The 103,845-nt window shown below is 51.1% G+C and overlaps 1 protein-coding gene across 24 annotated transcripts; it reads right to left on the reverse strand.

The window, feature by feature from the left end:
- Nucleotides 1–19,221: 19,221 nt before the first annotated feature.
- Nucleotides 19,222–101,200, reverse strand: ERICH1 (glutamate rich 1). Of its 24 annotated transcripts, XM_063816846.1 has the most exons (11): nucleotides 94,900–95,958; nucleotides 94,284–94,492; nucleotides 94,089–94,167; nucleotides 85,568–85,714; nucleotides 84,390–85,144; nucleotides 64,911–65,045; nucleotides 63,383–63,509; nucleotides 47,354–48,280; nucleotides 43,351–43,569; nucleotides 33,097–33,188; nucleotides 29,235–32,442 (listed from the first exon to the last, which is right to left on the reverse strand). In XM_063816846.1, exons 5-10 carry the CDS (start codon nucleotides 84,624–84,626, stop codon nucleotides 33,112–33,114), a joined length of 1,722 nt encoding a protein of 573 aa, XP_063672916.1. In that variant the 5' UTR covers nucleotides 84,627–85,144; nucleotides 85,568–85,714; nucleotides 94,089–94,167; nucleotides 94,284–94,492; nucleotides 94,900–95,958; the 3' UTR covers nucleotides 29,235–32,442; nucleotides 33,097–33,111. The 24 variants fall into 24 exon arrangements, 12 of the variants coding, with proteins under 12 accessions (XP_016815687.3, XP_063672916.1, XP_024201181.2 ...); XR_008536584.2 differs by lacking the exons at nucleotides 94,089–94,167; nucleotides 94,284–94,492; nucleotides 94,900–95,958 and adding exons at nucleotides 21,968–23,425; nucleotides 101,077–101,176 and having other exon boundaries at nucleotides 31,069–32,442; XR_002937774.3 differs by lacking the exons at nucleotides 94,089–94,167; nucleotides 94,284–94,492; nucleotides 94,900–95,958 and adding an exon at nucleotides 101,077–101,176 and having other exon boundaries at nucleotides 29,235–29,676; nucleotides 31,069–32,442.
- Between the last annotated feature and the right edge of the window lie 2,645 nt (nucleotides 101,201–103,845).

Here is a 103,845-nt window from a genome sequence, read left to right on the forward strand (position 1 = left end):
CCTGAGTCTACTTGGAAATTGTGATGGTTAAGAAAATCCCATTCTCTGACAATTCTACTCAGAGCCAAATATTGAGGACCTGGGCACTCATGGCTTGAAAGGGAGTGACTGGGGGGCTGCTCTAAAGACCCTACTTGTCTCCTGAGCCACGTCCGAGCCTCTGCCGGGTCTGCAGCAGCTGGGGTGGGGTCGTTCTGAGTGGGTTCTTAGGTGAAGAAATGCACATGAACTCAGCTCTGAGACACAAATAACATGGTGCCTAGTGCACCTGCTGCAGGTACAAAGGTGAGCACCAGACAGAGCTCCCCGGGACAAAAACTGAACACAGTTCAGAGACACAGTTCCCTCCGAGAAGTGATGCTCTGCCGGGGAATAATTTTATTATGAATGACCTTGTCAAGGTCCTCCTAAACATGGAACTGTGGCTGACGGCCTGCCCAGAGGGTGGCCTTCCTAGAGGGTGGCCTGCCTAGAGGGTGTTCCAGCTGGTGTCTGTCACTCATCGCGATGCCATCCTCATCCTGAGCCCCTGGACTCCTGTCCTGTCTCTCAGTTGCAGAGTGAAGATTTTGTTTTTTATATTTGGTGACTTACATCACATCATGGAGTTTTTGGTCTCTTAATCTCGGAGGCTGTCCAGGGAGAGGTAAGGAAATGCTGGAGGTTGGAACCTGTTCATTCTTGTCTAGAGTAAGGTACCTTCCGGGGCCAGCTGGGACCCTCTGGAACCCCAACCCCAGCTGTGCCGTGGAGGAGGAAAGCGCAGCTTGGCCTGGTACTCAGCAAGCTCTCGTCATGGTGCCCGACACTCCCTTCTGTCTCCTCGGAGGGCCAGGCTTCCGTGCTCTGGGCTCCAGCAGGACGGGGATGGACGTATCCCTGGACACCTGCATCAGTCAAGGTCATGGATATTGGGAAGACAGACAGCAGCAGACCCAGGTCTGAGCTCACATGTAGCCGCTGATGTGCTGTGTGACCTGTACCATTGGCCCAGGCTCTCTGAGCTTCAGACTTCCCACCTGGAAGTTGGAGATAAGAATACTTACCTTACAGGATTGAAAAGGGGTGTATAACATGCCAGGGGCTGGCAGACGAAGGGCTTGAGTGAATGACAGCTCCTTGTCTCCCATTCCTAGACAGGAAAAGTCTGCACCTCACTGAGAGCCTCGACTTCACATGCCAACTTCAACAAACTCTCACTGCACCTCTCCCAGGGGTCAGGCATTCGTGCTATGTTATATTGTTAACTCCCAGCACAGCCTTCTAAGGTACTACATATGACCGCCTACATTTTCCGCACCAGGCAAGTTTTACAAAGTGTCAATGCCTTCCCAGAGCCACGTGGCCAGGGGGTAAGAAGATGGCTCTCCAGCCGCAGGCCAAGCACCTTGTCCTGTCCATTTCACTGGCCTTCACGGAGGCCCGGGGTGCCTCCCTGCACCACCTGAACCCGACAGCAAGGCCACAGGGCTGTTGCTCACCCCAGGGCTCCTCTTGGCCTCAGAGTTCCATGTTCAGCCGCAGAGGGGTTGCTGGCCCCTGGTCTCTGCCTTTTCCTTGGAGAAGCCTCCATCCAACTGTGTGGTCATAGCAAAGAGCCAGCAAGGGTCTGACAGGCTGGGGAGCCCAGGAACAGGAGGGTGAGGACCAAGCTCTGGGCAGATCCCAGCTGCCTCCCCTAGTCCCCTCGGGAAGGGGAGACCCAGCAGAGAACACAGGGGCCGGGGGGGCCTGGAACATGCTGAGACCACATTGCCGCACACTCCCAGCTCAAGGGGCCGCAGCAGGGGCGCCTTCCTGAGGAGTGAGAAGCCAGCGGCCCCTCCCTTCCATTCTCAACTAAATGGCCCTCTCTCTGTCCCTGCCCGAGACCACAGAGGAAGGAAAGCAGGTGCCATGAGGAAGCAACATGGGGTCTTGAGACTTTCTAGATGGTTCATTATGAGGCTCTGGAAGTGCTGTGTGTGGAAATTACGAAACTACTTGATGTTATCTGCAGGCTAGCCAGGGCCCCAGGCAGGCAGAGCAGGGTGGAACCCTGGCCAGGACCCCTGTGTCAGCTCAGAGCTGGCTGTGGGTGGACCTGCATCCCAACTGTCTGCTGTGGAAATACTACTTTACTGGGAGTTTCTCTTGAAGTTTGGTCATAACTTTTGGCCTCTTGAGAGTGACGATCTCATAAACAGGACCGCTGTGATGGAGAGCAGGGCCTCCTCCCCAGTCCCCAGGCAGCTGGCGACCCTGGCCAGGCCGATCAGGGTGACCCCAAGGGGCTGGGAGGGGCGTGGGACCCGAGAGGACTCCCTGGTGCCTTCTGGAACTCCTGGGGTGATCAAAGGCTCAGGGCTGCCTTTCTTAACATTCTGAAGTCAGCCTCAGGATGCGGCTGCGCAACACAAAGCAAAGCCAGAGGAGGACGATGAGATGGGAGTAACACCCTGTGGGCCTTCCCCTCATCCCCACCCATACCCTCACGCAGTTCCTGAAGCTGCAGCCCTGGGGTGAAAATCCTTCCTGCTTCCCTTTCAGAAGCTTTCATGAACGTTTCCTCGGCTCCTCCAGTGCTGAGGCAAACAAGCTCCCTCTCCCAGCTCCCCTGCTGTGTGCCCTCCTGCAAGCCCTTCCCCTCACGAACCTCGGGGTCCCAGGACCACCCCAGCTCAAGGTCAACATAAAGACTGAAGGAGATGGGAGGGAGGGCCCGGCACCCACCAAGCTGGCTTGAATCCATCAGCATCCTTTGTTCAGAAGGGCTCTCGGGGCCATGCAAACCCAGAAAGCAGGACTACAGGCCAGGTCAGGACCCAGTCCGAAGGATGGAAATCATTAGGGACAAGCTCCTTTCTGCGAGCCCAGTCACATGACGATCACACATGCCAAACTGAGCACACGTGATCATACGGTCCCACCCAGCACCCCCTTCCTAGCCACACTCAGGGCTTTATAGTGGCAACAAAAATGGCCGACAGGCTACCCCAGGAGGCAGGTGGAACACACAGATGACCAACTACATGAGGTACAGCTGACTCACACCCTCCTGTGACCACCCACACAGACAGAGCTGACTCACACCCTCCCATAAGCACCCACAGAGACAGAGCTGACTCACACCCTCCCGTGACCACCCACACAGACAGAGCTGACTCACACCCTCCCGTGAGCACCCACACAGAGCTGACTCACACCCTCCTGTGAGCACCCACACAGTCAGAGCTGACTCACACCCTCCCGTGACCACCCACACAGAGCTGACTCACACCCTCCTGTGAGCACCCACACAGACAGAGCTGACTCACACCCTCCCGTGACCACCCACACAGACAGAGCTGACTCACACCCTCCTGTGAGCACCCACATAGACAGAGCTGACTCACACCCTCCTGTGAGCACCCACATAGACAGAGCTGACTCACACCCTCCTGTGAGCACCCACATAGACAGAGCTGACTCACACCCTCCTGTGAGCACCCACATAGACAGAGCTGACTCACACCCTCCTGTGAGCACCCACACAGAGCTGACTCACACCCTCCCGTGAGCACCCCACATGGACAGAGCTGACTCACAACCCCCTGTGACCACCCACATAGACAGAGCTGACTCACACCCTCCTGTGAGCACCCACATAGACAGAGCTGACTCACACCCTCCTGTGAGCACCCACACAGAGCTGACTCACACCCTCCCGTGACCACCCACACAGACAGAGCTGACTCACACCCTCCCGTGAGCACCCACAGAGACAGAGCTGACACACACCCTCCCATGAACACCCACACAGACAGAGCTGACTCACCCTCCCGTGAGCACCCCACACAGACAGAGCTGACTCACACCCTCCCGTGACCACCCACACAGACAGAGCTGACTCACACCCTCCTGTGAGCACCCACATGGACAGAGCTGACTCACACCCTCCTGTGAGCACCCACACAGAGAGAGCTGACTCACCCTCCCGTGATCACCCACATAGACAGAGCTGACTCACCCTCCCGTGACCACCCACACAGACAGAGCTGACTCACACCCTCCCTTGACCACCCACATAGACAGGGCTGACTCACACCCTCCTGTGAGCACCCACATGGACAGAGCTGACTCACACCCTCCTGTGAGCACCCACATGGACAGAGCTCACTTACACCCTCCTGTGAGCACCCACACAGACAGAGCTGACTCACACCCTCCCGTGACCACCCACATAGACAGAGCTGACTCACACCCTCCTGTGAGCACCCCACATGGACAGAGCTGACTCACACCCTCCCGTGAGCACCCACACAGACAGAGCTGACTCACACCCTCCTGTGAGCACCCACACAGAGCTGACTCACACCCTCCCGTGAGCACCCACACAGAGCTGACTCACACCCTCCCGTGAGCACCCCACAAGGACAGAGCTGACTCACACCCTCCCGTGAGCACCCCACATGCACAGAGCTGACTCACATCCTCCCGTGAGCACCCCACATGGACAGAGCTGACTCACACCCTCCCGTGACCACACACACAGAGCTGACTCACACCCTCCTGTGAGCACCCCACATAGACAGACCTGACTCACACCCTCCCGTGACCACCCCACACAGACAGAGCTGACTCACACCCTCCCGTGAGCACCCCACACGGACAGAGCTGACTCACACCCTCCCGTGACCACCCCACACGGACAGAGCTGACTCACACCCTCCCGTGACCACCCCACACGGACAGAGCTGACTCACACCCTCCCGTGAGCACCCCACACGGACAGAGCTGACTCACACCCTCCCGTGACCACCCCACACGGACAGAGCTGACTCACACCCTCCCGTGACCACCCCACACGGACAGAGCTGACTCACACCCTCCCGTGACCACCCACCCAGACAGAGCTGACTCACACCCTCCTGTGAGCACCCACACAGACAGAGCTGACTCACACCCTCCCATGAGCACCCCACATGGACAGAGTTGACTCACACCCTCCTGTGAGCACCCAGAGACAGAGTTGACGCAAACCCTCCCATGAGCACCCACACAGACAGAGCTTACTCACACCCTCCTGTGAGCACCCACATGAGGCAGAGCTGACTTACACTCTCCTGTGAGCACACAGACAGAGCTGACTCACACCCTCCCATGAGCACCCACCACTCACGTGGACAGAGCTGATTCACACCCTCCCGTGACCACCCACCACCCACATTGACCGAGCTGACTCATACTCTCCCATGAGCAACCACATGGACAGAGCTGACTCACACCCTTCTATGATCACCCACATGAGGCAGAGCTGACTCACACCCTCCTGTGACCACCCACCACTCACATGGACAGAGCTGACTCACACCCTCTTATGACTACCCACATGGACAGAGCTGACTCACACCCTCCTATGAGCAACCACGTGGACAGAGCTGACTCACACCCTCCTGTGACCACCCACCACCCACATTGACCGAGCTGACTCATACTCTCCCATGAGCAACCACGTGGACAGAGCTGACTCACACCCTACTATGAGCAACTACACAGACAGAGCTGACTCACACCCTCCCGTGACCACCCACCACCCACATTGACCAAGCTGACTCATACCCTCCCATGAGCAACCACGTGGACAGAGCTGACTCACACCCTCCCGTGACCACCCACATGGACAGAGCTGACTCACACCCTCCTGTGACCACCCACATGGACAGAGCTGACTCACACCCTCCTATGAGCAACTACACAGACAGAGCTGACTCCCACCCTCCCGTGACCACCCACCACCCACATTGACCGAGCTGACTCATACCCACCCATGAGCAACCACGTGGACAGAGCTGACTCACACCCTCCTATGATCACCCACATGAGGCAGAGGTGACTCACACCCTCCCCCGCTGGACATGGCCTGAAGCCTGGCTCCTGAAGCCTGGCTCTGAGAGGAGAACAGGGGTGCCTGCACCATCCTCTGCTGTGTTTAATGCCTGGGTGCTGCCCATACACTGGTGGTGCCCAGCCCCCGTGCCCCTGCTCCACCTCTGTGAGTGTGAAAGTGTCAGGAGTTGGCTGCTCCAGACCCAGTGAGGTGGTGAAGGTGACTCAGCTGCCAGAGGGAAGACAGGAGGCTACTCAGAGAGAGGTGTGCGGGGCAGGGGGCAGCCTGGTCATGCAGGCGGGTGAGGATGGGGGGATGTGCCCTGGGGTCTGTAACCTGAGCGGGAAGTGGAGGGGCCTTAACAGTTCGATGTCTGCGCCAGGAAGTGGTGACAGATTGGGCGAGAAGTCTCGAGGCCTGGGTGTGTCCTGAGAATTTCAGTCTCTCCTCCCACAACAGACACTGCCAGGGAGTGGGGGCAATGCCGGGAGTTTTTTGTTTGTTTGTTTACATCGTGGTAAAATATACACAACATAAAATTTACCACCAGAGCCCTTTTTCAGTGTGCTGTTCAGCGGCACTGAGCGCTTCACACTTGTGCAGCCGTCCACACCATCGTCTCTGGAACGTTCTCAGCTTCCCGAGAACTGCCATGTTTACAGGCACTGACTAATTTTCTAGGATGACCTCGTGGGGTGATGTGAAGGTTTGCAGGTGCCGTCCCCCCACCCCCGCCCCATGCCTTTGCTCAGTCAATGCTGTACTTGTTTCTAGAGGAAGATTTAAAGCCCATTCTCCGCTCTGGAACGCAAACCCTCCTCTTTTCCCAAAGGTGCTTCCTGTCCTTCCAGGGCTGGGTCAGACATCCTATGCTGCTTAGAACTCCCACAGCTCCACAGCCGGAATAGACTCGAGCTGCGTCTCTGCTTCCCCAGGACACAGGCTCTACTCTCCGACTGGCAGGGCTGCGAGTCCCACGGAAACCTTTGTGCTCAGGAGAGGAAAACTTTGTGGGATAAATGAGTAAGGGAAGCTGTGACTTTTCCTCAGTCTTGAATTTTGATGTTGTAGTGATTTGTCCCGGGGTCTCATTTTTCTATTGTGTGTCGTGTTTATCTTGATAACATCTGCTTTTGAGATAGTTTTTCTCAAAACTATTGTTGATTTCATCCAGTCTTGCTGACAATTTCTAATTAGCAGTAAAAAAAAAATAATAATAATGAATGCCAAGGCTGCAAGGAATGTTTAAAAATGATCTTTTCTTATTTCAGATGAAAAGAAAGTGAAAGATCAAATAGACCAAAGGTTCTTAAAGCCCATGTTTTAAAAAAATGTATGCAGCTCTAAAATTCAATGTTTTTTATTTCTCATCTTTATAAGAACAAATTTATGAACATTGTTTTGGGGACAGTGACTACTAGAATAGAATAACAAAAGGTAAGTATCCAGAATACTTAAGGAATTTACAAAATAATAAGAATAAAGTGAAAAACCCAAAGAAAGGGGCAGACGTTATGAACATAAAATTCACAAACAGGAAGCAGGAGTGGCCACAAGCCACGGACACGCTCAGTCCCACCAGTGCTCAGAGACACACAAACTCAGACAGGTGAAATGGACAAAAATTCAGATCATCAGTGGGTAACATAACGCCCAAGTGGGTGACTTTGCCCTGGGGGACATTTGGCAATGTGTGGAGTCATTTCTGGTTTCATAGCTGGGGGTGTCGTTGTCATCTGTGGGTGGAGACCACGGATGCGGCTCAACACCCCACAGTGCACAGGACGTCCCATGGTGCACAGGATGCCCCACAGCAAAGAGCTGTTTAGCCAAAACCATCAGCAGCGCCAGAGAAAGATGCCGAGACGCAGGGAGGGAGGCAGATCCGCCAGAGCTCTTGGACGTTGCTGGTGGCCTGAGAAACGCACAACCAGTGTGGGGCCCGCGTGGGGCCACCCAGGACAGACGGAAACCAGTGTGGAAACCAGTGTGGAGCCCGCACGGGGCCGCCCAGGACAGACGGAGGCTGTGCACACCCTATGGCCTGGCGACTCTGTTCTGAGGTTCACACCTTAGAAAACCCCTCACATTCAAGCACAAGGAGGCACAGCTAAAAACGTGTATTGCAGCATTGCCATAACAAAAAATGAACACGTCCGTCCGGGGAAATGGATCAGGATGCACTTGTATGATGTAGTATGTGCTGCATTCAGCGAGGTACTCACAACAGCATGGGTAAATCTCAAAAACACAGTGTGGGAAGAAAAGGGCCCCCAAAGTACAGCAATATTTATAGGGAGTTTTAAAGCCCTCAAAACAATATATCTTCCTGGGAGAATCTCAAGGATGTTTCTCAGAGAAACAGAAAAACCCACCCTAAATTCACATGGAATCTGAAGGGTTCCTGATTACCCAAAACAATCCTAAAAAGAACGAAGCTGGAGACTCACATTTCCTGATTCAAAATTTTACTGCCAAGCCACAGGAATGAAAGCATCACGGTCCTGATGTAAAGGTGGTGTATGGACCAAGGGAACAGAGGCGAGGACCCAGAAATAAACCCTCACACTCAAGGTCGAATGGGCTTTGGCACAGGTGCCAGGATGGCAGGACTCCTCAATGGGAAAAGACAGCCGCTTCCACCGATGGTGCTGGGAAACAGGACATCCACACGCAAAGGAATGAAACTGGCCCCTACTTTACAGCTGACAAAAATCAGTGCAAAGTACATCAAAGATCTAAATGTGAGACCTAAACCTCTCATAAGGAAACACAGGGAAAACTGCCACGATGTTGGATTTGGCAGTGACTTCTTGAAGGTGACACCAAAGGCCCAGGCGACAACAGAAAAAGCAGACAGCGGGACGGCGTGGAAACAAAAACATTTCGTCCATCAAATGACATTAAGAGTAAAACGGCAGAGCACACAATGGGGAAAATATTTACAAATCATGCATCTCGTAAGGGGTTAAAAACCAGAATCTATGGAGAACTCCTAAAACTCAAAAAAAAAAAAAAAAAACCCTGATTCAAAAATGGCCAAAGGACTTGAATCAACATTTATCCAAAGAAGACACACAAGTAGCTGATAAATCCATGAAGCGGTGCTCACCTCACCCGTTGGGATGGCTGCTATAGAAACAAAGCACAAAGGCAAGGAGCGAGCGTCGTGGAGCGCTTGGAACCCTCGTGCACTGTTGGCGGGAATGTGAAATGGTGCAGCTACCATGGAAGCTCCTCAAACAAGTAAACATAGAATTGCCACAGGATCCAGCAATTCGTCTCCTGGGCGTACACCCAAAACACTGAACAGGGTCTCGAGGATACGTCTGCACACCCATGCTCATAGCGGCCCCGTCAGGCGGGCACCTTCAATAGCAGGTTTGTTTGTGGCTCACTCCAGCTCTAAGCACAGTGCCATGCATGCAGTAGGTGCCCACTGTGTGCGCAGAAGGACAGCTGGCAGAGCAGCCTGACCAGCCCCGACGATGGGTGGGGGGCTGCCGTGGGCACCCACTCAGCTGGTCCCGGGTGTGAGAGGGGCCGCTGTGATACTGAGTCCCACGCGGGATGACCATGGCGACTGGAAGCCTCTGCACTTCCAAGCCCCGCTGAGCAGCCCAGGTCAAGCATCAGAAAATCAGGGAAAGGTTCTTTTTTGTCTCTTAAGAGTTTTGCAGCTCTATAGCCTCTCTCCTTCCAGGAATCAGGTAACAGGGCAGCGTCCCGCAAGGACCTTGGGAGCTGGGCCTGTGGCTGCCCTCTTGGTGCCTCTGGGGAAAGAAGGAGGGAAAGGGATCATGGTGGCCGTCGGAGTTCCCTCCTGCAGCCTGGCCACCCGTGGCTTCAAACCGCACCTGGGGGTGTCCCAGGCTTTGGACACTCAGGGACGTGGACTCAAGGGGTTGCCGGAGCCACTCAGCTAAAAAAAAAAAGCACCTCACCAGGAGTGGGCGTGGCCGCATCTGCCTCTCCCTGTGACCATTTCATGGTGACCTCTGTTCAGGAAACCCCCCGAGGACAGGCCCCTCAGCCTCAGGAAAGAGCCAGGAAATACACATCCGAGCTTATGAGTTTCCCTTGAGTTGCGTCAGGTCCATAGAGAAAACAGGCGTCTAAGTCTGTGATGGAGCCCCCCACACGGGTTTATCCGGGTGTAACGACGCACGCCAAGCCCGGGCCGTTGGGACCAGCCTGAGCTTCCCTCCAAAGTCCCCGCAGGGCTCATCACCACTAACAATAGTGACAGCAAAGGCTGGCTGTGTGAGGGGCTGTCTAGGGCGTCCACCTGCACCAACGCCCCACCCAGCCCCCACCTGTCCTCCCTGATACATGGGTGGTCTTGGGAGCCCAGATCACAGCCCGCAGGCGGCACAGCTGTGGTCGACCTGGACGTAGTGGCCAGCCGGCCCGGCCCCGACCTGCCAGAGGACCCTGCGGGATGTGTCCAGGGACTCCCAGCAACCCGTCCCTGCACCCTCACGCTCACCTGTCATGACTGGCTTCCCAAACAGGGTCCCTGGAGGCTCTAGCAACGGGGTGTGAGCACACGTGTCACCATCGACTGGGGCCGACGCTCCCCCAGCGTGTGTGTGTGTGTCCGTGAGTCTGTGGTCCACATGCGTGCTGCACCCCACAGTAGGGACGGTTGGCTCACCAAAGTTTGTGTTCAACCAACTCTGGATCCAAAGCGCAGCAGGTCCTTCAAAGGTTCACTCCATTTAACTTGCAAGCGGCTCTTACGCTGCAGGTGCGGTGATTCCTCACCCTGCGAGCCGTTCAACCAGGGCGAGAAGGCTTCCGCCTCGGCAGAAACAGCCCAAAGCTGCACCTTGCCAGGGCCACCTGGTGCAACGAGGCTGTGGGCTCCTTCATGCCATCTCTCAGAGAGGCAAAAGCTGGGATCCTGTTAATAGCATTCTCTGTGGAAAACACTCAGCCTGGGGCTAATGTCTGGTGCGCTCTAAGGTGGCTGAATCCCTGCGCCCCGGCCTTCACTGCCCTGGGCCGAGCTGAATCCCTGCGCCCCAGCCACCTCCATGGCCCTGAGCCGAGCTGGGCGTTCACAGCCTCCCTGAAGCTCAGCTGCGTGGCCACGTGGGGTTGCACGTCAACTGGGAAATAGGTGCAGCCACAACCAGGGAGCCAAGGCCTCGGATGTGTGGAAATCATTGATGGTTTCTGCTAGAGACTGTCCTTCTGGTCACGGGATGCCTTTTCATCGTTCCTCCCTCATAGAAAATACTCTTAGCTGTTCCCAAAGGAGACAGCCCAGAGTGCCTTCCTCTCCCCACTTTAGCTCAGAATCGGGGCATCTGCCTGGGTTCTGCCCCACGTGGGCCCAACAGAGTCTCCTCATGGACAGAGGCCTGTGCACTGAGCACAAGCCCTCCACTTACCCTCAGCCCTGTCCAGCAAACCCTCAGCACTGTCCCACCAAATGCACAACAGCAGACAGGACACCTGCAACAAAAGCGCAGTCCAAATGAAGGGTCGCTGCTGCAGTGGCTGTGCAGCCTCCGACACTGTGACCTCTGGGGAGGAACGGTGCAGACCTGGCCTCGGCAGGCAGCTCCCTGATGAGGCCCCAGACGTGCTCCCCTGAGGGGCCAGGAGGGATGCTCTGGGCTCTGCCCTCCCGTCCAGAATCCTCCATGACTTCCAGGCCACGTGTTGGGAGTCACCTTCTGAGCATTTCCCAGCCTGCACAGCCCACTTTCTGCAGGGTCTGAGGGTTGGTTCAGGACTTCCTTCTCAGCATTTCCCAGCCTGCACAGCCCACTTTCTGCAGGGTCTGAGGGTTGGTTCAGGACTTCCTTCTCAGCATTTCCCAGCCTGCACAGTCCACTTTCTGCAGGGTCTGAGGGTTGGTTCAGGACTTCCTTCTCAGCATTTCCCAGCCTGCACAGTCCACTTTCTGCAGGGTCTGAGGGTTGGTTCAGGACTTTAAGCCAGATTGCAAACGCGCCGAAGGCGTCCAAACCAGCTCACCAAGTCTGTTCCTTGTGCAGTGACCACACCAGGGCTGCTTCCTGTTGCCTGAAGGCTAACGACACGTTTCTGCTTCTCTCTTCTCTCTGCAGCCACTGTGGCTTCTCTGGGCCCATCGGGGCTGTAGTTGTGTCCGCCCTTCTGGAAACAGCCTGGATCTGGCCACACTCATTCTGTGAAACACCCGGTGGGGTTCTGCAAGCAACAGCCTCGTCCCCGGCATCCTGCATTCCTAGCCGCTTCCCAGAGCTGCCACCCTGGGACCTCAGTGGCCTGAGTGGGTAAAAGCCACGGCTGTGCCTGATTCTGCGGCTCCTGGGCTGCGCGTTCCTCTAGCCCCATGTGTCTCCTCTCATGCTGCCCAGCGTTCCATCCTCACCACGTGCTCGGGGTTTTGCTAGGGCAGCTCGCCACTCCTGGGGTGGATTTCTGTGTCCCTGCAGAGCCGGCTCGCCTAGAATCAGAGCCCCACATGCCTGTTGTGGCTGTTTCTCCCGTGGAGTCGTCCAGGGCCCAGCTCCTGCTGTCTGGCTCTGCTATGGCCACTGCAGATGCTGAATTCAAAAGAAGAGGGCAGGGAAGCTGTGTGGGGTGCTCAGCTGTGAGGATGACCTCACAGGGCCACAGAACCTAGTGGGGTAGGGCAACACAGCCCCACCGTGTGCCTGGGAGCAGGAGGAAAGCTGGGGGGCATCTGGCAGTTCCTACCACAGAAGCCACGGCTGCTCAATTGGGGAGTGGAGCAGCCAGGAGTCAAACAGTGCTTGCCTGAGGTCCACACCCCCCTGTAGTCACCAGCCGTGCGAGGGCACAGCAGCCAGGGTCCTGCTCTCAACATGTAGCCTGCTCTGGCCACTGCAGGCAGCCGAACAAAATGCAGGGGCCAGGCTTTCTGCTGAGGACTTTGATTCAACAGATGCACCTTTAACAAGCCACTAAGTTCTGTGGACTGTGCTTTGCGGGGGCAGGATTTGGTGAGGAAGCAAAATAATGACTTTACACAGAAGCCTGTTCTCCAGGAGGTCCTGAGTCATTTACATCGGTGACCTGGGGCAGCAGTCAGGCTGCGGGAGCACAACCCAGGCACAGCACCTGCCGAGGAAGGGCCCAGCGTCCTGTAGAAGCTCCTACCACGTGTGGGGCGCCTGGCCCTTGCCTTGGCGTTTCTTATCTTTTACTTACATCTGTGATTTCAGAGCCTCCCAGTGTCCTAAGACCTTGCTTACAGGGCTTTGGGCTAGTTCCAACATTCCTGGGGCTCGATGGGAAGCTCAGCACCAGACAGCCACGCTGGGGCACGTTCAGACCCTCAGCCAGCACGGGCCATGTTCTTCGGAGAGGAGGCCTGCTTGAGATACAGCTTCCGTTACAGTGCTGTGGGCAGGTGGGCCGGTCGTGCCTGAAAGGAGGGCAGTTGATGAAATGCACCTGGGAAGGTTCGTGGGTTCAAAACTGTCTTGTCAGGAGGGAACTGAGTGTGGGTCAGAACAAGGCCACGGAGGTGGCGTCCACTGAGCTGTGATCGTGTACGAGGGCAGGATCTCGCTTAAATACAGTGAAACTGTCTTGCGATGGAAACTCCCTTTACAAACAGCTCATGATTCTGCTTGTGGATAATTTAAGTTGCTGTTGTGTCTCCTGCCTTATGATAGCTAATTGCAATCACTCCTCCCACAGGAGGTGTGTCTAACCCACCTGAACGTGGTTATCCCTGAAGCCATTCCACCCTTTCGTTGCGTCAGCATTGACCCAGAAGCCTCATTTTGACTCCGGCCTGTCGTCAACGAGAGCAAGGCCACGGCAGTCACCCGCTGCCCTTCTGCGCAATCACTGCTCAGTGGACGCTGCCTCCGTGGCCTTGTTCTGACCCACACTTGGTTCCCTCCTGACAAGACAGTTTTGAACCCATAAACGCCTATCTTTCCAGGTACATTTCACAACTGCCCCCCTACCGGTCACCACCGCCCCACCTGCCCACAACACTGCCACAGAAGCCGTCTCTCAAGCAGGCCTCACTGAAGACCACGGTCCATGCTGCTGAGGTCATGAATGTCCCCAGTGTGGCCACCTGGCACTGGCCTTTCCCCATCTGGGGAAGCTGGAAATGCCCAAAGCCCTGGTCTTGGATTCTGCTTTTTCTACTCAGATAAAGACACTCGGATCTGGGTCTGAAGTGCAGGCTGTGTTCCCACTCATCCCATCGCTGAGGTCCTTGTGACCCCAGGGTCAGCTGTATTCCCACTCATCCCATCGCAGAGCATCTGTGACCCCAGGTCATGCTGCTTATTCTTCCCAGGCTGCATATCAAGGTATACATATCAATGTATACCATCAGGATGAAATATCTTCCTAGAAGAAGTGATACAGAAATAAATGAGGAGACGATTTGAAAAGAACTTTGAACTAAGAATTTTGAGCCTCTGGACTGTCACTCTGGGCAAACCACAAAATATCAAAGAGCCGGTCTGTCATCAGCCACCAATCCAGTTAGCAAACACGACCGAGAACCCTGCATTCAGAAGCAGCTGCCAATCCAGTTAGCAGACAAGACCAAGCACCCTGGATTCAGAGGCAGCCACCAATCCAGTTAGCAGACATGACCAAGCACCATGGATTCAGAGGCAGCCGCCAATCCAGTTAGCACACATGACCGAGCACCCTGGATTCAGAGGCAGCCACGAATCCAGTTAGCAGACACGACCAAGCACCCTGGATTCAGAGGCAGCCGCCAATCCAGTTAGCGCACATGACCGAGCACCCTGGATTCACAGGCAGCCGCCAACCCAGTTAGCAGACACGACCAAGCACCCTGGATTCAGAGGCAGCCACGAATCCAGTTAGCAGACACGACCAAGCACCCTGGATTCAGAGGCAGCCACGAATCCAGTTAGCAGACACGACCAAGCACCCTGGATTCACAGGCAGCCACGAATCCAGTTAGCAGACACGACCAAGCACCCTGGATTCAGAGGCAGCCACGAATCCAGTTAGCAGACACGACCAAGCACCCTGGATTCACAGGCAGCCATGAATCCAGTTAGCACACATGACCGAGCACCCTGGATTTAGAGGCAGCCACCAATCAAGTTAGCAGACACGACCAAGCACCCTGGATTCACAGGCAGCCACCAATCCAGTTAGCACACATGACCGAGCACCCTGGATTCAGAGGCAGCCACCAATCCAGTTAGCAGACATGACCAAGCACCCTGAATTCAGAGGCAGCCGCCAACCCAGTTAGCAGACACGACCAAGCACCCTGGATTCAGAGGCGGCCACCAATCCAGTTAGCAGACACGACCAAGCACCCTGGATTCAGAGGCAGCCACCAATCCAGTTAGCAGACATGACCGAGCACCCTGGATTCAGAGGCAGCCACGAATCCGGTTAGCAGACACAACCAAGCACCCTGGATTCAGAGGCAGCCCGGTTTTTCAGAACCAGCTCTGTTGTTTACTAGCCTCCTGGCCTTAATTAAGTTTCTTATTTCCTGAGCTTGTGTTTCCAGGTAAGATTCTCAAGAGACAAAGAAGAATAATGCTCCCTAAAAGCTGCCGCACACATGCCCTGTGTGTGCCCGTGACGTGTCCCAAGCCCTGATGGGGAGTGGCTCATTTTGTACCACACGGCTGTCATCCCCACTTCACAGAGGAAGAAACTCAGGGGGCTGAAATACTTGCCTGAGACATGGAAGCAGTCAGTGGCAGAACTGGGAGATAACCGAGAAACTGAGTGGACTGCCGCCTAATCAAAGGACCTCTATGGAGAAGGTCCTCATGAAAAGGCAGCAGATGCTCCTTTTTTATAGCAAAAATGTTCATTCTTTCTATTTTGGCTGAACTTTTCACATCCCAATTCCTCTCTGGAGCTGCTGACACACAAGCCCCAGGTGGCAGGGCGAGCTCTCTCCGCCTGCTTGTGTTTTTTTCTTGCTTGTGACCCAGAAAAATTGCCAAAGTCAAGGAACATTCTGTAATGAGATTTTACTATGAAAGAGGAGATTTACTCCCATGAGTCTCAAATGGCACAACTTGTTTGTCAGCTAAGACCGCTGCTTTCCAGTCCTAATTCTGTTCTGGTAGATGTTTTAAGTATTTCATTTTTGTTTTGTTTCTAGTGAGAATGTAATGTGATATGAGGCTAACCTCAAGCTGCAGATGTAGAGAATCACCTGGAATTATCACAGGGTGTTGCCCTGCGAGGATCTGGGCACGCCAGGTGATGAGTGGCACGTGCACGAGAATGTATGGATGGAAAGAGTCCACGTAGGTTATAAGATTCCTGAGTCCATGTCATCGGTGTTGGTTCCTTTGGGATGGACCTGGAATACTTTTCCACGTTGGGTGCAGCTGGGACTGAAGATCTTCCAATTTGATTTTGACAAGAGCCAATAAAAGCTGGAAACACCAGACAATTGAAAATACTAGAAATTCTTAATTTTCTTAAAAATCTCAACTTTGTTTCAATTAAGACTTCAAAACCACTGCTTCCAGAGTCAGTGAGTTTTGAGGGAGATATGGAATGCAACAAAACACTCCAGGATAGTTCAGCTCACTTTTCTGCCTCACGTGGGATTCGCCCTGATGCCTCGCCCGCCCCTATTTATTAGGAGAATACTTGAGTCAGCCCCTCTCAGAGCCACTCCCAGCTTCTCACTTCTGGAGGTGGTTACTTACCCCGGACAGGTGGAGGCAGAGGACTTGGCATTTAATCTATAATTTTACATAGAAATAGAGACACTGGTGGAAAACGATGGGTCATTTGCTGGAGTCTGACCACGAGTTGGTTTTTCAAATTTCCTTAATTCTAGTGGAGGAAAGTGGTACAAATCTGTGTGTAATTGATAATGCCACAGCAAACAATCTTCATACTTTAAAAAGAAATCAGCCATTTAGGAGGCCACTTAGTGGCCAAATATAAGCAGTGTTTACAGGGCCTCATTTTCAAAATTAAAAATTAAAAGAGAAAAAGAAATCCCCAAGTCCCCTTAAGTAGAAATCTTGAGGAAATTTATGCAAAGTTACATTGACAGCTTTAACCCTGGCTGGCTTTAATTAGCTTGGTAAAGGTTAATAGCCTGTATCGTAATGTATTTCCTCAAAGGTGTCTCTCATTCCACATCGAAAGACCTTTTAACACAGATTATTCAAATTATAGCTTAATATTTCTTGATTAATTGTACTGGGAGGAGGTAGTGTGTCTGAGTGTGATCTAACCAGTGGAGAACGCAGCGGCCGTCACGCCTGGGCACGCTGGCAGCGGAGCTCCTCCCGGAGGACCCCTCCCCGCCCCCGCCGATTCCTCTCCTGTCTGCGTTTTCCAGGCTCATCTCAGATGCCGCCTTGTCTATGAAGCTCCCTTTGGTTCCTGCCCAGACCTCATCAGAATCAACGCCCCCGCTCTGTGCTGGCCAAAACCCCACGGTGCCTCTGGCCGTATGCAGTCCTTTCTTCTGACCCCATCTCGTCCTCCAGTCTCCACTGGTCTCAGGTCAGTAGCTTTTTCCAAGGAGGCATCTATTAAATTGTTAAAGAATACATTCGCAGCTGCCACCTGCTCAGAGCAGTGGGAGACCATGTATGAAAATGGCCTGCCAGGCGGCCTGTGCCCTTGCAGGTTCCTGACTCAAGGAGATCTTAGGGAAGGCCCAGAGATGATTTCACTTTGGGTGAGCACATGCAAAAAGGGGCGTGTGCAGATTCTTCACAAGCTCTGCTTGGACACTGGCCCACCATCCCAGCACTTAACGCGACTGGCCCAGGTGGCAGAGGCACTGGTGTCCATCAGGGCCCACAGGTCGGGAATGCACACTGCTAACTGCAATTTGCTTTGCTCTAATTCATTTTAGCAGGGGAACTGCTGCAAAGAACATCCCTAAAAAGAATATCATGGTCTGGACTTTTTTTTTTTTTTTTTTTTTTTTTGAGACAGAGTCTCGCTCTGTCGCCCAGGCTGGAGTGCAGTGGCGCGATCTCGGCTCACTGCAAGCTCCTCCTCCTGGGTTCACGCCATTCTCCCGCCTCAGCCTCCCAAATAGCTGGGACTACAGGCACCAGCCACCACGTCCGGCTAATTTTTTGTATTTTTAGTAGAGACGGGGTTTCACTGTGTTAGCCAGGATGGTCTCAATCTTCTGACCTCGTGATCTGCCCGCCTCGGCCTCCCAAAGTGGAAATTTTTTTTTAAAGTTACAGAAACCACAGTTGAGTATTTCACAGTAATCAACCCACTGGCACGTCTGTTATGAGGTCTTCATCATCCCACAAACGCGTTGTTCCGCCTTGATCTTGTGAGGCGCTGGCCCTCTTCTTGTGGAGTTCTCACCGGCTCAGAGGGTCAGTGTGAGTGAGCCGATGTGTGCCGCACACCCAGGATGTCTACAGGACTGGGGGCTGGAAAATTGAGTGACATCTCTTGCCCTGGCACCTGTGGCAGGCAGTTCTGGGTAACCAACAGGAATACCTCAGGCTGTGGGGCTGGACGGGAGACTGCAGCCTCCTGACTGAGTGTGCAGGTGGGAGACGCCGCCGAGTCACTTGTTGGAACGTGGCCCGAAACAAACTGCGGGTTTTGCTGGGCCCTCCCTGTTGCTACTGGAAGAGTCCTGTCACATGGATAAGCACCCCGCCCCTCACGGCCCCAGGACATCGGGTGCCCTTCAAGGTCCAGGGGAAGGCGCCCTGCCTGGCGCAGCCTGGAGTCTCCCGTCCATAGCTAGGGACTGCTTCACACCTGGTGCCCACATTCTGCCTCTCGTTAAACATTGAATGCGATTCCTGCGAGTTCTCTGGCATGAGACGATGACCTAGTAATGGGGTCGCAGCAGGGACGGGAAGCTGGCCAGGCGCAGGCTGTGCTCGCAGGGACGGGAAGCTGGCCAGGCGCAGGCTGCGGTGTGGCACAGGGGGACCAACCAGAGGGAAAGGCTGAACCCCTGGGTGCCTCAGAGTCTGGCACATTCCAGCCTCTCCATGGCCCGGCTCTCATGGGACGCCCCATCCAGGGGGCATTTTGCAGACTGGGGATAGGACTGTCACGGTGATGGGGGGCACTGATGGTCACCCCCGTGCAGGGCCCTGGGCCGAAGCCCCGCCCCTCCTGCCCCTGCCGGCTGGGCCCTGGCAGCTCCCCCTACCCCCTCACCTTTGAAGAAAACCACATTCCCGCCAAGCCTGCTTTCCTCAAAGGATGGACTTGGTGTCCATGTCTGTGTCTCGGGACTTTGAGCGATGGGACGGCGTCTGGAATGTCACTGAGCCATCCGCGATTTCGGGAGCTTGTGGGATGTGGTGTCAGGCATGGGGCGGCTCCTCAGGGCTTATGGACGGTTGTAGGCGCAACTTCCTTTTGTCTCTCCTTTTTATTGTAGTGAGGAAGCAGGATTCAGATTTGAAAATGATGTTTATAAGTAGATGCTAAACTCAAATGATAAGATGTGTGACCGAAAAAGGAGGCACGGACTCAGCGCCTGGAGAAACACCCGGAATGGTGCTCCCAGCAGGATGCAGCCCCCTGAGCACCAGCACGGTGGGCCTGACGGGGCGGGGGCGGCTCTGCAGGAGCAGGAGTCCTATGGGCCTGACGGGGTGGGGGCGGCTCTCCAGGAGCAGGAGTCCTGTGGGCTTGGTGGGGGCGCACACTGGGCTTTCTCCAGCTGATCTTACATTTTAAGTAGAGACACAAATCGGGGAAGGTGTCTGCTATTTTAAGTCTTGGCCGCATGGGGCCACTGCTACAGGGATCACTGTGTGGCCTCCTGGCCCCGTCCTAAGGCAAGTGCCTGGCCTCCTGGCCCCATCCTAAGGCAAGCGCCTGGCCTCCTGGCCCCATCCTAAGGCAAGCGCCTGGCCTCCTGGCCCCGTCCTAAGGCGAGTGCCTGGCCTCCTGCTCTTCTGGCTTCAGGGCTCCTGCAGAGGGTGGCTCCTTCTTCCTTTCCATATGCTGTGGTCATCGTCTCTTTGTAAGTTCAGTCTCTCACTGGGGCCCACAGCTGGTGGTTTCTTGCTTGTGGCGCTGAAAAATTGTCAAAGTCAAGGAAGATTCTTTAATGAGATTTTACTATGAAAGAGGAGACTTACCCGTGAGAGTCAAATAGCACAACCCATTTGTCAGCTAAGACTGCTGCTTTCCAGGCCTAATTCTGTTCTGGTACATGCTTTAAATATTTCATTTTCATTTTGTTTCTAATGAGAACGTAATGTGATACAAGGCTAACCTCAAGCTACAGACGTAGAGAATCACCTGTAGCAAGTTAACAGGACCCCAGCGCCTTCCAGGAGCTGCGTGAGTGGTGTTCAGGGCGCAGCTGCGTCTCTCCCTCCCTGCCCCAGTGTTGGTCTTAGGAGGAAAACATCCAGCCTGACCCGTTCTATGACAGATGCGTCACCAACCTATCCAAACACTTCTCTCCCTGCAGCAGGTCTTGGGGCTCCTAAGTGGACCTGGGGTGAGTGGGACAAGGTTTACCAGCAACGCCTACATGTGTGTTTTGGGCTCAGCCCTGCACCCACTTCCCAGCAAGCCCAACAGATGCTGAGCACTGTTGGGAGGCTGGGACCCGAACACACTGTCTGTTCTCTCAGAGGCAGGAGCTACGGGGCCCAGGACCAGAAGGAATGAGATCCTTCTCCTCCCACGGGCTGGTCACTGCTGTAATCTCTCCTCTTTGCTTTCTGAAAAATGAAATTTTTATCAAAGGCCTGAGTCAGGGTGAGGGGATTTCAGAGGCAAATTCCACACAGAGCAGTGAACCTGAGTTTCGCTGGCCCCGGTTGAGGGGGAGGTGGGTGCGGCTCTCTGCAGGGAAGACCCCTTTCCCTCGGCTGGCACTGGAGTCCGCGTTGAGCTGTGACCGTAGACGCGCTTTCCTTGCATTGGGACGCACCTGCAAGGAGACCCAGTCCAGTCCCCCCCGGAAACATGAGGCCTGCGCCTGGGCCTTGTGGACTTTGCCCCGCAATGATTTCCTGTCGTTGAAAAAACTTTCAATCTAACTTTCCCCCGAAATGATCCAAGCAGGGTTTATTCTGGTATTTTTAACGTAAAAGATGCTTTGATTATTTAGAAAACACCGCATGCCTGATACTGTGCTTGAAAAGGTAAATCTCTTGAACTTTATGGCAGACTGTCGTGTTTTCCTTACTGTCCACCCCAAACCTCATCTTTCTTCTGAAGGAATTCTACAACAGACCTGCAATCATCCTCCCATTGTTCCCCCAGCCCTGACCCACTTCCAGGGTGTGGCTGACCATGCTGTCAGGAAGGCCTCCGTGGTATCAGGGAGGCGACCGTGGAGGCTTGGGAGTTGGCAGAATTTGTATTTCTGTAATTTTGCTTTGCTGCCCAGGCTGGTCTCAAACTCCTGGAAGCAGTCCCCCCACCTCAGCCTCCCAAAGTGCTGGGATTACAGGCGTGAGCCACGGTGCCTAGCCCAGAAATCTGAATTTCTAGGACTTTCAGCTCCTGGTACCTTTCACCACAGCTCTAGCCCTGCTGTCCACTTCACATCTGGCTCCTTCTGTTCTGAAATGGAACCTGGCGCTAATTGGATGATCAGGCATTTCTGCATGTTGAGTGCCGCGTCTGTACATCCGTGAGATGCACTGAGATGCATGTTTTTGGCACTGGCTGCTCTCGTTTGTCTCCAACACGCAGTTACTCTAGGATGAAATGCAGTGGAGAAACATGGATTGTTTAATTAAAGCAGGAGCTGTTATAATTCTTTCTCTGAAGGTTTGGCATTGGCCTTGCAAGATGGCAGCTATCATCAAAAGTTATCAAAACTCACTTGCTCCTCAGCAGGGTCTTAATGATGTCTCCATGAACTAAATATTATGAGACTCAACCAGAAGACCATGCTTACTCAAACTGGCTTCCCAATGCCACAAACTAGAGTGACTTTGAGAAAAACTGATTAGAGCAGTTCAAAAGCTCTAATTAAAAGGAGAAAAAGGAATATTTTTCCCTGCCTGCAGCAGCCGTATGTATTCAGGGTGATTCTCCATAGATTAAAAAAAAAAGATTCTATCAAGAGTAACAATTTAAGTCCTAGAAAAATCTTTAGCTCTCACAAAGACTAAAATTGGGAAATTTGCCTAAACTGGTCTTTAATCAAATGCAGAACAGAAATCCATTTTGGAAACTGCATTTTATTCCCAAGTAAGAAAACTGGCATCGGGGGGAACTGATGGAAGTTGCTAGGCAGATGAACTATATGCCGACAGCCCCAGCCTGTCCTTGGGTCCCGTGGCCGAGCCCCTTCCGCGAGGCTGGACGCTGATGGAGCCACGCAAGCCGCAGCCCCACTCTGAGGGCCACATCCACTTGGAGGTGCATCAGAGCCCCGGCTTGCCCCAGCTTCCCCTGCACCTGCACTTGCTTGTCATGAAGAAGACGGCAAAGGAGGGCCTGGTGGTGTCTGCTGTGAACAAGAATACAGGCGATAGGTGACCTCTGCAAATTCCCTGCTGGTGCCTCTGGTGAGTGTCCAGTGAACCAGGTGCCCTAGGGGTGCAGAAGTGTGCTGCCCACACCTGGTCTTGCTGGCAAACAGGCTCATCCCAGAAGTCATGTGGCAAAGCAATTCATGCCAGTTAATCTGTGCCGAGGGCCTACCAAGCACTCCACGTTCATACAGGGTCCTCATTTAATCCTTCTCAAAATCCCGTGAGGGTGAGCATCATCCCAGTGTTCAGGTGTGGACGCCAAGGCTGAGCATATTGAGGTAGCCTGTCCACGCAGGTGGCGGGAGTCATGCTCAGGCCCTTGGCGCGCCCTTGGCAGTGGTTACACGCCCTGCTTTCAGAGACACGTGGGGTCATCGTAACAGTTTCTGGATCACAAGGGGGAGGGATCCTACCTCTCAGGAAGTGAATCCTGTCATGCCACTGGTTGTCTCTGAACCACAACTGTTACAATGGTGGCACTGGCGACAAGACGCGTGAACCTTACCAAGTGGATGCCGAGTCTGTGGTCATAATAAAATCCAGAATTAGGCAAAGAGTTTGCCATGGTGCACTGGCATGAGTTTGAATGAATTATACCTTGACACTGGACTTGCCCAAGGGTCAGGAGTTTGAGTGAATTTTACCTTGGCACTGGACCTATACAAGGGTAGACATTTGTATGTAGGATGATTTTAAAAAGGACTTGAAATTTGAAAAGAAATTTAAATTTTAAAAGAACTTGAAATTTGACAAGGAAACAGTGAGTAACACTGGAAAGGCAGAAGATAGTACAGCGGGTCTGCTAGGAGGGGAAAACACAAACAAATGGACCCTTCGTGAATGGGTCACAGGTGACCCGGGAAGCTGTCTGGCAGCCCTGATGGAGTTGAGCCAGCCCACTCTTGGATGAGCCTCAGAAACACTCCCCACAGCCTCCCAAGGTGGCATCCTATGGCTGTTCCCAGGATTTCTCTGTGGTATCAGGGAGTGTCATCATTAGGGGAGCTGTATTTGTGGGCTGATGGGTTCAGGGGAGATGGGGCCCTGCCCACGGGGCCAGCTGGACTCTGAGTCTTGCAGTCTTGATCTACTGCTGCCGGACGGTCTCTCCCCGAGGCTGAAGTTACATGGCTGTGTGCGCCTGCAAGTTAAAACTCACTGCATCAGTTACTGAAAGGAGGAGGGTGGAATGGACATGAGGACAACTCGTTTCTGCCACAGCAATGGAAACGTACAGTGTGGCTGACGCAAACGACAGCACGTCAGACAGCAGCTAGAATCCACAGTGAGGTGCACAGATAGCAAAATGTGTGCGCAGCTTAGAAACAGGCTGCGAAGAGGCGAGAGGAAGCAAAAGGCACGACACTGCTCACCTGAAGGCTGCTGTGGCCTGAATGCGTCCCCTCCCCAGAATGTCAGCCCCTTCACAGTGGGCTTCCCAGCACCCAGAACTATGGGAAATACATTTCTTTTCTTTACGGATGAACCAGTCTCGGGTATCGTGACAGCAGCCCAAGATGGACCCACACAATCATCCTGTGTACTTTAATGGAAACGACCCAAATCCACACATCAGGCCCACGGCAAGGATGCTGACTCCAGGTCACAGTAGGGGAGGTGCTGGGGACCTGTGGGGCTGATGACACAGTCGTGTCCCAAACTGGACACAAATCACACAGCTCCCTGTGGCTGAGGTCACCAGAGGAAAGAAAAAGCAAAAAAAAAAAAAAAAAAAAAAAAGAATGTAGAGCAGATATCTGAACAAAGAGATTTTTAATTCCAAGTATGAAGCCAGGAAGGAGCCCACTGGTTCTCCTCTTCACTCCAGCGTGCACTATGTGTGAACACGGGGCTGTCCTGTGGGCACCGGCCTGGCACCACCACTGCCAAAATGCATCTTAAATGCAGAAGAGCAAATCATGCTTCTGTGTTTTGCATTTTGAAAATATTGGAAAGAAAGCTCCTTTGCAAGTGATTGAAAAAGTTATTTTGTATTTTGATGACTGGGTGAAAACCACATTTCACAGATGAAAATTAAAGAGGAAATTTAACAATTGCATAATGATAGTAGATTCTAATATAAAATACTGGGAATCTAATTTTCTGAAGGCAAAAATAGAGAGCAGTTCTGTCATTTCCCATAAATCTATACACAGGACATTTTCCTGCCTGTAATCTCTTTGCATATTTTTAAGTGGATTAGTTCCAGTGGGTGTGTTCAGGGATATTTGCATACTAGTGCAAATATGTTAAGCTCAGCAGGGTGATTTCCCAAATTCACTCAAATGCTATTATTGATAACAGGATTTTCTGTGCAACTGTGTGCCACTGTGGAAGGGCTGATCTGAGTTACTGCCTGTACAGACACAGACGCACTTTATTACCTGGATGAATTTAGACATGGGGGGCAGGAAACTGTGAGGCCAGGCTTTCCTCCTGTCCACCAGCATCTACCAGCATCCAGGCAGAGCAAGAGATAGCATATCTGTGCCAGTGCAGCTGTCTTTAGAATAAACAAATATTTAGCTAAAATAACACATACCTATTTCTTTGCATTTCACCCTGAAAACAACAAGAATAGAGTTTGCAGAAGGGCTTTTACGCTCACAGTGTGGTTAAACTGGCTTCTCGGCTAAGAGCGGGGCTTGCTTTTATTCTATGCTGTCCTCAAGGTCAAGCACAGAGAATTCCAGGGTGGGCGTATCCTGTGCATTGTGGAAATGCTCAGAGCCCCTGGGCCCCGGGGGGAAGATCCACAGGGGAGAGGTGAGCCCTGCTGTCACCTTTGTTGGATGTCCAGGACCGTACCTCTCTCGGGGGAGGGGGATTGGGGTGGGGCCGCGCCGGCTGCTGTGAGCCCTTCCTGCAGGAAGGTGGGCTCAGATCATGAAGCACTGCCTCCAGGAGGCAGGAGCTGGAAGACGGGGCTCCAAGGCTCTGTGGCCCCTGGCTGAGCAGTGTGACCATGAGCGCAGCCACCATCCAACCACGTGGAGACAGAGCAGCCGCACAGGGCGGACGGCGTATCAGAGCAGGTGAGCTGACAGCTGGGCTCCAGCAAGAGCTTTCCAGGAATCGCTGTCAGGGCTGGGAGAAGCAGTGGCCCCAGGTTGGGAGGAGACGTGACAGGACTGGGCCTGGGGAAGCGTGTGCTGGCGTCAGGGAGAAGACGGCAGCCGCAACATCTGGCACCTGGGGCTGCAGAGCCTGAGCACCCCAGACCGCGCCCGGCAAGGGCGGCCTCCCTGCGCTGACTGACCTGGGCCGGGCGAGGGCGGCCTCCCTGCGCTGAGCGTGACCTGGGCCGGGCGAGGGCGGCCTCCCTGCGCTGAGCGTGACCTGGGCCGGGCGAGGGCGGCCTCCCTGCGCTGAGTGTGACCTGCGTGTCCTGCTCTCGGCTTTCGTGCTGGTTCAGAAGAACAAGGCCGGAAGGTTGCGGTCTCAGTGCTCGCTCCATGCCGGGAGCGCGCAGAGCTGAGGGCGTTTGAGTGCGCAGCACAGCATGGAGCCCGCGTTCCTCTCTGCACTCGAGGAGCTGCTTCCCGTTCCGTGCTGTCGATGAGGACGCCGGCCTCCGCCAGGCCGAGTCAGCACTCTGTCCCCGGGGTCTGACTCCGTGGCCCCTGTCCTCGCTGGGTCTCCCTGTTCCAACTTTAGTGACACAGTCTCAGGAGAGGATGCAGGCAGAACGGGCTTTCCTTTTTCCTGCCCTGGGGGCTGACATCTGCCTCACGGATGCCACCCACTGAAAGGGCAGCCCTTGTCGCCTTAACTCGTTTTTCATCTCAGTTACCGTTCTCGGCAGGGCATTGTCACATCCTAACGTGAGGATGAAATGGACTTGAGCTCCCAGCAGCAGCCGCCCCGGTGGCTGCAGGTACCCCCGAGGCCGGCCCCAGTCACTGAAAGGGAAGCAGCCAGCCTGACCAGGGAGGAATCGGTGTCAATGCGCTCAGATTCCAGAGCCGGCACCGTGCCGTAGGGCAGGAGAGAAGGAGGACATGAGGCGCAGGACGCAAGTTCAGGCCACCCTGACCCTGAAGAGGGTGCAGCCACCCTGCAGCGCACGCTGATAAAAGGGTCTCTTCTGTTGTGGGCTCCGAGGCCTGCAGAGCCCAGACCTGACCTGATAAAGCCAGAGCAAGGGGCTGCAGCCACCGCAGGAGGCTTCAACGATTCACGGTGAAAGGTCCAAGTGAGAGCCCTGGAGTGTGTTATCCCAGGAGAGCTCCTTGAGTGTGACTGAGAAATAGATCTGGGGTCCTGTCACCAAGGCGGTGTAGAAACAGTTTACAAATGACAGCAGATACGAATCACCGAAGCCAGGCAGAACACCCCTCGTTTGTGCACGATAGAGCTCTAGTCTTGCACGGGTTCAATGGTTTAAGGAAGATGCGTTGTTGGGGAGCCACAGTCCCTGGCTTATCACACATCTTGCCATGGCTTGATTCAGGCCAACATTGATACTGCATTTCAGTTAAGTTGAATTAGACACTGCAAGTCAATGTCAGTTGTTTTGGGCTTCAGTTCACATCTGGTTCAGCTCAAGTTGTTAGTCCAGGGTTGGGAAGAGAAGTGGCGCTGGGCTTAGGCGTCCTCATCTCCCGAACCTGCCTGACACTGTGACACTGGGTTGGGTGGGAGTGGGAAAAGAGGGGAAGGGATTCTGAAAATACTAATTCTAATTTTGCAATCTATCTTAACAAATATCATCCCAGGGCTCCTTGGAGAAGCAGCTGATCCCAGCTCCGGGGCACAGAAAGTTTCCGGTAAGCCTGGGGCTTCAGGGCCTTCAGAGCAAGAAAGTGCCCTTGGCAATGGGGCAGGTGGAGAAAATGCAGGAGCCAGCCCGGAGAGGCTCCCACTGGCCAAAGAAGAACCTGGGAGTCCACGAAGTGGGAAGGGGGATTAGGGAGAGAGACGGAGAGCTGGGGGCAGGGGAAACAGGTAAGCCAGAGAGACAGCTGGTGGGCAGGGACAGGAGAGGCAGAGAGCGAGGGAGACGGGCAGGGTGGGGGAGAAGACTGAGGGGAGAGAGAGGCTGAGATGGAGTGGGAGGGGGGAGAAGACTGAGGGGAGAGAGAGGCTGAGATGGAGCGGGAGGGGAGGGCATCTGGTTTCCCTTCGGCGGCCACTCTGACATCATTGTCAACTCTACTCGGAAATCGGTGAGGAAAGGGATTGACTTCAGCAGTTCCCCCTTGCTTAAGAGAAAGTGTGTTTCATTTCCTCTTGATGAGAAAAAAGCCTTTTTCACAGAATGCTTGGTAATAAATGTGGCAGGAATGGTGAAATTAGAAGATCAACTATTTTGCAACCCGAATGAGGGCACTGATTTGGGAAAAGGCTGTTGGCAGTTGCTGAGGCATCCGGGGACCTGGAGGCAGAGCGTTTGCGGGCGCTGGGGCATCTCTGCATAGGTTTACCACCGACGGCTCTGCACTCACCTCTTCAGACAAGCGATTGCCCTGGTGCTCCATGCCACCCCATCGACACCTTCCCTGAACTCACCCTGCACCCACGTGCCCTCTGAATCCGACGCCTGAAGACCTTACTTCCGGTGGCAGGAAATGCAGCCGGCAGGAGGAAGGGTTACGTGATGGAGGGAGAAGCTGTTCTACAAGAGCAAGACTGGGGCCTGGCCCCGTCAGAGTCACCACCTTTAGGGAAGCAGTGGACAGAGATAAATGAGACAACACAGGCTCGCAACCAAATGCAGAGCCTGACCGTTGTTGGCTGCTGGTTGGAAAGATGTGCTGGGGACAGTGGGGAAATCTAGATAGGAACGGAGTGGAGTTGATATCACATAAAGTGACCACGAGCTTGCCTGGGATGGTTCTGGCTCACCCTGCTGTTTCGGCATAATTATTAATCCCACCTCATTCACTTTCCAAAGTGTCCTGTTCTGGTGATAATTCCTATGGTCATTCAAAAGCTGGGGAATTGGTGTAGTTGTCTTAGGCATGAATAATGGTGTTAAGCTTACAGGGTGTCTTCATTCCTAGGAGATGCCTCAGGCTCAGAGAATTTAAGCTACTTGGAGAGACCAGGGGCACACAGCTCATCTGATGTAGAACTGGTTTATAAGAACTGTGGTAAACAAAACAACCCAAAAGTAGGCACGGGACCGGAATGGAAATTCTCCTAAGAAGATAGACAAAGGTCAACACGCACGCGAAAAGACGTCCGGCACCACTAATCAGCAAGGAAATGCAAATCAAAACCACGAGGTGCTGCTTCATAACCATCAGGATGATTATCACATATTTTTACAAACGAGAAATAAGTGCTGGAGAGGATGAGGAGGAATGAGCACACTCATGTGCTGTTGCTGGGAATGAAAAACGGTACAGCCATTGTGGAAGACGGGGTGGAAATTCCTCAGAAAATGAAACCCAGATTTAATTACCGTATGATCCAGCCCTTCCACTTCTGGGCATAAACCCCCAAACTGAAAGCTGGAACTCAACAGGTGCTTGTACACCCATGTTCAGAGTAACATTATTTTAACAGCCAAAAGGTGAAAACAGCACCATGTCCATCTACAGATCAATGGACACAGTGCCATGTGCTAACACGAACTAAATGTGGCCTGAGAAGGATGCCAGGACGTCTATATTTGAGTCCTTGTGGACGAACTATAACCTACCTTAATAGCAGACAGGACTGAAAACCTAATTCAGGAGTCTGCGCCTGTAATAGTGGCCGAGTCTTGAACAATCCCAGCAGCCATACGTCAACCATGCATAGACTGCCGAGTGTTCAAACTGTTCCAATAAGGCAAACGCCAACCTGGAACCAATCCAGCTGTTCTGTACCTCACTGCCGAGTTTTATATATCACTTCCCCTTTTTTTTGTCTATATATTTGTTCTGACCACGAGGCATCCCTGGAGTCTCTCTGAATCTGCTGTGATTCTGGCGCTGCCCGATTCATGAATCATTCATTGCTCAATTAAACTCCTTTAAATTTAATTCAGTTGAAGTGTTTCTTTTAACAAATGGAATATGATTCAGCCTTAAAAAGGAGGGGAATCTGGACACAGGCTATAACACAAGGAACCCTGAGGATGTTATGCTGGGTGAAATGAGCCGGTCACAGAAGGACGAATCCCGCAGGGTGGCACTGAGGAGAGGTCTCCGGGGGGTTGGAGCCACAGAGACAGAAAGTAGGATGGCTGGTGGCTGCCACGTGCGTGCAGGGGAATCTGGACACAGGCTATAACACGAGAAACCCTGAGGATGTTATGCTGGGTGAAATGAGCTGGTCACAGAAGGACAAATCCCGCAGGGTGGCACTGAGCAGAGGTCCCCGGAGAAGTCGGAGCCACAGAGACAGAAAGTAGGATGGCTGGTGGCTGCCAGGTGCAGGGAGGGGTTGCGGAGTTCCTGTCTGATGGGGACAGAGTTTAGGTTTGGGAACTCTACATTTTAAAATGTAAATTTTACAGTATGTGTATCACAATACAAATGTATTTTTTAAAGTATAGTAGACTTTGCCTCAAAAGCCCCAGTTCTTTCAATCTAAATAAGAAAATAATGCAAAATACGCCAAAGGCTTTAAGACCCTGTTCATCCTAAGGCAACGTAACAGTTCACAAATAAAGGAATAGCTAAGTTAATTGAGGCCCGTTAACTTACTAGCATATTGTGCTACCATTAGGATGGATGGCCAGGAAGCTCCTTCAGAAGCTTGGTAAGAGAAAACCTGGAGTGACTGGAGGGGCAGAGCTGGGACGGGGCCTCCTCGAGGGGCTACGGTGCTGGGGAGGGCTGTTTCCTGATCTGGGTGTGGGTTACAGGGGTCTCGCTTGGCATTTTGTGAGAATTCAAGGAGCTGTGACATTATGTTTTATGTACTTTTCTATATGTATGCTATACATCAAAAAACATTGACTACAGTTTTAAATAAATTAAAAAATTATGGATCCATATTGGCAACTATGTAAAGACACACACTGAAGGGAAAGATGGAAAGGAACCTCCCACTGTCTACCAGAGATGGCTTAGGTGACGTCCCCGAGGCCACCACAGTGACATCCCCCCCAGGCTGCCATGGAGATATCCCTACAAGGACTTGGGCTGACATCACAGTGTCCCCGTTGCTGGGAGGGGCAGGCAGTGGTGTCCGTGGTGGCAGTGCAGGTAGATACACCACGGGTTTGCCCCAGGAGAGGACCCCCCGAGTGGCTGCTGTCCCCCCAGCAGGAACCTGAGGCGGGAACACCTGCCAAGCTGGAGACAGCGGGTCACAATGGCTTTGCTTGCGGTGACCAAATCCTCTCAGGCTGGACGCCAGCCCCCTGGGGAGTTGCGCCCTGGTGCTCACTTGGGCACTTTAATTATCTTTAGTAACAAATTCCCTTCAGCCCAGCTCACTACAGAAAGCCGTGGAGAACAACAAAAAGGAAAACCAACCCCGAGTGGTCTCTGCCGAGCCCAGATGCACGACGGGACCTCAGGCCAAGCCCACGCCAAGTCAGCCCCAAGGGACTAGGAAGAGCAGCCACGTTTGATTTTGTTCTTCAGCTTCGCCTTTCTAACAGCAAGGACTTGGCTGTCTCTAGACAGGAGACAGACGCTGTCCAACTTATTCTAAAATTCTCTTTCACTCTTACGCTCAGACGCCCTCATGCCACGGGCAGGTTGTAAGCAAATCCAACACGGCAGATAGTAATTAAGCCTGCAGAGAGGATTTCTGTACGTCAGCACACCCAGGAGCGTATGTAATAGGAGTCTCACTCGTTTTTGTTTGCCCGTCTCTCACATAGACTTACATTCTTACCTACGTGTGCATTTCGTGTTCTGGACGATGGTGCACCAGCACCTGCCCTTGCAGGAGCTCCTCTTTTCTTCTTTGCTGTGGTCAGTTGCTGGGACCCAGGGGCCGAGTGGATCACGCAGCAACCTTCATCACGGGGGATCATTCTGGGGGCATGTGTGGCCTTTTCTCTGGCTTGCTTGCTCCTTATCTGTATTCATTCTGTCCTCTGCATTCCTTCCTTTCTTCCTTCCTTCCTCTGTGCCCCACTTCCATTCCACTCCTCTCTCATGCACAGTCACACATGGTAGACAATGTATTATTTAAATACATTCCTGCAGAATTTCTATTGTTGTATGTGCCTCATTTTTAACTCACGACCACGTTTTTCATGACACATCCTTTCCTGTCTTACTTTTCCCTCCACACACGCAGGTGCAGAGACCGCCCATCCACTATGCTGTTCTCGCAGTTACACCCAATCCCAACAGGTCCCTCCCCCTGCCCAGGTGGACACCAGGGGCTCCCTCTTCAGCCTCCGCAGATGATGCTGCAGGGCTGTCTCTGTGCCTGCAGACTCATGGCCTCAAGACTTCCCCAAATCAGGCTGTAGACCTGCCCACCAGGTCTGAACTGACCGTGACCAAAGCCATTCCCAAGTCTTCTCCGAATGGCCTCGCTGCTGGCACGGTCCTCGAGGGACATGCCCCTCATCCCCACAGCATCTTCTAAACTCCCCCGGTTCCTCCTTTTTCTGTTTTCCCCTACAAGCCTCCCGTCTGGGTGCTCAGTGCCAGCGGCTGGATCCCCCCTGCAAAGCTGCTCCTCCCCTTCGAAATCTGCAAGTCACCTGTGGGGTAAGGTGAGGCTTCGGGACTCTCCCCTTCCCCAAAATATCTGACCAGGTGATTTTAACATCTGGATCGTCCTTGTTGGGTTTGGTTATTATTCCCTTGGGGACGACAAAGCACTTTGCTAACTCTGTCATCTCTATGTTTGTTTGCCCCACTTTTTTGTGAGAAGTAGAGCTTTCTCCTCCTGACCTTCCCCACCTGTGCTCTGGTGCTATGGACCATGCACCATGGATTACACTGCCCTTTGTAATGCGTCATCCTCCATTAACGATCTTGTTCGCACTGAGGCTGAAATCAGCCAGGGCTTGCCCCTGGGACCCTGTCACTCTGACAAGTGTGGAATTTTGGGGCTTACTTGCCTCTGGGAATAAAGGACATCCCCACTCACGCTGTGTCTTTCCTGCTGCAGGTCTGGGAAGAACATTTCTACAAGGGGCCTCAGCTAGTGTTGTGCCAAACAGTGCACAGCAGTGGTTCCCAGACTCCCGGCCTCAGGACTCCCTCACTCTGAAGAGCCCCCGGGGAGACCCCAGCATGCTCCAGCCTAGAAAACAAAGCAGAAACTTAAACATTATGGATTAATTTATTTAAGATAAACAATACACTCCTTATATGTTAACCTAAATAATGCATTTTAGTGAAAAATAATTTTTAAGAGCAAACAATTTTACTATTACTTAGCAAATGTTTAATAGATTGGGAAAGAGGGGAGTATGTTAATAGCTTTCTCAAATAAATATGGATTTTTTTATACAACAGCAAAACTCAACAAACTGTAGTTTCTTAAAGGTTGGTTGCAATGTGGAATATGAAACCGTAACAATAATGGTGATAGATACTGCGAGAGTTGAAGAAGAAAGAAACATGAAAAGCAGCTCAACAATCTAAGACAGGTTTATTTTGGAGAATAAACCTGAGAGGGGCTTCTGCCCGATTTCGGTCAGGAGCCTTTTCTCTTGGAGACTAAGGGTATTTAAGAGTTCTGGGAGGGGGAGCTTATCGCAGGCTAGGAATGTTTCTGTGTGGAGGAGAGTCTTATTGCAGGACTGGAGTGTCTCTGGTCGGAGGGGAGGTTATCTCGGGGTTGGCATGTCTCTGGTCAGAGGTTTCATTTGTGATTTAAGGTCACACTGACATTAGCCATTAGGCTGATGTTTTGGGGCTGGATTTAGGCAGTTTTGAATCAAGTAGAACTCACAGGGGTGATGCTTGTCTAAGATGATGATGCTCCTGCTCCGTCAATCCAGACTGGCGCCATTGTCTCCCTGATGGTAAATCCATTCTGGGTCTCTGTGGGGAAATGCGTCATTGGCCACTGGATTTTGTACAGGGGCTTGATTATGGAGTTCATCTGCGTGGGTTTCAGCTGAACGCCAGGGGCGCCCTTTTCATCAGGAGTGAGGGTGGAGGTTAGAATGATATAAATGTCATGCCACGTTAAATTAAAGGACTGAGTAATGTGCAGGAATTCCTTGCGATAATGAGAGGGATTTTCAGAGGAAGATCCCAGATGCTGTTGGATCTGCGACAAATCAGACGTAGCGAAAGGGCCATGAACATGAGCACTGCCTTCAACCCCAGCCACTCCCAGAAGAGGAAGAATGGCAGAGGTGGTTTAACTGGCTGGCGTTTCCTTTGCCTTTAATGTCCAAATACAAGGCTGGGCCCACCAGCCCCCAAGGGGCATCCAGGAGGGGCCCCACCCGATCCCCACGGACCACGTTTGAGAGAGTGGCTGGCACGGCCCCTTTCTAGAGGCCATTCTTAGCTCCGGCTGCTGCTGCCCTTCTTCGTGCCCAAGTGGCCTCTGGCTGGGCCCCAGTCTTTGGCTTCCAGGGCTTGGGCTGCAGCTGGACTGTGGTTCCTGGACTTCCTCACCCACCCTCACCACAGGAACAGGAGGGCCCAGCCTGGCCCCTTGCTTGCCCCTCCCCTTCTCATTTGCCCCCAGGTGACTGGGGAGAGGGGCTGGTTCCCTGCAGGAAGAAGACTGCCAGCCTGGCCTCCACTGTGCCTCCCGGGAGGTGGGTTACTGTGAGCCCTGTGGGGTGGTCAGGCCAGAGCCCCGGAAGGCGGTGGAGACACAAGGCCCCGAGTCCAGTCCAGTGTAAAGCAGGGGCTTTGACCTCCCTGAACACCTGGCACTGTGGGCCAAACCCCTCTTCCCAAACCCCTCATCCCATCCCCGAGGCACAGTTCTCTCCTGTTCCTCTCCTCAAATTATTCTTCCTGTGTCATGGGCTGAACTATCCGCGGCCCACATCCATGTTGATCCTGGCCTCTGATGTGGCTGCATTTGGAGACAAGGCCTTAGGGAGGTGACCAGGCCTCAATGAGATCATCAGGGTGGTCCTGACCCAATCGGACAAGAGGAGGACAAGACCCTAGAGACGCCCCTGGTGCAAACAAAGGCCACAAGAGGACTCAGGGAGAAGGTGTCGTCCACAGCCTCAGGGCGAGGCCTCGATCGGGGACTCCACCTGCAGGACATGAGGATGCCAGGCTGTGGGCTTTGCTTATCCTGCTATGGGGCCCGAGCTGGCTCCTCCCCAATTCCTCCCTGGCCGTCCTTCCTCTGCCTTTTCTTCACTTGCTCTGCGACCCAGGGGCCCTTACCAGGCTCTGGATTTCAGGAGCTGGGACTCCATCATCTCATCTTGGTAGGGTCCCCACATCTCCAGTGTGCACTGAACATCCTGGGGAGGGGGTGACCATCGAGATCTCTGGGGTGCACTGAGCATCCTGGGGAGGGGGTGACCATCGAGATCTCCGGTGTGCACTGAGCATCCTGGGGAGGGGGTGACCATCGAGATCTCTGGTGTGCACTGAGCATCCTGGGGAGGGGGTGACCATCGAGGCTTCCACTGGCAGGCTGCTCCCTGTCTGTCCATCTCCCTTCCTTTGTGTCGTCATTCAATCCCTTACAAGGATCCTGGCCTCAAGCCCCCCAGGGGAAGGGGGCAGCCCCTCATCAACTCACTGTGCCACATACAGCTGCAGTGGAACAGAGGCCTGTGCTGAGGCAACGAGGTGGGGCTGAGCTCCCGAAGGCAGGGCCTTCCCCGACTCTCCCCCTGGCCCCTGCCCAGTGTCATGGCCTCCCCTCCAGCATGTGCTCATGTTCACACACACCTGGGGCCATCACCTGTGATGAGGCTTGGCAGTTGTTATTGTAATATTTGACTTTTAACAACAGGCAGATTACCTGGGCAGGCCTGATGGAGTCAAATGACATCTTTAAAAAGAGGTTCTCCATACCAGAAGATTCTTCTGCCACCCTGAGGTCGGCTGCCAGGCTGGAGGGGCCACGGGGCTGGGACTTGGTGCCCTGAGGTGTGGCAGCAGCCACAGCATCAGCCAGCAAGGACACGGAGCCTCTGTCCTGCGACCACACGAACAGCATTCTGCTGGCGGCCCGTGAGTCCCCACACAGAGGTCCCAGCCCGGGCTGTACTGAATCCCCACCCAAAGACACTGCGAGGCGGCAAATGGTGTCGTTTCAAGCCACTATGCCTGTGGTCATTTGTTATGCAGAAGAAGAAAATTAATTTTTTTTACAATAAAAATTTTGGAATTCAGTTTCCTCCATCCCTGGCCCCGGCCCAAACTGGGAGGGAGCAAGAGATGAAAGAATGGCTGGGACACAGCCTGCCTGGGCAGCCTCAGGACAGCGCTAAGATCCGCAGCTTTCGAGCTGCTTCTACCTGTGCTCCCTGGCTCGTTGCCGGCCATGAGCTATGGGACTGCTCTCTTGGGTGGTTCTCGGGCAGGCTCCGGGTTCCTGGGATACCTGCTCCTCCACCAGGCACTGTGACCTTGGCTCGCTCTCAGCCTTCAGAATTCACGCAGTGGACCAAAGCCCTAAGTAACCTGGTAGGGAACTCACTGCACCACAGTATCCTGTTGAATAAGTTTTGAGGAATTTCTGACCCCTTCAAAGCTGTACCCAATATTGGTGCGAGATGGGGCAGATGCATGCACATTTCTTATTTTGGAGCGGGTGGAACACATTCCTGCGATTCTCTGAAGAGCCCCGGGATGACAGGACATGTCACCTGGAGAGCGCTTGGTGCAAGAGCTGCACAAAAAAGCAAAGCCCAGAACTGACCCTGTGGGCCCTGGAGTCTCCTGAACCCACCACAGTTCTGCCCTGGAGCCTGGCGGCAGCTGGGCCTGGGAAACAAATTAGAGACCGGCTTGTGCAAGCCCTCTCTTCTCAGGCTCTGCAGACACAGGCGGAGGTCCCAGGGTGCAGGCAGTACTGACAGGCTCAGATATTCTGTGTTTTTTTCCTTCTAGGCACAACTGTCTTAATATTGGCAACCTGACAATTCCTCATGCTCCTGACTGTTTCCTTCTCTGCCTGTCTTAACTGACATGGTTTACAGAAAATAAATTACATGAACTGAATATTTTGCACTATTATAGAAGATAAATTGATCTAATTATTATCTAACTTCAAACACAGTGGAATAAACAGATTATCATATCTATGCTGACATATTAGAGACAAGATTTATTTGCTTTTGTTTTGCAGAAGATGCATTTTCCTTTTTGGAATCAGAATGATACACAAAACGAATTAACCCTGAGCATCCCACCTGCTCGACTGTACCTCTATTCCTCAATATTCTCAGGGTCAGGAAAGTGAACGCAGAAGGTTTCGCCAAGTAAAGCCCCACAGGATCACAGAAGCAAGAAGGGAGTCTACAGGAATTCTGTGGAACCCAGGAAACGGCCACACGTGACCCACCACCCCCCGCAGTGGCAGGGATTCTGTGGAACCTACAGGGATTCTGTGGAACCCAGGAAAAGGCCACACATGACCCACCACCCCTGCAATGGCAGGGATTCTGTGGAACCTACAGGGACCCAGGAAAAGGCCACACATGACCCACCAGCCCTGCAATGACAGGGATTCTGTGGAACCTACAGGGATTCTGTGGAACCCAGGAAATGGCCACATGTGAACCACCATCCCCTGCAAGGGCAGGGATTCTGTGCAACCCAGGAAAAGGCCACACATGACCCACCACCCCTGCAATGGTGCATTCACTTGCAGGGGATGGAGAAGGTGGAGATGGTTCATCATTAAAAGACACAAATGGGACGTTAAGAATAGTAAAATTATGAGTCTGCCAATATTGAATTTATTTTCATATTTGCAAAGCATGTGCTATTAATTAAGAAGCATTTAGGCCAGGTGCGGTGGCTCATACCACTAATCCCAGCACTTTGGAAGGGTGAGACGGGTGGATCACCTGAGGTCGAGAGTTCAAGACCAGCCTGACCAACATGGAGAAACCCTTTCTCTACTAAAAATACAAAATTAGTCATGTGTGGTGGCATATGCCTGTAATCCCAGCTACTTGGGAGGCTGAGGCTGGAGAATCGCTTGAACCTGGGAGGTGGAAGTTGAGGTGAGCTGAGATCACACTATTGCACTCCAGCATGGGCAACAAAAGCGAGACTCCGTCTCAAAAAGAAAATAAAAATAAAAAATAAAAAAAGAAGCATTTAAACGGGAGGTTTGCAGGCTGGTGCCTCTGAGATCCCAGGTTCCACAAGGCCATGGAGGTTCTCGATGGAGGCAGGAGTCCGGCTTGGACACCACTGCAGCACAGGTTGTTACTGTGGGATGAGCGGCTCCTGGCCACTCCCACGCCTCACAATGACTTCGGAGTTAGGGGAAGAGAAGGGAGGGCAGGGGCGGGCAGGGCGCCCTGCAGACAACCACAGCTCCCCTGATGCCAAAAGACGGTGGAGCAGCGGCGCCTGCAGCTCCTGCCTCACGTGTGGCCTCCTGGGAACACCCTGTCTGGAGCAGCCTGCGTCCTGTCCTCGGGTGACGCTGGGAAGAGTGGCGTCCGCTGCCACATGCCTGTGCTCCAGGGCCTACAACCTGCATCAAGACGGGGACACTGCAAGGCCACCAGATCCAAGGGGACTATTTCCAGAGCCAGAAACATCCCTGTTTCACCTGCTTCCAGAAGGTTCCAACATGTGGAAGAGACGTCTCTTAGGGACCTGGAGGGAAGTGGCAGGACAGGGGCCGGCGGGGACGCCAAGGCTTCCTTCCCCTCCCTCCACGCTGCCCATCTAAGCATCAGCTTTGGGCAGGGGTGGTCTGGGCTGATGTTCTCCAAAGACAGACAGAAGAGGACAGCAACACTTGAGCAGCCACCTCCACCCGTCAGAATGGCCCTGATCAGCACTGGGGGAGTGGGGAGCCCAGCAGCCCGCCTGTCACCTCCTCAGAACGTCACCGTCACCAGGCGACCCTGCAGTTCCACTCCCTAGAGGAAGGGAGATGGGCACCCACACAGCGTCTGGGACACGGATGCTCACAGGCGGGACAGGCGGGACAGGTGGGACAGGCGGGATAGGCAGGACAGGCGGGACAGGGTACACATGGGTCCTGGAAGACACAGAGGGATGCTCTCACCACAAACAGGACGAGTGTGGTGGTCCCGGCAAACGCATGTGGTACCTTGAATCATGCACCTAAAATGACTAAAATGAGCTGTATGTATGTTTTACCACAATAAAACCCTTTCATAGATAGAGGCACCTGCCCTCACAAAATGCTGTACCAATTGACTGATGGTTTTTTTTTTTTTTTTTTTTTTTGTTTTTTTTTTTGAGCTGGAGTCTCGCTCTGTCGCCCAGGCTGCAGTGCAGTGGTGCGATCTCGGCTCACTGCAAGCTCCGCCTCCTGGGTTCATGCCATTCTCTTGCCTCAGCCTCCAGAGTAGCTGGGACTACAGGCGCCCACCACCACGCCCGGCTAATTTTTTGTATTTTTAATAGAGATGGGGTTTCACCGTGTTAGCCAGGATGGTCTCGATCTCCTGACGTTGTGATCCGCCTGCCTCGGTCTCCCAAAGTGCCAGGATTACAGGCATGAGCCACCGCACCCGGCCTGACTGATGCTTTTAACACTTAGTAATACCAAGAACTGACGACTGCTTCTATGACAGAAAAGAAAATCGAAACAGGAAAAACAGGTACCTGATATGATTCACAAAGTAGAGAAGAGAAAAAAAACTCAACTATATTCAAACTACTTAAACTAGAACATTTTAATACCCAGAAAGCATTCTTAAAACAGAGACTTTCAGATACAAGGTGATTCAAAACTTCATAAAAATATATGAGCTTCTAACTATACATTTAACTTAACAGAATGTCCATTTTCAATTTTTACAATAAGTAGAAAAACAGAATCAAGTTTTATGTAGTAATTCAAGATATATATAATTGCAAATAAGTGAAAAATTTCCATTTTACCCCAATTTCTCATCTGAAGCCTCAGATGGCATCTTGCCCACCAGGAACAAACACGTGAATAAATAATATGGCAGAAATGTCTTTCAAGTTCCCAGAGAACTAACTCTAAGCCCATCTCACATTTGTCTTTTAAGTTTTTTTGTTAAAGAGGAGCTGTTATTAAAGAGATATTCCATTTTAGTCACTGCTCTTCTCAGGAAGGATATGTGTGATCCAGTAACTAAAGAAAGCTGAGATTACTCTGGCATGGTCTAGAAAGCAAAAAACACAAAACAAAAAATAAAACAAAGACAAAAAGAAAAATCATAAGTTATTATTATGTAGACACGAGCCTTTGGGCCCAAAGTGAACTCCCAAATAATCTAATAAAATGCAGCTTTGGCATGAAACTGATGTTGAAAGTGACACATTACACTTGTTAATCACACATTACATAATCAGTACGGCAACACAGTGGCTCAATTCTGAATATTTGTATTTCACAGGGGTGTGAACCCTTGGTTCACTGGCTCTATTACACCTTAACTTCAAAACATCACATTGCAATATTATAGGCTTAACATCAGACCTGGAAGAAAACCCACATATAAACCGAAATGAAAATGAAATAGAAGTTTATGTCAAGGGTGAGCAAGTAGAAAAAAGCCAGAAGTGGAGCCGTAAGTGAGACAACACAGGACCATGTGGTGCCCACGTCATGAAACCAGGGCTGTGGCAGCGCCGGCCAAAGGCAGCCAAGACACCACAATCGCGACGCCACAATCGCCCCTGATGTCACCACCAACCCTCAGAGCTTCACGGCAGGGACAAGGCTCCGACCTCTGAGCCCACTGGTCCCCGGCTCCGACCTCTGAGCCCGCCGGCCCTGGCTCTAACGTCTGTGCTCACCGGGCTCACGGGTGGACACTGGCTGCCAGTGAAGGCTCTCCCCAAGGTCAGGTTTTACAACTTGTCCGGGCACCAAATGTTGCACCTGGAATCTACTGCTTCTGAAGTTTCCAACCACATAGAGCCAAGCCACAGACAACAGAAGCCTCATTCACACTCCCCCCAGACAGGCTCCATCCCGCCCAGGGGCAAGTTGCCTGAGCTCTAGAAAGCCCCAACAGTCAGGATGATAAAAATCTAATTCCCATACAGAGGGTTAGAGGAGGTTGATGTTCGGAAATCCTCAGCCCTTCTCAGTGCACGGTGGGAGGAACACTCAGGGAATGGCAGCTACTACTGATAAGGAGTACGTGTAATAAAACGTCACAGAAGCGGGAGAGCTTGGCCCTAATGCTGGCATCGCAGCTGAATGCAGCCCCCATGACTGAGGAAAAGTAACCGCTGAGCCAGAGAAGAGGCAGAGGAGACATGATCGGCAGAAAACACCCACACCTGCTTTTCAAATGTGATCTCTGTGCTCATCCTACAGAGGTGAGAGACACAGTGACTAATTAAACTCCTAAGCTAGTTTTACGGAAAAAACCCTTAATTTCAAAAACTCGTATAGGCCAAGTCTGCATTAAACAAATACAACGTGTGAAAATGAAGCTTCATTGTTTGTAAAATTTTATTTCATAAAATAGCTTGACATAGAAAACCTTTAAGCACATATCCTACAGAACTCAAAGGAGTCCTTTCTTAGAGAAAACAGGTTCCTACACACAGTTTAGTTCTATCAGTGGCTTAACATAAATGTCTGTGTACACAAAACCTGTCTGATGATTTTAATATAAGAAACCAATTGTTTTAATAATGGGGGGTTCTGGTAAATTCCCCACAACTGCCAAAACTCTTTTGGTGAATTTCAGAAAAGCCCCAAGTGTGAGAAACAGAGCAAAAATTAAAAAAATTAAAAAGTTAAAATCGCTTACTTTCATCTCTCATAAAAATCTCCTATCAGTTTAACATAATAAAATCAGCTTTTTTTTTGCGGTTTGAGATACATCTGATTATGGAAATCTAAGTTTGTTAAGTACTTGCTGTAAGAGGCCTGACAACCCACCAGAAACAGATGCCCGCCTGGGGCCAACGCCGCCCTCTCCGCACACACAGGTGCCTTCTCAGAAGCACTGCCACCTTCCTGCTGGGGCCCCTCCTCTCTCTTCCACTGTCGCCCGCGGGCCCTGCTTCCTCCTCCAGTGTCGTTTCTCATGGCCCCTGGTCACGCTCCTGGTGGGCATCTGTACTCACTGTCCCTGATCTCTCTCCTCCCTGCACTCCCGGCCTCATGGCCCTCTTGAGCCTCAGCTGGAACCTGAGGTCTGACTGGCACCTGCATAGCTGCCCAGCACTGCGCTCTGGGCAGGGCCTCTCACCTCAAACCCTATCTTTCTGGGAGCCCCTCCTCCTCCTCGCGGTGACCTGGTCCTCCCAGTGCCTCACCGGCCACTCGGCAGCTCCCACTGGTTCTACCTCCATGGTCCACCTGGACGTTGGCTACAGCTGCCTAACCTGTGGCTGCACCTTGGTCCACGCTGCAGGCCCCTCTCAGCAGGTCCTCAGCAACCCCAACCTGATCCATGCTGCAAGTACCTCTTGGCAAATCCTCAGCCGCCCCTACCTGGTCCACGCTGCAGGTATCTCTCAGCAGGTCCTCAGCAGCCCCCGACTGGTCTCCATTCTCTATCACCTCCATCCAGCCTCAAGATAACAGCCCAGAAGCCTCATAGCTTCCAGGAACCTCCTGTCTCTGTCTGCGTAGAAGCCCACAAGGCTCACATGCCCGGGGTCCCATGTGCCTGGTCCTGTCACCTCTCCCCCTTCTGAGACTCACTCAATGCACCTCGCCCTGTCACCTGCATCCCCTGGTCCAGCCACCGGGCTCCTCCCATGTGCCTGGCCCTGTCACCTCTCCACCTTCTGCAACTCACATCCATCCCCTGGTCCAGCCACCGGGCTCCTCGCAGCTCCCAAACACATGGGTTCACCCATCTCAGCGCATGTGCACTTGGCTGCAACAACACCCTCCTCTTCCCGCTCCTCCACAGCCTCATCTCCAGGATCTATCTGCAGCTCTATGACGCATCTCACCGAGTATCTGGCTTCTTTTCCAGCTCCTCAGCTAGAGAGCAAGCGCCCCAGGGTGGGGTCCCCACCAGCCTTCCCCAGTGGTAGGCTCCACAGCCCACAGCACCATGCAGGGCAACACAAAGCCAACAGCTCCTTGACGGATGAGGGCGTTCTGCATGAAGGCAGCTCCTCCAGCACCCATATGCTCTGCATGCTGTGACTCCAGCCTTGTGGTCCCTGCAGCCCCCGGCTCCCTGCACCGGTGCCACGGCATCATCATACCATGGTTATGTAACTGTTTGCTACCTGGCTTCTCTAACATGCTGGTCTTGACCCCTCAGCAATGTGGTTTCTACGGACAGAAACCACTCCCGACACTTACTCTGAAACTCCCTCCACAAAATCTGCAGAGCCTCCTTCACTCCTTCTCTGGGACGGGTGCCACGGACCCACCTTCACTCCTCCTCTGGGATAGGTGCCACTGACGGGTGCCACGGACCCTCCTCCACTCCTCCTCTGGGACGGGTGCCATGGATGGGTGCCACACGCCAGCCCTGGGCCAGGTGGGCTGCTCTGCACTCAGTGGTGTGCAGGTGAATGGCTCAACAGCCTGAATTTCTGATTTTCAGCATTTGCAGGTTTCTGTGGCCTGAATACCCTCACCACAGCTTGTGTCACCACACACGGCATTGGGAAGACATGAGCACAGCTGCTCCAGCACACAACAGTTTGCATGAAAAGGATGCCCGGTGAAGGTGGCAGAAAATAGAAGTCGTCATCACCACGTCAGGGGTTCAATAAAGTACCAGAGAGTTGGAGGTAAGCAAAAATTTACCATCTACCACACCAGTAGAGGAGAAGGAAAAGAGGAAGAAATGAATTCATTTCTATTTAAACTTAGGAAAATTTGGCTCCAAGAGTTGACAGCTCCCAAGTCTGGAAACTTAGACTGCACATGCATTTCTGCATATATTATGTGAAATATTTTTATATCAAGCAGAGATGCAGGAAGCCTGTTTCTCTCTGGGACTCTATTCTCCCATGCCATATGTGCAGTGTCATATTTTCCAACTCATTGCTGTTTTGGTGGCGTGTAAGTCTTTTAGAGGCAAACCTCGATGAGAGTATCTTAAGCAGGACCTTGAAAAAATCGTACGGTACTTACCAGGAGGCATCGTGCAATGTTCTGGGAACATTTCCAGAGCATGCTTCAATCTCTCAGTATCTTGCAGGAGCAGCAGCGTTTTCATGTGGTACAGGATGGACACGTCTGAGGGCGGCATGCTGTGTGACGCAAGACGGTCCAGCAGCTCCTCAGCGGCATCTGCGAGGGCGGCTGAAGCGGCATCTGCGAGGGCGGCTGAAGCTGCATCTCTGGAGACACCTACATAAAGTCAGTTTTGCTTGGAAATACAGTTTTGTTTTTATTTCTATAAACTAAAGATAAGCTTTCCTCTCTTAAGGAAGGTCTCAAACCTACGCTTCCACACAGAATGACATGTCTGGGAGATGAGAAGCTACCAGAAGAGAGAATCAGAACAGAGCTCAGTACAAAATACCACTGCATGAACGACTGTGGAAACCTGGCCCGTCTACACGTCTGTCTGGTGAGACACCTCCCCTGGCCCGTCTACACCTCTGTCTGGTGAGACGCCTCCCCTGGCCCGTCTACACCTCTGTCTGGTGAGACGCCTCCCCTGGCCCGTCTACACGTCTGTCTGGTGAGACGCCTCCCCTGGCCCGTCTACACCTCTGTCTGGTGAGACGCCTCCCCTGGCCCGTCTACACGTCTGTCTGGTGAGACGCCTCCCCTGGCCCGTCTACACCTCTGTCTGGTGAGACGCCTCCCCTGGCCCGTCTACACCTCTGTCTGGTGAGATGCCTCCCCTGGCCCGTCTACACGTCTGTCTGGTGAGATGCCTTCCCTGTCCAACACACGACTCAGGGCTACGAACAGCAGCAGGTTAAACCAGACAATGAAAGCAAGCTCTCTATGTCCACATCACATCGCTTAAAAAAAGAATCAGACTGTGGCTGTTTAGAAGAAATCAAGGAGAACTGAAAACTAGCCCCCGACTTCCCCTGGGTCTGGCTGCTGGTCTTGCTTCTCTGGCTGCTGTTCAGCAGTATGACTGCAATTCACTTGCCTCTGGCGGTTTTGGCGTTAACCCTGCTTGGACTTGGCAGGACTTCTTCAACCTGTGACTCTGTGTCCTGTAACAATGGTGTAAAACTCCCAAATGTCACATCTCCGTCCTGCCCCCGCTCCGTCCTCTCTCCTCTCCACCGGGGCCTGTTTCAGGGACACGACTTCCCACTCCATGTCTGCCGGGCTCTTTCCTGTGTTTTCCACCCGTTTTCTCTCCACTCTGCATTCTGGGGACTTTCTTTCACCTGTCTTCCCGGTCACTAATTCTCTTTTATACCAACTCTCATTTGCTGTTTCCCTGTCTTTTGAGGCCTGAATTTTAGTTACTATATTTCTCAGGCCTAAAATTTCCATTTGATTATTTTAGTAGATTCAAGTTACCTGGCGAAATGCTCCAATTTTTCCTTTTTCCCCTTATTTTAGGCTCCTTATCTGATAACATCGGCCTCTCCCACTGTGGCTCTACTGCTCTTTTTTTCTCGTGGTTTTCGGTGCTGTGGTCCTGTCTCGTGGCATGCCCGGTAAACTGTTGCTGAACACATAGGAAAGACTGCAGAGGTCTAGGATGGCGACATTTTCCTCTAGAGGGCTCACCCTTTGCTCCGCCAGGCAGACCGAGTAGAGGTGGATCCCCTGGACCGTGCAGGGACTAAGCTGACTCCAGGGTGGCCACACATTTGGGACAGGGTCATCTGCTTCTGGGCTGCCCTGCTCTGCTGGGCTCGAGGGTCAGGCCGATCCTCATCTCATCAGCACCTCAAGATGGCCAAGAGGCTCCTATGTTATTCGGAGGCTCTCTTTGTGGCTTCTCATCTTCCACCCACAGCTTCAGAATTGGGCAAAGGTTCTAAGGGAAGCCATGCAGTGTTGAGTTCTGTTCTCTGACCTCTGAGTCCACCGGCCCCAGCTCCAACCTCTGAACCCCCTGGCCCCAGGTCCAACATCTGAGCTCACTGGTCCCCAGGCTCTGACCTCTGAACCCACTGGCCCCTGCTCTGACCTCTGAGCCCACCAGTCCCCAGGATCTGACCTCTGAACCCGCCGGCCCCTGCTCCGACCTCTGAGCCCACCGGTCCCCCAGGCTCCGACCTCTGAACCTGCCTGCCCCGGCTCTAATGTCTGTGCTCACTGGGCTCCAGGCTGCGACCTCTGAATCTGCTGGCCCCGGCTCTAATGTCTGTGCTCACTGGGCTCCAGGCTGCGACCTCTGAACCTGCCGGCCCCGGCTCTAATATCTCTGCTCACTGGGCTCCAGGCTGCGACCTCTGAACCTGCCGGCCCCGGCTCTAATGTCTGTGCTCACTGGGCTCCAGGCTGCGACCTCTGAACCTGCCGGCCCCGGCTCTAATGTCTGTGCTCACTGGGCTCCAGGCTGCGACCTCTGAACCTGCCGGCCCTGGCCCTAATGTCTGTGCTCACTGGGCTCCAGGCTGCGACCTCTGAACCTGCCGGCCCCGGCTCTAATGTCTGTGCTCACTGGGCTCCAGGCTGCGACCTCTGAACCTGCCGGCCCCGGCTCTAATGTCTGTGCTCACTGGGCTCCAGGCTGCGACCTCTGAACCTGCCGGCCCCGGCTCTAATGTCTGTGCTCACTGGGCTCCAGGCTGCGACCTCTGAACCTGCCGGCCCCAGCTCTGTCTGTGCTCACTGGGCTCCAGGCTCTGCTTTTGGTTTCTCAACCTGTGAGGCTGGTTTTACTGCCTCTCTGGGCTCCACCAGGTTCTTTCCCCAGACCCTCACCCAACGCCCACACTCAGGACTTGCAGATTCCTGAAGACAAGTGGCTGCAGATGTTTCCATGATAATCTCCCCGTGAGGGTTCCAGGAGTTCCATCTTTCTATGAGCTGTTCTCCTGAGTAGCTGCCTGATCCCTTCAACAGGTGTTTCTCATCCTGGCTTTTCGGTTACTCCTGGCATGACTGTTGGTTGGCCCCAAGCAGCTCGATCACACACAGAACAGAAAGTTTACTGAGATCTTTCTGAATTCTATGTCTACTTTGCAGTGTCTTAGCCATGTCTTCCTGATGTGCCATCTGGATATATGTTTTCAATTTGTTAATACAATCTGCTGAGAAACACGCTAAAGAGGAAGAGGCTAGAGTGCTCTTCGTGTTGAAATCAATCTATTAAAAATGGTACTTCTGCATCTTTGTTAAAATCAGTTACTTACTTGCCAAATTATTACATAGCTGATATTTCTCAATCTTGCTCATAAGAACACCATCAAATGCCTTGCTTAAATCTGGATCTGCTAAACCCACCACATTAACCTGAACCTGCTGGTAACGTCATGGAAAAGACACCTATACCCACAAAAATTAAAAAGTATTAAAAAAAAATTAAAGAGAAGAAAGCCAGGAAGCCAGCCCACGGTGAGTATCTCTGTTCTGGGGCAGCCATGTATCCCTAGGTCAGCAGTCAACAAAGTGTAGTGCAGATGTAAGCAAGTGCCATCTGTGACATTAAACCTATGTTTATTTTCCTTATCTTATGTCAGTACAAACAGCTGCACAAAAACGCTTGCTGAGAAATCGTGCATCCGTTCTATGTGGAAGAGAAAATGAAATCTGTCCTAAAGGTGCAAGCTGTGTTTCCTTCACCTCTCAGTCTGCTTATGAAGGTGAGCTCAGCTCATCAAAACCTCCAATCTGGATTTATCTCTTGTTTAGAAAAATAGCCTGGATGCCAACACACTCCAAAACCTGACCTTAGAGGCATGGAGGACACGGGGCCAGCCTGTCCTTGGCACAGCTGGCCAGGGCCACCACACTGCTTCTCTGGATATGCCAGGGGCACATGCCCATCCACATCATCGGTGGAAAGCACGTAAATACTCTGATCTTTGCCTTATAACTAATTATTTACATTGAATATTTTTTACTTATATTACTTGCCTTACAACTATTTTACATTGAATATTTTTAATGTATGTTTTAACATTTAAGCATTATATTTCTTTGTTTTAATAAACTTTTAAGTGGATGTCACTATGCAAGAGAAAAACAGTAAAAAACATACCGTCATAAAAATACATTTCCTGTGTTGACTTCAAAAACTTTAGAATACTGTCTGCCTTTTCATTGGTAATTGTATCATCTTCCTCGCTGGCGTCTGCACCGTCCTCCTCCCCGGAGTCTGCACCCTCTTCCTCCGTAGCCCGTGTCAGGTCTTCCTCGCTGGCGTCCGCACCGTCCTCCTCCCTGGCGTCTTTAACGTCTTCCTCCCCGGCCGGTGTCGGATCTTCCTCACTGGCGTCCGCACCCTCTTCCTCCGTAGCCCGTGTCAGGTCTTCCTCATTGGTGTCCACACCGTCCTCCTCCCTGGCGTCTTTAACGTCTTCCTCCCCGGCCGGTGTCGGATCTTCCTCACTGGCGTCCGCACCCTCTTCCTCCGTAGCCCGTGTCAGGTCTTCCTCATTGGTGTCCACACCGTCCTCCTCCCTGGCGTCTTTAACGTCTTCCTCCCCGGCCGGTGTCGGATCTTCCTCACTGGCGTCCGCACCCTCTTCCTGCCTAGCCCGTGTCAGGTCTTCCTCGCTGGCCTCCGCACCGTCCTCCTCCCTGGTGTCTTTAACGTCTTCCTCCCCGGCCGGTGTCGGATCTTCCTCGCTGGCGTCCACACCATCCTCCTCACCAGCCTCTCCCACGCCTTCCCCTTCATTGCTGCTGTCCTCGGGCTGGTACATGAAACTGACACCAGCAGCCTTTGCTGCCAAGCCGGCTGCTTTCTTCCTTTTAATTTGCTGTTTCTTTTTCAGTTTCCTTTTTTTATTTTTGCTTATTGTGGTGCCATCTGTGTGCTGTTGCTGAGATTTCTCCTGTAACAGACTCTGCTGTTTCTCTAATTCTGCTTGTTCTATAAGAACACTATTGGGATTTTTAAATTTTTTCTTTGATTTATGCTTCCTAATTCTTCTTCTCTTTGGCTGGTCATGAAGATCCTGATCTGTTAAAAAAATTCAAATATAACAATTTTCAGTACAATGAAACCATAATAAACATATTAGGCTAAATAAATTTTCCATCAGGATCTTGTAGTTTTAGTAGAAAAAGAGTTTACACTATTTACTTCGGTGATTCTCAACTTTACCATCAAAGATCCTAGGACTAACGTAATATAAATTAGCAACCTACTTTTTTTTTTCCCATAAAAGGCTCATTTAGATGTACATACACTCACAGATGCGACAATAATATATGGTGTGTTTTGAAGGATGTACAAGTTGTTGCTTTTTTTTTTTTTTTTTTTTTTTTTCCTGAGACAGAGTCTTACTTTGCTGCACAGGCTGGAGTGCAGTGGAACAATCTCGGCTCACTGCAACCTCTGCCTCCCAGGTTCAAGTGATTCTGGTACCACTGCCTCTCCAGTAGCTGGGAGTACAGGCAAGCACCACCATGCCCAGCTAATTTTTTTATTTTCAGTAGAGACGGGGTTTCGCCATGTTGGCCAGGGTTGTCTCAAACTCCTGGTCTCAAGTGATCCACCTGCCTCGGGCTCCCAAAGTGCTGGGATTTTGGGAATGAGCCATTGCGCCTGGCCAGTTGTTGCATTTTTATAGTAAAATTTCATTTCTATGGGCCTTTCCCTCTATGGGGGGGAAACCCTTATTTCTTTTGTTTTTTTAAAAAATATATTTTACAATTTAGTCCTTTCTAAAGTTACTTGTGTGTGAGAATAAAAAATAAGTAATGATGATTTGCCCATCTGAGTCAGCAACAGGTTGCGTTTTGACACGAAGCTAAGCTGGACTCCAGGTTGGCAGAAAGTGGTTTATAAATAGCATAGGTTGGTGGTGTGCTGGTAAATGGCTAATAACCAGCTCTCTGAAAAGTCCTAAGTCCTCCCATCTGCTAATTTCCCTGGTGTAAATATTTCCCCCATGGCCGATTTCAAACTACCACTGTGGTGTTGCGGAACAGAAGAGGTAGCACAGCCAATTCTCACAGGCTGAGAGGGGCAGCATGGCTTGAAACGGGCGGCTGGGGAGAGGGTGGGCAGGAAGCACCATGGATAAACCATGGCAGTCTCAACACCTCAGTGAGGACAGAGGCGCGGCGCCCCCTCGGTGAGGACAGAGGCGCGGCGCCCCCTCGGTGAGGACAGAGGCGCGGCGCCCCCTCGGTGAGGACAGAGGCGCGGCGCCCCCTCGGTGAGGACAGAGGCGCGGCGCCCCCTCGGTGAGGACAGAGGCGCGGCGCCCCCTCGGTGAGGACAGAGGCGCGGAGCCCCCTCGGTGAGGACAGAGGCCCGGCGCCCCCTCGTGAGGACAGAGGCGCGGAGCCCCCTCGGTGAGGACAGAGACGCGGTGCCCCCTCGGTGAGGACAGAGGCCCGGCGCCCCCTCGTGAGGACAGAGGCGCGGAGCCCCCTCGGTGAGGACAGAGACGCGGTGCCCCCTCGTGAGGACAGAGGCGCGGCGCCCCCTCGGTGAGGACAGAGGCGCGGTGCCCCCTCGTGAGGACAGAGGCGCACTACCCGTGCTGCTGCTCCCTGACAGAAGGGTCTCAGATAAGTAACTGGCGCCATGCGGGGGGAACAGAGGGTGTGTGCGGGCCAAGAACTGACAGCACATGGCGCACAAGCCCCGCCCCACACCCAAGCCCCGCCCAGACACTGATGGGTAAAGTCTATACCACAGGCGTCTGTGCCATGGCCGGCACACGGCTCCCGGGTGTTGCCCGAGCAGACCTAGAACTATAAAGCTTGCCGCTGCACCACGCCAAGGGCGCGGGTTCAGACAGTTCTCATTTTAGGAAGTGCCTCTTGGAGTTTTCTGAGCTGTGCACCCCATCACAGATTGTGAAGAATCAAAATGAAACAACGTGAGTGAAGTTTCTGAGACACTGTAAGGGCAGATTCCCTATCATTTCCACTCAAGCGCTTTCCCTTCACCTCTGAAATGAGATAGAATACATGAGTTCCTCTTCCACAATGAAGCTCTTCAAAGCGGTTTCCTATTCTCCTCTGTCTCAACAGCCTCAAGCACACCGCCCTCAAAGCCCAGGGCCTGCCCGCCTGCTGGACAGGAACCCTGCAGAGGGTGAGCTCCGGGCTCTTCACCAGCTGCGGACACCGCAAGCTGTGACGCAGTCCCACCCCATGACTCGATAAAGCAGTCGCATCGGTTTCTCTCACCCTGAAAATACAGAAAGTATTTTACCAAGCACCAGCCTCCCCTCTTCATTGGATGTAGACACCCCCCAGCTCTGTTCACTGTCAAACTGAACGCCCCTGTGGAACTGTGAGATGATATTGCTGCCGCTTTGTGGAATAGAGTTCCCACCGTGTCTTGATGTGATTGGCATCCTTTCTGCATAGCCTCCACCGCCACAGTGTGGCACAGGCTGAAGCAGCTCCGCACACAGTCGCAAGATGAAGCCGCCAAGCCTGAGTCTCCTCGACACCTTCATCTCGCTCCTCACTCACCAGTGGGTGTTTGAATAATTTCATCTGGGAGTGTGTGTTGTTGCTATTGGGGTCCACTGCGCAGGTCTGACCAACCAGCCTGGTCCAGACGTCTTTGAACAGCAGCCCCTAGGTCTGCCCTGAACACACTGATGTTTAAAACCAACCACGTCTAGGTAATCCATTTTAATTCCCCAGGTTCCGTTAAAAAAAAGATGAAATTAAGCCTCTCCTCTTAGGTGTCTATTAAAAAATAGGACTGCCTTCATTAATTTGGAGATAAGTAACACATCGAGTGTTTTCCTACCCACAGGAAGCCCCTCTGGGATGCGACAGGTCACAGGGGCGACCCTCATCACCCAGCAAGAACGCTGCGGAATGCTGTTCATCACCCCCCAGGCTCCTCCCGGCTCGTCCTTCTCTGCGGCTCGTCCTTCTCTGCGGCTCGTCCTTCTCTGCTGCTCATCACCCCCCAGGCTCCTCCTGGCACGTCCTTCTCTGCCAGCTCTGTCAGTGCCGCTCATTGCCAGTGTCGGACCCCGGGGTCAGCTTCCCCTCCTAAGACTACAAGACAAACAAATGGTTGCCCTGTTGAGATCGATTGCGCTATTCATCTATTTTTATAAGACTATAAAACAGTAATTTAAAAAGGTGAAGGAGGCAAAAAGGCCATAAAATGGTAAGTTTATCATATTTTTTTCACATAAATGTGTATGCGTGTACTTTTGAAAAGGAAAAGTTAATATACATTAAAAAAAAGAGACTGGACATCCATTTCTCAGGATGCTCCCTGCAGTTACTCCTTGGGTGGTCTAAGTATAGGCTGCTTTTTTCCCCCCAATTTCTCTGATTTCCAAGTCTAGTTTAAGAGAGGAGGCTTGAAAAACCAGCATCGGGAACACAGAAGTGCCGATACGTCTTGTTGGTGTTAAGAAGGTAATGAAAGGATACTGCACACAACGACATGCAAATCAGTTAATCCGTTAGAAACAGATTCCTGAGAAAAGTACAATTTAGCCAATGGACACACAAAGAAACAAAAAATCACAATATTCCTGCATCTGTCTTAAAAAATGAGTCTAGTTAAAAATAATCCCACAAAAGAACTTCAGGCTTAGATAGGTTCACCTGTGACTTTTACTAAACATTTAAAGAAAAAGTCTTGGGAGGCCGAGGTGGGCGGATCACGAGGTCAGGAGATGGAGACCATCCTGGCTAACATGGTGAAACCCAGTCTCTACTAAAAATACAAAAATTAGCCGGGCGTGGTGGCAGGTGCCTGTAGTCCCAGATACTCAGGAGGCTCAGGCAGAAGAATCGCTTGAACCCGGGAGGCGGAGCTTGCAGTGAGCCCAGATTGCACCACTGCACTCCAGCCTGGGTGACAGAGTGAGACTCCATCTCAAAAGAAAAGAAAAAGCCAACACATGTCTTACATACCCGTTTCCAGATAGCAGAAAAGATAATGACCCCTGACGACTCCAACGTCCCTCACGGCTCTGGGCCCTCATGGCTCTGACGTCCGTCACAACTCTGGCCTCTTACGATTCTGGCCCCTCACAGCTTCAGCTCCGACCCCTCACAGCTTTGATCCCTCACAGCTCCTACCGCTCACAGCAAGTGACCCCTTACAGCTCCCATCCCTCAGCAGTGACCTCTCACAGCTCCCACCCCTTACAGCAGTGACCCCTCACAGCTCCAACTACTCACAGCTCCCACCTCTCACAGCTCTCACCCGTCAAAGCTCTGGCCCCTCACAGCTCCCACCCCTCACAGCACCCACCCCTCAAAGCTCCAGTCCCTCTCAGCAGTGACCCCTCACAGCTTCAGCTCTGACCCCTCACGGCTTTGATCCCTCACAGCTCCTACTGCTCACAGCAAGTGACCCCTCACGGCTTCCACCCCTCACAGCAGTGACCCCTCACAGCTCCCAACTCTCACAGCTCCCACTCCTCACAGCAGTGACCCCTCACAGCTCCCACCCCTCACAAAAGCTCTGGCCCCTCACAGCTCCCACACCTCACAGCTCCTATCTCTCACGGCTCCCACCCATCACAAAAGCTCTGGCCCTCACAGCTCCCACCCCTCACAGCACCCACCCCTCACAGTTCCCACCCCTCGCAGCTCTGTGAGGCCTCCAGCGTCTCCACTCCCCTGACAAGGGCAATGCAAGAAGGGAGGGCCACGGGCCCATCTCTCCCGTGGATGCTGCTACAAATATTCCATGCAAGATATTCACAAGATTCCAGTCATGTAAAGTGTATGATAAAATCTCGAATCAAACTGCCTCAAAAGAAGAAATCTAAATCGGATACAAGATGCCTACAAGAACCCACAGCCAAGGTCATACGTGATGTTGAAATGCTGAAAACCTTTTTTCCAACAGGTCCTGTGACATCACTGTGGTCACCTCCACACTGGGGCTCCAGGCAGGGCACCAGGGAGACAACGTGTGCAAGAGCTGGAAGGGAAGAAACACAGCTGCCACCCCTGTGAACACAGAAGATGCAAGAGAATCCACAGCTGCCACCCCTGAAAACACAGAAAGTCCAAGAGAATCCATAGCTGCCACCCCTGAAAACACAGAAAGTCCAAGAGAATCCACAGCTGCCACCCATGAACACAGAAAATGCAAGAGAATCCACAGCTGCCACCCCTCCCCTGAAAACACAGAAAGTCCAAGAGAATCCACAGCTGCCACCCCTCCCCGTGAACCCAGAAAGTCCAAGAGAATCCACAGCTGCCACCCCTCCCCTGAAAACACAGAAAGTCCAAGAGAATCCACAGCTGCCACCCGCCCCCCGTGAACACAGAAAGTCCAAGAGAATCCACAGCTGCCACCCCTCCCCTGAAAACAGAAAGTCCAAGAGAATCCACAGCTGCCACCCGCCCCCTGTGAACACAGAAAGTCCAAGAGAATCCACAGCTGCCACCCCTCCCCCGAAAACACGGAAAGTCCAAGAGAATCCACAGCTGCCCCCCCTCCCCTGTAAACACAGAAAGTCCAAGAGAATCCACGGCTGCCACCCCTCCCCTTAAAACACGGAAAGTCCAAGAGAATCCACAGCTGCCACCCCTCCCCTGTAAACACAGAAAGTTCAAGAGAATCCACGGCTGCCACCCCTCCCCTGTAAACACAGAAAGGCCAAGAGAATCCACAGCTGCCACCCCTGTGAACACAGAAAGTCCAAGAGAATCCACAGTGCCACCCCTGTAAACACAGAAAATCCAAGAGAATCCACAGCTGCCACCCCATCAACAGGCAAGTGTGTCACAAATGCAGTGGTCACTACTCAGGAGAAAAAGGAACATGCCACCAACACACACATCATAAGCTGCAACATCCTGACAGTGTGTGAGAGAGCCCAGAGCGCCCCGCTCCCCCATTTCCACACACCACCTGGCCCCACCTCTGTGAGTCCTGGGGTCTGTGAGCAGATCCACTGGGGCTTCCTGGACAGGGCAGAGGGGAGGAAGGGGCAGTCTCAGGGCACAAGGAGACCTGGTGGTGACGGACACATTCATTATATCAACTGCGATAGTGGTCTCAGGGTCATGCTACATGCAGACTCATGGACTGCACACTTTGAACATCAGTGATGCTGTCCAAAGCCACTACAAAACACCGTATCCCAGAGAGCCAGACTGGATGCATTTGGCAGGCTCTGCCGCACCAGCTTGTGGCCTCTGCACCCCACTTCCCCCGCTGTCAACTGGGGGTGTGACAGCAGCTCCAGGGTCACCCAAATCCCCACGCCCAGAGCCCTGCAGCACTGCCCAGCCTAGGAGGCTGAGTCATGGTGGCTACTCCATCCCAGATCTCAAAGTTCCTGATGCTTCTGGACAATGGAGCACTGTACAAAATAGCTTACAATCTAGCTCACGAGAAAAACAACATCCTTTAACTCTGTCTTATTTAAAACACGTGCCTGCATTTGTGGTGAGACATACCCAGCAGGGGTCACAATAATTTGGCAACTGAGAAAAAAAGATGTTTATGAATGACTTTCACATATGAGATGGAGAAAAGCTTCCTTGGGGATTGGAGTCTCATGCAAAGAATGCAAGAGTAATCAGAACTTGGAGGAAGAAAACGCAAGCAGGATTGCAAAGCAGTGCCCTCCACCTAACATAGACAGAGGGCCTCTGCAGGTCTTGCCACCAGAAGCCACAGAACCCATCCATTTTGCAATTGTTGAGCTTCAGTTCATTCAGACAGACCTGTTTCTTTGTAATGATGTTTTCACTGTGCTGTTAGGTTTCCTGCCAAGCCAGAAACCATCTCTTAAGCAGAAGCCGCACTTACATCTGGGTGGAAAGATGGCCAGCTGAGCCTTTGTCAGGCTCCGGAACCTCCTCTGAGGCCCATCTGTGCGCTTCCCTGCAAAATCCAGTCTCAGCAACAAAGTCACTTTCGCAAGGACCCCACCCTTAACACCTGATTGGGCTCCTCACCCCACCACCCCTCGGTGACGTCTGATCGCCCTGTCTGCCTTCATTAAGAATCCTGGTGGGTTGGTTTAGCCAGACTCTCTCTCACCTTTGATGTCTCCTCTCAGAAGTTTTCCATCCACCCCCACCCTGCCCCTTGGCTACAGATTCCCACTTTTCCTTGTTGTATTTGGTCTTGAGCCCAGTCTCTCTGCCCCCGTGTAAAACCCCGTTGTGGTGGTCCCTGCACCTAGGGTGATGTCCTGAATGAAGTCTTCCTCACGGTGGTCTGACAGGTGTCTTGACCACCGTAACACAATTATAGTTGCAACCTCCCAGCTTCTCAAAGTCTCATCTGAGGGGTCTGCCCAGCATTCCGTTCTCAGCTTTAGTGAGGAACACAAGACCCTAAGGAATATTACCCAAAATAAGACAGTTGGCTCAGCAGGTCAAGGGGAAAACAACGGAGGCTTCATCCAAACAGCTCTGAGGCCCTGAGCATGTGCTCTATGCTCTGGCGTCCTGGTGGCTCTGACACGGGCCCTTTTACCCTGATGCACTGTGACTTCTCCACTCATGCTGCACCCTCCATATGACTTTTCAGAACCACTCCAGAGACTCCAGAATGTCCACATCTCCAGGGCATGTGGAAGGTCTACGCCCTTCACACCCAGCAGCTGAAAGCGATGTGAGGGAACCAGAGGCCGGGCTATTTATAATTGGAGCAGCGCGCTTTGAAAAGCTGCCATCCCCAAAACACACCTTTCAGACACACTAACTTTAAAAGGAGTCACAATGTGTCAAAACTCTCTCTGCTACTATTTGGCACCTACATTCTGATGAACTGCTGGAGTAGAAATAGTTAGATACCAAAAATAACCAGTCTTCAGATTCTAATTCTCACAGCTGCACCTTCTTACATGAAAGTAGGCTAGGCATTTTAAAGGGAATATGAACTTTATTCTAGATTCAAAGCTAGGCTACAAATTGCATCTGATAATTACCCTCAAGCTACCAATGTCCTCTAGGTGCTAAATAAAAAGTAGTAAACGTCTTATCAAGTTGATCTAAACCCTACCTGTGAAAGCAGATCTTTAAAATGTAGTAACATGAAAAGCTTCCAGTTGCTGAGTGTGTTGTTTGCCTAAAATCCAGGAAAATATTTTGTAATAACACCATAGATTGTACTCATTTAGCCAAGGAAACACTGGAGTCTCACAGACGCGGACACTCGGGCCTGCTGAGAAGCATGTCCTGCCCCAGGCAGGGTGGTTTGAGACCCCTGGAGATTCAGGGATGGACAAGCGGTGGCTGTGGCTGGCGTGGACCATGGCAGTTGCTTGCCATGTAGAAGACCTGCCACAGAGAGAGGAATTCATGTTTGGTTTGGCCTTTGAGGATAAAATTCAGACCCAGCAGACAGGGCTTCAGGGAATGAAGGTAGCTCACATGGCTCCTGGGACAGAGACTTCTCCCCAGGGCCTCAGCCACCAAGGACTGCCTGTGAGACGGGGAGCACCCCTCCAGGGTCAGCCGTGAGGGTCAGCAGGTGCCTGAACACCCTCCGAATAAAGAGGACTTGAAGAGTTCCCTGTCACTTTAAAAAAATGGATTCTCGCTCTCTCTCTCTTAATGGATCTGAATCTGGAGCAGTAATTTCCAAAGACAGCAAGGGAGGCACAGCCTTGGAGCTGGAAATGTGGCTTCCTCCCCCGGCTCCATGCCAGCTGCAGGACACCATTTAGCTTTTGATTCTAAATGGTACTGAAAGACCATACAGGACCTCAATGTTATAAAAAACTGAGTTGGGCTAAAACACAACAATCTAGATGCTAAAGTTTTGTGATTTTGAATTTGGATGCCTGGCGGTGATCAGGAACCACCAAAGGAAAGGTTGGTTTTCCTCCGGATGTGATCTGCCGCTAAGCTAAACGTCTGCCTTCTGAATACTTACTAAACACGTGGCCAAATACACATTATTTCATAATCTTCAACAAGATTAGTTCCCGAATTCTTCCCTGAGACAGACTTTGATACCGAATTAATGTCCAAATTTTCTAGATTAGTTTTGAATGGGCTTGAATTATACATACTCAAGAAATTGTTCTTATGTTTCATGTTTACATGTTTGAGTCTTAAAAACTGACTTAGTGGAAAAGTAGTTAGTGTCTCACCATAAAACACCTTGATAGATACTTTTAAAAACAATTCACATTTAGTCATTTTCTATAACTTTCCATAAAATGGCCAACAAAATGATAAAAATTTTATAAGCAATAAAAGTCTTAAAATAGGGCAACAAAGTGCTAAATTCCCTTAAATAAAACTGTCAAAACCATGAGGCAAGTCATTAAGTTAAAATTAGATGCAGGATAATTTTTTTAATTTAAAGAATAGGAAAGTTAAGAAAGTAATTAAAACAGTACAAATGAAGAAAAGCCATTGAATTATTCAATAAATATAAAGCCACAGTAAATAAAAAATTTAAATAGTAAATTTAAATACAGTAAATGTATCCACAAAAAAAATGTTAAAATGAGGTTATATTTGTGTGAGGCTCTGAAACTGTGAAGTGTTTTGTAAATATTCTTCATTGACTTGGACTCGTGACTTTTTGAGTTGAAAACTTAACTAAAACGCTCATTTACTTCACGGGTTTTCAGTGGTACCACAGAGAACAGGGGGGCTCTGAAGCCTGCAGCTTAATTCCAATTTCTGTCAAGACATCTGTTTACCTCCTGGGGATATCGGGGGAACCAGCCCCCAATATTTCAACGTAGGTTCTTTTCTATTTTCCCCAAGCATCAGCCAGTCTGAGAAATAAAGGGAAAGAGTACAAAAGAGAGAAATTTTAAAGCTGGGTGTCCGGGGGAGACATCACATGTCAGCAGGTTCCGTGATGCCCCCTGAGCCCCAAAACCAGCAAGTTTTTATTAGCAATTTTCAAAGGGGAGGGAGTGTACAAATACGGTGTGGGTCACAGAGATCACATGCTTCACGGGCAATAAAATATCACAAGGCAAATGAGCAGGGCAAGGTCACAAGGCCAGGGCGAAACTAGAATTGCTGATGAAGTTTCATGTTCCACTGTGCATACATTGTCATTGATAACAGGGTTCAAGAGCAGAGAACAGGTCTGACTAGAATTCGCCAGGCTGGAATTTCCTAATACTAGCAAGCCTGGGGGCGCTGCAGGAGACCAGGGCGTGTTTCATCCCTATCTACAACTGCATTAGGCAGACACCCCCAGAGCGGCCATTTTAGAGGCCCCCCGCCCCCGCCGGGAATGCATTCTTTTCCCAGGGCTGTTAGTTATTAATATTCCTTACTGGGGAAATAATTCAGCCATATTTCTCTTACCCGTTTTTGGCAATAAGAGAAATATGGCTCTGTCCTGCCTGGCTCCCAGGCAGTCAGACCTAATGGTTATCTCCCTTGTTCCCTGAACATTGCTGTTATCCTGTTCTTTTTTCAAGATGCCCAGATTTCATATTGTTCAAACACACATGCTTTACGAACAATTTGTGCAGTTAACGCAACCATCACAGGGTCCTGAGGCAACATACATTCTCAGTTTAAGAAGATGATGGGATTAAGAGATTAAAGACATGCATAGGAAATTATAAGAGTATTGATTGGGGAAGTGATACATGTCCATGAAATCTTCACAATTTATGTTCAGAGATTGCAATAAAGACAGGCATAAGAAATTATAAAAGTATTAATTTGGAGAACTAACAAATGTCCATGAAATCTTCACAATTTATGTTCTTCTGTCACGGCTTCAGCCGGTCCCTCCGTTCGGGGTCCCTGACTTCCCGCAATAGGGGCATATTTTAGCATCTTTTTCCGAGGCCTTGTCTGGCATTTCAAGAGTCTTTCTTCATTATTATGGTAGGGACTTTCAGCCATCTTTCTATTCCTGAGAGTCTTTTCAGCTTTGGGCAATTCATGTATTATTTTTTCAATAACTGACTGGGCACAGTGGCTCAGGCCTGTAATTCCAGCAATTTGGGAGGCCAAGGCAAGCAGATCACTTGACCCCAGCGGTTCGAGACCAGCCTGGCCAACATGGTGAAACCCCGTCTCTACTAAAAATACCAAAAAAAAAAAAAAAAAAAATAGCTTGGTGTAGTGGTGCGCACCTGTGGTCCCAGCTTCTCGGGAGGCTGAGGCAGGAGGGTGGCTTAAACCCAGAAGGCAGAGGTTGCAGTGAGATTGCGCCACTGCACTCCAGCTTGGGTGACAGAGCGAGACTCCATCTCAAAATAATAATCATGATCATCATCTTCTACCTTTTTTTCTCAGATACTCTAACTTCGATTAAATATTAATATCTAGTAAAATATTCATAAATCACTCTATTTTTGTAACACATTCACTTCAAGCTAAAAGCAGTGTAAGGATACACCACTATCTAGACATTTCTCTAATCCAAATTGCTTAGGAATATGTGCCAACAATAGCTTGGAAATCGAGTAACTATGTTTTACGAAAATAAATGGCAATAAGAACAAATGCATTCTTTTCTTTTGTTTCTTCCTAGGCAAGCTAAAAAAAAAAAAAAAAAAACCAAAAACCATGTAGATCCCACAGGTGAGTTATTTCCTCCTCGGGGAATAAAAAGCCGGCAACGCTCACGTTTGCACAAGCTTTGCAATAAGCCCAGACGGTCTGGCACAACAAACGCTAAGCGTGTGGGTCCAGACTATCATCCCATGGGCAGAGAAGGGGCCCGCTAACACCACGCGCAGGGGAGAGGCGGGAACCCGTGGAGGGAGGCAGCGGCGCAGGGAGCAGGACTGGAGGGAGGCGGGTCCCTGTGGAGCGCAGCAGGAGGAAGGCAGCGCGCGCGGAGCGCCCGGGCGGCCCAGGCGAGGCAGGACGCAGCGCTGACCGGACCCAGGGCTGAAGTCGGCAGAACGGGGGCCAGTGCCCGCCGCGCCAGGGGGAGCGCGCCAGGCCCGCGGGGCCCTAGCCGAGGCCGTAGTAGGTGGAATTCGGGGCGGCCACGGAGGAATCGGGGGCGAGGCGCGGAGAGGCCCCGGGTGCAGCGGTCCCGCCCCGAGAACGGAGCGCGCGGAACCGACACAGGCTTCCGAAGCTTCCAGCCGAGACGGCACCCAGGTTTCCCAAGCAGGGTCTGAGGCTCCAAGGACATCCCGGCGGCGAGAAGGCGCCGAGAGACCTGCCCGGGTCCCGAGCCCCGACCGCAGCCCCAGCTCCCGCCGAGGCCCTGGAAAGGCGGGGGGAGACGCGCGGCGGCGCGCGGTTAAATTCCTCAGGCACCCAATGCAGTTCCCGGCTGCAAAAACACGGGAGACAGGAGAGGAGGGAGGGTCTGCAACCCTGGCGGGGCAAGTGCGCCCTCAAGGCCGTGGCGAGCCGGGGCGCAGAACACGGCAAGGCCCCTGAGCCGCCCACGCAGGTTTCCCGACGTTCTCGCAGAACAGGTAAAGCGGCACCCAGGCCCCAGTTCCGCCCGGCCCCGCCCCGCCCCGCCCCGGCCCTTCACCCGCCCCGCCCCGGCCCTTCCGCCGCCCCGCCCCGGTCCACCCCACCTCGGCGCCATCCCGCTCTACGCTTAGCCCCACCTCGGCCCCGCCCCCCGGTCCCTCAGCAGGCTCCGGGGGCTCCCAGGCTCCGCTTCCCTCCGGGCTTTCTTAGCGCTGCGCCCATTCTGTAGGCCAGGCTCACAGAGGAGCCTCCCCAGCTAGGGTCAGCTCCTACAACGCCACGGCCCTCCTGGCGCTCTTCCCTTTCTTAGGCCTGAGCACACCGCCCAACACAAGCGTTTAAAAAGCATTTGATTCAGTGAATTACTTGGTAAACCCTGATTACTCAGTGTACTTGCAAAAAGGAAAAGATGTAGCTCATAAAACAAGCCATTTTAAGAATCTAATCTAAGAAGAATGAGTTAAGCGGCAGAGAAGTGGGGAAAGGTAATAACTACCAGAAACTGGAGGTCAAAGGAAACAACCGCTACTGAATAAAAACAATGAAAAGCTGAAATCTGAGCTTCCTGGTGGCAAAAGCAAAAAGGGTATCGATGGGAAATCTCTCTCTTATCCAACAAGAAGTACACGAGTTCATAAGAACAAAATATTTTTCTAGCGCTGAACTCTAAAGGGAATACCTTTCACCTGGATTTTTACATAACTGCTAGTGACTGCACAATGAATAAGGAACAAGATTTTAAATGACAGTTTTACAAAAACAAGGAAAAAAGGCCAACACTCTCCAGGACTTTTGATTAATCTGCAATAAAAGATGAATATAAAAAGTGAAACTCCAAGATGATATTTTCCCAGAGAGGTACACTCATATAAACTAGGTGAAGAGCTCACGTATGATCTTTTTTTTCTTTTTTTTGAGACGAATTCTCGCTCTGTTGCCCAGGCTGGAGTGCAGTGGTATGATCTCGGCTCACCACGGCCTCCGCCTCCCCAGTTCAAGCGATTCTCAGGCCTCAGCATCTCGAGTAGCTGGGATTACAGGTACATGCCACCACACCTGGCTAATTTTTATATTTTAGTAGAGACAGTGTTTCGCCATGTTGGCCACGCTGTTCTCAAACTCCTGACCTCAGGTGATCTGCCTGCCTTGGCCTCCCAAAGTGCTGGAATTACAGGCGTGAGCCACTGCGCCTGGCCTCACCTATGATCTTGACTTGATGTAAGGTAAGCATTTCCAAAACCTAACGGACTGATCAATTCCTGTGTTCCCTGAACGAGGCTTTCAGATGCTGGCGGTGCCCCCATACCCCTTGTCTCCTCCTGGAGGTGTCTGGCAGGAGCAGGAAGGTGCACCACCATGCAAGCTGCCAGCACTGTGTGCCACTGGAAAACCCAGGGAAGCGGCATGTTGGGAACACTGCAGACATTTTCTTCTAAAAATTACATGGCTGGACTTGTTTCCGGCACAGTGGCATAGGGACACACTGTCGTGCTGCTGGGAAGGTGCCCAGCGTCCCCACAGTGGTCAGCTGGGTCCAGAGTCCTGTAATGCGGTCTACACAGGAGAAGACGGACGTAAGCGATATTTTGAGGACAACGTGCTTATCCCAGCTGCCCAGAGGAATGTCCACATCACTGTAATAGACTCTGTAAATTCATGTAGGGCAGTGTTCCTACGACGCGCCAGGACCGTGAGCAGAAGAGTGTCCTGCCAGATAAGTGAGTTCGCCTGCTAAATGTGGCTGTGTAGCATTTTCCATGGAGACTCTGCCAAAAAGGACAACTTTCTTCTGGCACAATCTATAGTGGGTTGTTCTGTCACTAACAGGCCAGAGGTTTACTGGCTTCTGGAGAGCAAGACGCAACCCCACGTCAACAAGAGGAGGAGTACGTGCATGTTTCTGTCTAGAGCCAAGACCCATTAACCCAGGTGGCAGAGGTCCCAGAACCACATCCAACACAATGCCATTCAAGACTTCCCACAGCCCATCTCCTTCCACCTGTTCCTGACAAGCTGTGAGCCCAAAAGCACCCAGAGTCTGTGCTTGTCACATTCAGAGATTACCCAAAGAACACAGACAAGACAGACTGAGACAAACTGCTGGTACTCAGGTCTTCCTGTCCTGGCTTTTGGGCACAGGTCTGCCTGTCTTCATAAAAAATACACACAGGCCCTAATTGATATGGTCAGTGAGCACTAAATCTCCATTTATCACAAGGCAGTAGCGAGGTACCCAGGACAAGACAAAGGGCAGGCCCTCAGCCTGATGGAACCGGGACCGGCAGACCCAAGGGCGCAGCAAGTGCCGCTGCGGGGGCCTAGATGGCCTCTGGGAGGGTGGAAACCAAGTCTCAGAGGCCGGGCAGCCAGGAGGGGCCAGACTGAGGGCTAAGCACCAGGTATGCCACCCCTGCCTGGGCGACAAGGCCCTGGGCGGCCGATCCAAGTTGCTGTGGGGATGCCCCGGTGCAGAGCAGGGCTGCGCAAGGTCCTGAGTGTGAATGCCCAGGGGGCCTGGTGCCAGGCACAGCAAAGGCAAAAACAAACAGCACTTTCCTCTGCAGCTTCCTGGGAGTTGACGTGTGGGCCCCACGTGTTCAAAATGAAAGCCAGTGACCTGAGTGCTTCCAAGAGAGACCACGACAACAACGTTGGCCGTTATTTTTCCAGCTCCAGTTCTCACCTCTGTGCTTAAAACTGCAACCAAAAAAGCTCAAAGGCTCTTCCTTCTTGTGTGCCCTGTTCCCACACTGACCTTGGAGGGTCAGAGAGAGAGGGGTCCCATCCTTGCTTCTCCTGGCCTCTGGCTCCTGAGGGCCCTGGAGGCTCCATCGGCTCTGCAGCTGCAAGGCTGTGCTTGGGGCTTGCTCTGGGCATTTTCTCTTTCATTTTGAAGAACAAAGGTAGGAAACACAATTAGAGGGTGGGCTTTGCTGTCTTTTTCCCAACTTTACCATTTCAAGTCACTGGCGCCAGGCGATCCTGACAGCCTGCCTGGAGGAGGTGGCAAGGGGGCCCGAGCAACAGGAAAGGAGTGACTCCTCAAGGGCTCCTGGACACGTGTCCTCAAGAAGCAGCTTGTGAAGAGAAATGCCTGTCTATGTGGTGCAAGTATCTTTCCACTTCCTGTAAGAACACTGCTGTAGCTCAGTCCTGACACAGCCTGTCTGGGAAGCAGTGTTGGCTCATGGCCAAGCGAGCCTTCTACCCTGGGGTCCAGCACAGGCCTGTCCTGGGAACATGAGCAGCATGGACAACGGGGTACAACGGGGCGAGAGAGCCAACCGCGGACAACAGGAAGGGCGTGAGTGAGGGCCAACGCACTTCCTTCTTGAATAGATTAAGTACGCAATGAAGCATATTCACCCAGCGTAATTTATCTTCATAAGAACACACATTTTCTAGTTAAATAATCTATTTATCTAATAATTGTGTTTCAAAGATTTTCAACAGGGCTTGAAAGGATGAATCCATTATTCCCTAGTTATCTCATTTTTGTTTTTATGGTTTCTGATCCTTTAATTTAGGAAGCCAGAAAGACAAAAGCAGTCAAAAACCACATTTTGTTGATATTCAAATTAATTAATGTTTATAATATAGAGTTTCTTAGTTTATATTGTTACAAATCATCTAGGTACAACTTTTATTTGAAAACTCTAAATTCCTCTTGTGCACCTTAAAAAAGATCAACGTGAAGTGAAAAACAACTATTTCCCTTTTAAGGTAAAAAGTATATGGGCAACTTCAGCTTTTCCATGCTCAACAGTCAACCGTATTAAGAGAATATTGTATATTCTTTCATTTGTACGACATGCAACAACAATAGGAATTATAATAATTTTTTCCAAAAGAGATTCGAAATAAGGTATTTCCTTGATTACAAATTTGATGTACAATGTCAGAAATTCTGAAAAACTTGGAAAATCAAGAAAATAATATTTTGCTAAACCAAGACATGTACTGTTAACAATTATTTAATGGTATTTAGTATGTATTTAGTTCCAGGGTACTCCTAAAGCATTAACAAACATGGGCTATAGTCATATTCCCACTTTCAATCTCCCCCATATGAAGTCTTTTTTCCTGTCATTACAAGTTTTTAAGCATCACTTTTCATGGCTATAAAATACAAAGGTACACCATGTGGTTCACTATACAGTGTAACAACATGCTCACCCACCCCCCAAGTATGAATTTAGATAAAGGTATTACAATACCAGAAAATTGGGAAATAAGAGCTTATCTGCAAAGATGTCCACCTTTCCTCCCACCCAGCATTTTACCTTCTGTGTCATCCCCGCTGGAGGCGTTCTCGGGGCTCCCACAGCTGCTGGGCTCCGGCCAACAGGGGACGTAGCCCTCAGGAGGCCCGCTGGCGGTGTAGAGCCGTCGGGCAGTCGAGGTCTCAGAGCCAGTGTCTGCAACACAGGAGGAAAATAACAGGAACTGGTAAATATCACAAAATGCAGTCATTTATTTGCCTTGATTACATCGGCATTGTTTCTCTAAATTCATTCAAGACATGAAATCAAAGAGCTCAGTAAAACCTAACCACTGTCATAAATACTGATTTTAATATGTCAAGTATTGTGCCAGAAAAGCAAGTCAGCTACACACCCAGCCAAGAAAAAGGAACTGCCCATGATTATTTGAATTCACATTAAATTACTTATTATGCAAACTTCTGGGTTTTTGTAACACAATACAAAAACATAACTAATTCATGAGTATAAAGCAGCAAAATATAAACAGTTTGCATGACACACCCTTTATCATCACACCAGGAGTCCCTGGGGATTTCAGTGCACAGACTTCTGGGTCTTTTTCTCTACACGTGCTAACAACATGTGTACACTGTGGCTGTGTGCACACACAGCCACACACACAACAGACACACATGCAGACACACAAACATCCACAAAACACACAGAGACACACGCAGATACAAACAGACACAGAGACACCATGCACAGCCACAGACCACACACACAGGGACAACAAACACACACAGACACAGACATGTAGAGAGACACACAGAGAGATACACAAATACACAAGCACACACATACATCTTCAGGAGATCGTGTCACATACTTTATTATTATACACATATAAGTTATACGTTTGTATCTTACATGTAAAATATAATTGAGTGAATACAGTGTGTTAAAATGACATATTGTAACTTAAATCTGCATACTTTTAATGGCCACATCATATCCCATGCGATGGAATTATAACCAGGACTTAACCACTTTCCTCAATGGCCATGTGGAGCTGACCAGAGGTCGTCGCCACTGCAGACGGCTGCTGGAACCTCCCTGCTGTGTGCCCCTCTACCAGAGGTCATCACCACCGTGGACGGCGGCTGGGACCTCCCTGCTGTGTGCCCCTCTGCGCACGGGACCTCCCCTGCTGTGTGCCCCTCTACCAGAGTTCATCACCACCGTGGACGGCGGCTGGGACCTCCCTGCTGTGTGCCCCTCTGCGCACGGGACCTCCCCTGCTGTGTGCCCCTCTACCAGAGTTCATCACCACCGTGGACGGCGGCTGGGACCTCCCTGCTGTGTGCCCCTCTGCGCAAGGGACCTTCCCTGCTGTGTGCCCCTCTACCAGAGGTCTCACCACCGTGGATGGCTGCTGGGACGTCCCCTGCTGCATGCCCCTCTGCGCACGGCTGTTTGGTTCCTGCACAGGGATCTGCTGGTTTAGGGGGCAAGTGCTTTTGCCCGCTTTTCATGCACACTGTCTGGAAGGTAGCAGGGCCACTTCCTCTCAAACTGTCCGACACTGGGCAGCCTCTGTCAGTTGAGTCTTCCTTTTTTCATGCAGAATATGGCAGTGATGCTCTTGCACGTGACAAACACAAGTGGACATCCCAGCTGGGCTTTTACCAAATTATGTGCATTTGATTTTGAAAACAACAATGACAGGTATTGAGCAAAATCACTACCACACAGAACAGAATGTAGCTGTAAAAACCTTGAAGCCTTTTCAGGTTCCACTGTAGTCAACACACTTTGCTCTCTCGAGGGTAGGGTGCCGGAATCCTAGTTCTTAAGCGAATCTGATTCACCGCAGCTGATTAATTACTATGTCATTCCCTGCCGGAGCCAAGGGCAGATGGAGATGGCTTCTAAGTACACTGTCCCCTATTGGGTAAATCAACATTTGATCATTTTTCACAGAATATTTTTGGAAGCTTTTAATCAGCTAAATCTTTCTTAGTAAGAAAGTTAAACAAAACTTAGAGATGTCATTGTTCACTTAATCATTAGGATGGACACGGGAGGGATCAGGGAACACTCAGTGACTCATGCAGAGCAAACAAGGATGCAGCTAAGAGGACGGGTCCAAAACGCACCGCGCCAGGGAGACAGTTCTGGTCTGTGGGGTGACCGCGGGCCGGGGCTGCACCTCTAAGCCGCAAGTGGCACCTCCTGCGACAGTCACAGGCACCAGGCAGACAGGAGCACCATGAGGGGCCTCACGGCTTGCTCGTCTGTGAATCACGGTGACCATGTAACCCATAATACCTTCTGGTTCTAACTTTTTATATTCTTTTGGGTAATGTATGGTTTACTGTGAGGACACTTAACGCCTTGCACAAGTTGAACGTTACATGTCTTGATCAGGTGCAAGGAAGAGACTGGTTACACTTTATGGGGTGGGCGGCAGCGAGAGTTCCCCGTCCCATCATCTCCTCCGCCGGATGCACAGAGAATGCAGCTTCTGTGAGCACAGCTGCCCTGGACCTGGCATCTAAGAGTCAGGGTCAGAGAGGGGCAGTCAGAAACCCACCTCCCTGCTGGACAAGTCACAAGCACCAGCATCCCTCGGGAAAGGCAGAGGAGCGTGGTGGCTCGGAGCCCTAGGGTGATAGGCGGTTGGCTGCCCTGTGGGTTTCACCAGTGTCACCTCTTCGCAGGTGTCATTGAACCTGGCTCCTTTCTCCCCGTCAGGTTCCCCTCGGCTCCTCTGGGCTGCTCCTGGCAGCCGACAGCTATGGAGGGGCTCACAGCCAGCCCCTGGCCCACTTCAGGTGAGCACTGGGTACCACCCAGCCCTGTGCGGAAGGGACCCTCATCCGTTCCCTCCTGGCTCTCCCACCATCTTTCAAAGCTCCGCCTCCCTCTCCCCACAGCCCTTGCCCTTGCTTCACCAGGAAAATAAAGAAATCAGAGAAGACTGCCACAGGTACCTGCCCACCATGACGGCTGTAAGCAAAACCTGCATCTGACACAGATCCTTACGCCGCTCACCTGGCAGAGGCCAGCCATCCCTGCCTCTGAGAGAGCACAGCAGCTCCCGCCTCCCTCCCTCTCCTCTCCTTCCTCCCCATCAGCCTGCGCTCGCTCCTCACCCTCCCTCCCTCTCCTTCCTCCCCATCAGCCTGCACTCGCTCCTCTCACCCTCCCTCTCCTTCCTCCCCATCAGCCTGCACTCGCTCCTCTTACCCTCCCTCTCTTTCCTCCCCATCAGCCTGCACTCGCTTCTCTCACCCTCCACTCCTTCCTCCCCATCAGCCTGCACCTGTGCTTGCTCCTCTTACCCTCCACTCCGCTCCTTCCTTTTGGAGCCCTCGGTGGGGATCTCCTATCCTCACGGTGACTTCCCTCCCAGGAGGCAGCTGGCCTTACCACTTGCTGCACGTGCTAGCAGGGCTCTCTGTGTATACACAGATGGACACATATTCTTCTTTCCTCTGTCTTTGAAATGAATCCAGCAGCGAACTCTCGTGGCCTCTTGCTTTTCACCCATGGCCTGTCTTGGTGCTGAGGCTCCCGTCCATCCTGACAGCTGCAAATGGCCCCAGGGGACAAGGCGGACATCACTCACTCTCCAGCCTCCTGCCAGCGCAGGCACAGGCTTGGCCTTGTCTCTTCTCTGAACAGCGATGGAGAAGCCGGTGCAACGCCGACCCCACGAGCAACTGAATCGGCAGGAAAAAGTGCTAGAGGCAAAACCAGGGCCCACGATGCAACTCCGTCATCCTGCTGCATGCCCACACCTCAGCGGTGCTGCCAGGTTGCCCAGAAAGAAGCTTGGCTCAGACTCCCAGTGACAGGCCTGCAGGTCCTCAGCCCCAGGCGACCCCTCCTCCTGCCTCCCTGTCAAATCGTCCCCTCACCTGGCACGGAGCTGGAGGCCTGAGGGTGGGTGAGGGGTCAGGGCAGGTTCTACCAGCTCTTTGCCATTTTGGTCTCCCTGCCTCTGCCCACCCCGCACAGTCCTTGTGGAACCACACAGCCCCCGCCCCCCGCCCCCTCAGCCACCCACACAGGCGCCCCTCTCAGGAGGGGAGGGACTTCAGCTGTCAGCACAGCAGGTTTTCCCTGAGCAGATTCGGGACACGCAGCAGCAGCACGTGGGTCTGAGAGACAGAGCAGAGTGGGTGATAGGTGTGGAGTGACCTGGGCTTGAGCCCCTGGGAGAGGCCATCCCTGAGACGAGGAGTGTAGGGACCAGGAGCTTTGTTGTGGGGAATGAGGCAGCTGCCTGATGGGCTACAAGGGACAAAAATCCCTGCATTTGGGGCTGGGCCCAGGTTGGAGAGCTCACAGGGGCCACAGACGTGTACCTGTGACATGGAGCCCTCGGACCTGGGAGTGGGTGTAGACAGGAGGAGGTGGAGGCATGAGCTCTGCCCCCGCCGCCTGCCCCCGTGCAGGGGTTGTGGATCTGAGTCAATTTAACATGCAGCCAAAGACAGAACACTTTAATATTTTAATGCGTCCTGTAAACTACCCTCCAGAAAGGCCATCCTAAATCATATTCCTTTTTTTTTTTTTTTTTGAGATGGAGTCTCACTCTGTCACCCAGGCTGGAATGCAGCGGCTCGATCTCCGCTCACTGCAACTTCTGCCTCCCAGGTTCCGGCGATTCTCATTCCTCAGTCTCCCAAGTACCTGGGACTACAGGTGTGCACCACCAAGCCCAGATAATTTTTGTACTTTTAGTAGAGACGGGGTTTCACCATGTTACCCAAGGTCGTCTTGAACTCCTGACCTCAAGTGATCCTCCTGCCTCGGCCTCCTAAAGTGCTGGGATTACAGGTGAGAGCCACTGTGCCCGGCCCTGAATTACATTCCTGCCAGCAATTTATGAGTATTCATTTTCCTCAATTCTCAATGACAAGGTGGTCATTGAAAAATTACACACTTCTGAAAAACATTTTTAAAAAATTCTTTTAGAGACAGGGTCTCACTCTGTTGCACAGGTTAGAACGCAATGATGCGATCATGGCTCACTGTCTCGAGCTCCTGGGCTCAAGCAATCCTCCCTCCTTGGCCTCCTAAAGTGCTAGGATTACAGACGTGAGTCACTGTGTTTGGCCTGAAAAGTCTTTTGTCCATTTTGCTGGAAAAAGTGCTGGGGGCAAAACCAGGGCCCACGGTGCACCTCCGTCCTCCTCAGGTAGGATGCCACAAAGTAGCATCCTATGGTTGTCTCTGTGAGTTTTTTTTTTTTTTTTTAACCAGGGAGGCTCTCCAGGATCATCCTGCAGGTGAACTGCAAGTGCCAAGCACAACTGATGTGCGTGCTCCAAAGTCTCGGCTCAGCTGTGGCGGGAGGCTCAGTGGAGTCCAGGAGCTCAGGGCCGTGGGTGCCAGGACCATGCCTGAAAAGAGCACCGCACTCTGGCCTGCGCAACACAGGGAAACCCTGTCTCAAAAAACCCCCCAAACCCACTAAATATCAGCTCAGAAACTCCCCGCGCATTTGGCTCCATTCTACAATATGGTCACAGTTACCCTGATACGAGATGTGTAAGGCTGGTTATCATCAGGAACGAAAGAAAAAGGTATTTCCCACCTGCATGGATAACTGGCAAAATGCTACCGCGGGGAGCGCCAGCCCCACCAGAGGGCTGGACAGAAGAGTGGACGCCACACCTGATTGCTGTCCCGGCGGCCTTCTTCTCTCCTGGTACCACGACATTTCAAGTAATTAGATCTGTATCAATGCGAGGCCACAATCACAGCAACTTCAAGTGAAATCAGTGTAAAATCCAAGGACAAGCACGAGCACAACAATGCTGCCTGGTATCTCCGCTGGGCGCCGCACCCAGACCCTCCCCATCCCTCAGAGTGATGGCGACTCACAAAAGCAGGCGTTCCAGAGAAGGAGGACGGCTTCATTTCCCTCCTACTTTCATCATATTTAAACAAGCTCCAGCATCCAAGATCTCAACACGCGTGTGAAAGCACACACACGAGCACGTACACACAGACCCGCACACGTGCACAGACTCACACAGGCGCACAGACCCGCACACGTGCACAGACTCACACAGGCGCACAGACACGCACACGTGCACAGATCCGCACACGCGCACAGATCCGCACACGCGCACAGACCCGCACAGCGCACAGACCCGCACACGCGCACAGATCCGCACACGCGCACAGATCCGCACAGGCGCACAGACCCGCACAGGCGCACAGACGCGCACACGCGCACAGACGCGCACAGGCGCACAGGCCCGCACACGCGCACAGGCCCGCACAGGCACACAGACCCGCACACATGCACAACGCCTGACAGCTCCAGTCAGTCCTCACTATCCAGCTTCCAAGCTACAACTCATCACAGCTGTTTTATGTGCAGTAAAATGTCCCACTGCCTTGTGGCTGCTCGGAAAAGGTGCTCAGCGGTGGAGGTCCTGCCCCATCGGATGGCCTCCTCCATGCAAATGTGGTTTGCTGTCTTTCACAGACTCTTAATCAGCTATTCAGAGTCTTGGGAAAATATTCCTTTATCAGAGGCTTCCATATGGCAGATAAGAGGAAAAACTCTCCTGAAAAATACTTAACAATGCCAGATAAAACACAGCAAACCTACCTTCAATGCACAGCCCAGCTCTCAAGACAAAGGCAATCTGGCCCAAAAATGACAGAGGAAAAGCAGCCGAGAGGAAGTGCAGGTGCCAACCACGCTGCGTGCAGCATCACGGACAATGTGAATTGTCCCCAAATCATCCACCAGTGACACAAATGCAAACACATTTTCAAGATTTTTTTTGCTGCAACTTGACCTGATTTTAAAACACACATGGAAAAGCCAAGGGCCAAGAAGAACAGAGCAAGGGCTGGAGAAGAACCAGGTGGACGGGTCTGCCCCGCCAGACGGGAGCACACCGTACCCACGGGTCTGCCCCGCCGGACGGGAGCACGCCGTACCTACGGGTCTGCTCCGCCGGACGGGAGCACGCCGTACCCACGGGTGTGCCCTGCTGGATGGGAACACACCGTAGGATGGGAGCATGCTGTACCCCAGAGCAGCTGGGAGGCTGAGCCACAGACACAGGCCCAGGACAGAGCCGCTGCCACAGGGAATGGCCCAGGACAGAGCCGCTGCCACAGGGACTGGCCCAGCACAGAGGGCTGAGGAAACTGCAGCGTCAGGTGAGCAACAGAGTCGGACCACCACCTCACAGCAGACAACAGCTGCAAGGGCAAACACTGTCTATGATACGTGTATTTTTTTGCAAAAAAGCGTAAAATATCTTTGTTATTGAGGTAGACTTTAGATAAAGATTTCTTAAACAAAACACAAAAACTATGAAATTAAAGATGATGTCACATTATATCAACTTCTAAACAATGGAAGACACTGACGTTTTTAAAAATGAAAAGGCAGCCAGGCGCGGTCGCTCACGCATGTAATCCCAGCACTTTGGGAGGCTGAGGCAAGCAGATCAAGAGGTCAGGAGTTCGAGACCAGCCTGACCAACATGGTGAAACCTCATCTCTACTAAAAATACAAAAATTAGCCAGGCATGGTGGCGGGCGCTACTCGGGAGACTGAGGCATGAGAATTGCTTGAACCTGGGAGGCGGAGCTTGCAGTGAGCCAAGATTGCACCACTGCACTCCAGCCTCGGCGACAGAGCGGGACTACATCTCAAAAAAAAAAAAAAAAGAAAAGGCAATCCACTGAGAGAAGGTGTTTGCTGGGCTTTGAAGCATCTAAAGAACCCCGGAAATTGGTAAGACAAGCTTCGCAGAAACACGGGCAAAGGCAGATGGCCAGGAGGCGTGAAAGGCTGTCCAGTTTTGTTAGCTGGGTAGCGTGCATTGAATAAGAAACAGAAACCTCACACTCAATTAGCGAGACTGCAAACACTCTGTATTAACCGGGGCCTGGAGAAACAAGAACGCCGGCGAGTCAAGTGAGCACACAGTGGCACAGCTCCTTTAAAGACACGCTGGGAATCTGTCCCTACGTTGAAATGTACAACCAGCACCTCTCTAGGCATACACCCCAGGGAAACTCCCTGAGTGCAGACACACAAAGACAGCAGAGAAAGATGCCAGAAAACACAGGAGCAGGCACCTCCCACCTCCAGCCAAGACGGAAAAGTCTTGAACAGACACTTAGAAGAAGAAATACAAACGGACAATAAGCACAATCAAAAGCTAAACATGAAAGAGGCCGACAGTGCACCACGTGCTGCAGGATTCACTCTCACCACACTCAGCACCAGGTTCCGTGACAGGCGAAGGTCGCAGCTCGGCAGGAGGGTTTGCATCTTGTGTGGGAGCGACACTGGTGCCCGCAGCTAACTGCCAAGACCTGCCAAAGTGGACCCTTTCGGCCAGCACAGCCTTGGTGATGGATGCAGAGGGGCAGGGCGGAAGCCAGAAGGCAGGAGCGAGAGCTGGACGCCCCGGGAACCAGATGGAAGCCTGTCTCAGTCCTTGCTGCTGAGGGTAGCAGTGGGTGTCCTACCCAGGACAGGTACCCCGCAGGCCTGGGGTTAGCTGAAGGAGGGCCCAAGAAGCTGCAGAGAGCCGGAGGCCCAGAACTGCCCACACCACCCAGGCAGGCAGCAAGTCTGCAACAATGCACATGAGCTGCGTGAGCTTTCACCTCCAGGAGCTGGAAACTAAAAGGGCTTACGTCCACCTTCCGAATTTCAGGCAGAAGGGCCTCTCGTGGCCCCCTGTAACCAGGAGCATTCGGGGAGGGAACTGTGGGAACTGCAGTTCAGCACAGCCAAATAGACAGAAATGAACCCATCCTATCTGTTAATGGCACGTCAGTAAGATACAGATGAAGGTGCAGGACAGACCAAGTGCACACACCCCATCCTCCTCCTAAGGCCCCACCAAAATGAGAATAAGTGGGTTTGCAACACACAGAGGACAAATGAAGGACAGATGAAAAAATACAGTGTTGGAAAGTGAAAAGTAGACGGGATGCTGAATCCTAGAACGGCAGCCGAGACACAGCAGACACAAGATCTGCTCCAGAGGGGCTGCCAAGGAGCCTGGAAGTGGGGAGAAAAGGGGTGCAGGCAGGCTGTGGAAGCCTCCCCACCACCCATGGGAGACCGGGACTCACTCTCTGCAAAGGCCAGGCCTGGCCCCCAGGAGCCCCAGGCACCATAACTGAAGGCAAAGACTCCATAAGATAAACAGGGAGGGAGAGCCTGTCCATAGAGAGTGTGGGAGACCCTTCTTCTCCTCCTTCCCGCTCCAACTCTGAGATGCAGTGACAAAAACGAAGGGTGCAGCCGGAAGGGTGGAAGATGAAATTTGAGAAAATCTCCCAGAAAGTGGCCTCAAATCACTAAACCATAAAAAATCCGGGAGAAGATGTAGGAAAAAGGGGATCTATTGGGAGACTCAATGTCTGAATGACAGGAATTCTGTAAACCGAAGACTGAAAGCAAAGAGGAGGAAATGATCAAGGAAACAAGAGAGTGGCACATGTTCCCAGACTACGGAGGCCACGACAGATGAAAACAGACCACGCTCAAGACCTCAGCATCAGGCTGCACCCACATGAAGGCCAGAAGCAGAACCTCAAACTGTCCTAAGGGAGGAAAACTGCTAATAGCCAAAGGAATCGAGAATGATGGTAACTGCCTTCTCACAGCGACACTGGATGTTAAAGTCTTACAGTGTGAGAGACAATTATTAGCCCAGAATCCTGCACCCCAAAAACTTTTAAGTACAAGAATTAAGGTATACTTGACCTTCAAGATCTCTAAAATATTTATCTCCCAAAAACCATTTTTCAGGAAGTTACTAAGGAACGCGTTTCAAAAAATGGAAGCAAACCCAAGAAATGAAAAGACTGAGGCCCAGTACAGCAAAGGAAGCCCCCGGGAGAGGCGAGACTGGGAGTTACGGCAAGGACTTGGGGGCGGCCCATGCTGGGGGCGGAACAGTCTGGAAGAGGCCACGAAAGATGAAGCTCATTGAGCCCTGAATGTGTCTGACCATAGAACAAAGACAGGCAGGTGAGGGGAGAAATTAGTACTATTAAGTATTTAGAAGAAAATGTAAAAATCCAAGAAAACTATTAACTCTACTAAAGCTCTGCTCACTCTACTAAAGGTTTCACAAAACAGAATAATCGTGTGTTATGTGACTCAGCAAGAAACTGTGTTTACGGAGACATAAACATGTAAACAATACTGATGTACAAACATTTTGAAAAAAATCATATTGGAAGGACAGGGGTTGTAAAAAATGTGCATCCATGGTGGGGGAAGGTGCTAAAAAAAACCAAAATCCTTAGTTTCCAAAGTCAATACATAAGATTTAATCCCTTCCCTCCCTGCCAAAAAAGAAAGAAAAAGAAGAAGAAAACAGGAAGCAACAGTGTAAGTGCGTGACTCTGAAAGGGGGGGTGGTTTTACCCAGGAGCAGCCACTGCGGAGCTGGAGGGTGTGTGACTGGAGTGATGGGCAGAACATTGCTGTTTTTAATAATAATTCCTGAGAATTATTTGAATCTAAAATACATGCAACACATAACTGACAAATTAAAAAAAAAGTTCAATATGGGCTCTTCAGTGAAAAAAGTTTACCAAAATGCACATACACCGGTTATTTTGGTTGTTGACAAATCAGTCTTATCTTTGGGACAAATGGAATTATCAACACTCTTCTAGAACCAAAGAAACAGATCGTGTGAAGTGAACAAATATCAATCAATTGGCTAAATCACTGCCATAATTACCATGCTTTGACCTAACCGTACAAGAACATTTTCCTCCGTCTCATGTCCAAGGACGGATGTGGGCACTGTTCCTCATCCGGCTGCCTCCTGTCCCTCACAGAGCGCCACTCGGCCCAGCCCTGATATCCAGCAGGACTCCTCCTGGACGTGCATCTCAACGGACACTGCGCGATGGCCAGTGCAGAAGTGACCCACGGTTCTTACGTTTTTTATTGTGATTTCATCATTTTGCCCCTGGCCAAGACTTCTCTTTTTCCAGATGCAAGTAAATTATAACATTTTTCCTTTAACATTTCCAAGGCACAGCACTTCAAAAATATGTTGTTCTTTCATGATTAAAAAAAAAATCAATAAACTGGGCATAGAAGGGAACTTCTTCAACATGATAAAGGCCACGTATGAAACCCACAGCTAACATCATACAGGATGGTGAAAACAGGGATGCTTTCTCCTCAAGATCAGGAATGAGACCAGGATTCCCACTCACGGCACTTTTTGTCAACATCGTATTAGAACTTCTAGCCAGGGCAATTAGTCAACAACAACAAAAAAGGAAGCAAAGGGCATCCAGACTGGACAGGGAAAAGTACAACTATCTTTACTCACAAAGGAAAAAGTAAAACTACCTGAAATCACAGATGACAGCATCTTGCACAGTGATGTACCACAAAAGACGCTGGTGAAAGGCTGGCCGCATGGGGGACGGTGGAGCCTTAAGATAACGCGGACCCTGAAGATGGTAACACTGCACTTTCACCGTACGTTTTTAATGTTTGGATGCTGAAAGGCTGGCTGCATATAGGACGGCGGACCCTGAAGATGATAACGCTGTATTTTCACCGTACCTTTTTAATGTTTGGGTGGTGAAAGGCTGGCTGCATATGGGACAGCGGACCCTGAAGATGATAATGCTGCACTTTCACCGTAACTTTTTAATGTTTGGACGGTGAAAGGCTGGCTGCATATAGGACGGCGGACCCTGAAGATGATAACGCTGTATTTTCACCGCACCTTCTTAATGTTTGGACGGTGAAAGGCTGGCTGCATATAGGACGGCGGACCCTGAAGATGATAACGCTGTATTTTCACTGCACCTTCTTAATGTTTGGATGCATGAACACTCACCATGGTGTTACAGCTGCCACCGTGTTCAGCACAGGCATGTACTGACTGGGCGAGCAGCCTGGGAGCAACAGGCTGTGCCACACAGCCCAGGCCTGCAGCTGGATCCACTGTCCAGTGTGTGTAAGCGCACTTTGCTCACACAGCAATGGACTCCTTTGGAATGTATTACCGTTGTTAAGTGATGTGTGACTGTACATAGAAAATCTAAGGAATCCACAACAAAAATGTAAGAGCTAATAAACTAGTTAGGCAAAACCACAGGATACAAGGTCAATACACAAAATCCCTTGCATTTTCACACACAAACACTGAACATTCCCAAAAGAAAACAAACAAAAAAGAAAGCAATTCCACTTACAATAGCACCAAAAAGAATAAAATACTTTGGAATACACTTTTTAAAAAACGGTAAAACTTTTCTACGTCCTGTAAGTACTGGAAGGAAAAATATAAAAAAAGATAAGGCCAGGCGCAGTGGCTCACGCCTGTAATCCCAGCACTTTGGAAGGCTGAGGTGGGCGGATCACCTGAGGTCGGGAGTTCGAGACCAGCCTGACGAACATGGAGAAACCCCATCTCTACTAAAAAAATACAAAAAAAATTAGTCGGACATGGTGGCACACGCCTGTAATCCCAGCTACTCAGGCTGGAGAAATGCTTAAACCCAGGAGGCGGAGGTTGTGGTGAGCCAAGATCATGCCATTGTACTCTAGCCTGGGCAACAAGAGTGAAACTCCATCTCAAAAACAACAACAACAACAAAAAGATAAAACTGCAGTCTGAAAACTACAAAAGATGGTTGAAAGAAATTAAAAAGAACTTAAATAAATAAAAAGACATCCTAAAGCTAGGGACTGGACCATGTAATAGTGTTAAGAAGACAATACTGCCCAGTGTTCTACAAACTCATGCAATACCCATCAAAATTTCAAATGATTTTTTTTTGCAGAAATTGACATGCTGATCCTAACATTAATATGGAATTGCAAGAGACCCTGAGTCTTGAAAAAGAACAAAGTTGAGGGACCCACACTTCTCAATTCAAAACTTAGTACACAGCTACAGCAATCAAAACAAGATGGTGGATGGTACAGACATGGGATGGACATACATCAATGGAATAGAATTGAGAGTCCGGAAATAAACCCCACATCTGTGGCCAACTGATTTTTTTTCCTTCTTTTTTGTTTTGTTTTTTTTAGACAGAGTATCACTCTATCACCCAGGCTGGAGTGCAGTGATGGGATCTCGGCTCACTGCAACCTCTGCCTCCCGGGTTCAAGCGACTCTCCTGTGTCAGCCTCCCAAGTAGCTGGGACTACAGGTACCTGCCACCACGCCTGAATAATTTTTGTATTTTTAGTAGAGATGGGGTTTCACCACGTTGGCCAGGCTGGTCTCGAACTCCTGACCTCAAGTGATCCACCCACCTCAGCCTCCAAAGTGCTGGGACTACAGGTGTGAGCCACCGCACCTGGCTGCCAACTGATTTTCAGTGAGTGCTAAGACCACTTGGTGGGGAAATGATGTCTTCCACAACCGGTGTTAAGACAATTGGATATCCACATGCAAAGGAATGAAGCTGGAACTCTACCTCACACCATACACAACATCAGCTGAAAATGGATCAAGGACCTACACATAAGTGCTAAAACTATAAAACTCTTAGAAGAAAACCTAGGCATAAATCTTTGTGGCCTTTGATTAGGCAATGATGTCTTAAATATGATATAAAAAACACAGGCAACAAAAGAAAAAATAGATAAATTGGACTTTATCAAAATTAAAAACTTTGGGGCTTTAAAGGATACCATTAAGAAAGTGAAAAGATAACTCATGGTATGGAAGAAAATATTTGCAAATCAGGTATCTGATGAGGACTCAGTATGGAGGATGTACAACCAATTCCTACAACTCAGCAACAGAAAGACAATCCAATTAAAAGTGGGCAAAGGACGTAAGCAGATATTTCTCTAAAGAAGATACACAAATGGACAATACGCAGGGAAAGATGCTCAACATTCTCAGTCATCAGAAAAATGGAAAACCACAATGAGATACCACTTCACACCTCCTAGGGTGGCTATTATCTAAAAAGAAAATAGAAAATAAGTGTTAGTGAGCATGTAGAGAAACTAGAACCTTTGTACAATGCTGGTGGACATGTAATGTGGTTCAGCTGCTGTGGACAAGAGTCCGGCAGTTTCTGAAAAAGTTAAACATGGAGTTACCATTTGACCCTGCATTTCCACTCCTAAGTATAAACTCAAGAGAATCGAAAACATACGTCCACACCAGGCCACACAAGAACATGTGCATGGATTCTCATAGCAATGTTACTGACAATAGCTAAAAAGGAGAAACAACCAAACATTCATCAACTGATGAATGGAGAAACAAAATGTGGTCTATTCATAATGGAATATTATTCAGCCTTAAAAAAGAAAGTTAGTTCTGACCCATGCTACAACATGAATGAACCTTTAAAAAATTATGCTACATGAAAAAACCCAGACACAAAGGGTCATACGTTGCATGATTCCATTTATATGACATGTCCAGAACAGACAAATCTATAAAGAAAACAGATTAGTGGTTTCCAGAGGCTAGAGGGAGTGGGGAATGGGGGCTGAGTGGTTACGGGATAATGAGTTTTTTTTTTGTTTTTTTTGTTTTTTTTTCTGAGACAGGGTCTCACTGCATTGCCTAGGCTGGAGTGCAGTGGCACAGTCTTGGCTCACTGAAGTCTTGTCTTCTCAGGCTCAAGTGACCCTCCCACCTCAGCCTCTTGAGTAGCTGCGATATAGGTGTACATCATCATACCTGGCTAATTTTTGTACTTTTTGCTAGAGATGGGTGACTCGCCATGTTGCCCACGCTGGTCTCCAACTCCTACGCTCAAGTGATCCACCCACCTCAGCCTCCCAAAGTGCTATGATAACAGGGTGAGCCACTTTGCCCGGCCAAGTGTTTCTTTTTGGTGTGGTAAGAATATTCTGGAATTAGATGGTGGTAATGGAATGATTGTACAACAGTGTCAATATACTAAAAAGCAGTAAATTGTATACTTTGAATTGGTTGATTTGAAATGGTAAATTTTAGGTTACCTTTCTGGGGTGCAGCCTTATCTATCTCTGCCCTTGTGACACGACCTGATCATCACAAATTCCCTTTTAAGCCAGGGCCAAGTGGTTTTGGTTGCTTGTAATTGAAGGGTCTAAATTGTCCAAGCAACTGACCCAAGGACATCAAGACTTGACAGACCAGAGTCTGAACCCTCCGAAATCACATGTGAGACCATGTCACCGAGGGAACCGAAGCAGGGGCAGCATCTGCACCCTCACCCTGGCGGGTTCAGCCCTCAAGGGCCATAGCCTGTTTCTCCGTGTGCCCACCAATCCTGATTCTGCATTGGCACCTCCACCTGGACACGGCTCCAACTGTTCAGCAAAAGGCTCGTGCGCCCAACCTTCTCATTCGCTCCCTGGAAAAATAATCTTTTACCCTTTGAGACTAGGTCAACTCACATCAGTATTTTGACTTTTAATTCAACATCTTCATATTAAACAGTATCTTACACATGCCACTGAAACGAAGTGGCTGAATGCTGAAGCTTTGTGAAAAGACGTCACCCAAAGGATCACCAACAACTTCAAAGGCCAAGTGCTTTGTCAGACTCAAATGGACCCAGCCACTTAAAAGTGAAAAGCCAATCACTTTAGGCAAGAAAATATATATCTTCCAGAATGAAACTGGCCTGGAATTTACAGATATTATTTTTTCACTTAGGAATGATCCATCATCCATCCACGCATACAGCTTCAACTGCCCCACCGAATTTCATCTTCCTATCACCAGATATGTTACTGGTAAACAATCACCATTAAAACTTTAGGTAGGTTAGAACAAAGAAAATGTAAATCGACCTTAAAAATACAATTTTAAAAAAGATTAAAAATGTTGGTTCAGTAACATTCAGAGAAAAACAGGAAATGTTAGGGATGGCCTGCTTCTTGTAAGGCATAACCGTGCACATGCTCCCCATTATCATCACCGTCAGAGCCGTACATTCTTACAATCAATAAACCTACGCTGACACGCGTTGCCACCCTAGTCTGCAGTTTACATTGCGGTTCTCTCTCGTACATCCTGTGAGTTGAAGCAAACGCAGAATGAGATGCGCCCACCATGACAGCATCGTACAGGGCAGTTTCACCGTCGTGCAAGTCCTCTGGGCTCCACCTGCTCCTCCCAGTCCTCGGCATCGTACGGGGAGGTTTCACCGTCCTGCAAGTCCCCTGGGCTCCACCTGCTCCTCCCAGTCCTCGGCAGTCACTGATCTTTTTGGGGTCTCCTCAGTTTTGCTTTTCCACAGTGTTACAGAGTTGGAATTGCAATGTGTAGCCTTTTCAGATTGGTTTCTTTCACTTACTAATAAGCATTTAAGGTCCCATCATGTCTTTTCATGGCTTGACAGTTCATTTCTTTTTAGCCCTGAATAATTTTCCGTTGTCTGGATGTACCACAATTTGCTTATTCATTCACTTACTGAAGGACATCTTCGTTGCTTCCAAGTTTTGGCAGTTATGAATAAAGCTGCTATAAACATCCATGTGCAGGTTTATCGACGTTTTCCATCTATTTGGATAAATGTCAAGGGGCATAACTGCTGGATCCTACAGGTAAGAGTATGTTCAGTTGTGTAAGAAACTACCAAACTGTCTTCCAAAGTGGCTGCCCTGTTTTGCATTCCCATCTGCAGTGATGAGAGTCCTTGTTCCTCCAGCATTTGGTGTTGTTAGTGTTCTGGATTTTGTCCATTCTAGTAGGTATGTGGTGGTGTCTCATTGTCTTAATTTGCATTTCCCTGATAACATATGATGTGAAACATCTTTACATAGGATTATTTGCCATCTACATATTTTCCTTGGTGACGTCCACATCTTTGGCCCATTTTCTTATTAAGAATTCTTCAAACATTTTGAATAACAGTCCTTTGTCAGGTACGTCTTTTGAAAATATTTTCTCTAAGTCTGTGGCCTGTCTCTTCATTCTCTTGACAATGTCATTCGCAGAGCACAAGATTTTAATGATGTCCAGGTTATCAACTGGACATCTACTTATCAATTCTTTCTTTGATTGATCAAGCCTTTGGTGTTGTAGCTAAAAAGTCACTGCTGAACCCGAGGGCACCTAGATTGCCTCCCATGTAATCTTCTAACCGTTTATAGTTTTGCATTTTACACTCAGGTGTAAGATCTTTTTTTTTTTTTTTTTTTGAGATGGAGCCTTGCTCTGTCACCCAGGCCAGACTGCAGTGGCAACATCTCAGCTCACTGCAACCTCTGCTCCTGGGTTCAAGCAATTCTTCTGCCTCAGCCTACCGAGTGGCTGGGACTACAGGCGCCCGCCACCACGACCAGCTGATTTTTTGTATTTTTATTAGAGACAGGGTTTCACCATGTTAGCCAGGATGGTGTCGATCTCCTGACCTCGTGATCCGCCCATCTTGGCCTCCCAAAGTGCTGGGATTATAGGTGTGATCCACCGTGCCCAGTCCAGATCCATTTTTAGTAAGATTTTTTTGTGAAAGGTTTAAGGTCTGTGTCTATATTTTTATGCATGTGTATGTCTAGTTGTGCCAGCCCCATTTGTTGAAAAGACCATTCACTGAATAGCCTTTGTTTGCTCCTGTATCAAAGATAAGTCAGTGGTATTCATGTGGGTCTATTTCTGTACGCTCTATTCTGTCCCATTAATCTATGTGTCTACTCTTTTGCCAAAAATATGCTGTCTTGATTACTGTAGATTTCTGGTAAGTAACTCTTGAAGTCATGCAATGCCAGTCCTTTATTTTGTTTTTCTCCTTTAATATTCTTTTGGCTATTCTCAGTCTTTTGCTTCTCCATCTAAACTTTAGAATCAGTTTATCAATATCCACAAAATAACTTGCTGGGATATTAATCAGGATTGTATTGAATGTGTATATCAAGTTAGGAAGAATGAGTATCTCTATAATATTGAGTCTTCCTATCCATGAACATGGAATATCTGTTCAATTTTTAGTCTTCTTTGATTTCTTTCATCAGAGTTCTATAGCTTCTTCATATTGATGTTGTACACATTTGTTAGATCTACACTAAAATATTTTATTATGGGGGGGGTGGTAATATAAATGATACAGTGGTTTTGTTTTGTTTTTGAGACGGAGTCTTGCTCTGTTGCCCAGGCTGGAGTGCAGTGACATGATCTCGGCTCACAGCAACCTGTGCCTCCAGGATTCAAGTGATTCTCCTGCCTCAGCCTCCCGAGTAGCTGGGATTACAGGTGTGCACCACCATGCCTGGCTAATTTTTTGTATTTTTAGTAGAGACAGGGTTTCTACTGTCTACTGTGTTAGCCAGGATGGTCTCAATCTCCTGACCTTGTGATCCGCCCACCTTGGCCTCCCAAAGTGCTGGGTGTTTTTAATTTCAAATTCCACTTGTTCTTTGCTGACATATAGGAAAGCAGTTGACTTCTGTGTATTAACTTTGTATCATACAACCCACTATAATCCTTTATTAGTTCCAGAAGTCTTTTTTGTTGCTTCTTTCAGATTTTCATTACCTGCTTTTTCTTTAAAAACTTTGTTATACTGATTGAAAAAGCAAGAAAATTTCTAACAGGCACAATGGACAGTGCATTAGCTTTCTAGGGCTGCCACTACAAAGCCCCACAGACTGGGCGAAGTCAACAACAGACATTTGTTCTCTCACAGCCTGGAAGGCTGGAAGGCCAAGGACATAGTCTCAGCAGGGCTGGCTTTGGACCTTGGCTTGCAGACGCCGTTCTCTCTCAGTTGTCACAGGGTCAAGCCTCTCTACGTATGTGTGTCCTGATCTCATCTTCTAATATGGACACCAGTAATATTGGATTAGGGTACACCCTGACGACTTCATTGACCCTTAATCAACTTTAGGACCCCATCTCCAAACACAGTCACATTCTGAAGTATGGGGGGTTAGGGCTTCTACATACAAATTTGCTGGTGGCAGCTGTGAGGCGGGGAGCGCAATTCAGCCTATAATAAGTATATTCTTTAAATGGCAAAAGTATGTGCAATAGCAGTCATTTACTCCTTAATTGGAACGTTATCCTACTACACTGGGAGCTTGTACCATTTGAAAACATTAAGCCATATGGGAAAAATGTAGAAAAGAACATGGAATACATGGATTTGTCCCATGGGAAAAGCATGCTTAGTGTAACCCCGTATCTAGGAGACGTGAAGGGAACTTTTTCCTTCTCACTTGTCTTCTATCCTTGACCAGAACGGTGTCTGTGGCACTCGTCACACAGCAGGTTAGACAGGCTTTCTGAGCCGGCCTGGAAATGGAATCACCACACAGAATATTACGTCTGTGGGAAGATGTGTTCAGAGTCAATGGAGATCTGACCTGTGGGGCTGGAAGGTGATTTGTGGGATGACGAGGACCTGCCTGCTGAGATCCTGGTGAGCGGCTCCATTATAAGGTGTGTGAAAACCAGAGACCACGCAGCTCTCAGGAACACAAATGCGTGGAGAACAAATGCCCAGTGAGAGACCACCACTATACAAACACCAACGAGACCCCCAGAAATGACACCCAGGAACCCACGTCTGGCTTTATGGACTTACGTGTTTACTGGGGAACCGAATGGACCCGCCCACATGTGCTGCACCCAGGTGGTCTCTTCCCGCATCTCTCAGTGGGATGTGCTGCACCCAGGCGGCCTCTTCTGGCATCTCTCGGTGGGATGTGCTCCACCCAGGTGTTCTCATCCCACGTCTCTCAGTAGGATGTGCTGCACATAGGTGGTCTATTCCCGTGTCTCTCGGTGGGATGTGCTGCACAGAGGTGACCTCTTCCTGCATCTCTCGGTGGGATGTACTCCACCCAGGTGTTCTCTTCCCACGTCTCTCAGTTGGATGTGCTGCGCACAGCCGGTCTATTCTCGTGTCTCTCGGTGGGATGTCTTACCAGGTGGTCTATTCCCGTGTCTCTCGGTGGGATGTGCCGCACCCAGGTGGTCTATTCCCGTGTCTCTCAGTGGGATGTGTTACATCCAGGTGGTCTCTTCCCACATCTCTCAGTGGGATGTGCTGCACCCAGGTGGCCTCTTCCCGCATCTCTCAGTGGGATGTGGTCCACCCAGGTGGTCTCTTCTCGTGTCTCTCAGTAGGATGTGCCGCAGACAGGTGGTCTATTCCCGTGTCTCTCAGTGGGATGTGCTGCACCCAGGTGGTCTCTTCCCGTGTCTCTCAGCGGGGTCCTCTCACAGTCTCACAGGTGAGCGGAGTTGCACTGCAGGGACCACAGCTGATGGGACTCTCATGGCAGATGATCCTGCAGCCACCAAGAGCTTAACATGGGGCTGTCATGGGACAGACGTCTGCCAAAGACCACGGGACAAGAACATCAGAAGCCTGTCCCTGAGTGGGCACAAGCCAACGGGGCCAAGGGGGCCACCACAGTGACTGGGGGCATGGTGTTATGGTGGGGAAGGCGCCTGTCTTCCTCAGAGGACAGGAAGGCTGGCCCAAGCCCCAGTTTCACTCCAATCGCCATCTTCAGAGCACACAAGTAAATGACCCCAAAAAGGCAGCACCCTGACCTGGCCTTGGCTGGGGAGTCCACAGGGGCCTTGGCAGAGCTTGTGTGGAGAGCGATGCCTGCCCTGCCCACCTGCTGCAGGCCCTCTGCAGACCTGCAGACAGATGCCCGAGGCCCAAAAGACACATTCTCCAAGGCAAGTGATGATGACGGAGGTTAACTTCAGTTTCTGAGACCCACCCACATCTGCAGACAACCTCACCTGTCAAAGGCTGAGCATGTTTCTGGCTCACTTTCTCAGAGGTCACTTTCTTTGGTGGATTTTGGAAGGCCAGCGTCTGGGGTTCCCTCTTTCCTTGGCCACTTGGAACAGGAGGAAAAAGTCTCTGCAGCACCTTCTCCACAAACACTGTACAGACAACCGATTAAAAGAAAAGGAGGAAAAGGAATGAGTTATGCAGTTCATCTGAATCACACGTGACTTTTACTCTACACAAACACACACATCCTGAAAGCACCAATGGAGACCCAAGTCCCTGGTCCTCCCACGCTGGGCACTGCACACCAGGATCCCCCAGACTCTGCCCGCAGAGGAACCCTTGAGGCTGGCCCGAGGACCCCCCACCATCCTGCCATCAGCTGACCCTCTCTCCAGGGCATCACCCTGCATCCAGTAGGCTGTGCACTGCTGGCAGGTGCTGCCTCTGGCTCCAGGTCGCTCGGTTCCTCCCTGTGAGGTTCAGGCACATGCAGGCCATGACCCCTGTCAGTGGGGGCTGTGGTCCTGGGTGGACGGTGTCAGTGGCCCACAGTGCTTGGAGCCAGGTGAGTGAATGGAGCAGGTCTGGGGGGCCCTGAGGCAGGGCAGGCACCACCCCGCGCCCTCTGGGAACCCATGGTCTGCACTCTGTCCCTTAAACTGAACGTGTCAACAACTGCGAATGGGGAGAATTCCGTGCATCTGACGTGGTTTAACCACTAAACAGAGATTCTTTACTTTGCTTGTTTTAGTTTACGTTGTTTAAACTGTGGGACAAACGGTCATAATGAATAAATATTTCTGCCCTGATTTAAGTGTGGTTAATAAACAGGCATTGGTCTCAAAATAGCATAGTGGATAAGGTGTGGGGAAAAGTTAATGAAATGAATTCTTTTAACCTCATAAAATTTAGAAAAAAGATAGCTGCTTTAGAATAACCAAAAGTCGCACAGTGGAAATCAGCACTCCTGAAACAACTGCCTGGTGCCTTTAGGAACAGGGAGGCGGGGACTTGGCCTGACTAGAGGCGTGCAGGGATCTGTCATGGGCCCCCTGAGAGGAGACGCTGGGGGTGGCTTCTAGGCGAGGCAGGGAGGCTCCACGGCCCTACATGGGAACACTGTAGCTGAAGGCACAAATCCTTCCTAATTCTGGCCTCTGGGACAAACACGTGATAGAAATAACCCTCCTACAGGCCCCGCTGTTAAGAACACTATGTGGGTTTCCACGCAATGCTCACCAGAGCTCCCCGTGCCCTCCGTGGATGGACCATGAAAACCCTGAGCACAGAGCTCAGTGGGAGTGAGGTGTAGTGTGGTCATGAACAAGGTGGCTGCTCACTCAGACTCTCCACCTCCGCGGCTCCCAGAGAGTGAGCACAAAGCCTGCTTTTGCTGGGAGGAAACGACCTCTGGTTAAGTGGAAAACCTGAACTGAAACGATGTGATCCCTGAGACCCCGGGCTCTTCACCAGGTCCTGGCAATGAGAGGATCCCCATACGCTATATTTTGAATATGATGCAGAAATGCACTAGCACAGGATACCTCAAAAGCTCCTGCTGGCTGTGGTGAGCGGGTCCCACCCCTACAGAAAGGCCTTGCCTCAAGCATACCTGCCCGGCGGAGACACCTTGGCTCTCAGGGAGCAACAGGTGGTCTGTGAAATGCTTTTAAAAATGTGCTGCAGTGCTCCCAGGTATGTTCAAAAGAAGGTTCCAAGACTTCAGATAAAAATCCAATGGTAACATTTCCTTCAAATGTCAAAGAAGAAAATGTCCTATGCCAGATGACCAAGCTGGTGATGAGCAGAGGAGATGGTAGGCAGATAAGATGCACTTTATCCAACATCTTCATAAACCAGAACAAATTCTAAGACAAAACCATAACCAGCCGCCCAATTCTGCAAACAAGGACAGGGGCGCTCAGAGCTAAAGCCTTGCTGGGCCTGGGGCAGCCAACGCGGACATGTGGCTGAAGTCGCCTCCCCAGGCACAGCTGCCTGCGAGTGTCTGGAGCCAGGAAAATGCTACGGAGAAATCCCAGGCGATGGTCAGAGCCAGGCAATGCTGCAGAACGCCTGAGGCTGGGCAGGCACAAGACAGTCCCAGGGAGGGGGGCAGGCCAGGGCAGGCCCTGACTAAACAGCCACCGCCAGGAGACGCTGGGCCCAAGCAAGCATCAGATGACAGAGTTTTCTGAAACAAGGCAGCTGATCCCAAAGAAAATGGCAGAACACACCAGGGTAAGGATCGGAGCGCACTGAGAAACGGCACAACACATCAGGGTTTGGATCAGAGCGCACTGAGAAACCGCACAACACACCAGGGTACAGATTGGAGTGCACTGACAAACCGCACAACACACCAGGGTACAGATCGGAGCGCACGGAGAAACCGCACAACGCACAACACACCAGGGTACAGATTGGAGTGCAATGACAAACCGCACAACACACCAGGGTATGGATCGGAGCGCACGGAGAAACCGCACAACACACCAGGGTACGGATTGGAGCGCACTGAGTCTGGCCCCAGGTCACAGTCTTTCAAGGCTTCCTGAGGCAGATTTGGGAGCTAAAAGCGACATAATAAGAATGTGCCTTAAAAAAAAAGAAAGGTAGGGAGCATTTTCACTGAATTCCATCCACTGCCTGAAATAAATTACATTTATAGCCTAATTAACAGTGGTTTTCCACCAACACTGTTAAATTTCATGTTTCAAATGAAAATATCTGATATAGGTGTACAGTACATTTCGAATCTTTATAAAAATTCTAAAATGGAAGTAGAAGGCGGGAACAATCTAAAGTCAGCTGGCTTTAAATTCAGAGTGACAGCTGACAGGGGTTTCTCAGGGATAACTGACAAGGCAGAGGCCACCCTGGGAGTCACAAGCTCCGCCTTCTGTAACACAGGCATTTCTCTCGGAAGAGATTTACGTGATCCCAGCCTCACCACCTGAAAGCCAGGAATCAATCTGCTGGCACAGCGTGCAGGGACCACAGAACCCCAAGGCCTCTGGGTCTTCAGCCTCTAGGATTTCTGCAATTCCCCTGCACGCCTGCTCAGGCGCCACACGAGCAGATTCGAGAGGGGTGGTTCCCAGAACCATGCAGACCCATGTGTTGTGCGGTTTGTCATTGCACTTCAATCTGTACACTCTGGTGTGTTGTGCATTGTGCGGCTTCTCTGTGCGCTGCCATCTGTACCCTGGTGTGTTGTGCGGTTTGTCAGTGCACATGCCAATGCCCCAACACCCTCCTAAGGAGCTTCCCCATAGACCACCTAGGCAGGTCCTGGACTCACCTCCCACCGGGAGCCCAGGCCCTGGGGCCACTGCCTGGGCTGAGAGCCCGACCCTCGGGGCTTTGCCACACGAAAGCCCCAGGCCTGGCGAGGCTCAGGGAGGCCGTTTCAACCGTGAAAACTTGGGTTTCTGCCCCACCCCAGCCCTGGCTGTTTGAGCCGTCATCCAACAGCAGGCTCCCACATCGACCAGGCTCCGATCCTGCCCCATCCACCCTCCGTGCCCCACTTTGCTCCCATTTTCCTCATCCTCCACCATCATGACACCTCTTGCGGCAGTTATTTTTTGGAACTGCAGTAACTTGGGTCCGGTGTTCTCAGGGTGACACTGAGGTCATTCACTTCTGCAGAACTGCAGATGGGCGCTGGTGCCCACATCTGGCTGAGATGCTTCTCTCCGCGGACGCCCGCGGTCGCCCGCAGGTGCTGTGAGGTCTGCTGGGTCTCTCCCTGCCAAGCGACCCTCTTTCCTTCATGACCAACACACACTGTGGAGGAGACACCGCCTGACTAGATCCTTCTCCTCCTCAATCTCACCCACTAATTCTGGCATCCGCTGGTGGGTCCTGGCGGCGGCAGACGTGGCTGTGGGCTCCTCAGTGGCTTTCCTTCCTCACTCCTTCCGTGTTTATCACGTGGAATTTTGTACTGAAGTGCCCACACTTGCACATGTATTGAATTATTACCTTTGTGCTATTTAATACTTTAAGGACTCGCAGATGTTTCATTCGTTCCAAGGACCATCAGCCTGTACTGTCCGGATATACTTTGTTGCTCAAATAGTCCCAGCACTGGCCACAGGGTCCACCGCAGTGTGGACCCAGCGCCCTCCAGCATGGACCCGGTGCCCTCCAGCCCACCCGGCCCTCCCATGAGCACACAAGGCCCTACAAGGTACCGCAGGCTCATCTTGTATTTTCTCTGCCTAGGCCTGGAACCAGCCCCTTCTCCAAGAAGACCAACATTTAGAAAGCAGAACGCGGCCCTAGACGTGCACCTTGCTCCTCTTGTCTTCTGAACACAAAATCTCATCATGTCAGTCCTTGAAAATCACCGACTACTCTGCACAAAAGAGGACTTGGAGAAAGAGGAATGTCCTGGACACCCTCAAAGACAAATGAGACCTCTGAGAGGCAAATGCAGGCCGCGCAGACATACCAACGGCAGGACGCCGAGGTGCCCACGAGGAAGGACGAGGAAACACACCTGCCCCACGCCAGCGTCACCCACGGACATGACCGATGGCAGAACGCTGAGGTACCCACGATGAAGCACGAGGACGCATGCTCACACCGCGCCAGTGTCAGCCACAGACACACTGGATAACAAAGCTGATATCTGGGATAATCAGGATGCCAGGAAGAGCATGTAACTACTTAAGAATGCAGGAGAACAGGCTGCTTAAAAATCTTAAGCAAACAATACAATTTTAGTATAGAATTTTAGTCCTTAACGTTTAAATCCCGAGTTTTCATATGGAGGGTGGGAGTGGGAAGGCCATAGGGATTTGGATGTGCTAATTCACGACGGTCAACACATAAAGGTCTGTACAGTTTACAGCCACGGGAAAGACAACGTCCCTTTCCAAATTCAAACTTGAGCACGGTCGTCAAAATAAACTAAAGCAAAAAGAAAACCTTTCAGCAGCCTAAGCTAAACTGGTTTAAGTATCATGAATCCCTGTGGCTGAAGGGGCTCCATGTTGCATGGGTGTTCTAGAACCTCGTGAAGGAAAACGTCTTTCCCAGTGGCCCACACACTCCTGGAGGTCACCGTATCTGCTCCTTCGCTGGAATGAGCCTGAAGCCACTCTGACCCCTGCTACTTCTGGTAAGCCTTGTCACAGAAAAGACGAGCACGTCCCGCACAATGCTTCACTCACAGGAGTTACAGCATGATTTTGATATTAAATATTGGCAAAGGCTGGTTTTGTGTCATATTATCCATGACCCATGAATTAGTCATAACGTGTCCTGTAAACAGGCACAAAAACAGATGATCTCAAATAGATGTCAAAATGGATATCTCATTATAAAGCGGGAGATTTTTTCTTCAACAAGAATTATAATAAATTTTAACTCAGTTTAATACAAATATCCAGGTATCTAAAAATAACTTTGCTGACAAATAATACGTCTAAATATTTACAGCTGCTAAAATAGAAATAATAAAGTATTTTTTTAAAAATATAATTTTAACTTTTTAAAATCAGTTTTTAAAAGAGCAAAGTTTAAAATGCAAAATTGAATATTAATAATTACTTTCCACCAGCTAATATTGCTGGCAGATTCACAGACGAGCTTCACTTCCTCCCAGCCCCAGAGATGAGAGCATGGAGGTTGGGGCTGGGAGAGACCTCATGGACACGGCGCCACTTGGGTTTAGCATCTGAGCTGACAAGCGCCGAACGTGCGGCCCCCACACACCTGGCCCAGGCACTCAGGGCCTTTACCACCAGTGCTCACACTGTTTATTTACACAGAAATAATCAGCTGTTTTAGACCAAAACCACACTGCATGGCACTGATGCCCTTGCTGCTTCTTGGAACCGTCAGAGGAATGACACGAGGACCCCACGGACTGCTGGTGGTTTCCTGCAGATATGGACACGATTCTGTAAACACAGCCTGTGTTCCAACGGGCCAGCTCTACTTCGCGACTAATACCAAAAGCAGAACATAAACGAAAGGTTTTTTCCCTCCAGAATAACCAGGACACTGTGAAGCATTTGTCATTTTTGGTTTGTTGAAATGCTCATTTTTGATCCAATGTGTTTTTACCTAAGTGTGTGTACGCTTATGAGCTCTAGATAGAGGCTGACAAAAATCAAGTTAGAGGTTAAAAGCCTCTTTTCTGTTTAATTCACAATGTGTTGAAAACAAAAGGAACCCACAAAAACAGAGCTGGACCAGCTGGTGCAGCAGGAGCTCCTGGAGCCCCCGATGCTGCGTGGCCCAAATGAAAGTGCCTTGCAGTCACGACGACTCCATGTCTGTCAGAAGCCTGAGGATGCTGGTTCCATTCTCCTTCCCACACCTCATCAACGTGCTCCCCTTCCAGCAGCAAGAGCAAGTTTTAACTTGAAACTCTAGTGCCCATCAAAAAGCAATCACCGGAAAATAAAAAGGCAGAGGACGGAGTATTTAATGCCAATCGAAAAAAAAAAACCTGCAGGAAAACAAATAAATGATGAAGCAGGCCAAGCAATCAGCACCGAGAAAAAGAGAGACACAACAACAAAAGGCCAAGGCCCAGAAAAAACACCCCGTCTGAAATTCACATGCTGCAACACCCAGCAGAAATGAGTCCCTTTCACAGGGGAATTAAGTCACTTCGGTATAATTCTCAGAAAGGACTGCTGCCTACACTTGCTATTTCAAATAAAAGACACAGCCAAATACCAATAAAATCTTTCAGTAAAGTGTTCTTTGGAAATTACACACTTAGGAAAAACTGTAAATATATGTACCTCACAAAGAAACAAAGTTTGACCACTGGAAGTGAACCTATTCAATTCTAAACTCTTCCTAAATGCAGTTGCTGAATTTAAAATCTAACAGTTGGGTATGAGACTCCTGGTGCTGGAAGAGATTAAAATAATGATCATTCGTGATTCTCTAAAATTTCAAAACTTTTGCTATCACCCTTATAAACTGGTGTCTGTTGGAAAAGTGTGACTTTCAGAGAAAATACGTGTACAGCTTATTTGGGAATGTGAAGAATGAGATCAGTTCAAAAGGACCTATTTCAAAATGTGGCTGCTCGGGAGAAGCTGTAAAACCCATAGGACCACATGCTTACAGGAATTCATTAAAATAAGAGAGACCACAAATATTCACGAGTGACTTTACAATGTAAAGCCACTGCAGGAGTAAAACATACTGACGTGGTTTGGATGTGTCCCCTTCAAATCCCATGGTGACATGTGAGCTCCAGTGTTGAAGGTGGGCCTGCTGGGAGGTGTCTGGGCCATGGGGCAGATCCCGTGGGAATGGCTTGGTGCCCACCTCGTGGTGATGAGCTCTTGGAGATCTGGCTACTTAAAAGGCCGGGACCTCCACCTTCTCCCGCTCTCCCTCCCTCACCATAGGACGCTGGCTCCCCTCTGCCTTCCCCAAGAGTGGAAGCTTCCCGACGGGGCCTCACCAGAAATGGGTGCTGGCGCCATGCTCCCTGTACAGCCTGCAGAACCGTGAGCCCAGCAAACCTCTTTTCTTTATAAATTACCCAGCCTCCGACATTCCTTTACAGCAATGCAGAACAGACTAACACTCACAGAGAACAAAATCGGTTTATAACATTCCTTTTTAGTTTCCACTTAACAGACTTACAAACAGAAAAGTGATTAGATTTTCAAACAAGAGTTGGCAGGCTTTTAACATCATGTTTAAATGAAAAACTGCTACTGAAAACAAGACTGGAAATAATCATTAGTAGAAATTTCCACCATGGCCAGCTTGGAGGTGCTTGCTCCCTGCCTCCTTCACCTGTCATATTAGAGAAATCTCTCAAAACATTTCCACTAAAACCGCAAAACACACACAAACCACATTATTTCACCAGTTTAGAGAAAATATCAACATTCTGCTCTCTCAGTGAACAGCAGCTCTAGCTGATCTCTTTTTCCTCCTACATCTGCCTGTCTCGTTGTAATAGGCATTTTAAATTTAACATTTATTAGGGTTATTGTATTTTTTGAAACTCTGATAGTTTGAATTTTCTTTTTTCAGTAAAAACTACGTTAAATGCCTGCTGAAAATATGCTGGCCCAGCCACAGCTTTCTTTAAAATGATAATCACTGTGGGATTTTTTTTTTCATTTTATCCCTATAATGAGGCAAGGTATTTAGCGTTTGACTATAATCTAGAAATAAAGGAATAAACTGGTAATAGAATTATATCACTTCACAAGAAAGAAAAGTTCAGTATGTTAATTCAATGAGTAGCAGATTCTTGAGGAGTTTCATAACAGAATGACAAATGGAAAAATAATTGGCTAATACTTAAGCAGCAGTGGGCAAGCTTTCTGAAATATCAAAAAGAAAAAACAAAAAACAAGTGCTCGACATCAAACCAGAAATAATCCTCAAATGGGACATCACCAGAACCTCACGCCATGACCGATCTGACATGGGATCCTCACGTAGGAGGTGAAAATACACCAAATAATCATTTTCTACTGGAACTCTAACCCTTCAACAAAGAAGAAAGCCGGGCACCTGCAGGCCAGCTACTCAGGATGCTGCGTCAGGAGGATTACTGGAGAACCAGCCCGGACAACATAGTGAGATCCGATCTCTACAAATAAAAAAGGAGAAGAAAGAAAATATTCCACGCAAACTTTGCCCAGAGTTTCTCCTTGTAGTTTTTTAACCAGCATTTGTCGTATCACGAAGCGTTCACAAACACCTTACCTTCACGGGTGGCTGCAATAGTTTTCATTAAGCACTGGTAAACACACCCAGCGGGATGCGAGCAGCCCAGGGGCTTCCGGAGAGGCCGGCACTGCCCCGACGGGGGCGGGACCTCAGAGCAGCCCACTCAGTTCTCGGAGTCAGTTTCTCACCAAAACAAGACTGGGCTAAAACAGGCTGAGAGGTCATTGGGAAGGCCATTCAGCAAGCTGCTTTATGAAAATCAGGAGACACCAGATAAAATACACCTTTTACTCCAATATTTTTATTTTTTCCAGTTTCATTAAACATTGGCTTTTTCATTAGATAGGTCCTGAATTCAGCCCAAAGAACTTGCAACCCATAAGGGATTCCACACCGACAAGCCCCATGTTGTTTGCAAGGACAGGTTACGCTCACTGAGGAACGCTATCAAAGATGTGGAACCCAGAACCCGGGAAGCAGCTGTACCTCCTGCACCCACGCTGCCTCGCCCGGACCACGAGGGAGCCACGGCTGCCCCACTGTGGCCTCCTGGACCCCACTTCTTCCCTGCGCCAGCCACGAAGGACCATGTGGTCCTTTTTGGGTGCTGTGGTTTCTCGTCCCACACCCTGACGCAGTGATGCCTGCTCACCTGCTGACCCCTCCGGCTTCTGTACCTGCTGTCCCCTCCGGCTTCCTGTCTGCTGTCCCCTCCGGTTTCCGTGCCTGCTGTCCCCTCCGGCTTCCTGTCTGCTGTGCCCTCCGGCTTCCTGTCTGCTGTCCCCTCCGGCTTCTTGTCTGCTGTCCCCTCCGGCTTCTGTGCCTGCTGACCCCTCCGGCTTCCTGTCTGCTGTCCCCTCCAGCTTCCTGTCTGCTGTCCCCTCCGGCTTCCGTACCTGCTGTGCCCTCCAGCTTCCGTGCCTGCTGTCCCCTCCGGCTTCCGTGCCTGCTGTCCTCTCCGGCATCCTGTCTGCTCTGTTCTCACAGGCACACGGGTCCCCTACCTCCGCGTCTCCTGCACACAGGGGACAGGACCAGCAGCAGTGACCAGCTTGTGACTCCATCAGAACCTTGCATGTGATCGGTCACCTGGCTGGGTCCTCACGGTGCTGCCGCCCACTTTACAGATGAGCCACCTGAGCATTAGTAGAGTGAGCTCTGAGGCAGCAGCCCAGCAGGACTGACCTCGGTGGCCGTCCCCATCGAGACCTAGGCCTGCTGTGCACTGAGGCGCCGGCCGTCAGGGATGGGCACATTCGGCATCCACCACCTCCTCGGCCCACTTCCCTCTCCAGCTGTACACCAAGCATGACTCTCTCCCAACCTGCAAGGAGCCGAGACTGCAGCTGCCCCCATGTCTGAGCAGCTCCTGCAACCCTCCTCCAGCCGTCGCAGTACCGCATCTCCTCATCCCCACGTGCTCTGGCCTTGCCATCACTGCACCTGCCCTTCCCTGCTGGGGCCGACCCTCACCCCCCAACCTCACCATGCAGCAACACTCCCGCAGGGCCTGGCTAGCACGGCGCCTCTTGCTTTGCCAGGATTCTCTAAACCTCCCTGTTCCATGAGGCTGATTCCTTCCTTCCTCTCTTCCCTCCTTCGTTCATTCATTCAGTCATTCACTTGGGAAGCGCTCCTGAGCACGTTGTCCTTCCTTGAAGATGGGAAAAGAGGTGCCAACTCCTGTTCTGGAGGAAGGATTCTACCGCATCTGAGTAGAAAATGTCAAAGCCACACGTGTCAATGAACACAGCCCCACTTCTCCTGCAGCACAGCAATGACTCCTGTCCAGTTCTGCACACAGTCCCACACACGGGGCCAGAATGAAAGTCGGCCCCAACAGAGTCACCAGGCACCCAACCAGACCAACGCCACTCTGCAAGAAGAAAAAGGGGCCTCTTTCCAACGGAAACAAATCCGAACCGGCATCTTCAGCTCTGGGACTCCAAGGGAGAGGCAGGTATCACAGGCAAGTTGCAGGGTACAGCTGGGAGATGCACACACCACACAGGGACACACCCAGACACGCATGTACAAACACGCCACACGCAGACACGTGTATGCAGGCACACGACCCACAGGCGCACATGCATACACAGGAGCACATGCATGCATAGACACACAGGAAAACACACAGACACACATGTACACCCATGCCACAGGCAGACACGTGTACACAGGCACACAACACACAGGCACACACACATACACACACAGGCACACATGCATGCACACATACATAGGCAAACAGCCAGACACTCATGTACACACACGCCACACACAGACACATGTACACAGGCACAAGACACACAGGCGCACACACATACACACAGGCACACATGCATGCACATATACACAGGTGAACACACAGACACACATGTACACAAGTGCCACACACAGACGTGTACACAGGCACATCATACACAGGCATACACAGGCAAACAGATATGCATGTAGACGCACACCACACACAGACACATGTATGCACACACACATACATGAACATGGACACATGGACACACACCACACATGCACAGACAGACACCACACAGGCACATACATATGTACACAGATACACATGCACACACATGTACATACACATCCCAAGCAGACATGCATGTACACACAGACCACATGCAAAACACACATACATACACCACACAGGCACACATACATACACACCACACACAGGCACACACATGCATGCACACACATACACCACTCAGGCACATACACATGCACACACGTACACATACACATACACACACGCACACCACAAAGGCACACACATGCATGCACAGATACACACTACACACACACCTGCACAGATGCACACAGACATGCATGCACACATACACCAGACACGTGTGCACACACAAAGGCATACACAGACACGTGCACACATAGGAACAGCGGCACACATACATGCATGCACATTGACAGTATGCACACACAAGCTCACAGACCCACACCTACACACAGACACCTCTCCCGGACTACCAGAGCTGCAGGAACTCTGGCACCAGTGCCAGCACCGTGGACAGCGCCAGCGATTCCCGGCGTGTGAAGTTGGGGCAATCCACTCCCTGAGGTGCAGGAGAAACCAGAAGATGACAGGGAGGTGGCGAACAGGAAGTGTGACTGCTCACAGCAAGGCACTGGCAGCTCCAACTTCATCTGAGGAGTCTCAGGAAGACAGAGGCCGCCTGCCTGCTGCAGACCCCGTGGCCCTGGAGGATGCACCTACAAGGGCGAGTGAAGCTGTCCTGTGCGTGCAGCAGTCACAGCAAGAATGGATTCTTATTAAAAAGCATCCAAGCATCCCGCGCTCCAGCACATGTTCCCCAGGCTGACACCAGGCTGGGTGCCTCCCAGGAGGAGGCCTCTGGGACAGGGCTCTGTGGCCTTCCCTACAGAAGGCCCAGCCGGGCCAGCAAGGCCGGGCCAGCAGCATGGTGCCCTTGGAGCTCTCTCCTCGACGCGAGCGGCTGGCACCACTGAACCACCTTGATGGGAAACTGCAGGACAAGGAGTCAAAGGACTGGCCTCAGGGTGCAGTGAGACGAATGCAGGGGGCGCTGCGGGGCAGGGACTCTGCTTAAATCCAGGGGCGCATCCTCCCACCACACACACAGCAGCAGGCGGTGAGGACAGGCCTGATGCAGGGAGACAGGGAGCAGCCGGACAGCCTGGCACTCCTCTGCCTGCTCAGGGCTGGGCCCTGGGACGGGGCTCCCGCCTCCACAAGGCGGTGGTCCTCACCCCAGCATCTGAGGATCGCCTCTGCCAAGCAATCCCCACGCAAGCTTTGCCTCCTCCGGAAACGTCCCTGAAGCACACATGGAGTCAGGGAGAGGGCCAGAGCCAAATCCCTCACAATGACCAACCACCAGGGAGGAGGCTCCGCCAGCCCAACAGCAAGACTCCGCCCAGGCAGCAGGGACACAGTCAGCGTCTCGGGAAGGAAGCAAGGAGCAAGTCCTGTATGGCTCTGCTCACCAACACGAGATGTCCTGACAGGCACTGGGAACCGTCCAGGGAGGAGGAGGCAGCAAGGCTCAACCCGGTCAACGCCAGATGCAGTCATTCCTTCCAGGAGTCACCCGGGCAGCTCCTAAGGTCCTCACCCACCGCAGCAGGCCCCTTCCTCGAGGAGCACGCAGCCCCTGGGGGATCTGTGACACTGGGGGCCTCCCCAGTCCACTGCAACCCCACTCCAGGCTCCCCTGACCGCTGGCTACCCTATATGCCAGAAACAGCCCGACCTGAGCTAGCACTTAATTACATGCCAGATATTCACCCAATCTCCCTGGGTAGAATGGAGGCCATAGTGCCCTTCCCCTTCCTGGGACCCTCTTCAATTAGGAGAGCGGTTCATGGTCAGAGCTGCACAGCACCTCTCAGAGGCTTGCAAAGTAGGCCCAAGAAACATCCTCCGGTGCTATACTTACACTAGCATAACATAGAGCACATTTGAGGAATTTTTAGTCAAGTGGTGCTGCTTCAAAGGCAACACATTCTTCCCATTAATCCTGCAGAGTTTTGCTACACATTGTTACAGGGAAACTGTCACATTAGCAGGTTATATTGCCTAGCAGAAACAATCTACTTCCAGGAAAAAAAAAAAATGCTTAGAATCACTGTTTAGCCTGACTGCCAACCTTTCCACCTCATGTTTCTTGGTCTGTGCCAGGGCCAGGCAGGGGAGAGTATGGGCCCCTGGATGTGTCCTCTGTCAGCAAGCACTGCCCTAACCCCAAGCACAGCCTCAAAGCACAGCAGAGCTTCACTTAGCTCGGGGAGGGAGGGATACCGTGCCTGATTTGCTGCCGCAGCCAGGGCCTGAGGGGCTCTGCCACACTCAGCAGATGCTCCGCCAACACCCGGCGGTGAACAAACGATGCCAAGTCAGTTCTGCGTGGGGTCTGCTCCAGGAGGGGCACACCTGCGTCTTATGGCACCTGCCTTCTCTCCCACCATCAACAACAGCGCCCAACCCCCATCTGCAACCACCCCACGACCCTGAGCTGGACCTTGGGAAAAGAGACATCCCTGCAAAGGGACACGCCAAGCTCCATCCCCTCCTCCTGCGGCACGTTCCCCTAACTTCACTCGTTGCAAGCCACGCAGAAGGGAAATGCTCTGAAGAAGACACACACCCCAGTTTCCTGCTCCACCAGGTCACAAATGCTGGGAAGTTTTATTCCAGCTAAATCCTCCCTTCAGTGCCTCTCAGAGCCTAAGTGCCACTCAGCCGATGGGCTCTTCAGGTGATCTTGAGGAAGACACACAGAAAACTAATATTTTCTTTCCCACCTACATTTTACACTTTTGGGATTTATTAATCCATCCTTCCAATCACAATGTCCTTAAACAACGCAAATTTACTTGACCATTCTGTCACATATCCAATAGGAAAAAAAGGCTGTTTCGAGGGAAGATGATTAGTGAATGACTAAAACAATGAACAGCTTTCATTCACTTTAATTTAGTGAATGGAGAAAGGTTTTTTTTTCTAAGTTGATCAGGTACATTACAGATGCTATAATGATTTCTTGCATAGAGAAGAGCATTTATTTCAGGCTTAGAAGAGTGCAAACATTTGAAGGAATGTAAGAGAAGAGTGTGTTGTGGTTTAAAACAAGGAAAAAACCTGCAGTGGCAAGAAGCCCCCCACCAAGAAGGCAGGCACAGCTTTGCAGGCAGCTGACCTAAGAGCTGCTCCTAAGAACCTCGACACTGAATTCACAGCCTGCCAGCCCTGCTTCCAGGAGAGGGTCATGAACAAGGTATTTCTGGTGCTCATTAACATACGTGAATGTCCATTTTAGAGCCTAACATCTGACTGCTTAAAAACTCTTAGGTCATTTTTAACCTGTGAGCTGATCAGGTGACAATTCCCTGGCCCTGAAGGAGAGGGGGAAGCCCACGTGCAGTGTGTCCCTGAAAAGGAAGACTTGAGACCATATTTTTCTCCACATTCTGCCTCAGTGAGAAATTTTTTCTTTTTAAGCAATTGTTTTATAACTATAGTTTGCCATTATCTTTTCATTTCAAAGGGAAAAACATGATTATCAGTTTAAACATAGAGAAGGAAAAAAATTCATCAGCACCTGAATTAATCCAAGTAACACGAGATTCATGTCAAAAACCGCCACTCTTTTCATTATAATGATGATTACACGGTGAGGGTAATGAGCTGGGGTTTGCAGGACGCAGGAGCACGCTTTTTTTCTAACACTTCCGTTCTAAGGCACGGCCAGGTTAACCAATTCCATTTATTCTCCTCCTGTCTTTGGTACTAATGCTATCACAGAATTTAATAAGCACTAGGATGCGCCCCACACCTTAGGTCCACTGAAGGTAAACACCATGACCTCCGTCTCTCAGATGAGGACACAGTGGCTCTGGGAGGTTCTGCTGTACTTTTCGGTGAGGCTGCCGGAGCCGGCTGCAGCCCCACCCCAGAGCCCTGGGCTAGGACCCCTCTGAAGAGCTAAGCGGCCCCTACTCACTCACCAACAGGGGCTCTGCTAAGAACACGAACCCCTGGCTGGGCTCGCCCCCGCCCAGGTCCCCAGACACCAGGTGGGGCCTGGCAGGGCCGGCCCGACCAGCAGCCATGCAAGCAACAACACGGGCGAGGGGTGGGCCGCGGTCCGGGGTATGAGCGGGGGATGGGTAGGGACTGGGGTGGAGGTGGGGAGTCGGTCTGGGTTTGGGGTGGGGCCTGGAAAGGGGCCGGGGTGGGGGTCCCGAGTCAATACCGCGGTCTGAGCCGAGAGCGGGGTCTGGGGTCTGGGCAGGCCTCCGCGCCGCACCCACCTACCATGCTTCCTGTGCGCCGCCATGCGGGACCCCGCCGCGGACCTCAGACCACGGTGCGCGGTCCTGACCTGAGCGCCGTGCCTTCCGGGTTCCGCCCTCCTGGGTCCGCCCACAACAGCAGGAATGCCCAATCCGAATACGGGACCCCGCCACGGGCGGTCAGTCAACTACATCACGGCCGTAGATTGGCTGATATCGAGTCTGTAGGCGTGTCGCGAGGCTCCAGACCCGCCTCTGGGAGCCCCTCTGTGGAGCATGCGCGGAGGGAGGGCTGCGGGGGCGGCGGCGCGGGCTCTTGGGGACCTGAGGACGCTGTGGGAGCGCTGGCGGCGACTGCTCTACGCGGTGGCGGAACTCTGGGGGCGAACGCTAGGGAGGGCGTTGTGGAGAAGAGGGGAACGGAGGGCCCCAGAGGAGAGGCGCCCACCCCCAGCCCCACGGGTGCACCTGCGGATCCCCAGTCCCCGCTTCGCCCCCAGGCACCTGCCGGACACAGGGAATGGCCAGGGCAGTGCCCCCGGCCCCAAGGCACCTGCAGGATACAGGGAGTGGCTAGGGCGGTGTCCCCGGTCCCCAGGCACCTGCGAGACACGGATAGTGGCCCTGGCTGTGAACCCAGCCCCCAGGCACCTGGAGGATATAGGGAGTGGCCAGGGCGGTGACCCCTAGCCCCTAGGCACCTGCTGGACACAAGGAGTGGGCAGGGCGGTGTCCCCGGCCCCCAGGCACCTGCAGGATACAAGGAATGGCCAGGGCGGTGTCCCTGGCCCCCAGGCACCTACAGGATACAGGGAATGGCCAGCCGGTCCCTAGACACCTGCTGGACACATGAGTGGCCAGGGCGGTGACCCCAACCCCCAGGCACCTGCTGGACACAGGGCATGGCCAGGGCGGTGTCCCTGGCCCCCAGGCACCTGTGGGACACAGGAAGTGGCCAGGGCAGCGGGCCCCAAGTCACCCCGGCTTGCCAGACCCCTTCTTGTCTCCCTGTCCAGCTTCAAGGGCCTCTGCCCTCCCGCTCCACCCCCTCAGGACCCTCCTCCTTGAATTCGTTTCTTCCAAAACATTTCCCAAGTGTGTGCCAGGCGCTGTTCCTCATGTGGGCTGTCTCAGGAGAGGAACCCACGGAGATGGGTGTTTTGGAGGAAAATGAAGCTGGTAGGGCCTAACTGTAGAGTGATGGGCTTGGGCTTGAGGTAGGTGAGGGAGCAAGACTGGCGGTGCCCAGGGAAAGAGAGCCCACAGGAGGGAAATGATGTCCCAGGAGAATGGCTGCCCTGTTTGAGTTTGGGGACCAGACGCAAGGGCAGGATAAGGGGAGCTCAGATCAGGAGGAAAGGAGACCCAGACCCAGGCAGGGTCTGCAGGGAGCCTGATAACTTTGCATGTTCCAAGAAGCAGGGTGGAAAGTTGTTAGACGATGCAGAGCAAAGGGGTGAAATGATCTGATGCATTTTCTTTCTTTTTGGGGTAGACAGGGTCTCACTCTGGCCCAGGCTGGAGTGCAGTGGTGCCATCACAGCTCACTACAGCCTCCAGCTCCTGGCCTCCAGCAATCCTCCCAACTCAGCCTCCCAATGTGTGGGATTACATGCATGAGCCACTGTGCATGGCCTGATGTACATTTTAAAGAAGTCATTTAGCCTTGTGATGACTAGAGTTGCATGGAAGGAAGTGTGGAGATTTCATCTGCTGCAATAAGAGATGCTCACAGCTCACATCCAAGTGGTGGCACTGGAGGTTCTGGGTGGGGGGGCTAGTTGGATTGTGGACATGTTTTAAGGTAAAGCCAAAGAGATTTTCCGATTGATCAAACTGGGCTGTGACAGAAAAGGAGAAATGTAGAATGGCTGTAAATTTTTCGTTTGGAAACTGGAAGGCTGGAGTTGCACTGAGGAGGTGGAGAGCCTTCTGGGGATCTTCGTTTGGTGGTAGTGTGCAGTTTTAGACAGGTCAAGTTTGAGGTGCTCATAAGATGAGTAAGCATATGAGGTCATGAAGGGAGCAGGCGTGAACTTTAGAAAGTGGTCCAAGGAATAAGCCCCGAGGGGCTCTGGCCTTTGAGAGGTGGGGAGATGAGGGGGCCCACGCTGTGGTACATGAAGGGTGGCCAGGGAGAAAAGGAAGGTCCTGAAGCCAAGTCAAAGAACGAACCATTGGTCTCCAATGATGTGGATGAAGCAAGAGGAGGACCAGTGATGTACGGTTGCATTTGTCAAGGGCAGGGGCCATCAGGGATCTTAGTTACAGGAATTTTGTTGAAGTGGTAGAAGCAGAAACTTGATGGAAATTCATAGAATTTCGAGGAAAAGTTAGACATTGACTGTACACCATTCTCTGGCGGGACCATGCAAATGGGGCAATAACTGGAGGGTTTCTGAAGACAGAACACATACACATACACACACACAGACAGACAGACAGACAGAGAGAGAGAGAGAGAGAGAGAGGGAATTTGACCTGATCAAATTGCTGTTGAAAATGAGTGATGCAGGAGGGGAAATAATCCCTGTAATGAGGCTGCATCTTGAACTTGTTCTCCACTTCATCATTCTCACCAGCACTCAAGCCCACTGTGGACGCCCCCATAACAAAATCCTCCCAGGAAATAATGTATTTTTCTCCAGCCCTGTTTCTTCAATCTCTCCCACACTCAAACTGGCGGAAAGAGTTGATTACAAAGCCAGTCTCCATTTTGACGTCTTCCATGGACTCTGTGACCCCGTCCAGCTTTTCTCTCCACCCCTCCACTGCACCTGCTCCTGCCAAA

Source organism: Pan troglodytes, chromosome 7 (assembly GCF_028858775.2).
Source record: "Pan troglodytes isolate AG18354 chromosome 7, NHGRI_mPanTro3-v2.0_pri, whole genome shotgun sequence".
Classification (NCBI taxonomy): Eukaryota; Metazoa; Chordata; class Mammalia; order Primates; family Hominidae; genus Pan; species Pan troglodytes.

What these genes read in the sequence shown, in the direction of transcription:
- ERICH1 (XM_024345413.3), bottom strand. Translation starts at nt 84,626, where the DNA reads ATGCAGGAAGAGGTCACCTCTGTGCAGCACATCCCACCGAGAGACACG. An exon ending in CAGCGGGGATGACACAGAAG is followed by an intron (nt 63,510 to 64,910) that starts GTAAAATGCTGG and finishes TCAAAATGAAAG; the next exon opens with AGAAAATGCCCAGAGCAAGC. An exon ending in TCTCTCTCTGACCCTCCAAG is followed by an intron (nt 48,281 to 63,382) that starts GTCAGTGTGGGA and finishes TTTTTTTAACAG; the next exon opens with ATCAGGATCTTCATGACCAG.